Below are 121,896 nucleotides of genomic sequence, written 5' to 3'. Positions count from 1 at the left end.
AATCTCATGTTGTATTAACAAGATACATGTATTGTATACGTTAATAAAATATCTGTTCTGTTCTGATATTAAATAAAATAATTATAATAGAAGGAATGTCATTTATTATTAACAAATAAGCACACTTCTTGTAATGTTACAAAACACGCCATTAAGACAATATATTGTGATAAATAGTATTATATCTCCCCCTTTCTCCCCCTACCCCTTCCTTGCCCTTTTCTATATTTTGCATAAAATTAAAATGTCCTTGTTCGATTTGATTTTTTAAGCAACTCGTCTATAATATTCTTTCCGTTACACATTCTTTTTGTTGTTGACCTACTTTGCAAATTGGCTCTGAGGATGTGTTTGTGGTGCGTTATGCTTCCGAGAAATCTACCCTTACGTATTTTCTTTTCTAATCATAAATAAGCTCACATTTTTCTGCTGCGTCTCTCTTATGTCAGTTTGCCGTGCAACAGATGATGTTTGACTTTTAATCAATTCCTTGAAAATTAGCACAATAACTGTTCTTATATTAAACTCTAAACATCATAAAACTAACCTGAAAGACATAGGACTTTACGGCTGAAGGAGGTCCTAATTTGTATTGCAAAGAAACAATGTATCTGAAAGTCATCATCGATCGGAACAACAAAACGACATTGTATTTATTATCATATAATATGTCATTAACGAAAGGTGCGAGGAAAATTAGCACTAATTAAACATGTTACTGTACTGATTCTAAACTAATAACTTGTAGGCGGTAAGGTGAATAATCTAGTTATGCACTGATGACAATTACTGCCGGATAGTAATAATCTCCCAATTTGCACATATTTGAACGTTATAAAACAACGAAGAGGAGGTCAAAAACTATTTGAGTCAATACAATTGCTAAGAAACCTACAACATACGTTAGCAACTCTGGATAAAGCTCTATTGGAAATATCCTTTAGATATATTCCACTGGTGACTTTCTGTGAAGGTGCTCTGACAATTTCAAATAAACTAGACACAAGTAGCTGCGAAAGGATTTCTGTTGCTCTTATTTTTAGCTTTATTGAAAATTTAATAATCTTCCAATCAAACAAAGTGCAGGGTAAAAAATGAAACAATAAAACAACAAAAATACAAAAGATAAAATATTTTTTTTTGTGATTAAACAATCAGCTGAAAGAGTTCGCTAGAAGAAAAGAAACTAGTCATGTAGAAGAAAATTAATACAAATTTAACACATGTAAATAATTAACTCGGATAGTTGAATTATATCTAGCTTTAGAAGGAATAATTTAGAAAATTTGGATTCAAGTGAAAACCTAAAGATGACGGGCAATAGGAGTAATGCAACAGTAGTTGGAAATTCTACAAATAATCCGTACGAGTTCTACCAGGTAGGTTTAATGCCAAATTACTTAACTTTAAGTTCTGTGTAGGCAGAAAATTGATTTCGTTTTATATACATGGAATATTGGTAAATACCATAATGAAATTTCTTATAGTGACTACTTGATAATTTGGTTTTGTTACCAAACAACTAGTGCCGACATTATGACAAAAGAATTTACAAGTTGAAATAATCTAGCCTCTATATCTTTAGACAAAATTTACAATTAAAAGTTCAAATGACACTAATAGTTATTATAATTGCGCAGCTATTAGAATATATCGGGAAAGAACCAAATTTATTGTGTTTCATTTACATGTAAAATACTTTTTCTTAAAAGAAACAGAAGAAGTCTAACTTTAATCTAAATTTTGATAAATATTGATGCACTATCAATTAAAGGTACCTGGTTTATGATTTCGTATAGTTTGTCTTGTAGGACTAATAAACAGTAGCACAATCATATAAAGTGGTTTTATTCTTTCATTTTAATTATTTTATTACGAAATTGTAAACTCACTTATATAACTGTAGGTTATAAGCCGAAATATTTACACTTTGTAGAAGAGTTTTTGTTTTGTATGATTCGTGCGTATTATATCATAACTACAATCCCGATGTTAGAGCCCAGTGCTGCGTGAAGTATTTAACAAACTATAGACCGATTTTGATAAAACTGTACGGGTGGAGATTTTCATTGTACTTTTCATAATAAAAAGATCTGTGAAGATATCCTTTGGAAGCATTGAACGCAACAAAGCAACATAATAGCAGATTCGGTTTGATTAAGTCTGTTCTTGAGAGGTTATGAAATGTGCCACACCCCTCACGCCCACCCCTAGCACCGGCTTAAGCGGAATTCTCTTATAGTGAAAATGAATGTACTCCATGAACCCAAAGGACCAGAAAATATAACAACACTGAGTCCAACATTATTTTTAAAAATATTTAATTCTAAAGATATTTCGTACAGATAATTGTCTTTTAATAATAAGACATTAATATTAAATAAGGGAAAGAGTCAAAGTGGGCTTGAGGAATTGTTACAACGAAACCATTCGCTACTCAATTAAATCCGGAGGTTCATGGGAACTATTCACGTAAGGTACGAAGATAGTTATTTGCCGGTTATGCAAATGTAGTCCATATCATTATATATAGCGTCATTTTTCCGCGTAGTAAAGATCATTTTCCCGCGTAGTAAAGGTCAATTTCCCGCGTTGGGTCATTTTCATGCCAGATATAAGGTTTATTGATGCTTTATTGTAAAGAAGAATGTCTGCAGATGATTTTAAGCTACCTTATATTCTTCCAAATTTGTGTAGAAGCTGCTGAGTAAAATGGAGGTGAAAGCAGGTACCCCCTGGTGTCTGCCTACGCAATATTAGCGTTTTTATTATATGTCTCAGTCACGTAACCATGGTTTTACTGCATTATGGCCAACCCAATAATTTAGACATGGGCATTCTCGCAAGAAGTGTAAGGCTGGAAAATTTAAAGACTGATAAAAAGACCTTATACACTGTTAACTTTACATTGCAAAAAGTAACGGAGACATTAAATAAATTTAAACGTATAATGAAAAATTTCCTTTTTTCGTGAAAATTGTTCAACCCAGTTAAAACTGGTATTTTCTTAACAGAATGTAATGATAAACACCACTTTAAGATAAACATGGTATGTCATTTGCATATTTAGGGCAAAATTGAGATTTCCTTAACAGAAAGCTGGCTAAATCGTGATTTTTAAGGTATCCCAAAACATTGGTTCGCATCAGGGCCAGGGACATCATAACAGAAACTGACGTCTTTGAGAGTACTTGCAGCTGTCCAGAAGTAAGAAAACGAAGACAATAACCATTCTATCAAACTGAAATATTGCAGAACTGTTGACAACTTATCTATTGTAAACAAATGATTTCGAAACCTTTGACATTTCTTATAGGCACGAAGGTTGTAATTCACAGGAAATGCCTTATAGGGAACCGATTACACCATGACGTCATTTGACATTCGCAACGTTTGCTTTAGAATATCAATGACAAGTTTTTCCATTTTCTTTCTAGAATTTATCTTTTAAAAAACATGTAATCATTTTTTCCAACAAGCTGGAAAATTGTGCTGCCGGATACCGTTCACTGCAAAGAAAACACGTTCTTGCGAACAGGTGTGCCTTGTTAGCTTCCAGTAAAAGTTTTAGAATCCATCACATGTGTATAGGTTTACTCAAGTTATAGTAAAGCTCAATGTTTCGAGCCTGTTTTCCAAGCTCTGTCAAATACGAAATAAATTACTTCATTCTGTCGCGTTTTATGTTTCTTTTTAACACATATGAAACAACACATATGATTTTGTGTTGGCGAGTGCATCAGGGGACAAAAAGAAACGTGTTACATAAACCGCACGCAAGCCAACGCAACATAACGAAATATCCTAAATCAGCCACCATGGATACGCCAGTTATACATGCTTTTTAATCATAAAAATTGCTATATAATAAACACAGTTAATTTATACAGTCAAGTCAATTTCATTTGATGAGGATTTTCTACAGCTGAAGTTAGCATCTAAAATAAACTGTTTTAGTGAAAAATTTTCTAATTTGATTGATGTATTCCAATCAACCCTTTATAAAGCGATAAACTCGAAATCAATTGATTTGTAAAGTAACACCAATGCCAACGTACCAACGTGTAAATTTTTTTCCCTTTCAAATGAGCAACATGACCTATCATTTATATTTAAACAGTTTTGAACAAAATCTGTCGGTACATTCAGAAACGATTTGATATGTAAATTTGAAACTTTTTTTCAATATGTGACGTGTGCATTTTATTGTTGTTTTTTTTAATCATGCGTCCAAGTCAATAAATGTCGAAAATGTCTGAAATATCTGTCTGTTAGGAGAAAAGCGTCGGTGTCAGACGCGTCATTAAATATAGAAATCACAAAAAATGAATTGTGTGAAACAAACATACAATAGTTGCAATGTATAGAATGTTCTGGACTGACAATTGTGGATGCCGATAGTTCCGTGTTTCTCGAATCTCACGTTCTGCGAATGGAGGGAATCTTGTATTATTCAGCTGAAAAACCCTTATCATGTTGACACGAATGATTCTGGCTTTGCGACCAGTGCAGATCATGATCAGCATGCACATCCATGCAGTCTGATCATGATCTGACTTGTTCGCTATTCAACCAGTATTTTTTTGGTATGCTCCCCTTTCAACAGTTAATAGTACTGTCCAAATCGGAAGATGGACTAGTTCATTATAGAAATTTATTAGGTTAAGGGTTAATAGGAAATCGATACCTATATTAAGGTATTGACATCGCGTTCCTGGTGTTGCTAAGGTATTGACATTGCGTTCTTGGTGTTGCTAAGGTACTGACATCGCGTTCCTGGTGTTAATAAGGTATTGACATCGCGTTCATGGTGTTGCTAAGGTATTGATATCTCGTTCCTGGTGTTGTTAAGGTATTGACATCGCATTCCTGGTGTTGCTAAGTTATTGACATCGCGTTCCTGGTGTTGCTAAGGTATTGACATCGCGTTCCTGGTGTTGTTAAGGTATTGACATCGCGTTCCTAGTGTTGCTAAGGTATTGACAATACGTCCCTGATGTTGCTAAAGTATTGACATCGCGTTCCTGGTGTTGCCATAGAGTGTAGTTAACATCGCGTGTTCGCCCCTTGTGTTGCTAAGGTATTGACATCGCGTGTTCTGGTGTTGCTAAGGTGTTGACATCGCGTTCCTGGTGTTGCTAAGGTATTGGCATCGCGTTCCTGGTGTTGCTAAGGTATTGACTTCGCGTTGCGTTCCTAGTGTTGCTAAGGTATTGATATCGCGTTCCTGGTGTTGCTAAAGTATTGATATCGCGTTCCTAGTGTTGCTTAGGTATTGACATCGCGTTCCTGGTGTTGCTAAGGTATTGACATCGCATTCCTGGTGTTGCTAAGGTATTGACATCGCGTTCCTGGTGTTGCTATGGTATTTATATCGCGTTCCTGGTGTTGCTAAGGTATTGACATCGCGTTCCTAGTGTTGCTAAGGTATTGACATCGCGTTCCTGGTGTTGCTAAGGTATTTACATCGCATTCCTGGTGTTGCTAAGGTATTAACATCGCGTTCCTGGTCTTGCTATGGTATTGATATCGCGTTCCTGGTGTTGCTAAGGTATTGACATCGCGTTCCTAGTGTTGCTAAGGTATTGATATCGCGTTCCTTGTGTTGCTAAGGTATTTACATCGCGTTCCTAGTGTTGCTAAGGTATTGACATCGCGTTCCTGGTGTTGCTAAGGTATTGACATTGCGTGCCTGGTGTTGCTAAGGTATTGATATCGCGTTCCTGGTGTTGCTAAGGTATTGACATCGCGTTCCTGGTGTTGCTAAGGTATTGACATCGCGTTCCTAGTGTTGCTAAGGTATTGACATCGCGTTCCTGGTGTTGCTAAGGTATTGATATCACGTTCCTGGTGTTGCTAGGGTACGGAGATCGCGTTCCTAGTGTTGTGAGTGTTCTCTTCATTAGTTTTAACTGGTTGTCTTTTTTTTATTTTGTGTCGTGTTATTTACAAACGTTACACTTGATTGCGCTATTTCCATATCGAACAGTTTTATTTTCTAAACTGAAGATATTGATTTGTATTAAAACCACAGTGTAATTTCACTTGCATTGCTTCTGTCGAGAAGAAAACGTATACCTTGCATTTTAGAAACACGTTGCTAGGGAGAAGAAACACGTTGCTAGGGAGATCAAAACGACAATCCTTTTACTGCGCTTGATCTTTCTTTTGTGATAATACTCTTTCAACATCGTTGGAAGTTATATCTATTTATCTCTGGAATGCCTTGTCTGCAACTCAGTTAACTAAATATTATGTTGCTTATACGAACGTTAATGACGAAAGTGTCATGTCTCGAGCTCAATTATGAAATATTTGGCAATAATTTAAAAGTTAATGATATTCGTCAAGTAGGGCATTTTTTTGCTTTGTCGATGTAATTCAGTTTCCAAACATATTGCGTCTAATGATTATATAAATCAGTTGCTATATTCAATTTATTGACCAAAGGCACGTGAAGTGATGTCCTTTCGTGAAGACATAGAAAAGAACGAAATAACTAATGCTAAGAAAGATAGTTTTCAATTTATGGTTATACCTAAATCATATAATATTAGCGTAAAGCAGTGTCAAATTAAGTAATGGAAATCATAAAAAACCTAATTTTTTTTAATATTATACAGTAACTGCAAGTGCCGCGAGAGTTGAAAATGTGGGTTTACTTAAGTGAGATAACTTTGGAATTTCGTTGTAATTTTTTAAAAAACAGTTAATAAAATATCACTGAACTATAAACACAGAAACAGACATAAAACAAGATTAAATTTGCTTTCGTTGCTCGAAGTTGTAATGATACACAATCATTTCCATATTTAGTGATTTTCTGGAAAACGAGTTATTATATGTATAGTGTATATAATATGCAAAAAAGTTTCATTTTACTTTTTATGTTATTTTTACTCATTTTTATTGACAAGTAGGTGGGATTTAGATCCAGTCGCATACAAATAGTAAAATCCCTTGGTTAAAAAGTCTGCAGAAATTTGGAAAATGATTTGCAATAATAGAGCGCTTTAATGTTTATCTACATGATACAGAACTTATTATTCGAATTGTCTTTAGATTGTATGCTTAATGTATGTACAAAGAGGAGACTGAAATAATGATAAAGCACACGTAGCATTTTCATGCTTTAAATAAATCTACCCTTTGAAAGAAATATATTTCATTTTTGTGAAAGAAAATCCAGAATCCTCAAAGACGTTAATTTTCAATTTAAGACACTTCAATGCTTTGAAAACAACTGAGATATTAGGCAAAGATGGTGAAGCACGAAGGTGTAATTGCAAAGGGCGACGGTACGATGGCAAAGTGCAACAATATGCCATCGTACGGTTGAGTTCTCGCCATCGTAGTGTCGCGTTTCGCCATCGTACCTTCGCGCTTTGCTTCCATAGGGAGAAGGCGTCGGTCCTTACGGAACACCATACTGTGAGCATCCCAAAACACCACTGACAAAAACGATATCTTATATTCTATAAACATAAAATCTGTAAGAAGTTCCTTTGAAAGCATGGAACGTAACCTTTCGAAATAATAGCTGACCTGGTCTGAGTGAATTTGTTTAATGGAGGTAATAAACTTTGCAACATCTCTAGCGCCCAGAACGTGCCATTCCAAACAGACTAACGTCCATTACTATCATGTTCTCGAAAGCATTGCTTTTAACTACTAGTCATTACTGAGCGTTCTGCAGTAAAAAAAACTTTTATTGGCCTACACGGTCTCATAATCGACATTTCAAAGAAATAAGATACATTTAATTAGAGGGATATATTTGTACCGCCTTATTGGAAACCTAAATTCTGATTAATTTTGACGTGCATATGATGGCATTAAACCAAATCCATCAAGACCAATCGCTACAAAATCTTAATTTCATCATTCTCCTCTTTTAAAGAGATATATAATGATTAAGTTGTTTTTCCCCGATCTATTAATGGATTATTCGTTCGTATCATTTGCTCTTATTTGATTCAAATACACGAATACAGCTGGCCAAGTGTTTTTCATAAACATTTAGATTTGGCTGATCTATTTAGATGTTGAAAGGATCGACATCCTGATATTTATTTTTGGTTTTCTGATAGTCTTTGAAAGCAAATCATTTTTCAAGCAAGCTACTGCTAAAATGTAAATATAAGAATTGGATGCTATTTTTGTGCGTTCATGCGTTAATACGGGTATAAATCACATTGGGAGTTTTTGCAAATCATTCAAGCACCGCTAGAGCGATTTATGGATTTGCAATAAGTATAATTATTACACCAAAATAGCATTGAATTCTAAAATAAATCCATAGAATAAAATGAAACTATTACAATACTATAAACCTATAGCAACCATAACGTTTGTGATATCATGCAGTGATCATATACTGATGTTTGTTATTATGAAAGCATACTTGATTTGCCTTCTGACCGGTGTATCACACTTGTTATAGAAATATACTGGCTCCGTAAGCGCAGCAAAATATGATATGATTTTAAGATTCTATTGTCTTTTTGCCGTTGAAATGGCGTTGACATACATGTTTCATAGTTCGAAAACTTTTTAAACATATTTTACGTTAAAACCTCTGAGTAAGATTGTCTCAATCATAGCAAAAATAGTCTCTACGTAAGGAAATCACAAATTTCCTGACTTCAAAACTCATTATTTGGAGTGAAAAATAGTAATGGTGTTTTTCTTCAAGTTCTAACGAGAACAGTATGTAAATGTCACGCAAATTGACCTCCCAAAGGTATGCTCCAAGCAAATTGTCAAAACTTTTATTGAAAGTTATCTTTTAATTTAAAAACCACAGCTTGTGCATAAAAAAGTTATCTGTATATAAAACTGATGTTCAAAAATGTAAAAAAAAACCCAACTAATTATTCAATTTACGTTAACAGTTAATAGAAATTCGCCGTGGTATGATATTTTAGTACATGTACTTACATTCTTGATGATATTTCATAGTAGTGACTTTCAACGTTGCTATGGAAACGATGTTTTTTCTAGGTATTTAATATTAACGATCCCTAAATGATGCATTTTATACAGCATATTTTAAGCGCCCGAGGTGAAAAACAATTATTGAATATTGAGATCTGTACCGTAGTTAAACATAGGCGTGTAACAACTTCTATTCATGTGTTGAAAAGTTACGGCGTAGAAAACGCGTGGAGTAATAATCAACGAAATGTTTCATCATTGGCGAATTTCTTAATAATACCTAAAAAAGCAAGTGACCGAGTATTGCATTGGCAATACAGAAGTCCCGCCCCCCATTCAACCGGTAGAAAACTTTGTTAGTGTTATTCCCTGCGCATGATATTCAATCAGTGTCATTTTGGTAAGCACCCCTTATAACAGTTAATGGTACTGTCCAAATTGAAAGATGGATAAATTCATTATAAAAATTGATCTGGGTAAGGGTTGATTAAAAAAGAAAAGAAAAGACTTTTGCTTAGTTTGACAACTTCATTATTTTGTCTTCTTGAACTACGTATGTACGGTAAAAAAACATATTGAAATTCTACAAAATGTCATTTTTAACTGTTTTCTTTTTAAATATGATTATTTATAGAATGGACAAGGTAAGATATTTGAGTTTCATGTTCAAATTATTGCTTGGAAAATTAGACACATGTTTCCGCGACTTCGACTATCATAGGAAAATTTAAAACTGTCGGCTGTGTAATGTGGCATAGATAAATCATAACTCTTTGTAACACCATCTGTCCAACGATAACATTTTAAAAAGAACAAGATACTTTTCATTAAACTCGGTACGTGGATAGATGGCATAGATGGCAACATGGAGAATATGCATGTCTTTTAAATTTGTTGCTGTTACCACAATTTCGTTGTTATGGCCACAAAGAGTCAAAAGCTATGACAAAAAGTTGATTTTTAGATAATATAAAAGCTACAAGAGATTTGGTTTTCAGGAAGTTTGGTAAAAAGGAGGAAAACAGTGTGGACAATATGCGCACTATTCTTTTTTCTCCAGTTGTCCGTCCGTTCACCCATCTGTCTGTCCTGACAGACACTGAGGTAACTTCTGTCATAACATTAGGAGTAGGAGAGATTTCTTTCATGACGTACGTGCATTGACAGAAAGCAATATGTATAATACACATGTACAGATCATTCTCTCCTGTGTTTTTTGCGCCTGTCCTTTTGTCTGCCTGTCCATTTGTCAACCACAAAAGAAAGGTCTTTGTTATTTTTTTATGTACAAGATATTTTTCATTAAACCTAACTTACAGATAGTAGCTTATTTGAAGAATATTCAATTAAATTTAAATCTTAGAAATGTGGATCTTATGACAGCGAATATTTCATACGCCTTCCGGTAGGGGATTTTATTGCTTGGCGAAAGTCTTGATACCTTTGATTTAATCATATTTTATTGCTCTTTGATATGTTATTACAATTACAATTCAAACATATATAATTAAGGGGCAAAAGGGTCGGACAACAAGTTCTGACAACATTAGAGACTGTCCTGCCCTTAAGCTGTAGATAGAAAAAACGAACACAAAAAAAAATAACATCATATACACTCGAGCAATAATAAACTACAGATGGCGGATATACAGGTGTTTATAAGAGAAAAAAAGTAATGAAGATGAAAACACTTTTTCATGATAAAAAAAAAACACAAAAGAAAAATACAAAGAAAAAAAAACTTAAACTTTCGATGTGATGGCATGAGTCTCTCTGTCTGTCTGCGACTGTCACGAGATGTTAAACGTTTATATAACTTTGAACAATGGTGGATAAAGGTAGTCAGATATTAGTAAGATGTCGTTTGATCTTTTGTTAATACTATGTATTATTTAAACCTTTCTGTATGTTTTATAAACTTTTGCACTTAGTTGAATATCTGTGAATTTTCCTCCATTGTTAAATCTTCTTTACCAAATAATAATGCGTTAGTACTTAGGGGATGATAAGGGCGTGTGGATGTAAATAATTGGTGTCCTTGATCTCGGAAACAATTGCATTTAGAAAAGAAATGCTCAGCATCTTCAATGCCATAGCCACTTTCACACTGAGCTGAATCTCTTAAATGATTTTTTAAAAAGATCACCATTTAAACTACTACATCTATTTCTAATTCTGGCGTGATAAAAAGACAATGTCCTTACACCAGGTAAGTAAAACAAATAAACTTGTGGAGGTTTAAAGTTTTCTTTGAGACTTGTCTTAAAAGCGTTTGAAGTGGACGATTCTCGAATATTAATTTCTAGATTGTTCCAAGCAGAAATAGCAGATGGTATAAATGATTTGGAAAATATTTCTGTTCTTCTTGCAACTGTAACACAATTATTATCGTTTCTTAAGTTATATGGAGTAGTTTCTGAAACTTAATGTCGAAAGAGAGTATTAAGATAGTCTGGTAATCGCCGTGTTTTGCTTTATACATTATAGTTAATTTTTGAATCAATCGATGGTCTGATAATGTGCCCATCCTATTTCTTGTAGTAACCTTTCGATCGAAACGGACTTTTTTAAACCAGTAACTAATCTTGCAGCTTCGCACTGTAATTTTTCAATATTTTCCTTTTGGTATTCGGTACAACTATCCCAAATTACACTGGCATACTCTAATATAGGCCGCATGTACGAAATGTAAATTTGATTTAAAGTTTTCCTGTTTAATTTGAATTTTAACAATCGCATTGATCCCAGTATTTTTGAGGCAGATTTAGTTATATTTGAAATATGTTCATGCCAAGTACCGTTATCACTTAATGTAAGACCAAGGTGTTTATGGTGTTGAGTAAAATTTATCTGAACATTATCAAAATACAAAGTAGGTTTAGAATTATTAGTAAAAGAGCAGTAAAGAACTTCTGCCTTGTTAGGGTTAAATGTAACTAACCACTGTTTTGCCCACTCTGTTATCCGTTTGAGGTCTTCATTGAGAGTTAATTCTATAAAGTTTGAGTCGCAACTAGTTATAGATAAGGAACTGTCATCAGCAAAAAGACGTGTTAAACTTTCAAGATTTTCAGCTATATCATTAACGTATATCAAAAATAAAAGAGGACCTAACACTGACCCACGGTCTGTCATTAGGTCTTATTGTAATTTCTTTCCTAGGGATGCATTCTTTTGCTAGATTGATAAAGTTTTGAACGAATAAATCACATACTTCATTGATTGTTCCATTATTTAAAAATGACCAGCCATATGAGTTAACAAGTTCATTTTCATCTTGAATCCCTTTGTGACCTTGGAGTACATGCAAAATTCCTGTCTAGGAAATGTGAAAAGTATTGCATATTTCATCAACTCCAATGATCAGATTCACTCAATCCCAGGTTTTTGTATTATTTACTCTTGATTCAATCGTAAAATATAAAGGATATTTAGTCAGCACAAAATATGTTGTGTCAATGAATAGTACAAAAATGTGCAATTTAGCTGCACGATTACGTGAAACACGATGTATTCACCTAAAAATCCGTTCTAGTGCATATGAACAAATAAAAATTGTGATAGATTTATCGAAATTGTTTTATTCATTCAAAGTTATTCTATAATTTAGTATTTTAAAGGTTATGCATAAATATAAGCTTTTTTCCAAATGTTCTGTTAGGACACAATTCTCACTATTCATCTGTACGTTACGCCAACCTGTACGAGGGTCCCATAGTTTATTATGCAGCTCAGGCACATGTGGTAATTTTATCTCATTTGTCAAAAAAGGTAGTGTATGTCAGTGCCATTCAACGTGAACGTATTAAAATAGTATTTTCTTCTCATAAGTACCATTGATTCAATCAACAAGAGTGTCTGATGAGAATATTAAAACCGCATGGCTTCTTGTATAGATTGCTTTATATTTTGATTGAAACCTTTGTCCATTTTGTCAAAGTAAAAAATGCAAAACTCGGCAAATGCTGGCACCCCACTCACAATAAATGTACATGGATGTGATACAAACCAATAAAAGCCCAACCGCATAGTTTGTTCTGATACAGAATCCAGGAACACTGGTTAGGTTAACTGCTTGCCGTTCTATAACTGAAATACTGTGGAAAAAAAACGGCGTTAAACCCAAAACAAACCAACAAAATAACTAATAAATTTGGAGCTTAGTGTTTTTTCATACATGTGAAAATTAATTTCCTTTAAATAAGTCTAACCGCTTCTTGAAATAAGATTTTCGGCCTGATATTCCGAAGTTTAATTTGGTACGTGGTCCTTTTCCCTCCTCATTTATCACAGCTGTCAAGACCTCATTGTTTTCGCTAATCAGTATACCTAACTCTGCGCTGTGCAGCTGAAGATATGGAAATAGTTCTATCGGCGTTTCTTTGATATTGTCTGCTCAGTTGAAATGAGCAGTTGAAAGATAATTTCCGATCTCTGGACGTTCATTTTAAAAGCGTTGTGAACTATTTTCGTGATAGAAAGAAGACATAACAAAGAAACTTTGCATAGCGGTTCAGGTCACTGGCTTTCATTCTCTTGCCACTCGCAGCTATGTGTTGAAGCACGATCTTAAATGTAGAAAAAAAAACAGGTATGGATATCTAAAAGACAATCTACGTTGAAAAGAACATAGCTCTCTCAAACCGTAATGTTATAACAAACTAATTATAGATTCGGATCCTTAAACGAGCAATGTTATCAAAAGGTACAATATGTAAAATAGAGATAGGTTTGTTTCGTTTTATTTTTGTTGGGTTTAAAGTCATACCAACCCAATTTAAATCATATGGCGACTTTTCAATTTGCTGGTAAAGAAATACAACAGGTTTCCCTGCGTGCATTATATGGGTAGAACCACGAACCTTCGGTAAGCCTGCTGGATGACTTCCTCATATGAACAGTTCACCCGCTCAAGCGAGGTAAAAAAAAAACCTTATCGTGGAGAAGCAAGAGAATTCAGCGACCTTAAACATTCGGCCATGGAGGCCCCAAAACATATTAGTGTAAATAGGCATATACCATACAGAAGAATGAAAGAAACATACTGATGAAGCTATCCATTTAAGGCATGGATATCATATGGACTACATCTAAGGCACATGTGGTAATTTTATCTTGCTAAATATGTGCAAAGCTTCTAATCACACAAGAACAATCAGTGCATATCAGTGCCATTCCTATGAAAGTATTAAAATAGATTTTTCTTCTCACAATTACCATTGAATCAATCAACAAGAGTGTCTTCTGCAAATAGTAAAACCACATGAGGAGGCTGCGCTTTTGGTGCGTGGCACTCCCTGTTTGATATTTTTCTATGTTTTCTTGTATCGCTTGCTTGATATTTTGATTGTAACATTTGTCCATTTTGTAAAACGTAAAAAAAGGAAACATCGGCACACGCTGACAATACTCACAATACTTGTACATGTATGTGTTACAAACCAATAAATTTTGGGTTTTGTGGATGTTCCATACATGTGAAAATTAGTTTTGAATACGCCCTTTAAATAAGTCTAACCGCTTCTTGAAATAGACTTTTGAAACGTATTTTAGATCCTGATTTTTCTAAGTTTAATTTGACACTGTGTCCGTTTTCTCTTCTCATGTATCACAGCTGTCAAGACCTCATTGTCTTCGTTACCCAACTGTTCTCTGTAGCTGAAGATAGGAAATAATTCTACCAGCCATTCTTTGATATTGTCTACTCAGTTGAAATGAGCAGTCAATATGACACTTACCGACCTCTGGACGTTCACCTAAGCGTTATGAAAAACTTTCTTGATAGAAAGAAGATACAACAAACAAAAAAACTTTTCATAGCGTAAAAGTGTACGGAAAGTGACTCAGATCAATGGCTTTCATTCTCGTGTTGCTCGCACCTACGGTAAGCCAGCTGGATGACTTCCTCATATGAAGAGTTCACCCACTCAAGCGAGATTGCAAATCCTTACCGGGAAGGGGGCAAGAGGATTCAGCGACACTTAAAATTCGGTCATGGAGGTCCCAAAAACATACTCGAGTAAATAGACATAATAAACATATAGAAGACTGACAGAAACATTCTGACTAAGCTATCCATTTAAGGCGTGTTACGGACTGGAAAAGCTTCAGCAGGAAAGAAATTATGCAGCATACATATTTTCTTTTAAAAAGTAATCGGCAGCTATATGTTGCAAATTCAAATATGGTGTAATATACTTTGCTTATCATAGTGAGCAGAAACGAATGAAATCGTGACTCTTGAAAACTGGTAGTCTGAAATTTTAAGGAAGACAAGAAAGTAATGTAAAAATGTTACGATTTGAGAAAATGAAAATGCTTTATATATCTAATACTGTGTTCTTCGAGACATTTCAAGGTAATAAAATAATACATTTATGAAATACATTTTGTATTTCATAATAATCATTGAGAACATGAAATATCCCTATTCTCAAAGACGTTTTCGAGCAATTTGGCTGCCATTACGTAGGCCCTAGCATATATGTAGGACAGTATATAGTTTAAGGAGAGGTTTTAATACGAAAGTTTTTTATCACTCAGCTGCTCCACAATGTCATTAATCTTGCAATGATCTGAAATATGATCAGTAATGAGCAATCACGCCTACGACATTTATATTTTGAGGTCTGCTGGCAACATCTGCAGAAAATAGTATGGATTCTTTTTTTTCCCAACATATGACTTCTTGCAAATGACAAGAACGAACAGGGTGTCGTGCTATATAATCTATTTTCCTACTAGATAAGTTTAGAAAGCCAATTTGTTTGATCCATGAGGGAGCGTGAAAATGAATTGACTGACGTCGATAGGCGTTTTTATAAGAAATTTGAAATATTTGCAGTACAGAATAAATAATAAATTCCTCAGGCAAGGATTGAAAATTTCTGTTTTGTTTTGATGAAATGTTGTTATTCATTTTAAAGGCATTGACCTCCAGATTTGGCTAAAATAATCTTTCTCTCAAATTGAAGTTTGGTCAAATTATGAACATTAGAATATGAGTTTTTGTTTTTAAAATCAAACCCCGGACCACCGCGGCAATAGAGACAGCTTCCCGTCGTGGTAACCAATAGCGCTATAGCGGAATTAGTGAATTATAAATTCAAAATATAGGTATTTATAATCGAGAAACGTGGTATGTCATTTGCATATTTAGGGCAAAATTGAGATTTCCTTAACAGAAAGCTGGCTAAATCGTGATTTTTAAGGTATCCCAATACATTGGTTTCTATTTTACACTTTGTAGAAGAGTTTTTGTTTTGTACAATTCGTGCGTATTATATCATAATATTACAATCCCGATGTTAGAACCCAGCGCTGCGTGAAGTATTTAACAAACTATAGGCCGATTTCGATAAAACTTTACGGGTGGAGATTTTCATTGTACTTTTCATAATAAAATGATCTGTTAAGATATCCTTAAGCGGAATTTTGTTATAGTGAAAATGAATGTACTCCATGAACCCAAACCAGAAAATATAACAACACTGAGTCCATTTTTATTTAAAGAAATATTTAATTCTAAAAATATTTCGTACAGATATTTGTCTTTTAATAATAAGACATTAATATGAAATAAGGGAAAGAGTCAAAGTGGGCTTGAGGACTTGTTATAACGAAACCATTCGCTACTCAATTAAATCCGGAGGTTCATGGGAACTTTTCACGTAAGGTACGAAGATAGAAATTTGCTGGTTATACAAATGTAGTCCATACCATTATATATAGTATCATTTTTTCCGCGTAGTAAAGATCATTTTCCCGCGTAGTAAAGGTCAATTTCCCGCGTAGGGTCATTTTCATGCCAGATATAAGGTTTATTGACGCTTTCTTGTAAAGAAGAATGTCTGCGGATGATTTTAAGCTACCTTATATTCTTCCAAGTTTGTGTAGAAGCTGCTGGGTAAAATGGAGGTGAAAGCAGGTACCTCCTATGTCTACCTACGCAATAATAGCGTTTTTATTATATTATGTCTCAGTCACGTAACCATGGTTTTACTGCATTATGGCCAACCCAATAATTTAGACATGGGCATTCTCGCAAGAAGTGTAAGGCTGGAAAATTTAAAGACTGATAAAAAGACCTTATACATTGTTAATTTTACATTGCAAATAGTAACGGAGACATTAAATACCTTTAAACGTATAAAGAAAAATTCCTTTTTTTTCGTGAAAATTGTTCAACCCAGTGAAAACTAGTATTTTCTTAACAGAATTTAATGATAAACTCCACTTTAAGAGAAACATGGTAATATGTCATTTGCATATTTAGGGCAAAATTGAGATTTCCTTAACAGAAAGCTGGCTAAATCGTGAAATATTGCAGAACTGTTGACAATTTATCTATTGTAAACAAATGATTTCGAAACCTTTGACATTTCTTATAGGCACGAAGGTAGTAATTCACAGGAAATGCCTTATAGGGAGCCGATTACACCATGACGTCATTTGACATTCGCAACGTTTGCTTTAGAATACCAATGACAAGCTTTTCCATTTTCTTTGAAAACTTGTGCTGCCGGATGTCGTTCACTGCAAAGAAAACAATTTCTTGCGAACAGGTGTGCCTTGTTAGCTTCCAGTAAAAGTTTTAGAATCCATCACCTGTGTAAAGGTTTACTCAAGTTATAGTAAAGCTCAATATTTCGAGCTTATTCTCCAAGCTCTGTCAACAACGAAATAAATTACTTCATTCTGTCGCGTTTTATGTTTCTTTTTATCACGTTGTCAGTTTCGTTTCGTCGCGTTGTCGCGCGCACTGGAACAACACATTTGAGCCTTGCCATGAGAAAACCAACGTCTGGTCAGGATCCATGCTATTCGCTAACGGTTTCTCTAATTGCAATAGACTATGAAAGCGAACAGCATGGATCCTGCGCAGGCTGGTCTGGATCCATGCTGGTCGCAAACCCACTATGTTGGTTTTCATATGGCGCGGCTCATATAATTTTGTGTTGGCAAGTGCACCATGGGGACAAAAAGGAACGTGTAACATAAACCGCACGCAAGCCAACGCAACATAACGATATATCCTTATTAAGCCACCATGTTATACATGCTATTTAATCATAATAGCTATATAATAAACACAGTTAATTTATACAGTCAAGTTAATTTCATTTGATGAGGATATTCTACAGATGAAGTTAGCATCTAAAATAAACTATTTTAGTGAAAAATGCGCATTGGGTATTTTCTAACGTTGTTTGATGTATCCGAATCAACCCTTTATAAAGCGATAAAACGCGAAATCAACTGATTTGTAAAGTAACACCAATACCAATGTACCAACGTGTAAATATATTTTCCCTTTCAAATGAGCAACATGACCTATCATATATATTTAAACAGGTTTGAACAAAGTGTGTCCATACATTCAAAAATGATTTGATATGTAAATTTGAAACATTTTTCAATACACAATGGAACCGTGACGTGTGCATTTTATTGTTGTTTTTTTTTTAAATTATGCGTCAAAGTCAATAAATGTCGAAATTGTCTGAAATATCTGTCTGTTAGGAGAAAAGCGTCGGTGTCAGACGCGTCATTAAATATAGAAATCACAAAAAATGGAATGTGTGAAACAAACATACAATAGTTGCAATGTATAGAATGTTCTGGACTGACAATTGTGGATACCGATAGTTCCGTGTTTCTCGAATCTTACGTTCTGCGAATGGAGGGAATCTTGTATTATTCAGCTGAAAAACCCTTATCATGCTTGACACGAATGATTGATTCTGACTTTGCGACCAGTGCAGATCATGATCAGCATGCACATCCATGCAGTCTGATCATGATCTGACTTGTTCGCTATTCAACCAGTATTTTTTCGGTATGCTCCCCTTTTAACAGTTAATGGTACTGTCCAAATCGGAAGATGGACTAGTTCATTAAGAAATTTAGCAGGTTAAGGGTTAATAGGAAATTGATACCTATATTAAGGTATTGACATCGTGTTCCTGGTGTTGCTAAGGTATTGACATCGCTTTCCTGGTGTTGCTAAGGTATTGATATCACGTTCCTGGTGTTGCTAAGGTATTGACATCGCGTTCATGGTGTTGCTAAGGTATTGATATCTCGTTCCTGGTGTTGTTAAGGTATTGACATCGCATTCCTGGTGTTGCTAAGTTATTGACATCGCGTTCCTGGTGTTGCTAAGGTATTGACATCGCGGTATTGGTGTTGCTAATGTATTGACATCGCGTTCCTAGTGTTGCTAAGGTATTGACAATACGTCCCTGATGTTGCTAAAGTATTGACATCGCGTTCCTGGTGTTGCTAAGGTATTAACATCGCGTTCCTGGTGTTGCTAAGGTATTTACATCGCGTTCCTGGTGTTGCTAAGGTGTTGACATCGCGTTCCTGGTGTTGCTAAGGTATTGACTTCGTGTTGCGTTCCTAGTGTTGCTAAGGTAATGATATCGCGTTCCTAGTGTTGCTAGGGTATTGATATCGCGTTTCTAGTATTGCTAAGATATTGACATCGCGTTCCTGGTGTTGCTAAGGTATTGACATCGCGTTCCTGGTGTTGCTAATGTATTGATATCGCGTTCCTGGTGTTGCTAAGGTATTGGCATCGCGTTCCTGGTGTTGCTAAGGTATTGACATCGCGTTTCTGGTGTTGCTAAGGTATTGACATTGCGATCCTGGTGTTGCTAAGGTATTGACATCGCGTTCCTGGTGTTGCTAAGATATTGACATCGCGTTCCTAGTGTTGTGAGTGTCCTCTTCATCGGTTTTAACTTGTTGTGGTGTTATTTACAAACGTTACACTTTATTGCGTTATTTCCATATCGAACACTTTTATTTTCTAAACTGAAGATATTGATTTGTATTAAAACCACTGTGTAATTTCACTTGCATTTTTTCTGTCTAGAAGAAAACGTATACTTTGCATTTTAGAAACTTGTTGCTAGGGAGATCATAACGACAATCCTTTTACTGCACTTGATCTTTCTTTTGTGATAATACTCTTTAAACATCGTTTGAAGTTATATCTATTTATCTCTGGTATGCCTTGTCTCCAACTCAATTAACTAAATATTGTGTTGCAAATACAAACGTTAATGATGCAAGTGTCTTGTCTCGATTTCTATTTTGAAATATTTGGCAATAATTTAAAAGTTAATGATATTCGTCTGGTAGGGCTTTTTTATGCTTTGTCGAAGTAATACAGTTTCAAAACATATTGCGTCTAATGATTATATAAATCAGTTGCTATATTCAATTTATTGACCAAAGGCACGTGAAGTGATGTCTTTTCGTGAAGACATAGACAAGAACGAAATAACTAATGCTAAGAAAGATAGTTTTCAATTTATGGTTATACCTAAATCATATAATATTAGCGTAAAGCAGTGTCAAATTAAGCAATGGAAATCATAAAAAAATCCTATTTAGTTTTTTTTATATATATTTGACAGTAACTGCAAGTGCCGCGAGAGGTGAAAATGTGGGTTTACTAAACTGAGATAACTTTGGAATTTCGTTGTAATTTTGAAAATCAGTTAATAAAATATCACTGAACTATAAACACAGAAACAGTCATAAAACAAGATTAAATTTGCTTTCGTTGCTCGAAGTTTACAAGACTCTGATACACAATCATTTCCATATTTAGTGATTTTCTGGAAAACGAGTTATTATATGTATATAGTGTATATAATATGAAAAAAAGTTTCATTTTACATTTTATGTTATTTTTACTCATTGTTATTGACAAGTAGGTAGGTTATAGATCCAGTCGCACACAAATAGTAAAATCCCTTGGTTTAAAAAAACAGTCTGCTGAAATTTGGAAAATGATTTGCAATAGTGGAGCGCTTTAATATTTATCTACATGATACAGAACTTATTATTCGAATTGTCTTTAGATTGTATGCTTAATGTATGTACAAAGAGGAGACTAAAATACATGATAAAGCACACGTAGCATTTTCGTGCTCTAAATAAATCTACCCTTTGAAAGAATTATATTTCATTTTTGTGAAAGAAAATCCAGAATCCTCAAAGACGTTAATTTTCAATTTAAGATACTTCAATGCCTTGAAAACAACTGAGATATTAGGCAAAGATGGTGAAGCACGAAGGTGTAATGGCAAAGTGCAACAATACGCCATCGTTCAGTTGTGTTCTCGCCATCGTAGTGTCGCGTTTCGCCATCGTACCTTCGCGCTTTGCTTCCATAGGGAGAAGGCGTTGGTTCTTACGGAACACCATACTGTGAGCATCCCAAAGCACCACTGACATAAACGATATCTTATATTCTATAGACATAAAATCTGTAAGAAGTTCCTTTGAAAGCATGGAGCACAACCTATAGAAAAAAAGCAGACCTGGCCTAAGTGAATTTGTTTAATGGAGGTTATAAACTTTGCAACATCTCTAGCGCCCAGAACGTGCCATTCCAAACAGACTAACGTCCATTACTCTCATGTTCTTGAAAGCATTGCTTTTAACTACTAGTCATTATTGAGCATTCAGCAGTAAAAAACTTTTATTGGCCTATACGGTCTCATAATCGACATTTCAAAAAAATAAGATACATTTAATTAGAGGGATATATTTGTACCGCCTTATTGGAAACCTAAATTCTGATTAATTTTGGCGTGCATATGATGGCATTAAACCAAATCCATCAAGACCAATCGCTACAAAATCTTAATTACATCTCCTCTTTTAAAGACAGATATAATGATTAAGTTGTTTTTCCCCGATCTATTAATGGATTATTCGTTCTTATCATTTGATCTTATTTGATTCAAATACACGAATACAGCTGGCCAAGTGTTTTTCATAAACATATAGATTTGACTGATTTATTTAGATGTTGAAAGGATCGACATCCTGACATTTATTTTTGGTTTTCTGATAGTCGTGGAAAGCGAATCATTTTTTAAAGCAAGCTACTGCTAAAATGTAAATATAAGAATTGGTTGCTATTTTTGTGCGTTCATGCGCTCGTACGGTTATAAATCACATTGGGATTTCTTGCAAATCATTCAAGCATCGCTAGCGCGATTTATGAATTTGCGAGAAGTATTATTATTGCACAAAAATAGCACTGAATTCTAAAATAAATCCATAGAATAAAATGAAACTATTACAATACTCTAAACCTATAGCAACCATAATGTTTGTGATATCATGCAGTGATCATATACTGATGTTTGTTATTATGATAGCATACTTGATTTGCCTTCTGACAGGTGTGTCACACTTGTTATAGAAATATTCTGGGTCCATAAGCGCAGCAAAATATGATATGATTTTAAAATTCTATTGCCTTTGTTGCCGTTGAAATGGCGTTGACATACATGTTTTATAGTTCGAAAACTTTTTACACGTATATTTCGTTAAAACCTCTGAGTAAGATTGTCTCAATTATAGCAAAAATAGTCTCTACGGAAGGATATAACAAATTTCCTGACTTCAAAACTCATTATTTGGAGAGAAAAATAGTAATGAGTTTTTTTTTCAAGTTCTAACGAGAACAGTATGTAAATGTCACACAAATTGACCTCCCAAAGGTATGCTCCAAGCAAATTGTCAAAACTTTTATTGAATGTTGTCTTTTAGTTTAAAATGCACAGCTTGTGTACTTATTAAAACTGATGTTCAAAAAATAAAATAAACCAACTAATTATTCAATTTTGATTTTTAGATAATATAAAACCTACAAGAGATTTAGTTTTCAGGAAGTTTGGTAAATAGGAGAAAAACAGTGTGGACAATATGCGCATTATTTTTCTCTCCAGTTGTCCGTCCGTTCATCTATCTGTCTGTCCTGACAGACACTGAGGTAACTTCTGTCATAACTTAAGGAGTAGAAGAGATTTCTTTCATGAAGCACGTGCATGGACAGAAAGCAATATGTATAATGTACAGATCATTCTATCTTGTGTTTTATGCGTCCGTCTTTTGTCTGCCTGACCATTTGTCAACCACAAGAGATAGGTCTTTATTATTTTTTATGTACAAGATTTTTTTTTATTAAACCTAACTTACAGATAGTATTTTATTTGAAGAATATGCTGGTACTTCAATTAAATTTAAATCTTACAAATGTGGATCTTATGACAGCAAATATTTAATGCGCCTTCCGGTAGGGGACTTTATTGCTTGACGAAAGTCTTGATACCTTTGAGACCTTAGAGTGCATAAAAAGTTCCTGTCTGGAAATGTGAAAAGTATTGCATATTTCATCAACTCAAATGAACAGACTCACTCAATCCCAGTTTGGTATTATTTGCTCTTGGTTCAATCGAAAAATATAAAGGATATTTAGTCTGCACAAAAATATGTTGTGTCAATGAATAATATAAAAATATTCAATTAAGCTGCACGATTACGTGAAACACGATGTATTCACCTAAACATCCGTCCTAGTGCATATGAACAAATAAAAATTGTGAGAGATTGATCGAAATTGTTTTATTCATGCAAAATTATTCTATAATTTAGTATTTTAAAGGTTATGCATAAATATAAGCTTTTTCCCAAATGTTCTGTTAAGAGACAGTCCTCACTACTCATCTATATATTACGCCAACCCATACGAGGGTCCCATAATTTATTATACAGCTCGGGCACATGTGGTAATTTTATCTCGTTTGTCAAAGAAGCTAGTGTATGTCAGTGCCATTCATATGAACGTATTAAAGTAGTTTTTTTCTTCTCACAAGTACCATTGATTCAATCAACAAGAGTGTCTGCTGAGAGTATTAAAACCGCATGGCTTCTTGTATAGCTTGCTTTATATTTTGTTTGAAATCTTTGTCCATTTTGTCAAAGTAAAAAAAGCAAAAATCGGCATATGCTGGCACCCCACTCACAATAAATGTACATGGATGTGATACAAACCAACAAAAGACCACCCGCATAGCTCAATAGGGATAGCGCAGATCTACGGATCTCGGGATCGCGAGCTCGATCCTCGGGAATATGTTCTACGTGACGATTTGATAAAAGACATTGTGTCTGAAATCAATCGATCTCCGCCTCTAATTCATGTGGCGAAGTTGTCAGTTACTTGCGGAGAACAGGTTTGTACTGATACAGAATCCAGGAACACTGGTTAGGTTAACTGCCTGCCGTTCTATAACTGAAATACTGTTGAAAAAAAAACGGCGTTAAGCCCAAAACAAACATGTGAAAATTAATTTTAAATTCGCCCTTTAAATAAGTCTAACCGCTTCTTGAAATAAGATTTCTGAAAAGTGTTTTCGGCCTGATATTCCGAAGTTTAATTTGGTACTTTGTCCTTTTCCATTCTCATTTATCACAGCTGTCAAGACCTCATTGTTTTCGCTAACCAGTATACCCAACTGCGCTGTGCAGCTGAAGATATGGAAATAATTCTATTAGCGTTTCTTTGATATTGTCTGCTCAGTTGAAATGAGCAGTTGAAAGATAATTACCGATCTCTGGACGTTCATTTTAAAAGCGTTGTGAACTATTTTCGAGATAGAAGAAGACATAACAAAGAAACTTTCCATAGTGGTTCAGGTCACTGGCTTTCATTCCCTTGCCACTCGCAGCTATGTGTTGAAGCACGATCATAAATTTAGAAAAAAAAAAACAAGTATGGATATCTAAAAGACAATCTACGTTGAAAAGAACAAAGCTTTCTCAAACCGTAATGTTATAACAGACTAGTTATAGATTCGGACCCTTAAACGAGCAATGTTATCAAAAGGTACAATATGTAAAATAGAGAAATGCTTGTTTCGTTTTATTTTTGTTGGGTTTAAAGTCATATCAACCCAATTTAAATCATATGGCGACTTTTCAGTTTGCTGGTAAAGAAATACAGCAGGTGTCCCTGCGTGCATTATATGGGTAGAAACACGAACCTTCGGTAAGCCTGCTGGATGACTTCCTCATATGAACAGTTCACCCACTCAAGCGAGGTAAAAAAAGCCTTATCGTGGAGAAGCAAGAGAATTCAGCGACCTTAAACATTCGGCCATGGAGGCCCCAAAAGATATTAGTGTAAATAGGCATATACCATACAGAAGAATGAAAGAAACATACTGATGAAGCTATCCATTTAAGGCATGGATATCATATGGACTACATCTAAGGCACATGTGGTAATTTTATCTTGCTAAATATGTGCAAAGCTTCTAATCATACAAGAACAATCAGTGCATATCAGTGCCATTCCTATGAAAGTATTAAAATAGATTTTTCTTCTCACAATTACCATTGAATCTATCAACAAGAGTGTCTTCTGAAAATAGTAAAACCACATGGCTTCTTGTATCACTTGCTTGATATTTTGATTTTAACATTTGTCCATTTTGTAAAACGTAAAACAAGCAAACATCGGCACACGCTGACAATACTCACAATGCTTGTACATGTATGTGTTACAAACCAATAAATTTTGGGTTTTGTGGATGTTCCATACATGTGAAAATTAGTTTTGAATACGCCCTTTAAATAAGTCTAACCGCTTCTTGAAATAGATTTTTGAAACGTATTTTGGATCCTGATTTTTCTAAGTTTAATTTGACACTGTGTCCGTTTTCCCTTCTCATGTATCACAACTGTCAAGACCTCATTGTCTTCGTTATCCAACTGTTCTCTGCAGCTGAAGATAGGAAATAATTCTACCAGCCCTTCTTTGATATTGTCTACTCAGTTGAAATGAGCAGTCAATATGACACTTACCGACCACTGGACGTTCACCTAAGCGTTATGAAAAACTTTCTTGATAGAAAGAAGATACAACAAAAAAAAACTTTTCATAACGTAAAAGTGTACGGAAAGTGATTCAGATCCATGGCTTTCATTCTCGTGTTGCTCGCAGCTATATGTCGAAACGTGATCTTAAATGTAAAAAAAACAACACAAGTATGGATATCTACGTTGAAAAGAACAAAGCTTTCTCAAACCGTAATGTTTTAGCAGACTATGTATAAATGTGGAACCTTTGAGCAATGTTAACAAAAGGCACACTGTAAAATAGAGAAATGCTTGTTTTGTTTAATTTTTTGTTGGGTTTAAAGTCACATCAACGCAATTTAATCATACGGCGTCTTTTCAATTTGTTGGTGCAGAAATACAACAGGCGTCCCTCCGTGTATTATTTAGGACATGGACGTGCTCCCGGGTAGAACCACCAACCTACGGTAAGCCAGATGGATGACTTCCTCATATGAAGAGTTCACCCACTCAAGCGAGATTGCAAAACCTTATCGGGAAAGGGGCAAGAGGATTCAGCGACACTTAAAATTCGGTCATGGAGGTCCCAAAACATACTCGAGTAAATAGACATAATAAACATACAGAAGACTGACAGAAACATACTGACTAAGCTATCCATTTAAGGCATGGTTACGGACTGGAAAAGCTTTAGCAGGAAAGAAATTATGCAGCATACATATTTTCTTTTAAAAAAGTAATCGTCAGCTATATGTTGCAAATTCAAATATGGTGTAATATACTTTGCTTATCATAGTGAGCAGAAAAGAATGAAATCGTGACTTTTGAAAACTGGTAGTCTGAAAGGAAGACAAGAAAGTAATTTGAGAAAATGAAAATGCTTTATATATCTAATACTGTGTTCTTCGTGACATTTCAAGGTAATAAAATAATACATTTATGAAATACATTTTGTATTTCATAATAATCATTGAGAACATGAAATATCCCTTTTCTCAAAGGCGTTTTCGAGCAATTGGGCTGCCATTACGTAGGCCCTAGCATATATGTAGGACAGTATATAGTTTAAGGAGAGGTTTTAATACGAAAGTTTTTATCACTCAGCTGCTCCACAATGTCATTAATCTTGCAGTGATCTGAAATGTGATCAGTTATGAGCAATCACGCCTACAACATTTATATTTTGAGGTCTGCTGGCAACATCTGCAGAAAATAGTATGGGTTCTTTTTTTTTCAACATTTGACTTCTTGCAAATGACAAGAACGAACAGGGCATCGTGCTATAGAATCTATTTTTCTACTGGATAAGTTTAGAAAGCCAATTCGTTTGATCCATGAGAGAGCGTGACAATATACTGCTAAACTGACGTCGATAGGTGCTTTATAAGAAACTTGAAATATTTGCGGTATAGAATAAATTCCTCAGGCAAGGATTGAAAATATAATTTTTTGTTTTGATGAAATTTTGTTATTTATTTTAAAGGCAATAACCTCCAAATTTGGCTAAAAATAATCTTTCTCTCAAATTGAAGTTTGGTCATATTATGAACATTAGAATATGAGTTTTTGTTTTTAAAATCAAAGCCCGGACCACCGCTGCAATAAAGACAGTTTCCCGTCGTCGTAGCCAATAGCGCTATAGCCGAATTAGTGAATTATAAATTCAAAATATAGATAATTATAATCGAGACTGTTTACCTGGAGTAAAGCGTTATAAACGTTTTTTTTTTCATCGTAAAAAGCAGTAAAACCAGCATTTCCGTAACATTTAGTTAAGTTTTAAAGCCTTCATTTATTTACAGATATCTAAAAACGTTTTTGTTGTCGAACGATCTGGAGGCTAGTCCCTTTAATATCTTTGAGTGCCTCAGGTTTCAATTATTTAGGTATGCCATAAAATCCGATATATGTTAATAAAAAGGGAGAAAACAGCGTGTAAATTTGAAAAATTAAATCTAATTGTTAGTCTTTGTACCAGATAAATAAATTAAAGATTGTTTTTTATTCAGAAGATAAATAATGTGAAACACACTTTACTACATATTGTCCTGTTTTATTTGTTTGTTTGTTTTGGGTTTAACGCCGTTTTTCAACAGTATTTCAGTTATGTAACGGCGGGCAGTTAACCTAACCAGTGTGACTGGATTTTGTACCAGTACAAACCTGTTCTCCGCAAGTAACTGCCAACTTCCCGAGGACGAATAATTTCAGACACAATGTCTTTTATCAAATCCTCATGGAGAACATACGCCTCGCCCAAGGCTCGAACTCACGACCCCGAGATCCGTAAATCTGCGCTCTCCCTACTGAGCTAAGCGGGGGCTCGTTACTGTTTTAAGATGTTGCCTGTCGTAATTTGTAAGAATTAAATCAACACACACTCACACACAAATTAAACACACTAGGACAAAACGAACAAATAAAGGAACACAGTAGGGCACCGCCTTTGAACCGTCAGTTGCAAAAACACCACTGGGGAGTTTAAACCGGTTATGGTGCGCACCCAACCTCACATGTTTCCACATATATTTGTAAATTATCAGTTGAATCGCCAGGCTTTACGATATAATTATGATAGCGTATATAACTCTATACTCCTATACCTTGGAACGCTAAAGTTATTAATTACTGGTCTTATGGTTGGTAGCAGTGCAATAAAAAAGGAAAGGTATTGTGCAAAAGTATATCAAATGGACTTTATTAGTCTCATATCGTTTCCTTGATGACATTTCAAGGGGATGAAAGAGTATTTTATTCTGGTAATACATTAGTATAGCTTAATTGAAACGTCAAATCTCAATAATTCACGAAGGTTTTTTTGTAGTACATAATTGCAAATTAGGGAAATGCTAGCAAAATATAAAATGTAAACCCATTTGATGTGAAAATTAGTTTTTGCTTTACCTGATAACCTTATAACAGATAAGGAATACGTGTGTCCAGTTGTTAGATATTTATATGCATGGTATAGGAACAGAAGCACGGTTACTCGTCAGACGGCGAGCGCAGATAGTCTGAAACACTATGCAGTATAACAACAAAAGGGTTAACACTTAACATTACCTCATTTACATAATGGCTTTTTATCATTAATATACACTATAATGATACAACTTATCAAAAAAAAAGTAAGAGATGATCTTTCATAAATACTTAAAATCTTACCAGCGAGTCGTTAGCCAATACGTTCAGAATATATCATACTCTGTTTGCAACAATCATTTCTGTCCTAATTTTGTGTAGACTTTGCTCAAAATTACAGTCATAATTATTTCAAATTTACACCTGTACTGTAGATATTATATTAGAACATTGATTTTACAGCTGTAAAATTCTATTTACAGCACAAAACGACGTAAAATAGTTCGAATTATGCAAATGAGATACAGCTGTAAAAAAAAGGTTACAGCTGTAAATATGCCTAAAATTGCAGCTACAAAAATATACGTTTTGAAAAAGAGGGCATTACTCTAAGGGAGGACAGCAGAGGTACAAAAAATAAGGATGAATTGTAATGCTCTAGAAATTGTAGCAATAACTAAAAATGGCAAATAGCAAGAAGGACCCGCCCACGTTCATTTGAAATTCACCTTCCAATAAAGTAACTGGTTTTCAATATCGTGAAATCCAGACAGGCAGTGAAAAAAATCATATAATCGCGTTAATGTAAAATTAAGGTAAAATGTTCTTCAATTCTATAGTTAACGAAGATTCTGTGGCCATAACGGTAATCTGGCCATATTCATTTTCTCTTTTTACTAGTTTATGAGTGACTGAAGTGTGCATTTACAACGCATGCGTGAGATAATGTTTTCTCTTTTGTAAATGCACCCAGGAGAACGTGGTTTTATTGGTTTTATTTCTCCCGGATGCATTTACAAAATAGATAACATGCACGAACCCGGGATACTCTCACGCACCTGTAAATCATTTTGATTAAAACTTTCAGGGACGGAAATATTTTATTGGAAATATCACTTCTCCTAATATATTAATTTCATTGAATGATCAATAACTAAATATCTATTTCCTTTAGAACTTGTTGAAACTTCTCATTACTTTTCGGAATTATTTTTTGTTTGTTTGTTTTGGGTTTAACGCCGTTTTTTTCAACAGTATTTCAGTCATGTAACGGCGGGCAGTTAAATAACCAGTGTTCCTGGATTCTGTACCAGTAGAAACCTGTTCTCCCGCAAGTAACTGCTAAATTTCCTACGTGAATTATCGGTGGTGGAGGACGAATGATTTCAGACACAATGTCTTTTATCAAGTCGTCACGGAGAACATACGCCCCTCACGATTGAACTCACGACCCCGCGACCCCGCGATCCGTAGACCAACGCTCTTCCTACTGAGCTAAGCGGGCGGGCTTTTTCTGAATTGTTCACCGATGTTCTATAAATATTTAGACACTTCCCAGGAAAAGCAAAATAACTGAATTTTTGTTTTTTATTCTGGGTAGTTTTCAAGATGAAAAATTAAATTAGAAAAAGGAACGAATATCCCAGACATTTTGGTACGGTCATTTAGCAACCGTCAGACTGGTTCACTGTGGTATTTATTACAATAGAAACTTCATACGTCGTTTTGGTCACTCACTATTTCCGAAACAAATAAAATTAAATAAATAATTACATTGCATGTGGTATTACTAATGTTAACCATGAAAAATTAAACATAATGCATATTTGAATAAATAAAAGACAGAAACAAGGTCAAAAGTCCAACAGTAAAAGCTAAGCTCATAGAACGCAGCTTGTTAACTTTGTTTTGGATTTTAAAGTAACACCGTCACACTATTAGTGACTCTCGACGCATAATGTCTTGTACGGGTTTGCACCTGGGTACAACCAACGACTGTATGACCGACTGTTGCATTAAAGTGATTTAAATCAGCGACCTTAATCACTCGGGCATGGTATGAAGTTTATCTGAAACTTATAAAATGTGAAAGGGGTACATTACAATATCATTTTTTTTTTCAAAACTGATAGTAACCTGATGTAATATATGTAAAATCAGTATGTTGCCTTTTGATGCTTAACGCGTATTGTGCTTATTTTGGTAAAGGCACATTTCTCCTAGTTTACACTGTAGTTAAATGTGAAAGTTACGTTTAAGAGAGCTTCTCTGTATATTTGATAAACTACTTAATAATTAGCTTACTGAATCACTTACTTACAACTACTTACAAGGAATTTTCTATTTATGGAGAGGCTGAAACACGGAAAGCAACGAATAACAGCCTAATATAGGGACATTTTCTTCACCGTTGCATTTTTAGTAAACCACAAGATACTTAGCTTATTAAAATATTGAATTTATATATTATATCAAAAGAAATGCATTTTGTTACTTTATTGGTACTGTTTACCTAGTTGTTATACCGTAAGACAATCCTGTCTGTTAGTACACATATCAAGATTGTTTATATAGTTAATAAAGTATCAGTCAAACATATATCAAAACAAAAACCTGTTTCTTCTAAAATCAGGCTTTATTTTGTCCTTTTGCTTGTGAATACTAACCATACAAAATTACTCCATGATGGGTGTATGTTCTCTATGATTTTATGTGTTTACGGATTAAACCTAGATACTGGATTTAAAAGATTCAGTTTTGAAAAAAAAAAACAAAAAAAAAACATGTTTTGAGTGATGTATAATTTTAATATGAAATCGTTAAAATGTATGCTAAACACTAAATCAGAGTAATACTATGTTTTCTCCTTCCGTTAAGACAAACGTAAATCGAGGATTTCCAAGTCAAATAAAGAGTAGAAATCAGGCGCAGGTGTTTAAACGATTCGTAATGGAATTGATATGATTTAATTCAAAACAAATAAGGAAACCCTGTTTAACATTGAAGAATTGTTACTCTAACATAAATGATACATGATATTACCGTACCACTAGATATTGACAGAAAAAATATGCAATCGACAGTTTCATTTGACGATGCACATAAAACAGAAATTAGATATCTCGAAAATCTCGAAAATCTCGGGTTAAGAAATACCAAACAGCCTGTATTTTCCTCTTATTAACTGCAGCACTCCCTGAAAAGATGAAGAAAACGAGAGATACTTGTTGCCTGGAAGGATTAAAAGCAAATATTTTCAAATTAAGGAAAATACAACATATCATAATTGAAATGTTTTAATCGAAAGCGATGTGTTTCTAGTTGATAATAGCTTACCAATGCTGATAGATCCAGTTATGTTCTTCTATCAAGATACGCTTCTTGGCATATGCGCATGCCAATTATCCATTTCCGGTAGAATAACAATTTTGCATAGCCAACTGAAAACTGAAAACTAATTATTCACAAGACGGTGATTTAACAAATTATAAGTGTTATCTGAATTTCACATGCCTCTAGACGTTCATCACAATTAAATGTCATGTTTTATGAATAATTTGAATCATAATCAGTAATATATGTAATTACCAGGAAAACTGATACAGATAAATCATGATAAACTACACCTACACGTGCTGTTGGGAAGAAGGCAGGTCACTTCAAAGGTGCGGTAAAACAAAGTCAATGATTAAATTGATTGGATTTGCTGTGTTGTAATGATAAATTATATATACTTTTTAAAACATTTGGACTTTTTAAAAGAATTGTCAGGATGAGTATATTCTAGTGAATTAGTGAAACATTAGTGTAAAGACATACCTTTAATGTTTCGTCGAAAGCATCTTTGTGGTGTGGTAGTTTTCGCTGGTATTGAAGTAAAAATAGTTAAATTTAGTAAATAACATTCAAAGGAATGACATGACAGAGAATATCCCCAAGAGCTCCAGTTAAATAAAACTTACAAATTCTGTTGTTTCATTTTCAGATTTACATCTTTTTTATAATTACAATATTATACATACCAAATATATAGAATGATTTTTGTTACAGTATTATAAATTTTCCCAATTTGGATGAAGAACCCTATGCATCATCTTATCAGATGTATATTCCTAAATTCACCCGGAGTGTGTAGTCATGTTGAGGGGTACAATGAACGTAATCAATAGATTACATACAAACTTCTTCAGCAGGGCTACCGGCATTAGAAACTGCACGAGTACTTTGCTAAATTTTACTATCGTAATTCAGATTGGTTAGAAGATTTTCTATTTTTTTTTTAATCTTACCGGGAATAATCTGTTTTGATATGTGTTTCGCCGAGCCCTTTAGGGTATTTCCCTTGAGGCTTTGTCTTCTGCAAAGGCATTACGATTGCTTTTTCATATAATTTATAAGAGCATTTTTGTGTCTTACCTGCCACGTTATCTGTTACTGTTGCTCTTTGTGGGGAAAACTTTTGTTTATACGTGTGGGATGTAAGATTTAGGTAAGATTCGCATCTTAAACAGGTGAACCCACTGTGTTCCGTTACTTGTTCGTTTTCTCTTCATTTGTTTACATGTCTTTGTCTGTGCATGTGTGCGCGTGTGTTTGTCTATGTGTGATAGGCTTGTATACATCCACGTGCTGTGGGTTGCATTTTTAGAACGTGGCTTAACTTGTTGGATATTATTCCTTGTTTTTTGTTAAAATGTAAGTTCAAACTACATGTATCATAAACTATTGAACACCAGATATTACATTTTTTTAAATTGTATCTGATGTTCCCATATTAGAACATTTTAGGTGTGCCCCATTGTGTTCCTTTATTTGTTTGTTTTGTCCTTGTGTGTTTGCTTTGTGTGTGTGTGTGTGTGTGTGTGTGTGTGTGTGTGTGTGCTGATTGTGTGCACGTCCGCGTGCTGGGTTTGCGTTTGGGGAGGCTGCGTTTTTAGAACGTGGTTTTCCCTGTTGGATATTCTTCCTTGTATTGTTTTTGCACAGACAGAAAAACGAAACAAATATTCTCTATTTGTTCACGGAGAGTTGGCGTCGGGTTTAGAAATGAAGATTTTTGTTATGCGGATGCATATTTTCTGATTACTGCAATTTTAAGAAGTAAACAAGCATATTAGATTGCAAGAAATCTGGCATCGAACACCATCTTGGGATTTATGTTTTATGATACATCCGAAATGCATTGCGTATTTATTTCTGTGGGCGTTTTTACAATTGTTATATTATCAAACAAATCATTTATGAAAAATATGTCCATTGAAATGTGCAATATTACTCACTTTTCAGCCATCCACGACAAGCTGAAGGAGGAAGGCAATTGTTAAAGTCTAACTTCCAGAGCACACAAAATATGACACATGTGTAATTCACGACCCGGTAAAATACAGGATATCATGTTTCTGTATTCAGTGATTTCGTCTCAGTATGAAGTTTATTTCTATAAACGGATTTTTTTTTCAGATATTAATTGCGTTCATGGATATATGTATATTATTTATTTGAACAGTAGTTTATTAAAAATAGACAAAAATCCGTTTTCTAAATAAAGCTACTATAGATTCAGAGGAGATACTTGGTAATCATTTTTGTGTGACTTGGTGCTGTATCAGTACAAGATTTTGAATGATTTCTATATTTATGATCAAAGTATTCACATATAAAGATTTCAAACTACCCCCAAGAAGTTTGAAATCTGCTTATATCTACAGAAAATGAATGCATAAATGCGAAAAAGATTGTATCATTTCATTTCCTTTGGGATCATGACTTCAACGCAATATCATATTCATATAGACATCCAAAGAAGCCGTTGCTATGGGGGCGTAAATATTGTTGCACATATTAATGCCACATACGATTAGATCCGATAACACAGACGATTAGACTCGGTAAAACAGTCTGCTAACCTGTTTCTTTATTCTGTTCTGTGCCTCCAAAGTCTCTCCATACGGAACTGATTTACCCTGTGTGATATAAGGAAAGCACTCTGTATAGGGTAATGATATAAGCGATTATAACGTCTACATAGTATTGCTATTATTACTTGTCCTTTTTGATCACGGAACCCTCTCAGTGTTATTTTGTAAAGTTTTGCTTAGTTCGGTAATAGCGGACTTCAGAATTATTGTATATTTCATCAACTTTCAATGGCTTCGAAAGAAGAGTATTGCTCTAGGTTTGATTTGAGTAACATTTGATAGGATGTTAAGACCCACTTTGATTTGATACCCCGGCTTATAATCCACAAACGATAGACTAGATCATTTGTAAAATTCAGGAATGAGTAATTTCCAATAATAAATAGAATGACAGAGACAGACATACGATATTAAAACTGCAGAAACTGCCACTTTCCGAAACATGCAGCCTCCCAACAGCGATGCCCTACAACAGCGTATGCTCAGATTTGAAAATAATTGATGTTCACACAAAACATGTCAAAACATATTAAACAAGGACAACGAGCAAATAAAGGAACATAGCGGGAAACTACCTCGGACAATTGTTGCGAAAGCACAACCGAGGTGCTTGACCTGGCTAACCTTTAAACCTAATCCTAAATCCCAACCAGGCTCTAAAGTCACCGCTCGACCTTCGAAAAATTACATGGGCCGTTCCATGGGATAATCTCACGGCCTGTAAACACTGGCTCGTCCTCTTTGAGGAGATGAGTTGAAAAAAGAGCCAGTGATACTTCCGAGGAGGCGCTAATGACCGGAACTTTATGCAGAATGTAAACAAAGAAGGGTGAGTCGATTGTTTCCTTTCTCAGATAAATGTAAGGCCTTATTTAAAAAAATAGCCAATGTAGTTCCACTCAGAAATAATTATACTTTTTATATATACAGGCCATTTTGCAAGGTAAATGCATTCTGTGACGTGAGAACTTTTGAAAGTTGGAAAATAGAGCAAGTCTAAACCAAAAGTAGACATTTTCCCATATATTCACACTATTTTACACAAATTTAAGATTTTATAGTCACTGCATCAATCTTGCCGAAAAGCATACCTTACTACTGCATGACTTATGTGGTTTACTACCGTGTTTATCCCGTACATGTGCATTTATCACCATGTGGAGGAGCCACCGCTGCAGAGGAGGCGCTAAGAACCGGAGTGGGAGCCAAAGCACTTAAAAATTGAGATTGTTTAATGTATCATCAATTCTCACATACCAGAGCTTTATCATGATTCCCTTGGATTGTGACAAACATCTGATGGATGATATTGTAACAACATCCTATTCATTTCCTTAGAATGTATTCTGAGATATTTGCACTTCTCTTTTCTTTTGCACTTGTCTAATGATGGGCTATCATGGTTGTATAATTATGATATTTTCTGTGAAAGGGACATTTCCTAATGCACAACGGTTTTCATGTCCAACACATTTTGGATTTTTTAATAGTTAGTGTTAACTTTGTGGTAGTCTTGAAATGCAGTTGCAATATGTGCTTCACTGGGTATTTACAAATGTTAAATAAATATAATTGTTTTAACTGTAAATTGCTTAATTCGAATGCATATATATGAAAATGCTAACACTCAAAATACTTCTCCCAGATGTTCTAACGATAACAATGAAACTGACAAAGTTAGATATTTATTCCCCGGCCGAACCGCATATATCATATAGCTTTTGTCTAATCCTTGTCCGTTTGTCAGTCGTTCTGCAGTCAAAGTCATATTAAGTTATTATTTAGTACTTGGAGTTTGTAAAAAGGGTGCCATCTGTTGAGGCAGTATTTTCTGTCAGATTTGTTTTTAATTAATGCTACGTACTAAGAATGGGTATTGACCGTTACTGAGCTTATAGATACAGAATTATAAATACAGTTTTCTAATTTTACTTAAATAACGTTTGTAAGGAAACATGTATGTTGACACTTAATTTCTAGCTAGCGCGATTCATTGATTTGCCGATCCTATTCTGCGGGATACCGAAAAAAATCATTTCTTATATTTACATTATATAGTATCATTGCCTTACTCGATTTTATTTATGCTTTAAACTCTTAAAAATTGTTTCTAAATGAATTAGAAAAGACATAGATATACTGAAAAGATAAAAAAAAAAAAAAAACATTAGCAAAATATCGAGGGAGTTTTATGAATAAAGTGTACATTCTAACATGACTAGCAATGCTTAACTCGTCAAAATGATATTGTGTTTACGTCACATGGACGTTGTCTTTATAGCGCCATGTATGCCCCCAGAAATATTTAGCGCTTCAAAGTTTAATCAAACATTTTACTTAGTAGCAAGTATAAAACCAAATGTCAAATAGCACAACTGTTTTGCTTAATTTACACACATACTAAGTTGATTAATGGCCTTGCAGAATAAATCGCCATCATTTCCGCAAGAAGTATTACCATTTCCGGTCCTGGTGTGTATTGAACAAGAGAACAATTGGTGATAAAACATTTTTTTGTGCAAATGAGATCTCAATGTGCTCACTTTATTGCTGGTGACAGCCGCTCTCTTGCGCTTCTTTTTATTTGGGGTGCTTGTGGTTACATTTCTAAACTGTTCGTCTAAATTTGATGTATTTTGACGTGTTTTCTTTTCTTTTCTTTTACATTTATATGTTACGTCGTTCTTTTTCGTTGTCAATGATAACTCATTCCTACATTTGCCTTTAAACAGACCCATCTGGAACGAACAAAAGTAATGATATCATGCAGACCTGAGCATCTTGTCTTTGGCGATTCCTTTCAAACATTTAAAATAAAATTGACCATTTAATATTAAACTTTGTAGCAGTTGCGTTGATACGTACACATATAGTTTTGGCTCGATTTTTCGAAGAAAAAGTAGAGCTACTGCACTCGCACCGGCGTTGGAGTCGGCGTCGGCGTTTTTTGTTTTTGTTTTTTTTTCTTTCTTTTTCTTTTTGTAAAGTCAAATATCTCTGTTACTATCAAAGCTATTGACTTGAAACTTAAAACAGTTATTAACTATCAAAGTCTACACAAAACGAATCAATCCCTATAACTCTGATTTGAATTTTGATGGAGTTAAGCCCCTTTTTAACTTAGATTTTTGGTTAACCCTTTTGGTTAACCCTTTTAATAGCATCAACTATCTTTGTTACTATCAAAGCTATTGACTTGAAACTTAAAACAGTTATTTACTATCAAAGTCTACCCCAGGAAAAATAATCCCTATAACTCTGATTTGAATTTTGACAGAGTTATGCCCCTTTTTAATTTAGATTTTTAAGTTTTATAACGTTTTTACTGGCAAAGCTCTAATTCAGATTCAAGCACTGAGAAAAGTCGAGAGCTCTGTCTTATAGACAGCTCTCGTTATTTTAGGTAGATTATGTGTATTTGGGTAGTATAATACAATTTTAAGCATCAAATTACAAACATTAAAACGAAATAGGTATTACATTGCGAGAACGAAAACGCTTTATACGAGTGTTAATCACCCAGGAAAAGAACTGGTCAGTGGTTCCGACTCTGGACTTTTGCGTCTCCTCCAAGGCTTTGGCTCCTCCTCTTAGCCAAAAGTGAGCATAGAGGGGTAAAACCCGCCGTTAAAACACATAACTAATTCAGATTTAACATACCATTATGGGAAAAATTGGTTCTCACGTCAAGGATTGCATTTACCTTGCAAAATGGCCTGCATGTATAAAAAGTATAATAATTTCTGAGTGGAACTACATTGGCTATTTTTGAAAAAAAAGGGCCTTACATTTATATGAGAAAGCTAATATTGCAACTGCATTTCAAGACTACCACAAAGTTAACACTTACTATTAAAAAATCCAAAACGCGTTGGACATGAAAACCGTTGTGCATTAGGAAATGCCCCTTTCACAGAAAATATCATAACATAAGTCATGCTGTAGTAAGGTATGCTTTTCGGCAAAATTGATGCAGTGACTATAAAATCTTAAATTTGTGTAAATTAGGGTGAAATATATAGGAAAATGTCTAATTTTGGTTTAGATTTGTTCTATTTTCCAACTTTCAAAAGTTCTAACGTGACAGAATGCATTTACCTTGCAAAATGGCCTGTATATATAAAAAGTATAATTATTTCTGAGTGGAACTACATTGGCTATTTTTTGAAATAAGGCCTTACATTTATCTGAGAAAGGAAACAATCAACTCAACTCTCTTCTTTGTTTACATTCTGCATAAAGTTCCGGTCATTAGCGCCTCCTCGGAAGTATCACTGGCTCTTTTTTCAACTCATCTCCTCAAAGAGGACGAGCCAGTGTTTACAGGCCGTGAACCTGTATTATTTAAAATAGCTTACTGTTAAATCTTACAGTCTTACTTCATCTTATGGTATAGCTCACCCACTTGTAAAATTAAGTTTTCAATAGTATGCTGTGAATATATGGGGAAAAGGGTTTATTTTTTTACATACAGTACAGAAAATATCTTTTATAAAACAGTAATAAGAAGGAAGTTGAATATATTTCTATTAAATAAAATTATCTTTATTGGGTAAATATTGAAATCTATAGTTTGACTTATTGTATGCGTGTATGTACACGTACATTTGTTTTTATGATATTTTATGTGAAAACCTCACAAAAAGACCGGTTTCAAAAGCAATTGAGGTTTTACAACATTTATTGTATGCAGATGATTCTGCCATTTTAGTGTCTGGCAAATGTAAAATAGAAATTGAGCGTTTGTTAGCCCAGGATCTTGAACGAGTTAGTAACTGGTTAGTTGACAACAAATTGTCATTGCACCTAGGGAAAACAGAATCAATTTTATTTTATTATTATTATTATACCAGATTTGTTGAGCGCCCTTTTCATATGTAATACACGTTCAAAGGCGCTTTACAATTAAACATGTGACACATCGCAGATATGTAGGAAAATAACAAAACATGACATATGCAATCACAAAACCGAAACTGAACAATTTGATTAAACGCCTTTTTTATTTGGCTCAAAGCCCAGGTTAAAAAAAGAGTGCTAATCTTCATATAGTATGTAATGGTACGGTGATTAAGCACACCAACTCTGTTAAATATTTGGGTGCTATATTGGATCAATGTTTGAGTTATGAGACCATGGTTACATTAATCATTAAAAAAGCAAATGTAAGACTTAGGTTTCTGTACAGAAAGCAAAAGTTTTTATTATTGTACACTAAGAAAATGTTAGTCATGTCCTTGATCCAATGCAAATTTAACTCTGCCTGCTCTGTATGGTACTATGGCATTTCTCAGAGTCTGAAGAATAGGCTCCAGGTTACTCAATACAAGATCATTAGGTTTGTCCTTAGATTTGATCAAAGAATTCATATTGATACACAACATCTCTTACAGTTGGGCTGGTTACCTGTCACAAGAAGAGTGGAACAAATAACTTTAAATCACGTTTTGAAAATACATTCAGGTTCTTACATGCATGAGTATTTTACTCAAGCCAGTTCTGTACATAGTCACAATACCAGGTTTAGTAAAGGGTCCTGCTTGAGCATTCCTAAACTCAAAGGATTTGGTAAAAAGCCATTCAGCTATAATGGTTGTTCTTTGTGGAATAATTTGCCACATAATGTTAAAAATTCGCAAACATGCAGCAGTTCAAGGTTTCAGTAAAAATCATCTTCTACATTGCTTGTAGTTACATTTGTCTTTTCGATTTATACTGTGATTTTTTACTGTTATACTTTTTTTCAACTGCTGAAAACTTGCTCAAGTGACCACCATTTATTACAAAGTTGTTGTGCCTTGCTAGGAGATGTCATTATTCATCCAGGACCACAATGGAAATAAGGGGTTTCACATTTTCCTTTTTTTGTGTCATCCTGAGTATATGAATATATGTCCTGGAACATTTTTTCTGCAGTTATAGGTATTTTATGTTAATATTGCTTCTTAATTGTCTTTCAATATGTTTTAATTCCTAGACATTGTATATGTGATATTTGAAATTTGTTTTAATTTGTGTTGTACCATACCATGTATTTTATATACTGAAATAAATCAAATCAAATTATTGCTTAATAAGATTATTTTTGTGAAATAGCAATATAATTCTTATGCATTATTAGGTAAATGTTCAAATCTGAACTTAGTCAGAAAATCGCAAAGCTCACTTGTAACACAACAAGCATATACAAGCATCTTTTTGAGTTTTGACATCTGAAGCGTTTGTCATTTTGCGAAGTTTATTGTGATTATGTGTATTTGAATATACAGGAAGATACAAGATCTCTTCAATCATTAAAAGAACTTTGAAGAAATATAGCAATGCGTTGTGACAGTGTCTAATGAATGTTTATTGTTGTACCATCTGAAAAGACACGCTGTACATAGATAATTTGAACAGAATCCCGGGGGACCGAAACCAGATTTCTCTAATTCAGGCCTTTGTTACAGCAGATTTAAGATACCACCATCTGCCGTACGCTTTAAGTTGAATATTTTTTCATGGAGGCCAATGATTCATGAAAGGTAATGAAAAAAGATTGACGCTGAAAAAAAAGGAAAGATTCCCTTCAAATCTACTTGACTCGGAGTACTTCCGATTGTATGATACGCTTCACATTACAAAATTGTTATTGGCTGTGCAATGTATTAAAGCGTTGTACATTTAGCAGACTAATCATGATAAATACCGTCAAACTTGTATAACATTTTCAGACATTTTTCAGTTTTCTTGTTTTCTGTTAGAGATTTGTTTAAGAAACAAAAAAACTCATTACACAGAGTAAGATTCGTATTGGAAATGTATATTTTATTAATTTTCATGAAATTTTGGAATAACCGGTCACTTTTACATCAAAGTATTAAAACCTGGACTTTTTCTATAGATTTCAATATAATTTCTAGTTTTATATTTGCATTTGAAAAATAGAACCTCAAACAAAATGCAAGTTTTAAAACAGCGTGTAGCTTCGGAATTCATCTGCCTTCAATTCATCTTGGTTGCGCAACCGAGATAGGCAATCAGATGGAATTGCTTATTTTACCAAATTTTGTGACATTGTGTGGCTTTCAGTGTGCGTGTGGGAGTGTTTGTATTATTAAACATAAAGTCCTGCGAATAAGCATCTTTTCATGACGAAGATTTTTAAAGCTTTGTGAGAGTGAGTCTGTGCCGTTGTAGGAATACTACGTCTACCTTCCCCCAACATCCGACCCTTTTATCTACCCCTTACCCCCCAAACCCCATTTTCTGTATTTTACATATATTTATATGTACTTGTTGTTGGATTTTTGAAGCAACCCGTTTACAATATTTTTTCCGTTACAGCTTCTTTTGTTGTGGGCCAACTTTGCGATGCATGGCTCTATGGCTGTGTTTTGGGTGTTCGGTGCTTTCGGGAAATCTACCCTTACCTTTTATCTTTTGTATTTCTAACGGGGTTTAGTGTATGTAAATTCTTAAATTGTTATTTTACAATGGTAATACGACAGTTAAGCGATAAAAACACCTATGTGTCGTATAACTTTTATAGAAATGTTTCATTTAAATGATTTCCTTTGTCTAGTTATGATGCTATAACTCAACCAAAATGGTCGTTAGTGTGTATTTGTTTTCATAATAATACGGGGGTTTATTTATTACGGGGGTGTATTTATTACTTTAATAAGTTAATGTGGTTGTATTCAGATAATTACTTTGAAAGTCAGTAAACAGCAAATTTTAATATAAATGTTCATTTTTATGCCTGTAGGTATAGTAAGATATTTTAGTAGTAAACATTTGACCTTTGAAATCATTTGTTTGCACTAGAATGAATTTTAAACACTGTTTGGCATTTCTAAACGTAAAAATATAAAAAGATATTTCAGACTGAATTTGTCCTTCGATATCATTGTTGTGTTTGCACTAAAATGAATTATGAAGATTTTGCGAATGTAAAACTAGATTTTAATATGAAGCAGTATGTTGTTTTACTTTATATCTGTTCTATTAAGTTTGAAAGAACTGGGCTTTCGTCATATCAAATGACGTCAGGTCAGTTTAAAAGTAGCGCTAAACTGAAGTAAAAGGGAAAAACAAGTGTGTTAACCCTTAACATGCTGGACACGATTGATTCTGCCTTAGCGACCAGGGTGGACGAAGATCAGCCTGCACATCCGTGCAGTCTGATCATAGTCTGCACTGTTTGCTATTCATTCAGTAAATTTTCAGTAAAACCCCTTCAAATGATAAATGATTCTGTCCAAATTGGAAGATGGACAAGTCCATTATTTAAATTTAGCATGGTAAGGTTTAAATAAAAAGCAAAGCCCACTTCAATTTCAGCTGAACCGCCTACAAAAACAGATCTATCTCTGATTATAATGGAAGAAATTCTATGATGCACGAACTTATTAACAAACAGTTTCACTGTTCATTATGTGTTTTGATACTAGTATTAATGTCATGTAAAACATATTCATACCGGGGATGCATTTATTTTTTTTAAATTAATGATCTGTAAAACAATCACATACAAAAGATATTGAACAAAGGAGTGAATTAAGACTTATTTTACATTCCTTGCTTTCTTGCCAGTACTTAAATCTAAACAATACAATGCCCGCACGCATCCTGAAAGCTTTGCGCCATAGCGACTACCAATTTAAACAATATTATGTTAAACGTAAAAAATAAAACCAATTTCTTAAAGCATTAGACCAGATGTTAGAGGGGAAATGAACTAAATTTTCTCCTGGGACGAGAATGTGCACAGAATCATACGCTATTGTTTTAGAAACGATTTTTATCTATTACAAGTATTACTTAAGGTTGCAAAGCAGCTATGAAAACTGAATATGAAATCTTTTCTCGACATCAAAAAGAGTTTAAATACGTTTGCAATAGATAGAATGTTACATGTGATTAACATGCAATCTCGTTAGTTTATATCATGACATAATGTAAAATATTGATCGGATTTAAAACGACAGAAGTAGTTTCCAAACAATAAAGATGTAACGGTACAGTTTTATTTGCCTATGTCAAAGCGGTTTAATCTAACTTTGATGGTAAGCTGGATGCTATTTTAAATACATAGAGAGAGAGTTATGTTGGAATCTTAACTCTTTTATTACTATTGATACATTACAGCGTCTGAATTTTGCCAATGCAATAGAATGGGACAAAGAATATAAATCAAAATCTGTAAGAGGATACTTTAGAAGAAGAGCAAATGATTTACATTTGGTTATATTAAATTAATGATGAGAGGTTATGAAATGTGAATAACCATACAACCCTTGGTTTTGGCATTAAGTGGAACCTATTATCAAAAACACTAAATGGTTGGACTGAATGATCCGAAAAAACAATAAATCATAACAAAACCAATCCATTAGACCAGATCCCCCTAGTCAAAGCATAAGATACATCAGAAAGCTTATGCTTATAATGTTTTTATAACGTTTTTATTCTCTCTTTTATCGTTTCAGGATGAACAACCAAAACCAATCCATTAGACCAGACCCCCTAGTCAAAGCATAAGATACATCAGGAAACTTATGCTTATAATGTTTTTATTCTCTCTTTTATCGTTTCAGGCTGAACAATTGATATTTTTGTGCATACTGTTTGCAATGATAGTGATTGGGAACACCTTGGTTCTTACCGCAATTATAACGTCTGGAAAGAGACGTTCCAGAATGAACTTTTTTATCATCAATCTCGCATGTGCAGGTACGTATCTCTCCCCTGACACGTATGCTAGACATTATATCTTATTACGTGCAGACATAATAATTACACGTTATAACCGAAATAACAGTGGTGGACACATCTTTTGTAATGATTTTGTTGGCCGGGTTTCCGAAGAAAAATCCGGCTTGCCAATTAGGGCTGTTCGGGTGGATGGGCGGACGGGCGGATGGATGGGATAATGAGTCTAATATTAACCTTTTTAATGATTCTCATGTTAATCTTTTTGTTCATTCATTTTTCTCAACAACTACATATCCAAACTTCAAGAAATTTGGTCAGAATGATCCCTTATTACCCTAATTGGTCCAAAGTGAGAATGAGGTTACTGGTCAAATGTCAAGGTCACAGGGACATGAAATTGAAAATGGTTTCCGCTCAATAGCTGGACAAGTATTTCATCTAGTATCTTGAAAATTCATAGGTATGTTCAGTTGTTGGTCTTAATGTGTACATGACAACCATTTAATTTCGGGGTCAAAGGTCAAGGTCATAAGGATATAAACATTGAAAATGGTGTTTTTCTTATTTGATATTTTTACACCAATTTATTTCTTTAGTTTTATTATCTACCTGTCCATTCCCTTTCCCTCTTTTTCCTTCAATATATTAATTTTGGGATTATTTATTGTACGCCTTTATTAGAACTTTAACTCATTATTATCTAATTCGGAAAACCCGGCCAAAACGCCGTCAGGCGTTAGCTGCTTGTTCAGTTTCGTTTTAATGAAACCTTTAAATCTTACAATATGTATATTTCAAGGTATGCTTTTGAAAATGGAATTATATTTAGAAAAACAACTACTTGCTCCGTTTAGGTAATTTATTCTGTACCTCATAATATGGATTATTTTTCATGAAAACCGTTCTAAACTTTTGACATATATTTCATCAATAAAATCATACTATAACGCTAGTAAATATTCTTGAGATACATTTAATCAGTGATCCTCGGTATTGTATATCACTATGAGCTGTTAAATGTTATTATGTTAAAGCTGATCAGTAAATGTTATTATTCTAAAACTGATCAGGAGAGTTCAAAGAAAGTAAGCTATCAACTCTTTATATCTTCAGAAATGACTTTTGACCTCTAAAATATGAAGTACTGTCTTTTAAATAGCGTGGGCGAATCTGGACCAGTCCCTTCCCGTTGTTCTAGTAAATATTCTCTTTATAACTCGAAGAAATGCATTCTGTAAAAATTAAGTTAACTCATGTTTGTGCCTTTCAAAATGACAAGTTTATGTACAATTGCTTTGGTTAAACATTTGCAATTCAACCATATATACAGACATGACGGCACGATGTAACATTGACGTCAAGGGCTGTAAAAGTTATGATTAAGTCTAAAGTCATAGTTATGATGAATCTAAGGTGATGTGTTGTATTCAAAAGTTTCTCTGACCTTCACCTTGACTTACTCATTTTATCACAATTAAATATTATGATAGAATAAGTATTATGATTTGTAGTGGCTAGGGTGTTTATTCGAAAACTTACTATTGCACCTTTTATTCTGTAAACTATTGATCTCTGCTAAGTCTCGTTCAATAGACTGTTAAGGGGTTCATTAGTATACGTTCTTGGCTGAATAAGTTTCACAGTAGAAAGCTGTGTAAATTTGGATCAGAAAGTGTATATTTATTGTTTCCTTTTGTTTCTTTTGAGTTTAACGCCGTTTTCAACAGTATTTCAGTTATGTAACGACGGGCAGTTATTCTAACCAGTATTCCTGGATTCTGTACCAGTACAAACCTGTTCTCTGCAAATCCCAACTTCCCCACTGAATAAGAGGTGGAGGACGAATTATTTCAAACACGATGTCTTCTATTAAATCGCCCAATGACCACATATTACGTATTAAGGTCTTGTCACGGAATATATAAAAATATGTTTGAAAACCTTTAGAGAACAACAAATTAGTATTAAAAATACTAAATATAACTTCAATACCCAAAGACAAGTACGATATAAATTCTGTCATGAAAACAGAGATGGCAAATTGCCATTTATATACGGCACGAGGTCACCATTTTACTATCGCAATCACTTGCTTTTGATATCAAAGTCTTTTAAGTGCTATGAAATGCTATTATATAAAGTGGTTTCAAAACCAGCATGACAAGTATAGGCTTTATATTACTAAGCACAAATGCCAATATAAAACGCATCTTCCGCTCGCTTGTGCAATAACTTGTCTATGTTACTATATTTTTATATTTATAATCTATTTTACAGTTTATCTTAAAATTCTGCGTCATAAATGTCACTTGCGTGATTTGTAAATCAAAGTGTAAGCCAAGCTTCCAGGATATGGAATACATCGATACGTCTTTCAGACCCAAGAAAGAATGTATCTATGTTACATTCTGTAATCGTTTTACGATTTATCTATTGTATATCACTAAATTCGTTGCCATTTATTTTTCGTTTCCTGTTTGTGAAGCGACAAGGACAGTTTGATTAAACATTTTGTAATATAAGAACTATAAATTGAATAAAACAAGTATTCAGCTTTTAAGTAAAAGATAAAAAGGTAAGGGTATATTTCCCGGAAGCACAGAGCACCCATGCACAGCCATAGAGCCATTCATCGAATTGGCTAATAAGATAACACACTGACAAACGGATGTCTATATCATTACATAATGCTCAAAATCCAAAGTAAGTGGCTGTTGATCGCATGGCAGACTTGTATGTTATTTAGGCTAAACGATAATCGCGTTTTCTTTTGACAAATACAAGAAAATGGCCTAAACCATAAACGCCAACATAAACGTTTTTTCTTTGTTTTAATAATATTTTATTCAACAAATAGCAATGTCACAAAAGCAAGGGATCGTGTAGTAAGCTAATAAGTCTACTAGAAACTTTATTCTTTAATCAGTTAGTAGAAAAATAATCAAAACTCTTAATGATTACTAGTTATAATTGCACAATATTTTTTGTACTAAAAGTTGGTTCTCTTTTCAACAAACATACCGACAGCACAAGAAATTAGAATGACATTTGTTCGCTGATTGATTGATCAAAATGATATTATTCATTTTCAGACCTGTCTGTCGGATGTCTAATGGTACTGACAGATATTATATGGAAAGCGACGATAACTTGGCATGCAGGAAATATCGGCTGCAAGGTTGTTAGATTTGCTCAGTGCGCAGCAACATACGGTGCGACATACTCATTGGTTGCTTTATCAATTGACAGATTCGATGCTATTGCCAGGCCAATGAGTATGGGAGGAGTAGGTGAGAATGATTATCACAAGTACAATTAAAATTCGGTATCTCGAATTCTAAGGGACCGCGTATTTTACTTCGAGATAACCGAAATTCGACTTAAAAAATTGTATTTTGTGCACGAGTTTTCGGAGCATGATTTGACAGTCGGAATTTTGAGATAAACGAATTCGAGGTATCGAGTTTAAACGGAAATTCATTGATACAGAAGTTAGTCACTTCGGCCATAAAATCATGCATAATATAATGACAACAATATAATTCTTACTCATTGGCAAGTACCTTGAAAAAATTGTGTTATTTTCCGAAAGTATCATCACAATATATTGCACATTTATCAAGATACCAACATACATGAAAACACCGTTATGGCAAACGCTGTACGTCACAGACTTTGTTTATGTCAGAAATAGAAAAAATATTGTCACCAAGTAAGTGGCATACGCTAACGCTATATAGTGTAATTCAAACTACGATGACGGCACTAAAGGTTTCATGGAAAGTCATTTTTCATCATTTAAATATTCTATGATTTGGTGCGTCGCCTTGGTGTGAATTGGTAAATGACTCTCTTTAATTGTTTTTTTTTCTATTTATGAAAAAGCATATGTAACGGCGTCGGTTACACGTTTTGAATTTTATTTGTGTAAACTAAATAACCCCATAATATAATGTCAGTCTGAACGTAATGGACACACAGGCAATACCTCCTCCCCGTTGATCAACACCCGATGTAGATATTATTTCTAATAAGTATTAAGACGAATATAAATAGGAACGGGAACTTAGGTACTGGCAATTGTTTTACATCGCGAAAAAAAAAGAAATACGAGAAAGTCTTATAACATCACTGCAATAATTGATTTTGAATTAGCTCTTTTATTTTGTTAATTATTATGTCAATACAATGTATAACAGGAGTAATCTCATCAAAATACTGGAAACAATGCCACAATATATCTGGTTCAATGTCAAAACTCATGTACTGCTAAATCACTGGGGAATTATATTTGTAAGCTGTCCGTATTTGCGAAATATAAACATGAAAAAGTTCTAGCATTGCTATAAATAAATCCTTATATTTCACAAATAAGCTAGATATCTCGAATATTCTACAATACAAACCAATCCCAATTTTTAAGAAATAGCGAGGTTGCAGCCTCGCGATAACGTCTGATTTTACAGTATTTTTTCCGTACTTTGTTTTTTTCCCCCGTGAAATGCTGTATGTGGACAAAACCGTCATACAAACCAATGTCATATTCTACAACAGAAAACATAATTCGAGACAACGGCAATAAGGTTTGATCACGTACTAGTGATGAACATTTATTGTCTATTAACCTATGTCAAACTACTATATCAAGCTACAAGAGGTTGACAAAGATACTCGTTAAGAACATGTTATCAGGATAACGGTGTATCTAATCACATTTTTAGCAAACCTCTAGGCCATAATTTCTCACCGAAAGGATTTCTTCTCATTTATTATATTGTCAGTGTTCTACACAATCAAATAAACGGATGTTTGCTTTCAGCTAGCAACATTGATAAATTGTGTATAATGAACAACAGAAAGAAGCTTTAGGTACTGAAGACCAAACCATTATGCACACGATCCTTTAGGGAATGGTCAGTTCGAAAGACTAAATATATAATGTCTATGCCTTTAAGGAAGTGCACTTCCGTAACTGAATTTTGAGCAAATGTTTTGGCATTAAAACTCGAGAAGAGAATGGCGAGTCTGATATTGTTACAGTGTGTGATTATCTTAAACAGGGTCAGTCTTTTTATTCCTTACTTTAGGAAACAATCACATCATAAACTTTATTTGATAAAGCCGAACATCAGCTAGCTGAATAGCTTACTCACATGAAGTATTCAACGCCCCAAGTGAGGCTCGAACCCACATAGGTGGAGGGGAGGGGGGGGGCGGCAAGTGATTTGAAGTTAGCGACCTTAACCAATCGGCCACGGAGGCCCCACGGATTCATTTGTAGATACTCAAAAATGTATAACTAAATATTTATTGCACTTTTAACTGGTTCAAAACCAAACTGAAATGACTAATTGATGGGCAATTATGATACATAAAAATAAGGGTTTTATCATGTGCATCACATTAAACGTACGTTAAGCTACATGTAACAGACTAACTAATATAGACTACTTTGGCATGTTAAACGTACTAAGAAGAATATGAACGTTTACCGTCTACGGGAGTTTATTTAAAGCCTTGTCAGATCTTGATATTTTCAATTTACAATTATACAGACAGACATTATAAATACTAAATATATGTTTCAAAATACAGTATAAACGTTTCGAGTCCTTCTTGCTTGTCACCTGTCATAACTCGAGACGCTTCGCAAAAAAAAACTCATGTAAGTTTTATATGTTACAACAATTATATCCTCTCTGGTGCAATCTCACCGTCTTTTGTCATATCACATCAGAAAGCTTCAGTAATGAAGTACACACGTTTCATTTCAAGAACGTCAAGACTAATTAATTACAGTAATTGCCTATTATTATTAGAAGACCAGAAGCGTTTTAGAAGATAACGTTTGAAAAGGGCATACATCAACACGAATTAAATGATACATTTACTTCAAAATCTAGAACATACAGATTGCAAATGAGATACAGTTTCTTAAATGAGATACAGTTTCTTTTTATTTACACGTTAGTGATGTTCATGTACATGCCCGCCAGAAAATTGAAAACGAAACATTAATGTTTGTATATCATAATCATGCTATGTATAATTAGTATTGTCATTATATTAAATCTAATACGGTAGTTTCATTTGTGATAGTAGAAACATAACTATTGACACATGCGCACCTGGAGCTCGTTGTACGTCAACCCGAAGACACCTAATACCGTACATTTACACAAAACAAATGTTATTACATTTTGAAGTCAATTACACCGCTTCATGATCAGTAGCCTAGAAGTAGAGCACCCGGTTCGAATTCGCGCGGACATTGGTTCACAGCCCACCACCCTGCACAAACACAAACTCACAAATCGTCAATTCATCAAAATTGTCCGCCTTTGGCTTGTAATATTTTATTGACATTTATTCTTGTATACCAAAAAGCGTCTGTGGAAGCGTTATTACGCTACAAGACCAATCAACATTCTATTATTTCAATGCATGAGGATTTGTCACTGGAAGTATTCCGGGAACGATATTGTATGACATCGACATGTCAACTTTTGTAATAACGTCCACATCAGCTGCAAAATCGTTTTGCAACGTAAAACCTGGTAATCGCGTTCAATGTATTTATCACATATTTAACGGATATTCGATAGTCCCTCTATTTGTCCAAAACACCAATACAAAGTGTAAAATTCTCCTTAATGCAACTGTATGATAGAAACTGGTGTATGTTTTCTATTTTCTCAAGTTCACTCTCTATCATAAATGTCTTATGGGCTTTTAAGTGTAATGGATTTAATCGATGAACCTAACCCTTATCATTGGGGTACGATTGATTCTGCCTTTGCGACCAGTGTAGATCATGATCAGACTGCACATCCGTGCACTGTTCGCTATTCAGCCAGTATCTTTTTGGTAAGCACCCCTTTTAACAGTTAATGGTACTATTCAAATTGGAAGATGGACACGTTTATTATAGAAATTTAGCAGGGTAAGGCATAAACTGATCAGAATACGAGTTCACGTAAGATGGCCAAGCTTCAATTTATACAGAGAAAATTCTATTGATACCCGTCTTATTTATGCAAATATGACTCATTTGCACATTAGGAAAATCTTTCTGGAACAAATTCTTTCAAAGATTGGGTTAGGGGCCTTTATTGTTTTAGAACGGATTTCAGATAATGTATGTCAACGTTTTCTTTGTAAGCAAACATTTCTTAAGATATATCTGGTTTGTTCTTCAGATGTAAAAGAAGTAAATCGAGAATCAATTAAGTAAACAAAAAGAATGCAGAAGAACGTCCCCGTCTTGATAATACTATAGGATTATTATAGCCCGAAGGGGATGTATTATGTTATACATCCGGTATCCGTCCGTCTTTCTGTCCGTCCGTCCGTTAGCAATTTCGTGTCTGCTCTGTTACTCTTGAACCCCTTAAGGATTTCAAAGAAACTCAACACAAATGTTCAACACATTGGGACGACGTGCAGAGCGCATGTTTTGGATGGCTCGTTACAAGGTCAAGGTCACACTTAGGGGTCAAAAGTCATATGAATGTGTTTCGTGTCCGCTCTGTAACTCTTGGCCCCCTTGAAGGATTTCTAAGAAACAAAAGTTCAACACATCGAGACGACGTGCAGAGTGCATGTTCTGGGTGGCTCGCTTCAACGTCAAGGTCACAGGGGTCAGATGTCATCGTTCTATAACTCTTGAACCCCTTGAAGGGATTTCGAAGAAACTTGACACAAAATAATGTTCACCTCATCGAAACGATGTGCAGAGCGCATGTTTTGGATGGCTAGCTACAAGGTCAAGGTCACACATAGGGGTCAAAGGTCATACTGTCGGGCGTATATTGCTCAGCAGTGCAGTGCCCTTTTTATAAAAGTAGCTCGAACTGGGATTTTGTATTCGGCTTGAACGGATTTTGCCAGATCGGATCTGACGATGCGCACAAGCGTATGATTTACGTCATTACGCTTATTCGTAATTTGTTTCATGTTATTGCATCATTCAGATAACATGTTTCATGTTATTGCATCATTCAGATAACATGTTTCATGTTATTGCCTCATTCAGATAACATGTTTCATGTTATTGCATCATTCAGATAACAAAAATAACCATTCCTGTAGTTTATCAAAATCCTTTATAATTTTACTTGTTTCTGTTGGTTAAGGTTTCGATGGAGGCCTTGAGAAACAAAAATCAAACAACACCAAATCATAGAAAGAAAGAGTTGTTTGACATGAAAATTGAACAGCATGTAAAACATGTATATTACTTTACGAAACAAGTGTCAGTATACTGATATAAACATTGAATTCCGGAAAAGGGCTGCCTAAAGGGGCTCCACTTCCGGACAGTTAAACACCTTTAAAAACTCACCATTTTCAAAGAACTGTTGCACATGTTTGTTTTGATGCATTTGCAATAGCGTGCGAGTGGTGAAATTTCACGTAACAAGGTGGCACATAGTTTTCAGCAATTGTTTATCTTTTTTTTCTTTACAAATGGCATTCATTTTCAAAGGGAGACAACTTTTTCTCAAAGATTACTTAAAATAATCGGAAAAAGATGTTTCCCTTTGAAAATGAATGCCATTTGTACTTAAAATAATCGGGAACAGTTGTCTCCCTTTGAAAATGAATGCCATTTGTAAAGAAATAAAGATAAACAATTGCTGAAAACTGTGTTCCAACTTGTTATGCGAAATTTCACCACTCGCACGCTATTGCAAATGCATCAAAACGAACATGTGTAACAGTTCTTTGAAAATGGTGAGTTTTTAAAGGCGTTTAACTGTCCGGAAGTGGAGCCCCTTTTGGCAGTCCTTTTCCGGAATTCAATGTTTATATCAGTATACTGACACTTGTTTCGTAAAGTAATATACATGTTTTACATGCTGTTCAATTTTCATGTCAAACAACTCTTTCTTTCTATGATTTGGTGTTGTTTGATTTTTGTTTCTCAAGGCCTCCATCGAAACCTTAAAAGAATATTCAAGTATGTCTTCAAGGAGAAGATCCATGGTTCATTTACTCTGTTTTACGAGTTAGAGAAAGAGGTTGCTTTTCTAATGTTATCTTACTGTGAACATCGCTATTCGACTTTATGTGAAGTCGCGAAAACATACTACAAGTAGTCAGACGAAGAATCTGTCTATCAAACTCTAATTATCTTACACTACTAAAAAGGAAAAGTGGAATGTGACATTTTACAGCAATGTTCAGGTGTTATCCGGAAGCATGAAAATTGCGCACTTACATCGTAAAAATAGAAATATTGGATCTGGTTTAAATTAGCATGCCAGCAGTAAAATACACATTTCCACATGAACATTGAGAGAATGAATGTTTGAAGTAACAAGCACATGCAAAAAGGTGTCAACGGCAATCATACAACCAAGCATTTCAAAGCTTATACAGTTTATACAGTTTTATTTGGCAAATCAGCAAATCAATGCCTTTGGCCAATTAACATAAACACAAACTGAATATGGCCAAGACATACACATACATAATACAGGCATATTTATATACATATTCAATATAACATGGAGTAGAGATTATCGTGATAGACATAGTTCTTATTTGTCGATACATTTGTACTACAAACTTAAGAAGCAGCTATGCGCTCAAGGGTTTCATTTCTACGCTTAAACGCATCCTTTAAATATTTTGCAGTTTTATACATAGATGTTTTATATGTAGAAGAAAGTATATTTACACATTTTTGTATCGTTGGCCAAGATATATTTCCAAAATACTTTCTACGTATATCGACATAAAGAGGACAACAAAGCAGAAAATGGTATTCTGATTCAATACAATTTAAATTACACATTTACAACGACACCAATGCTAAGAGACTATAAATGAGAATGTTATCTTTCCACAGGTCATTACGTATACAATTCACAGCTTTCAACATCAGATCATATAATAATTGTCAAAAATTGTTTATGCTAAGATAAAAATATTTTCTGATAAATAATTTTGTAAAATTATTTTTCCTCGGAGAGTCATAGAAGCGGCATAAGCAGACTATCTAGTGAAATTTAATAGTTTGAGACATTATCAATGTTATAGTTTCAATAATATCATGGTCACATAAATTGTGTTTTTCTTTCAGCCAAAAGATGTCGAATACTTGTCACTTTAGCTTGGATGTTTGCCGGACTATTTTCGTTGCCTATGCTCTATATGTACGAAGAGATGATCGTTGACCGTATACCACAGTGCTGGATAGATCTACAGGATCCCTGGAAGTGGCGGGTAAAATATTCACATATTTATTCACTCTGTCTGCATATGATCACGTGTTTTAGTTTACATGGCGGTGTGCTGGTACATTGTATAACTACCTTTGAATAAACAGTTAGTTACAGAAGTGATAAAGAACCGAAATTATATAACTTAAATTTGTTTTTATTACCTGAATAATAGATAAGTTCGCGAAAGAGGTAAAGTCTATCCTGTAATAACAAAAACTCATTGCATCGTAAATACGGTGCAGTACTGACGTTATAAAACATTACTTGTCTGAGCTGTATGTATATTTCCACTCCTAATGTATGGTTAAGTATCACTTTTAATGTCGTATCTGTTTCAGCTTTACATGACGCTGGTATCCTTTGCTGTGTTTATCATTCCGGCTATAATCATTGCGAGCTGCTACATTATTATCGTTGTCATCATCTGGAGCAAGTCATCCATGAAATTTAAGTCATCTTCCGAGAATGGATGTAACGAGAAGACAAGATGTTTGTCACAAAACGGTTCGTATGTTGAAACGTTCATTCTTACGTTGTTACTGTAGTTCTGAAATTGTAAAGTTGTCTGACTGGCAATTAGAAATACACGGAATGCAAAAGGATAGACACTAAACAGAAAAGAAATGGAAAGACAAATCAGAATATGCAGTAACTGTTGAAAGTTCAAAATGCTATTCTTAAACACCAAAGGGCCATTTCACTTGAAACCACTTAACATTGTTCTACACGTAAACAGACATTCTTGTTTTTGGTTAATATATGAAACTGTTGCTTATTATACATGGATATTGAAAACCGCGTTGAGTAAGAAACAATGTTATGCTAGATATAGCTTTTGAAGTATATATTGCCCTAATATCTGTACATAAATTCTCATTTCTGGACTTAATAATATTACATTCAGTTTGTTCATAACTAAATTAGTTAGAGAGATATTAAAATATGTTACAACGAAAATTCTGTGTTAAGCAACCGTCCTAGGTGCTTTAAATATCAATGTTCTAGGGTTCCATGTGAATCAAATATTTTAGTAAATTATTTTCCTTCACTCCATTTACATTACAGAGGAAATTACTTGCAAACATCTGTCTTTAAAAAATGAAGACATAATGAAATATAATCAGAATCTAAACAAATAAAACATTGATAGATATGGCAAACGCTGACACTTGTTTTTTACAGTATCAAGTTTATAAACTGGTTCAAATTGTTTTCTACAACATGAATTTTTTAATAGGCTCCATTACTGTACGATTTACCAGTACTTCGAAGACAAAGACGCAGTGTATGAGTGCTTCCAGTTCAAGAGGTGTAATACCGAAGGCTAAAATAAAAACAATCAAAATGACGTTTGTTATAGTTTTAGGTAAGAACATTTTATCCTGTTGTTTTGGCTTTAAGTAACAAGGACACAGCGATAGGACACTGCGGCTATCTATCTTTTTAGTAATGGATAAAAGTCAATATACCCACCCTAGCATATTTTGAATCATAGTGCGACCTTAGACCTTTCTTGTTGGAAGAAGACTATATTGTCATGCGGGCAATGTTGCTCATATTGCGACTATTGGTCTAAAATGGTAGGATAAGACCCTGTAATACCCCTTTCGGTATATTGTGGTCATATTGCGACCTTTGGTCTCAAAAATTGGAAAAAGACCCAATAACTTTATATGGATATTATTTGGTCATGTAACGACTTTGATTGTAAGAGGCGGCGGGAGTCCCCGTTATGTATCTCTGACCATTGTTTTAGGCATGTATAGAATCATCATCCTTCTAACTAAGCTTGAAGGTACCTGTAGATGAAAGAATTCTCTTGCGTTACGACCTATTGCATAGAAGGACAAATTATTTCATTGCAGCGACCTTCTCCACTCTTCCACAGAGGCCACTACATAAAGTCTAATACATCTCGAATATTATATGTATATAACTTAAACTCGAATAAATCTTTAACATTACACAATTTTCTATACAATCATATTTCTGCTTGGCATCTTTTAAAATGGTTGCAAGATTTGAGATATGCTTTGTATCCTCAAACTTGTATGTTACACAACGAGATTTGGAAAACGCAAAGCTATGATTAGCTACATACTTAAGAAGTTATAGGAAGTCAAGTATAGCTATGGACACCATAAAATTTTGCAAATACTAAACTATATAAAGTTATATTTCTGAATAATAACACCTGTGAATAATACATGGAGCATATTTCAATGAAAATTAATTTATATAGTAAGATGCTGTTATTCAATGTATACGTTTTGCTTGCATATAAATTACTGATTCGTGTTTTTTTATTATTTTCAGCTTTCATCTTCTGTTGGTCACCTTACTTCATATGGGACTTATTGTCAGTATATGGACATATCCCGATGTCACAGCAAATGATTGCCATTAGTACTTTTTTACAGAGCCTAGCGCCTTTGAATTCCGCTGCAAATCCCCTGATATACACGTTATTCAACACAGCTATGTGCACGAGGATTTTTAAGAAACATTCCAATTGTAATTCTCCTCCACCTTCACATGGTATCACTGGAACTTTTTGACATTTATTAAGTTTGAATAATATCAAACGCGGAGAAATTTAATTGTAAATGAAACTTTTGCGTTTTAAAAGACAATCGCTAATTTTAGTATATTTTTATCAAACTTCAAAGTTACAGAAAGGGAAAAACTGTTTATATTTTGTTTATGTTTTTTCATTATACAATTATTTTTGCTCGAATAAGATCAGTTGCACCTCGTCTGCGAGAGGTGTTGTATAAACTTTTACACGTCACGAGCCGTTACAAAAGTGCTCCAAACTCAGTGCTTAATTATTGCTTGTATCTTACATAATTATTTATTCGCTTGTATTCAGTCACTCTCCAATAATTGGAAAATGTGCTAAAACGATCAAAAGTATTTGGTGCGCAATTTGCATAAAGGCTGCCTAGAGAATACGAGTCCAGGAATACGATATTTAACATTGTGATGAGAGCCATTATACTACAAGAGCTTTTCCGTTTAGTTATTTGTACAAGTGTTCAATAAATTCTAAAATCTTGAAAAATATATTTGTTATTTGTCAACAAGAATTTAACACATGAAATAGTATGAGCCTCATTAGCAAGAACATCGAATATAGATTTATCTGTGATTCTGCTTCACCCATTATTTCTTATTTGTTTTCTAAACACAAAATGATTTTATTGCCCCAAAAGTACCAGTGAATGCTCATCTGTTCGATGTTTGATACACATTAAGTGTGACCCTCACAATTAGTAAAAAAGGTAGTAACGATATTTTTTCCAGAATTCTGTGAAGTGTTTACAATGCCACAATCCGAGAATATTATAATTTGCTGATCAAATAACACAACAAGCAAATCAAAATCAGATTAAAAGCGATAGCAGTTGATACAAGACTGGGAAGCATGTCATGGACCACATACTAAAAAGGTTATGATCTATTTGCCACAGATATGCTATGCTATAACAGAAAACAAGGCTTATAAATTCATCTTGTATATCTATCTAATTTTCATATGCTGCAGGTAGTATGTTATGATACCCATTTTAACAATTTTACTGACGTCATTCTATTAGTAACCGTTGATTCGCTTTCACAAATCCACTGTTGATTATGCATAAGGTTTAAAATAATGCAAACAATATACATGTATAAATAAACACAGTATAAATGTGTACTACCACTATAAACACTGCCTGTTTTTTTAACAATCAGATGTTACTGTTTGACATCTAATTGATATGTTGGTGAGGGACCTCTAAGGTCTTACTTGCCCCTCAGCCTCACTCGGGGGATTTAATTTTTCGTATGAGGAAGCCATACAGCTGGCTTACAGAAGGTCGGTGATTCTGCCTATATGCCCGCCCGTGTGGATGGACGCCTTGGGTCTTCTTCCACCATGAAAGCTGGAAAGTCACCATATGACCTATATTTGTGTCGGTACGACGTTAAACACAACAAAAATATGAATGTAGCGCAATACGCAAATAAACTTTATATAACAATTAAAGTTAAATACATTAGAAGAGGATTTTATTCATTTGAAGTAAATATCTAAAGACAAAAATTTTAGTGAAAGATAACCATGGGATATCTTTAATTTGCCATTTTGTTCAGCATTGCTATGGAAAATAATATGGCTGTTATTTTGAACAAATATCAAATGTTCATTACTCTATGATTTTAAAACCGATTTCAAAATCCTTTACCATCTCTAAATGATTTAAGAAACTTCTAACAGGGCAGGCAGAATTAGCATTACAACGTCTTTCTTTTCTCTTTTTCCAAAACGTCTCTTTTCATTAGCGCTTACTTCCACAAGTTACATTATCTACTGGTACAAATGAGAAATCCTTTTATCATGATTTTGTGCAAATTAACAACTGAAGAATAAGATGTGTCCATAAAATGTCTTACACCAAATGCATGATAATTCGTCCACGTTGAGACATTTTGATAATAAATAACTTAAAGGCGAATAACTTCTTTAAAAGCACATTAGAGGTAGAGAAATGTGCTAAATCCCTAACGTCACCTAGCACCAGCTAAAGCGAAACATTATTAGCAGAAGCATCGAAAGGTTCCAAAATGACCAGTCATAACGAAACATTCAGTTTAATAGGACATCATCATTTTACCTCATTGTTTTCGTTAAAAATGACATGAACATCAACATAAGCCATATCTAATCTATCATCTCCTCAATCTCTTCAATTAAGCGAAGGATGACAAAGCAGCAATATGTTAATGAGAACAAAACAAAAATATAAATTTTCCCAAACGATACTTAATGCTATTTATATTTAAATGACCTAGGAATTCCAATGAGCAAACCGGCGAATGAGAAAGCGAAATTATTCTCTGTAAACGCTTCTTTATCCTCATGTACTTAGAACCTGAAACGCTACTAGTTATGTAAAATTAGGAACTTTACTGTTAGCAAACATAGCTTTAATAGCATATGACCAATTGGTCTACGAATTGACCTTATAGCTATATCTCATATTTCTAGAAATAACTGTGACCATAAAATGCCCGTATATAATATATCTATAGATCAAATAGAGCAAATATAAATATTTGCCAAAGATTTTTACTTCGAAGCTGAGGAAAAGTTTATAATATATCATTTTGTTCTTAAAAATAACCGATAGAGGCTTAGTGCGTGTGTCTGTGTGTACATTTCCATGTATGGGTCGATGTGTATTTTAGCTGATTTTGACATTTCCTGTTGACCAGTTGTGCTTAACTTCCGCATTGTTTAATGTCGTCAAATATTAGAACAGAACCACATTTTGTTTTCCATATTGTATTAAATAATTTGCAAATTAAACGTCTCTTTTTCTATACTGGTACTGATGATAAACCCGAACAGAAAATGAGGTTTTTACCTGTAACTTTTTAATTTCTGCAATTTGTAATCAATGGTCGGTATCAAAATAAAGCTTAACATTTGCTGAAAACTTTACATAATTCAAATTTATATTTAGTTAGCAAACTGACACGAAGTGGGGCCCTGAAAGGGGTTTGTAAAATGGGGGCTGTAAGCAGGTTGACTGATGATAAATTCGAACATTTTGTCATTTACAAAATTTTCTTCTTAGTATTATATTGACACTTTCGCCAAAACGCTGCAACAGTCATTCCTGATCAAGTAACGAAAAGTATCCCAATGTCAGGCCTTCATGTGGCGACAGTTAGCATGCGCAAAAAAACATATCTTATACACTATATGTCAAATACAAGTCTACCACCTTGGAAATATTTGATTGCAATCGGTTATTTATAAAATTGAACACATCATCTAATAGACCTTCTTCCTCAGTAATTTTGGATAAATATTTTTATACAGATAAATGTAAGTCATTTATTTAAACAGAATATTTACCAATTTTGTTTTTATTTACACCAGTTGGTGTTGTAAATGGAAACTATTAGATGGTGTGTTCAATTTTATAAATAACCGATTGCAATAAAATATTTCCAAGGTGGTCGACTTTATCATCTGTCCGGGTTTATCATCAGTACAGTATTATATAGGATAATATTTGTATTAAGATAATGTGTATATCTATAACTGTTAAATTTACGTTTTCAAAAATAACAGTTAAATCTGAAAATACACAGACAAATCTTTTTAATTAGGTCCATATAATCCATAAACTTATATCAAAATAGTTTACAGACTGGACAGAAATAGATCAATGTTGACGTTTGACCTTCAAATGTGACCTTTGACCTTTGAACTAGGCATCTAGGTATTACGCATAAAAATTGCCTCCTGGGAACATTTGTGTCAAATAATATTAAAATCCCTTAATGAATGACAGAGTGATGGACCAGAAAGGAAAAAAAAATCACCACTGACCTTCGACTGGGATATGGGTGTTGCGCAAAACACGTTGTCATGATTATGGGGCACATTTGAGTCAAGTAATAAAAAAATCCTTAATGGATGACAGATATATATGGACCAAATACGAAAGTGCGGACGGACGGACAGAAAAGCGCAATCCTATAGGCCCAAAAGCTTATTTTGAATCATTAGGGGACTAATAACCCTTTCGGATGCTACAAAAAGAAATGTATATACGTTTCTTGAGAAAGAAGTTCCTGAGCTTACTTGTTTATTTTACAATACATTTATAATTGAACAATAAAAAAATCGTTGACGGGAAATAACAAAACATCTTATACATGTATGAATATAAAGTATTTGATATAATTTGTAAATAATTCGATTAGTGTAAGACTTTGTTTCAATTTATTTTGAATGTGTCTACATTATTTAGGCAAGGAAACATTATTATAAAGCGTAGCGTACAATAATAACAAATTTGTGCCATGTCTTGTTACACCGCCAGGAAAATCCAGTGCAATAATATTTCAATCATTTAAATGTAATCACTGATACTGTTTTCAATTTGATAATGTACCACCTCAAAGCTAAATCCATTTTGAAAATGTTTCCATCCAGGGAATACCAGTTATGTAAAAAGCTATAATGGTGTGTAAAGTATTTAAACTGAGTGTGATACTGTGCCCCTCGTTAAGCTGAATAAACACTTAAATGTTGGGACAATTACATATTTTTCTCAGGTATGAGTACATGAGTAAACATTCAATGCGACAACGTTTATTGTGGATTCAACAGTAGTACTAATAAACTTTGATAATGTGGCAGTTGAGTCCAAAAATTCCAGGGGTGTTCAAAGATAATCTGTCATAGATCTATTGCGAAGCAATTATTGGATTAACCTGTATTGGAAAATAAACAGTGTCGATTGTATTGAGGTCAACTGCCACATTATCAAAGTTTATTAGTAGTTATCGGTAGCTATAATTGCTTACTTCATTCTAATACTTATATAAATACAATGAAAATGTCAAGTTAGCCGGTTGGCTGTTTCTAGTTGACGTATTTCTTTGATATCATCGAGTTTGATTCCAACTAGCAAAACCAATCTTTTTGTCCATTATTTATATAAGCTATGCTATTTAAGTCGTCGAATGCAGCAGAAGGAAACACATTTATTACGTCTCTACAATCAATTGATTACTTTATTCTAACAATTATAAATACAATGAAAATGTCAAGATAGCCTGTTGGCTGTTTCTAGTTGATGTATTTCTTTGATATCATCGGATTTGATTCCCACTAGCCATTATTTATATCAGCTATGCTATTAAAGTCGTCGAATGCAGCAGAAGGAAACAAATTTATACGTCTCTACATCAATTGATAAGCAAACTTGCCTTTACGAACATCAAGGAAGTCAACAGAAATCAGTGGAAAAAGATTTCTATTTCTTTGAATTGACACCAATGTTTTTAAATAATATTCTGCTAGTGCCAAGTGCTATGCAAATATCATAGTAAAGTTATTGTGATTATCGTGAAAACAACTGCGTTATGTAAGTATATACGCAGGTCAGCATATACCGACACTATTTGACAACATCAAAACTGTTGAACGTTTTGACAAAGTATATACGATCAGTTCTGCCTAATGCATATTTATGTTTAATGAATTCACATCCGGCCTGATGATGAAAAAGCTGTTATTCTTATAAGGACATGTATCGTGCGTTTTTCGAAATCAATATCATTTGTATTTGACATATAGTGTATAAGATATCATCAGTATATATGAATGCATTCTTCTAAATTCCTTTACATCCATTTTTCCTAAACACAGTTTCAGACCAAGCTTACGGCTTTTAGTTAGGAGTGAAAGTAAACAACACAAATAATTCCAGTGAAGGAGCAGGTGTACAAATCTTCCTTAATACATCTAGCAGCGTTTCGTTTAAGAGAAATTCCTAGTAATTTGTGTTTCATTCTGGTAGCGAGCCCTATTTTTTGCATAACATGAACCTTTTACGACTGCAATTATTGAAACTTATATAAATGTAATACAAGACATAGTATAGTTTCAAAACACTCAAGTTTCATTATGTTTAAAGAGACATGCCTACCGACTGAAGTTAAAATTGCGAATTTTAAAACGTATTTCTTTCTAATAGTAAAAGGGTTTGCAAATGAAAATAGCCTGAAATTACTTGAGATTAATAGAAGAGTGAAAGAATTGTTTCAGTTTTATAAAAGCGAATATACAGTATCGAAAACACAATGCAATCTTCACAATATAAGCTATAATTATATCACCTTGGAAAATACATTGTTTCCAAAGCAAACTGCACTTAAGACATAGCAAGACAAAAATATTGGCCTTAATTTTCTCCATATTGTCCATTATTTATCCATAAGCTTCTATGAAAACTACTGTATTGTCCTTTCAAATCTATTGCAGGACTCGTGCTTTAATAGGAGCTACATTCATATTTAACAAATTAAATCAGCATACAAGGCATATTTTACACGTAGAGACATCATATGATCAATGTTTAGAGACTGACAGGCAAACATATAAATAAAATGACATGTATATACTTTATATACATTCTAGTAATGAACCAGTTTCCATGTGCTGAATGACCTCTATAAATGTACCAAATTTTACGAAAACATATATTTTAAGCAGTGTACGACTGGTTAACTGACGGGTAGACCGAAGGACAATGTTTACCCACCCCTTGATTAATGATATGTTCGTTTTTACACAAAAGGTACAAAAAACATATAAGAACATTGAAATCTTCTGTTGTGATTTCTGATTGATAAATTGATCTTATTTGTAAACATAGGAATCGTTTATAGAAGTATTTGAACAGTGTTAAATATTTCCCTCGACCAATGTTGTTAAATGAATGGCTAAAATGCTAGATGCTGGTATACCCTCAACATACCTGACTGTGAGGACAAAACACACAAAACATAATCAGTAAGTTCTGCAAACTCCTTCTATCACAGCATCAGTTGCAAATCATTTTTCAAAAAAAAAAGTCCAGTCTCTTTCAGACGAATCCCATTAGCACTTTGTTGAAATTAAGAAACCAGTGTAAAAATTCATTGTGCCTTCACTGAAAACATGTCAAATAGACAATTACGAAATACAGCCAAATCTGCGATCTACGATCTACCGATGTTTGCATGTCGGTACTAAGTTATCATTTAAATGACAGTGATATGTACAGGCAAAGAACAACACATCGTTTCATGGTATTGTGCAAGAAAAGACAATTCCATTGTACAACGTATTGTTTATTCATATCTGCAATGACAAAGTCAAGGTAGAACCCTACAATCAGTTTAAGTTTTCTCTTGACTTTGTGACGGCTGTGAAGATTATATAAAACATTCTATTAAAATATTCAGTACGAGTCGGCACGTATTGTTACTGAAATACAAGGTCCGTTCTTATCTAACCACTTCTTAACAACATTGTTTTAAAAATTAACGTCTTTGCCCACTTCATGGAAAAAATAAAATTTTGGAAACATGTATAAAACCAAATACTGTATCCTATCGGAATACCCACTACACAGTTTGAGCCTTATCAATGACTACATGACTGTTTCTCGTCGAACAATTTTGTTCCATCAGCTATGTCTTTGAGGACTACCAAAGAAGTTAACGCCAGAAATTCACTTTTACTGAATATTTATTTCAAAACTTACACAAAAAAAAACAAACACTTCATGTACTAGTGAAAGGATGTACTCACAAACCTTAAATCCATAAAGAATTTAGTAACTTAAATGGTGATGTATATAGATATCATTTAAGAGAAAATGCCACATGTGAATACCAAAGATGTTATTGCGAATAGTTAATTTTTCCACTTCATTCAATGTTTAAATGACGTTTGTCCAGAAAATAATCTCATTAACAGTTAGTCAAAACATTCAAACAACACCAAATCATAAAGAGAATAAATGAAAATTGAACAGTATATAAAACATTTATATTAATTTACAAGACAATTGTCAATTTACAGATATATATACGTTGAATTCCGGAAAAGCGCTGCATAAAGGGGTCACTCTTAAAGACAATTAATCGCTTTTAAAATTCACCATTTTCAAAGAACTGTTACATATCTTCGTTTGATGCATTTGTAACAATAACAAAGTATTGAAATTTTAAATTACTAGGTCAAAAGTAGTTTTCAAGAATTGTTCTATTTTTCTATACAAATGAAAATCAGAATACGGGACAGTTCGGTAGAACATGTAATGTACAGTTAGATTGTTACTAAAATGTTGTTTGTTTACTAAATATTTCTATGGTTTGATGATTTACCGCTAAACCTGAAAGCTTTTATATGCATTTTTGGCAAATACATACACCTCTTTAACGAATGCAAAATGATTTCACCAATGTTCTTTTTCCTCCAAATCTAAACGGCTGGTTTATTGCGGAAAACGAGTGTATTATGACATTGTGTATAGGGAAGACCGGTAGTGACTTCACACTTCAAACTTCATACTTCATACTTCATACTTCAAACTTCACACTTCATACTTCACACTTCACACTTCATACTTCACACTTCAAACTTCAGACTTAACACTTCATACTTCTCACTTTTAACTTCATTCTTCAGACTTCAAACTTTACACTTCACTGCACGCTTCGCACTTCGTAGATGAAACATCACGTGACTTGACGTCATCTGCTTATTGTGTATTGGCATAGATGTGTATGCCACTTCTTATTTGAGTTTTAAGTATTATTGATTGTGTACATTTTGAATGTTCTTGGAAAATAGACGACTTTTCGAGTTTAGATTATATCACTTGTTGATATTCGAAAAATAAGGGGAAGTTCACTGTCTGTCGTCCGTCCGTTCAAAATCTTCTTGAGAAAAACTATCGGGATAATTTTTTAAACAATCTCACGGGAATGATACATGGGTGGGTGACGCACATACACATTGCTAAAACAATTTCATTCAATGCAGAAATGTGGTTGCCATAGTAAACGAAAGGAAAAATATGTTTAAAAATATTCATGTGTAAAACAGAAAAGCATAGAAATTAGATATATGGTGTGTGGCATTACCTAGCGGCCTTCTAGTATTAAAGGTATTCAAATTATGCCACTGGATTCAAAATTATCCCATCCGAGGGACAGTACTTTTAAACGGACTTATAAAGGAAAACCTTTTTAATATCTTCTTCTCTTACAGTATATTATACTCTACGATATTCATTCAAATTACGCCTCTGGAGTCATAAGTAACTCAGCCATAATCATTATTCTACTTCATTATGCCCAATCTCGGTAATTCCAGGTTATTTTAAAAATAGAAAAAAAACGCCCGAAAAAGACTTCACACTTCAAACTTTAGACTTCACACTTCAAACTTTACATTTCAAACTTCAGACTTCACACTTCAAACTTCATACTTCACACTTCAAACTTCACATTTCAAACTTCATACTTCACACTTCAAAATGCAGACTTCACACTTCAAACTTCAGACTTCAGACTTTACACTTCAAACTTCAGCCTTCACACTTCAGCCTTCACACTTCAAACTTCAGACTTTCTACTTCACACTTCAAACTTCAAACTTCAGACTTCACATTTCAGACTTCAAATTTCACAGTTCAGACTTTCCTATGATTTGTACGTGTATTAAGCATTATATATATGAAGTGTGAAGTTTGAACTGTGAAGTATGAAGTTCGAAGTCACCACCGGTCTTTCGTAGTAAGAATAAGTTTTTATTTTACCCTTACAAATTATATTTGTCCTGTTGAGGACTGTACTACATTAGAACTACTGCTTTCTTTGTTGCATAATAGTTAAACGTTCTTCAAATAAAAGTTTTACTTACATAATTATTAGCAGACATTTCAGCAAAAACAAATGCGGAGGCTTAGATAGCTATGTTAATTACATTCGGAAATTTCAAGGACATGGCATTTTCCTGTTACATCGGTAAAATTATAAAGAATTAAATATTAAAGGAGGTTGTGATTCAGCTTGCTCTTAGACATACCGGACGTAAGTTACATTTATCATTTCACAGTCGGACGTATCACTTGTCTAAAACAGCCCATGTTGTTTGCCCATTCTAAAGAAGTACCTCTTTGTGATTCTTTAAATGTGTATTTTGTACTCGTTTTCTTCTTTTGTTTTATTTCAACTACGCGTTTAGATTTGCATATCCAACCATACACTATTGAAGAACTTTGTTAGGTGTAGAGATTTCAGATTAATTTCACTTGATGAAAAACAAATGAATGCTATTTCAAAATAGAAAATATTTTAAATTGTGATATGAGCCGCGTCATGAGAAAACCAACATATTTGCGACCAGCATGGATCCAGACCAGCCTGCGTATCCGCGCAGTCTGGTCAAGATCCATACTGTTCGCTAACGGTTTCTCTAATTGCAACAGGATTTGAAAGCGAACAGTATGGATCCTGACCAGACTGCGCAGATGCACAGGCTGGTCTGGATCCATTCTGGTCGCAAAGGCACTATGTTGGTTTTCTCATGACGCGGCTAATATTAGCATTATTAGGATAATGTATCATAACAGGTTATAATTATCATTTACAAACGTTCCATAGAAATCGCTTTTCTTGTAAGGAAAACTGACACACTGTGAATTCCTGGCTAAACACAAAAGCAATGACAATATCGTGACTTAATTTATCATAACAAAATTGAGTCACATATTAATATTAAGCTTGTAAATACAGAAGGAAAAAATATTCATTTTGTATTAAGCGAACTGGCATCAGAAATCATCACGGCAAAATAACGTTTATAAAAAGAAAAACTAATTTACATCGTTCATAACAGTTTCGTTTTATTTCAACTGTATAGTATTTGTCTTGTAAACCAGCTGCTATATTGTTACTGATGTTTATTTGCAGGTTACGGTTTTCAGTGAAGTAAATTTCAAATCAGTATCTGTCTTTGTGTCTGTCCGTATGTCCGTATATCTACCTACCTTTCCGTCCATCCGTCCGTCCGTCCGTCTATCCTTCCGACAATTTTGCGAATAATGAAAGAAATTAATGAAGAGATATCGATGATGGTGTGCAGAATTTTCTGATTGATTAATTCAGTGTTGTTTTTTTTTTTTTTCGATTTGAATATAAGAGTATAATGCCGATTTATGTCTCTACGGAACTGCCTTTCCTACGAACAAACATAAAATTATATAATATTAATGAAAACACAATGATCAAACGCTATCCATATTTGCGTTTGGGAAATCTGGCCATATTTCGGGATTAGTTATTTAATCACTGCTGAATTGCTGTATTATGAAAGCAAGCCACAATATTAAATTATTCAAAGCAATGAGACAACTTATGACATGAGAAACATTAAATGATGAGTAACACAATTTTGCAATTGTAAAAGTAAAGTATTACAGTACACTTGTACACGTATCATAATAATTATAGGGTGAATAGCTTTCAAAAAGTAAACGTTATCTACTGTAAGTGTTCTGATAATCATTACTGCAACACTACAAAGCATTTGGATTACAAGACAATTCGGTTTTATAAGAAAAGATCTTCATTCAGGATCAAAATAGTTATAATACCGTGATTGTTCCATAGACTCACTGGAAACATTCAACACGTCAGGAGGGTATTATTTTACGTCCGTTTTGGATATGATATAGATGAATATGACTGTATTGGAATGTACATTTATCCGTCTCTTCGTCCGCCCATCAATCTATTCCGACGCATAATGTAACTATACACCTAAGGCCAAATGTTCTGCACGGGTTTTAGAAGTGTAATAACTTTTTCAAATTTTGACCAATTGTCCTAAAACCGGTTTTATTTTAATTCCTACACAAATCTACAAATTATTGTTCTAAAAATTCAAGTAAGCGACAATGTCTCGGTTGAGAGGTTATGGTGAGCACGAATTTCACGTGCAATGTACAACGTGTAGATTCACAATGTAATTTTGAGTTTTTTATGCTTATCTTGCTTTGACTAAACCTGACACGTCATTCGCCAGTGCATATCTTTGATTAATCTTGACGTTAACGTCACAATAAAACTCTCAAATGAGGAACGTTTGCGCGCTATAGGCCAGTTGCAAGGTGGGATCACTGCGGCGCAAGTTGCAAGAAACTTTGGAGTTCACGAACATACCATTCGTCGTCTAAGACAACGATACGGCGTTACCGGGAGAGTTAACGACCGTCGACGTACAGGACGTCCACGTGAAACTACACGTCAGCAGGACAGGTGGATAGATATAACTCATCTACGAAGACGTTTAGAAGTTCCTATTCATACTGCTAGGATCACGCCAGGCAGGACCCGTCATCATGTGAGCGCGCGTACGATTCGACGTCGTCTACGTGAAGTTGGAGTACGTGCAAGACGTCCATATTGCGGCGCCCGTTTGACACCTAGGCACCGCCGGAATCGTAATGACTTTGCCAGACGTCATCAAAGATGGCCATTACAGCGTTGGCGTCAAATCCTCTTTACCGACGAGTGCAAATTTCAGATTGATTTCAACGACCGACGTCAGCACGTTTACCGACGTCGTAATGAGAGGTTCGCCGACGCCTGTGTCATGGAACGAGATCGTTTCGGTGGCCCAAGTACAATGGTATGGGCTGGATTTACGTACCATGGGAAAACACGTTTTGTTTTCTTAGATAACGTTAACCCCGGAGCTAGACGACGTGGCCTAACAGCTCAGCGTTTCGTCGATGAAGTTTTACGTCCTGTTGTCGTCCCATACATGCGGCGGAATCCTGGACTCGTTCTACAACAAGATAATGCTCCTTCCCATTCAGAGAGGAAGATGTACAGTCGTATGCAATGCAGGCGGTGGACATATCCGTTATTAGCGGGGATTAAGTTCAGATGTACTTGAAATTGAAGTGATAAACTGATTTTGGTGGTAGTGTTAACAAAAGCTGCATAAAATGTTTTTAATGGATAAATTTTGTTCAGATTTTGGATTATTTTGTGAAAATGAATTTATTTGGATATCAAATTAAAATACAGGTAAAACGGATACGTTAATTTATTTTATTTTACTTTTTATGCACCGTGCAGAACTTACGGCCTTAAGTGTATAAGGTACTGACTTAAAACTTGGCAGAACTTTAAGTAGTGTAAGAACGACGTGCAGGACATTTGAATTGATTCGATGGGTCAAAGGTAAAGTTCACAAATGAGCTCAAAGTTCCAGTCTGTCCGACATAGTTCGTGTCTGGAATATCACTTAATAACCATTTACGTTGTTGCCTTTACACTTGGCATATAGGTAGGTGGAGCTGAGACAAGACTAGCAGGTCAAAAGACAGATGTGCAAAGTACATGAATTGAATTGGTAGTTCAAAGGTCAAGGTCACAAATTAAAGTTGAATGTCAAATCTGTATTCCATATACAGGGCACTCCTAAAACCTATTGAACGTATTTATTTGAAACTTGAAATATATATAGGTTGTTGACGACGTGTAGTGTTCAATAATCCACATAACTATCCCACCCCACATTACCCCAAACCCCTTTTCTCATAAATCAAAAGAAAACAGAAAAGAAAATCACTTTTAGATTCTGGTGTCCGTCAGCTCAACAGCACAAACCAGTCTCCCTTCAGTCTCTAACCCCCTCCGCCGTACCAAAAATGATTTACAGTCAAGACCACTTAATACGAACTCGCTTGATACGAATTTTTGGCAATAACGAACAAAATCCGGATTCCCCGGCCGAGTCCTTCTATTTTCTTTGTAAAACTTTTTTGGTAAGAGCGAGCTCGCTTCAAACGAATTTCGGGAGGTACGAACACATTTTGGATGTCCAAATGAGCTAAAATGTTATAAGTTTCCATTTTTTTATACGAACTAATCTTTGAAGTTGGCAGCCATTTCGCCCTTGCTACGCCTGATTTTTTCAACAGTTTGAATCTATGCAGTGTTGATAATTTATCGAAGTGATTATCACCTGTTATCGATAAATACATAATAAAGAGATTAACACTATGTATTCAGTTATTTTATCTATTACAATCGAGTCCATGTAATAATGTCTTTACAAATTGAACGATAATCACTTTCATTTGTACACCTGTCCGTGAAAATACATTTTCATTGTACGTATAAGGGACTTGTTGTGTAGTTTATGTATCAAAATGGCTACGTCTAAGTCTGGCATGAAAAGAAAAGTTATTTCTTTGGACACAAAAAATTGAGATGATTAATGCCCTTGATGCTAGTTTTTAAACAAAAGCTAGAATCAAAGAGAAATTTGACATAAAAAGAAAACCTAAGCACTATTCCGAAAAAATAGGAGTGCAATTTGTGACAGTTACAAATCGGATACATTAAGTCCTGCTAGGTGGGTAAGGTTGTGTGTGTGTGCGGGGGGGGGGGGGGGGGGGAGACTGGGGACACGTAGAGACAATATCTCATTAAGTGGAGAATTTCTGAAGGAAAAGGCCAAGGAGTCAAGGAGTTTGCGATAAAACTTTGGTGAAATTTGTTTTGTAAATTTCACATTTTCACATATCTACACAAATAGATGGAATTTTTCACACCATAGATGATGATCGGCATTTGAATTTATTGTTGTGGCTTTGGTTGTTTTGTTGGAATCGAATATACTGTTTATAGACATACTATGCAAATATTATGCAAAAATAAAAATCAGATGATTAAAAATATGTCTGTCTTGTCTTTAAAAAGATGAGTTGTTTGCTATCTTACTTGAGGAGCTCTTATCCAGTGGTCACCAAACTTCATCACTCACTGATCCTGGACATAATATCTAGGCAAAGTTCATTAACTAGGAAGATCCTCCAAGTCTCTGGAGTTATTGTCCATGAATTACTCAAAATTTCAAAAAAAGATAAAGTTCTTCTTAATAAATCAGCAATTCTTTAATTGAATGTTCTCAACATTTATGTGAAAGTAATATTAAAATCCCTTCATGGATGACAGTTATGGACCAGACATGAAATTGCTGACGGACGGACGGACAGAATGACGGAAAAGTGCAATCCTATAGTCCCCGAAACTGGTTTTCATGCAACCAGTAGGGGACTAATAATGTAGACTGATGTTATGAAATAAATTAGTGAGAGTTTTCACCCAATTTTCAATGAAATAAATCCGATTTTTGTTGCAACAATCGAAGAAAATGGCGTAACTGCATGCATATATCATGACATATTATAGACGAAATGTATTTATTGTGACTTAAGTGACTATCTTATAACAATCTGGGACTGGAATTTATTTATAAGCATTTGTACACAGTTACGTCCGTAAAGAGTACTTAGTTAAAGCACACAAACAAATCTTAGCTCGATTTTTTTCCATGGGGCAAGCGCAAGCCAAATTTTTCTTGTGTTTCTGGAAATATACAAGTGGCAATTAAATTCGATGAACAACTTTTTAATTTGGTGAGGCCTTAAGCATGTACAAAGCAATCAGTTACCTATATTTATACAGAGGCAGCCAATCTGAAATTTCCATCTATATAAGCATTGCAGGAGCACTCTCATTTCATTCTTTTAGATACTGAAAATGTAAGAAATGCAATAGAATAAATAAATATAAAGTATTAAAATAAGGAATTCAGATATGATGATTTATACTCAATGAATGACGAAAGGCAGACACTATGCAAGTCTAGTGTGTAACTTATTTCTGCCTGCTTTCCTTCAATATATGTCAATTTCAGACTCAAATGTTCTGTGAATTTTCAACTCTTTGAACTGAAATTTTAGATTTGGGTAAAGTAAAAAATAATGAGGCAAAATATATCAAGACTTCTTGGGCCTATATTTTAATAGATCTATATTTAAATGTTCAATAATAGCTAAATGATAGAATTCTAATTAACATCCTTTTAATACACAAAATGAAAACATTGACATAAATTTTAATTAGTTAGATTCCTTGTTTCATTTCAATTAATTTGGATACCTAGTATAATCCAAACAAATCTTAAGATTTTCAATGAACTCTTTGGTGCAATTTAAATAAAAAAATCTTACTTAGTAGGAAAAAGCATTATCTTAAAAAATCTAAGGAATTCTATGGAATGAGAAAAACATTGGAATTGTTTTTGGAGGAGAAATTTTAATTATTATTTTAAGTGGTCTCTGTTCACAGATTGTCTCTCTTAAAACTGGTTAAATAATTCATTGATAATGGTCTGACCGGAGAACAAAATGATGGTCTTTTCAGACAGGTTTTGTAAAAGTGGTCTTTGTTCGCAGGTGGTCTTTTAACACAGGTTTGACTGTATTCAAAATTTCCAGAATTGTGAAAATTGAGGGCTGGCTTAATTAAAATTATGTATGATAAAGAATATAATTATGCATTTGCAAATGATGCATTATAAATGGAAATATATAGAACAGGAATTTCATATTCACAAAATTTCAATCTTGAAAGGGTATCTGATTTTACAGTATTTGAATGAATAATTTTTAGAATGAATATCTGCATAAATATTGCACTCCCTGGTTAAAAGATGTCTAAAATTTCTAGCTATCAGTGTGGACTTAGTCTAAATTTTGCACGGAAACATTCCGTGCTCTTTTTCCGTGCCAAATTTTTACTAAGTCGAAATTTCTGTGCTAAAATTTTCCTAAGTGTGAGTTTCCGGGCTTAAATTCTTCTATGTGTTAGAATTTCTTCATGTTAAATTTTCTAAGTGTGAGATTCCAAGGTTTTTTTCCCAAGCTTTTTCAGTTTTCCACGGAATAAGTACAGACGGGCATGTTTCCCCCTATGTATACCTTTAGCTGATGAGGCCATTTTGTGCAGTGAAGCGGAACATGTTGGTGATATGCACAACAAGGCATGGTATTGATCACTCCTGTGAAGTTTTGTCAAAATCTGTCCAGCAGTTTGACCTATGAAAGCCGGACAAGGTTTTTCTATTTTTAACTTTGGCGGTCATTCTGTTCAGTGAAGTAGAACATGCTGGTGATATGCACAACTAGGGGTGATACTTGTCACTAAGTTATGTTGAAATCCAGCCAGCAGTTTGACCTGTGAAAGCCAGACAAAATTTTCTATATTTATCTCTGGCGGCCATTTTGTGCAGCCAAGCAGAATATGCTAGTGATATGCACGTCTAGGGTTGGTACAGATCACTCCAGAGAAGATGGTGGCTGGGCCGTGTCTGAAAGGTGAAGGTCACTGGGGTAAAAAAGGCTAAATATCTGTGCTCAGTAGCCATTTACTTACTGACAAATCTTTGCACTCGTCAGAGGTGTAATTATGAAGAACGCAGTGAATGGTAGATGTAGCTCTAAATTCAAAACAGCAGCAGCAGTATTTAGCCAATATCAATGAAATATGAAACTAATTTGTTTATGCTAGATTTTGTGAAACAAGTCATCCAAACTTACAAATGTATTGAAATATTAACAAAACTTCTTTTTTTTTGAAATCAAGTACAAAATATGTCAGTGTTGATTCTAAGTGGAATGAAATACAAACAAATGGCAACATTTAAGAATATATATCCAATCCAATGCTAATAAAAGGTAAATTTCAAATTATAAGTGTAATGAAACATTAATAAAAGGCAACATTTAAGAAAATAAGTCTAATCCAATGCTAATAAAAGGTAAATTTCAAACTATAAGTGTAATGAAACATTAATAAAAGGCAGTGTCTGAAACAAAAGGTAAACAAAATGTATTACTCACAAAATCCTTAATAGTCTTTTGTTAGTATTTTGTTAAATGAAAGGCTTATAAAAGGTTTTAACAAAACATAGAAGTACCTTTTGCTAGCCCTTTGTTTGCCTTTTATTGACCTTTTATTAAATTTCTTTTTCGTATGGGGCGTACAAATCTTTTTGTAGTGTTTGGGCATCTGATGAGGACTTGACTGTAAGGTATACTATGGTACCATCTGCAAACAGTCCTGCCTTATTTCTAATAGAATCTGGTAGGTCATTAATGTAAGCCAGGAAGAGACAGGGCCCTAGGACAGATCCCTGAGGGTCACCGGACAGGACAGGCGGGGTATCAGAAGTGCAGCCGTCTACAACTACTCTTTGGGTTCAGCCCTTCAAAAATGACTTTATCCACTGTGATACCAGAGGGTGGACACCCAGCTCATTAAGATTAAATATCAGTTTATTGTGATCAACCTTGTCGAATGCTTTGCTAAAATCCATTACTATTACATCTGTTTGTTGACCTTGCTCAAGGTTGTCGTAAACTTCTTATGTAAAGCTGATCAGTTGTGATTCACAGCTATACTTAGATCTGAAGCCATGCTGGTACTGGCTTAGTAGGTCATTAGTGACTGTGTCAAAATGTGTCGTGATGTTGGAGACTAGAATGTGTTCCATAAAATGGGAAGTAATTCTAACAAAACTGAAGGCAACAAAGTTATTTCTATCTTAATATGCCTCATATGTTATGTTTAATAAATGGTCCAAGTTTGAAAGAAATATCTTCATTCTTATTCAAGAAATATTAGTTTTTATGTCGAAAGCCCGATCGGGTCAGCCTGTTTATCAAAATGATAGGCCTACAACTAGAACAGACGAAAGATCAACTCAAAGATGCTCGGCATCGATTCAAATAATTTCTTAGGCCTAAACAACAGTGTAAATACGCAAAACATTTAGATTTTACATAAATATAAAGGTGAATTTACCTTAGGCTTGGCTGTATTATATCACAAATGGCGGCGGTGAAGATCTGCAGCCGAAAGCGCTGGGCCAGATGACGTCATTTTTATCTACGTCATCGCACGTGTTATGACGACAGAGCAGAAACATCGAGGCGCCTTATAGACTCTACATAAGTTGTAAGTATCTAGATTCTAAGTTTCTTACTGATAATTTATTATTATTAAATTTGCAAATGCACTATGTTGGTTTTCTCATGGCGCGGCTCAAATTTATTTTTGGGGGAATGTTCTTTTTCTTTAGATATAATAATCATTGTTACACCATGGTACAGTCGTATCTACAATAAGATACATCTCAGCATGTAGAATTACCGGTAGATGATTGTTAATGACTTATTGCGAGGAGACTGACCGTGCATTATAAACACAATTTGAACATTGACATATTTTATTTTAAATTACCTAAAGCGTTTACTTATAAATGGTAAGAGATGCAAACAGCTTAAATATGCTTCAGAACAAAGCTAACACAAAAACGTACCAGAAAGATAAAGTTACAGTGGTGCTGATGTGTTGTTTATGGTTCAGCAAGAAAATCTTATTTACAAAAGTTATATACCATCCATAATCATAATCGTATTGCTCTTGATGCATTTAACTTGTATGCCGAGGCAAACGAACCGAACACTCTCTTTCTTTACACACGCCGAAAAAAAAATCTGTCATTCCAATATGCTTTGGGGGTGACGGCAAACAAACCTAATCATGCTCATAAAATCATTTTTAAATCCAAGTACTTAGATTCATATGAGGAAAAACCAAATTAAACAGTTTGGATTTCGAATAAAATCTTCTATGAAAGAAACTAAATATACACAAATCAGAGCATTTCCCCATTATCTGTAATAACAAAAAAGTTCATCCAATATAATGTGTTTTTGTGTGGTTCAAAAACATTAATCTTATACGACGCATTGAAAGTGGTGTTGTATTACTTTAGACAAAACCATTCTTCAGACATAAACAAGTATAATTACAAAGTTTTGAACAATATGTGTCAAGAATGACCATAGAAAATGATTTGTTTCTTTTTAAATTGAACTTGTTACTGAAACTGTTCGGAAAATAGAAAATTGCCACAGTTTCAACATAAAACAAATTACACTGCCTACACCATGATATTTCCGATAAAATTGCGTTTACGTATTAACCCGTACCATGCCGGACAGATTGGTTCTGCCTTTGCAACCAGTGTATATCATGATCAGAATGCACATCCGTGCAGACTGGTCATGGTCTGCACTGGTCGCTATTCAGTCAGTATGTATTTGGTAACTACCCCTTTTAACAGTTAATGGTATTGTCCAAATTGGCAGAAGACAAGTTCATTACAGAAATTCAGCAGGGTAAGGGTTAAAAATAAATAAATATTGCCTCGCTGTCTCATTATCGGGTGTTCAACTGAACAAAATACCGTTGCAATGGCAGCAATTTCCTGAAATCAAATACGATCAAATATTTTCCTACACTCTTAGCAAATATATCTGTACTTACGTTTATTCTGCCAGTTATTGTCTATCTATTTTATCTATTTTCAACGACGTTTCTACCGTACACAATTCAGGGAACAAAAAACTAAAAGATCTCTAAAAGATTTTTAATAAAAGTGCAGGTGACAGTTTTGTATTGTACATGGTAACACGCTTTTAGGTGGCGATTAGTTTTCGTACTTTATGCTAAGTTAATTATTGTGTAAAATTGCTTCCGACTTGTTTGCTAATAAGGCTGGCTCTTCGGAAAAAATATATACTTTAAGCAAAACGGAACACTGAGCTCTTAGGTAATCTTCACTATAAAAAGATGGACGATATCAACAATCGTTGTTTAAAAACTTACAATTCCATTTCTGGTTGCTACAGTTACCAGTCATTCAAGTTAGATGTTTTGTGTCCCAAAAGACAAGTGTATGAAACTATAATAGTGAATTTGCGACCAGCATGGATCCAGACTAGCCTGTGCATTCGCGCAGTTTGGTCATAATCCATGCTGTTCGCTTTTAAAGCCTATTGGAATTAGAGAAACCGTTAGCGAACAGCATGGATACTGGTCTGGATCCATGCTGGTCGCAAAGCCACTATGTTGATTTTCTCATGGTGCAGCTCAATTATTTAGACTCGTGTTGATTTATGACAAGAGTAAATAATTTCATAATGTTGTCATAACATCATTACTGATACAAATGATGCTATCGTAATTGAGTTTATATTTCCAGTTTATTTTCCGACCCAGCTTGACGAAAACTTACTTTTTCTTGGGTTAGTTAATGGTATATTTCCTATTTAACACTTGTAAAATAAAGGAAGCCTGTGTTTCATTGACCGACGTTTTACGAAGATTAATACGTTTTATGATTACTTTCGGTTCTTATTTTGTGTATGTATGTAGAATTGCTATCTTTCTAACATAAGTGCATACATAACAAAGATGCACTTCGCTAACTTTAAATGAAAGAAACCTTTTAAATTAGTTCACCTACGAAGACAGTGACAATTCAGCAACCGTTACGATTAATACTGGTCTTTTTTTATCACGGAACTCATCAAAACGTAATCTTCTTTACGATATTTCGATTCAGTTTGTTCAGTTCTGATCATTGTTTTCTCGTTTAGGGCAAAAACCTTTATTTTTTAAGGGGACCATACGCCGCTTTTCATTGAACTGCACTCTGTGCATCATTGAAGATTCCATGTGCATCGCAGTATGAATACATCTGCGGATGTCTCTAAACTTATAAAATGTTCTGCTCAACCCGGGGCTAGAGGACGTGGAGGGTAGCTTGCATTTCCACTGACGTCCGTGAACAGGCTCAATCAAACCGAGCCTGCAACATGTTCGTCTATGTCGTGTTGAGCGATCTGTGGTTTTCCGCTTTTTTATTTTGTTATTAAAACACACATAGACAAAAGTAAAAATAAACCACACACACAGACAAATAGGAAAAAGCACATACATAAGCTACATATGGAAGCGTCGCTTTAGGTACACATATTTGGCAGAAATCATATATAAAATGATTGTCCCAGTTAGACATATGATGCTGTAATATTTTTACTATAATATTATTAAACAGATGATCCTGTAAGTTATAATGTTTAATTCATACCAAGATTGATTCTCAAAATTATATCAAATCTTCTTAGTGTAATGTACAACCTTTGACATTTCTTGGTCATTTGGAACAAAGAAGTAAAGTAAAACATGTACAGAAAGCTGTTTCTATCTAAGACAAACCTATTTGAAGAAACTGGTCTTACTGTGTTATGTGTTATTTCAAATCTTTCTTATTTCTCTGACGTCTTATTCGTAGCTGTTCAGCAATTTCTAGGCAATAGCTCAGAATCAGTATAGATTTGTATACTTTGATCTTGACAAATGTTGTTTCCAAGAAAAAGGAACAATCGGATTTTTTCTTCGGGAAACAAAATAAGTCCAAAAAGGGTAAATAAGAACCGCTGTCTCATAAATATTAAACAAAAAATATACTTGTATTCATAACATTTACTTCCTGATGCTCTGTCTTCTCGATAAAGAAATGATCATCAAAGTTTCCGTGTATGTGCATTTCATGAAAAGAGTACAAAACTGTCCTCACAGGTATTAAACTATTCAGCTTATCGCTATCATATAGTAACTCTTAAATGTATATTTTAGACGTATCCCGCTTGTTCTGTCTTTGGAAATGTTCCTTTCCTGCCAAATATCAAACAATCATGCACATTTCAACATAAAAGAATATACAAATATGTCAAAGAAAATGTGGCAAATTGACACGGCAGTGCGCTATGAAAACTTTGTAATTCCATGCAACAAAAAAAAACTGGCATTTTGATTAGCACCTCAATAAACTAAAAGCAAGCTCTGAATATAACAGTAAATACAGTAGAGCAATACAGCTGATGTCTGCTTTACGGTGGCGTTAAAATTTTCCAGATAACAATGATTAATCAAAGGTAATGCTTATCAAATGCATGTGTATTGCTTTCATAATAATTAAGACTCATTTGCAAGAGAACAAAACTAATAAATGCAATTTAAGATCACTTTCGAGTCTTTATTTTAGTCTTCTTAAATGTATAAGTACTTTCCGTTTTAATTTGAGGTTTTATAGTTGACTTGGCTAGTGAATATTATCCAGCCGTTTAATTCATTTTAAAGATGACATTTTTTAGTTTTTATATATTCTGTAAGAGACTTGTCTTAGGAACAAAGAGACTCATAACAAAGAGATAGACCCCTTTTGGAAATTCATATTTTATTACTTTTAATGAACTGTTGTGATTAGCTCCCTTTGATATTAGAGTGTTAAAAATGTGGACTATTTCTTTTGATTTCAATATAATTTCTAGTTTTACATTTGCTTGGATAAATATTGGGATATTTCAACTAACTGAAACAAAAGGCAATTTTTAAAACAGCATGTAGCTTTGGAATTCAACTATTTTCACTCTTGGTCGCGCAACCGAGATAGACAAGGGGTGTGTGTGTTGTGGGGGGTGGGGGGGATAATAATTTTATGAATTTGTATTTCTAATGAATTTTGGCAAAAAATGTACATGCCAATGCAAAATTTTGACAACTTTAATTCAGAAGTACTTATATCAATATAATTGGTAAAACAAAATGTGGTTGTTAAATTCATATGTATGCAAAAATAACACTATCTTTGTTGGTCAAAAAGGATAGGAAAATCAAATTTAAAAAATACTTCCAGTGAAAATCTTGTGTGTATTAAGAACTCAGTGAACAGAATTAAGTGTACTTTATCAGTAAGGTAAGTTTCGAGCAAATCCATTAGTTGACCAAAATCTTATTAACCAACTTTGACAAATAAAGGGTTAAATATATGTGAACATGTCTGAAAAAATAAACCATAACGCAAATGGTTGCGTCAATTTAGAATCAGGTAGGTCAACAATGTTAGGTAGGTAGAACATTGATCATACTTCACGACATTATGGAACATGTGTCAAAACCCTCTGAAAGCAATGTTTTAGCGCCAATGACATAGGAGAGGAGATTAGAGTTTAGATTAAAGGGTTCCACAGCAAACAGGTGCAGACAAATATGTTATGACAAATTCTCGGTATTATTCGATTAAAAGTCGCGGCACTATTTTTCCGTAAATCATCAGAGAGACCGGTATTTGTTAGACAAAGACATTGCATTTACATTTTGTTTTCGTTTCTATTGTCAGTCGTGGCTATAGCAAAACAATAATATAACTGAAAAGTAATAAATGTACATTTGTATTATTATACTTTTTAAGTTCCATAGGAACATGGAATTATAAACAGAAGTATATATATACTGGACTTGTGGAATGTGCACGCTCGTGTGTACAGCTAGGCGCTTTGCCGGAACTGGTCTGGTATATTATGACGGAGATTAGTTCATACAAACTCTCTCTCTCTCTCTCTCTCTCTCTCTCTCTCTCTCTCTCTCTCTCTCTCTCTCTCTCTCTCTCTCTCTCTCTCTCTATATATATATATATATATATTTATTTATTTATTTATTTATATATCGGGTGAGCATATAAAGGAGCATGGGCAACTGGGTTAGTGGACTTTTTGTGGAATGTGCACGTTTGTTTGTACTGCTAGGCGCTCTGGTATATTCTGCTGGTGATTCGTTCTCTCTTGCTCTCTATCTCTCAGTTTATATCTTTTAAAAACATCCATCTCATAAAAGCAAGGAAAAGTGTCCTAAACGTAAAACAATATTCAAAGAACACAGCTGTTTATACAAAGAGGAAACTAAAGTAGGTGTAGTGGACTCCAAGCATGTATTCGTAATTCCTCATTTGTCTAAAAGAATGACGTCTGATGGAGAAAATATTGGTTTCTTATTGTTTGTGCAGTTCTGTCTAAACATACAAATGTAAGATTTGAGTTGCATATAATTGTTTAAGAAAGAAAAAATGATACATGTATCTAGAATTGATTGTTGAAACTTTGTGTGGTGTAATTGTTATACAATTTTAAACATATTTTGTAATTTTATACACAATTTACTCAACATTTCTATTTGTTTTAAGAGCACATATTTCCTTAGTCTTTGTAAATCATGTCATAAGATTTGATAGTTTTGTTATAAGTGCACTTATGACAGTATGGCATCCAATAAAATCAGCATTATTACAATATTTTAGAGCACTAAGAGCACTTAACACATTTAAACCCTGGAATTATTTTGCATTTTGTTGTATGCCAGATTGAGTTAAGTACAATTTGAGTTAAGTACAATTTTAACTATAAAAACAATTTAATTTGTGAGTAGTCCTTTTACATTCTTCATATATTATAACAACGGTATTGTCTATAATATAACCAAATCTTACTTAAATATTCACAATCAGTAAAAAGTTTTATGTGTCTGAAACCTTCTTTTGCATTTTTCTCCACTATTTGAAAAATGGACTTATACCGTTCTGGCTTTAACCCCTCGATTTACCTAGCTGTAATTGCATTTCGTCAGAAATGATGTGCGAATTATTAAAATACCTACTGCGACAACAATTTCTCGTTTTTTGACATTGTATCAATTCCTGCACTCGTACAAATAAGTGTCTACTATGGAAGAATTAGTTTTCTGATCCTTTGCCTGTACAACTCTGTCAGGCAGGTTTTCTTGCTATTAATTGAAAGGTGTTTGTTGTTATTATGGATCTTCATTTATTTCTTACTGAATGCTAGTCTTGGTATTCACATTTGTTAACAGTGGCATAAATATTAAAAAACAGATCGGACAGAGTACATGTACCAGTTATATGCTTTCTATTTCTCATTACTTCTTTTATGAAATTCTAATTACTCCGTATTTGATAGTTATCATCTCTGAACTCATTGACTTAGATTACATAAAAGTCATTGAAATTCGTCACCTTAAAGGGGTAACCAACTAGAAGAAAACATTTGAATTATAAGTGGTGAACAAAACAACGAAACTTCTAGATGCAGAGTTTTATTGTTCTTATAGTTCTTTATCAATCAATTCACAAGGATTTCTATATGCCGGATCTCATTTGGTCGTTAATCTGCTTGTATGAGAATCCCTTTGAAACTGGTCCCACGATCATTATGTATTCCTTCGTAGGAAATACATCCACCAACACCGACAACATCACCAATAGCAAGATATACAGGCTCTGTCGCTGTAAGCTGATATGATCCAACTTCATCAGTACCAAACTTATCTGAAAAAAGCTCAACTATGCTATCTCCGTTCCTTTGAATAAAACATTGAACCCTTTGGTATTCTTTTTCCTGTGCAGTGGACAGTGTAGCGGCTATGTAGTACATACCGGCAACTGGAGCCTTGAACTGTCCTGTAGTACTGTTATATCCACTACCATTGTTCATGATCACATTAGGAAATGTCACATTAGTGCCAAGGATCTCAAAACCATAGGCTGAATACACGACACGAGTTTCTGCAAAATACGGTTTCAGCTTCAGTTTATTGGCAATCAGCAATACATTTGCCTTTGGCCATTTACAAATGAAAAAAACTTATGACAAAGACAATTATACACAAGAAAGTGAACATATAGACAACTGAATTAATTGTATTCAATCCGATGACCAGTAGATTTTCAAAAGAATTCTTTCTTACACATAATGCTTCTTTAATATATTTTGCAAGACCATACATACATACATACATCTTTTACTACTGGATTGCATTAGTGCATTAAACTTTTGCACAGTGGCCCATGAGCATCGGCCCACCAATTTGGATCTTATGCAACTATAACGTGTACAACATAATATGAAATGGTATTCTGACTCAATGGCATTTTGATTGCGTAATTTATATAATTTATTATTCTTTTCTACATTAACATATACGAATCAATAGCCTGTTATATGCAGTAAGAGCTGAATTAAGTCCATCTTGAATCTCAGGAAATACTAAATGTTACAATCATTTCCTGTTACTGTTATCTAATTTAATTGTTTTAGTGTTTATTTGACGCATATCTTCTGAAGTTGAAGTAGCTTAATTTAAATTCGAGAACCCATGCAATTCTTCATGTTCGTATCCATCAATCATTTTTCTCATAACCTCTGTAACTTGAACTACCATTAGAACGACCGCTACATAAAATTGGATTCTGAATTTATTTGAACTTTCCGTAAGAACTTCACTGATGTAAAGCTTACGGTATTTTAATAATGAAAGAAATCAAGATCTATGAACATGATAATAAGTATACATTCAAGCACTATCAAGGAAGATAAATGGAAAAAAGGTGCAAGCACAGAGTACCGCAAACACATATTTTTCAACATAAGTAAAACTCACACTGCATTTGAAACGTTTGATGAATTCCTAGAACTTGTAATACTATGCAAACAAATAATCAAACAAAATTATTTACCTTGCTTTGTTTTTAAATTGTTAATGTCCTGTTCCAGATTGGCGGACTTACAGTCTGCGAAACAGAAGAAATAAAAATGTTAGTCACTTCCATATTAAATTGGTTACTCGCTTCTAATGACAACTTATTTTGTACGTTAAGTCGTATGTAATTTGTACCTGTTCACGTATTCAAAATATTGTCAGTCCAGAGCTGATTGTGTAACAATGTGACATTAAACACTTAGATTGAGAAATAACTTCCATAGAGCTAGTAGAAATTTTATGAAATATCTAACAAGATTTGTTAAATAAATGTATGTATTTAATTAAATGATCAAATTATACCATGTTCAATTATGCTATAAAATAATTTAATTTATTACATGACCACAGTCCATTTGAAAAAGTACAAAGGTTCACAAGCAGTCTACCGGTCTATAAAATTATCGTTAATAAAATCTGGAAAGTAGATCCCTCGGAAGCACCGAGAACAAGGCAAACATTGAAAATTGCAGACTCGGTTTGATTGAGTCTGTTCATGAGTAGTAATGGAAAATGCATCGGTAACAGTTGCCTCCATTTGAAAATGAATGCCATTTGAAATAAGGTAGCAGGGTACACTTAGATGCGAAAATTTTGGGCACGGACGGTCTTACATGTAGCGAGTCGCAATATTGCACTTCCCTTATGAGCAAACTCAGGGTGGCCATTTTATACATTGCGTGCATGTTTTGTGCTTTTAATTAAAGGCAAGATCAGGATTCTCATACAAGAATAAAGAAAGTTATCAAAACGAAAGGTTTACACCATCCATGAAAAAAGCATGCCAAAATCATCAATTTTGCACTTTTTGAACGTCCCACAATGATCCCGCAAGAATAATGCCCAATTTTATTGCATTTCTCAATTTAAAAGTCCTTACTGAACGTCAGGATATAAACGGAATGGGGACCCATCCAGCTCGTTCTTTCACAAAATAGCGAAAAGTTTCCTGAGTATCAATCAACAAGCACAGAACCCTTCCGTGATTTGCATTTTTCCGCGAAAAGGTGTCTCATTGACCATACAAAGCTACCAGCAGTTAGTTTTCCAACTGACATCCGAATTTTACATGTATCAGCTGTATACATTTTCTAAAGAATTAATAATCATTATCTCTCACCTTAATTTACAGACATCCAAAATCACGAAGTTCTATTTATAACAAGTATTGACGGGGGCCAAAATTCGAAGTGTACCCTGCTACCTAAAGATAATCAATTACTGCAAACTATGTTACACCTTGTTATGTGAAATTTCACCACCCGCACGCTATTGCAAATGCATCAAAACAAACATATGTAACAGTTATTTGAAAACAGTGAGTTTTTTTAAAGCGTTTGACTGTCCGGAAGTGTGGCCCCTTTAGGCAGTTCTTTTCCGGAATTCAATGTTTATATCAGTATACTGACTCTTTTTTCGTAAAGTAATATATATGTTTTACATGTTGTTCAATATATATGTTTAACAACTCTTTCTTTCTATGATGTGGTGTTAATTGTTTGATTTTTGTTTCTCAAAACGTAATGCTAAGCCTTAATATCATTCCTAAAAGCAAACAATCACACAAGTTACACTTCGCTAATGTTCAAAACAGGGTGTAAACAAATTGAGAAGCTATTAAGTACATTGCTGGAGTTAGTGCGTTTTGGGTTGTACTCACCGTATGAACACATTTGTGGGTGTCTCTAAATAGTTTTGGTACTTTTAGTAACATGTGCAAATATCGATTTCTCGTCAACACGACGATACAGATTATGGTGTCAACATGCATTCTACTATAGTCAGTAAACAAGCTTAATTAAACCGAGCCTGCAGCATTTTCATTTTTGTCGTTTTGAGCGACCTCTGTAGTAGAAGTGCTTTTGTCAATTTTAAAATGATACTGTCAGTCGATGGCTTGTATACAATCAACTTTCAGGCAAACTAATCCAAAATTTGAACCAATATATATGGCCATAATATCTTATTCTAGTTTAATTTGTGCCAAATTTGACCAGAATTTCAAAAGTATTGATCCTTGATACATCAAAATATTTACAATGTTTGCACTATTGTTATGTTAATCCTTCAGGAAGTGTTGACCAGTTATTCTAAGTACATGTACCTGTATTGACCTCCCAGTTAGGTGGACACTCAGAAGCATCTCAGAAATTTCAGATACCTAGACATCGATTCGAACTCCGGACATCTGGTTTGACCGTTTAGCATGTTTCTAGACCACCGGGCCACAATAGAATACAATTTAACAATAGAGCAAAACTTATTTCTAATGAAACTCCAGAGACTCTGAACTAGTACCTCAGCTGTATAGGAAAATTGAGTTTACCATAAGATAGCTACATAAACACAATAACATCATCGAGTCTTATTTTCCTAGACGAACAATTAAAAGAAAAAAATGTTTAAAACTGTAACACTTACATAAATCTGGCTTTGTTCCGCATGTATCTCCAGCAGAAAATACAGGATATGAAGCGAAGGTTAAAAGTAGCACGAGAAACATTCTCTTTCTTTCACTGTAGTGTTTGTTCCGTTGGTGGTTGTTTGAATGTTTTCTAAATAGCTAAACACTCAGTTTTATATACTGTTCGATGCGGTATGCATAGTATCACCTGTTTACATAAATTAGCATTTATGGAACGTTTATTGTTAGATTTTACTTTGATGAAGGGCAGTTCGTATTGACCTGATAAGGAAGATCATGTTGTTTTGACATGTTTCCTCTATCAAACATGACCGGATACAAAATACATAATTATCCGAATTTACTATGTAACCGAGTTAATACCAAATCAACTCGCAGTTAACATTTTCCAGTCCTTGCATTAATCAGAAATATAAGGTCAGTTAGCAAATTCTGTAGATTAATAATACTCTAGTAGCGCATGAAAGTTTTCTTTAAGTCATTACAATCGATCACACTGAAATTCGTTGTTCAGTCAGTCACTAATGTACAGCGAGTACCTGTTGAGAAATGGCTGTGAATGCAAAACTGCATCTTTTTTTCAGTTAGTCAGAAAAACAAAGACGGTCATTTGACAGGGTCCTCAGGAGATTCTTATTAGCTCAAAAACGGTACGGATAACACATACTTTTAAATACATGTTCTGGTTCTGGTGTGTCCTGGAATTCTAGAGCAGTAAACTAAATGTTTCTATCATTTGCTGGGAAGTTCCTATGGAATTTTAAAGTTCGGCAAACTTGCATGTTTTTGTCACCGGATTTTGCGGCTGTTCTCCAAAGAGGTCCAGGCTTAGCTGTACTTAAAACGAAAGATGAAAAATTAGTTTGCTCGAGTTTTATGTGGTTCTTCGGAGCGTCACGTACGGCTTGTTTGGGAGCTCATTCTCCGCGCCCACAGGCGCGGAGTTGTGGGCGCGGAATATTTGTGATGGGTTTATGTCAGTGCAATATATGTCATACATGACGATTTTGTCCTTTCGATTTGCAAAAACGTCAAAAACACGAACGAGAAAAATAAATGTCATAAGACAGGAAAGAATGCAGTTATTGTCGGACATCACTGGGAAAAATCCTTTCCTTTTCAGTTTGATGAATGCGCAAGAAGGATATAGTTTTGATCCATAAACATATGCGTGTGCATTTCTAAAGCACAATTTGATGGCTTACCATATTGTTTGAAATGTAACCGTAGCCAAATATTTTGTTGCAATAATTATCGTTTGCATAATTTGCGAAATATAATTGGCAGTAGCTGCGCAAATGTTTCGCGCAAATAGCCAATCTGCGCGTTTTGTGATCGCGCATCGCAAATTTTAAGGGCCGTTCTGTTTTATGTGTATAATTATTTCTTTAAATAATAAAGAAGGTGATCCATATATTTATGCAGTTATTTGAAGAAGATATTTACGTCTTTGGTAATTTACGCATAATTCTTTTGAAAGTTATTTTTCGAGGTCATCATCCCAGGTGTATTTTATAACGCTTATTATTCCTAACTTTTTAATGCTTTTATAGTTCAACTTTTAAATACTGAAATAGTACCTTTTTGTTTACACTTGAACAAAATATCAACTCCTGACATGTATTCTAAGTATTTTTCATAAAATTTTGTCAGTTTTACTAAGGACATTATCTCCGTAATTTTACTTTTGTATATATAGTGAAATTTTTAAACATATGAAAATTCACATTTTAAGCGTATAATATAGTTTAACCGTTCTTAGAACTGAGCATTCGTTATACAAAGACACCTTGTCTTTAGAGATATCTGTTGCATGTGAATCATAACAGATCATGGGCGTACCGCCTTTCAGCACCTCGGGTCAAAAACATATGTTCATAGTGACATTTTGTAACATATGTAAATTCACATTCAAACGTTAAACATAGCGTATCAGCTTCAAGGACTGATCACTTGTTTGACAAAGACAGCATGTCAATAAAACTATCTGCTGCATGTGTGTCATAACAGATCAATGCCGTACCGCCTTTCAGGACATCGGGTCGTTCACAGTGACAGTGACATTTTATAACATATTAAACTTGACATTTCAAACAAGCACAGTAGATCACTTTCAAGAACTGAGCCTTGTTTTATAGAAAGACACCTTGTCTCTAGAGATATTTGCTGCATGTGGACCACAGTGAACCAAGATTCCACAGCCATTCATGCAGGACCTCGGGTCAAAATATCTGTTAATAGTGGTATTTTGTAAGACATAGAAATTTATACTTTAAGCGTAAAATAAAGCGTATAAGTTTCGTAACTGAGCACTAATTTATCAAATTTGAAAACTGCCCACGCGGCATATCCTTGTAAAGCCGTCCGATGCACGCCTGTTTTGTGACCACGTGGAAAAGGCTTCATAATTGTCCAGTCGGCAATGTTAGGAAAAAAACGGCATGTGTCTGAAGCATTATCATGTCAAATTGTGGTGCCATCATGTTTTGTCTTATATTAGATAGCTGTGTTATCATGACAATGCTTGGCGTTAACTTGTCAAAATAGTGTCAGCTCCAAACCTTGGCTCAGTGATAGCTGTGAAGGTAACATTGTGTAGCTACAACAGTGCCTGAATACAGCAATAGCTTCAGTAGTTATAGCAATGCCTGAGTACTTCAATTGATCCAGCAGCTACAACAGCGACTGAGTCAGTAGCCACGACAGTCAGTGCTGTGCCTGAATACACTTATTGATTCAAAAGATATAGCAATGCCTGAACACAACAGCTGATTCAGTAGCTTCAACAATGGCTGAATACAGCAATTGATTCAACTGGTTTAGCAATTCCTGAACACAACAACAGATTCAGTAGCTATAGCAATGCCTGAATACAGTTATTCATTCTGTAGCTACAACAATACCTGAATACAGCAATTGCTTTAATGGGTTTAGCAATACCTGAACACAGAAACTGATTCTGTAGATATAGCAATGCCTGAATGCAGCAACTAATTCAGTAGCTATAGCAATGCCTGAATACAGTAATACATTTAGTAGTTATAGCATTGCCTGAATACAGCAATTGATTCAATGGGTTTAGCAATGCTTGAACACAGAAACTCATACAGTAGCTATAGCAATGCCTAAATACAGTAGCTCATTCAGTAGCTATAGCAATGCCTAAAATACTGTAGGTCATTCAGTAGCTATAGCAATGCCTGTCTATAGTAATTCATTCAGTACATTCTACAATGCCTGAATACAGCAATTGACTCAATGGGTTTAGCAATGCCTGAACACAGAAACTGATTCAGTAGCTATAGAAATGCCCAAATACAGCAATTGATTGAAAAGCTATAGCAATTCTGGAACACAGCAACTGATTCAGTAGCTATAGCAATGTCTGAATACAGTAATTCATTCAGTAGCTACAACAATGTCTGAATACAGCAATTGATTAAATGGGTTTAGCAATGCCTGCACTGATTCAGTAGCTATAGCAGTGCCTGAATACAGCAATTGATCTAGTAGCTATAGCTATGCCTGAATAAAGTTATTCATTAAGTAGCTATAGCAATGCCTGAATACAGCAACTGATACAATAATCAAAAATTCAGCAGCTCAAACAATGCCTAAATTCAGCAACTGATTCAGCAGCTACAGCAATGCCTGAATACAGCGACAGATTCAGTAGCTACAGCAGTGCCTGAATACAGCAACCGATTCAGTAGCTATAACAATATCTGAATAGAGCAATTGATTCAGTAGCTGAATACAGCGATTGATTCAGTAGCTATAGCAATGCCTAAATAAAGCAATCGATTCAGTAGTTACAGCAATACCTGAATACAACAACCGATTCAGTAGCTACAGCTATGCCTGAATATATAATTGTTTCAGTACTTACAGAAATGTTTGTCAACAGCAATCGATTCGGTAGCTCTAAAGCCTTGCCTAAATAAGCGATCGAGTCAGTCGCTATAGCAATGTCTATATACTCAGCAATTGATTCAGTATCTATATAACAACAATGCCTGAATACAGCAATTGTGTCGGCAGCTACAATGCCTGAATACAGCAATTGAGTCAGTAGCTACAATGCCTGAATACAGCAACTGAGTCAGTAGCTAAAATGTATGAATACAGCATCCGAGTCAGTAACTACATTGCCCGAATACGGTATCTGAGTCAGTAGCTACAATGTCTGAATACAGCAACCGAGTCAATAGCTACAATGCCTATAGCCTGAATATATCAACTGTGTCAGTAGGTATAATGTCTGAATACAGCAACTGAGTCAGTAGCTACAATGTCGGAATACAGCATCCGAGTCAGTAGCTACAATGTCCGAATACATTAACTGAGTCAGTAGCTACAATGTCTGAATACAGCATCCGAGTCAGTAGTTACAGTGTCGTAATGCAGCAGCTGAGTCAGTAGCTACAATGTCTGATTACAGCAACTGAGTCAGTAGCTAAAATGTCTGAATACAACATCCGAGTCAGTAGCTACAATGTCTGAATGCAGCAACTGTGTCTGTAGCTGCAATGTCTGAATACAGCAAGTGAGTCAGTAGCTGCAATGTTTGAATGCAGCAACTGAGTCTGTAGCTGCAATGTCTGAATACAGCAAGTGAGTCAGTAGCTATAATGTCTGAATGCAGCAACTGAGTCTGTAGCTGCAATGTCTGAATACAGCAAGTGAGTCAGTAGCTACAATGTTTGAATGCAGCCATTGCCTTCAATGAGAAACAATGGATTCAATGGTAAGCAAGAGTGCAATTCTGTCACAAGATATGGTCCTCATAACAAACTACGCTATGCTTTTAAAATACTATCGTTATTGAGCAGACTTGAAAATCTTCCTAGTGCTTTTTTAGAAGAAATGGAGTGTAGAGACGTGGAGTGTGTGTGTGTGGGGGGGGGGGGGGGGGGGTGCAGACTGACATGCAGGGTTCCAATACAAATCCCACATCCGTATTTGGGGGTATAATATGCCTATATACATTCTGACTCAGTTTGGTGAACATTCAATTAAAGAATTGCTGATTTATTAAGAAGAACTTTATCTTTTTTTGAAATTTTGAGTAATTCATGGACAATAACTCCAGAGACTTGGAGGATCTACCTAGTTAATGAACTTTGCCTAGATATTATGTCCAGGATCAGTGAGTGATGAAGTTTGGTGAACAGTGGATAAGAGCTCCTCAAGTAAGATAGCAAACAACTTATCTTTTTAAAGACAAGACAGACATATTTTTAATCATCTGATTTTTATTTTTGCATAATATTTGCATAGTATGTCTATAAACAGTATATTCGATTCCAACAAAACAACCAAAGCCACAACAATAAATTCATATGCCGATCATCATCTCTGGTGTGAAAAATTCCATCTTTTGTGTAGATTGCTATGTGAAATTTACAAAACAAATTTCACCAAAGTTTTATCGCAAACTCCTTGACTCCTTGGCCTTTTCCTTCAGAAATTCTCCACTTAATGAGATATTGTCTCTATGTGTCCCCAGTCTCCCCCCCCCCCCCCTCCCACACACACACACAACCTTGCCCATTTCAATAGCGTCCCTTCTATGTCCTCATACTTTCCAAAACGGAAGTTTCTTTCTAGCAGGACTTAATGTATCCGATTTGTAACTGTCACAAATTGCACTCCTATTGTTTCGGAATAGTGCTTAGATTTTCTTTTTATGTCAAATTTCTCTTTGATTCTAGCTTTTGTTTAAAAACTAGCATCAAGGGCATTAATCATCTCAATTTTTTGTGTCCAAAGAAATAACACACAAAACTTTAATTGAAATATTTATTTCATCTACACCAAGATTAAACCTGTATGCTAAACATTAGCACTATATGTTCCGATACGAGCAGGAATTTTCGCCCATTCTTTTGCTGCACACTTAGCAGATTTTACATTATTGCCGCCAAAATTCTTAGTATACAAAGTAATCGTCTTCTTTCTCATTAAATCTGTAGGCACCATCAGAAATTACACAGACCAAGCTGTATACCTAAGGAGACGATATTTCGGGCAATGCCAGCACTAAAATTTCACATGCATTAGCTAAAAATATATGTTGTAAAAATGGACTTATTAACATGCAAATACAGTGCATGCTTGTGATAACTTTTACTACTGTTCTAAATAAGACTTGTACTTTTATTAGCGCATGTTTTGAATTTTTGCAAAATAGTAATAGAACAGACCTAAGCGCTAAATTGACATTTGATAAAACAGTCGTTGATGACACAACGCTTTTCTTAAGGTTGTTTACTGTATAGGATACTAAACATTATCACAGAATGGCTGTGTTATTTTTTGTCTACGATGGTGATTAAAGAAACCAAAATATAGTGCCTACTGTTTTTACGATTACAAACTGACTGTGAAATATAGGAGGCCAAACCAAGCTATTAACTATATTAACTTTCTACTAAAATAATATAGACATTATCATTTAAATTTAGACCATGTAGCTGTATTTTGAAACTTTGAAATATACTGACTGAATAAAAAAAGCTGAATTAACATAATAACTCTGAAACGGCTTTAAATGTCCATTATATTTTTTAGTTTTATTGATGTACTATAACAGTACTATAAGAATGATTTTCATGAAATTGGGACATGATATGTCATTCTGTAAAACAATTTTAAAACTGATTATATTGTATCTGTCTTTTTCTTGCAGTAATTGTTTAGTAGTTTTATTGCAATTATAATTTCATTACCTTATATTCAACCTCTGCTGTTTGATCTTTTGTTGTTGTTGTTGTTTTATTTTATTTTATTTTTTTTTGTTGGGTTTAACGACACAATTATAGGTCATATGGCAGCTTTCCGGACAAGACCCAAGGTGCCTCTATCTCCGTGCATTATTTCGTCACAGGCAGGCACCTGGGAGGACCACCGATCGTCCGTAAGCCAGCTCGAACTCGAACATTTGATGACATAATGTTTGTTTAGAGAATGTCACACAACGTCATACAGTTGAACGTACACGTATAATGAACCTGAAGACAAACATGTATGAGTTCATTGGTCTACGTGTGGTCTGTATCACTTTCACAATTTCTAGACAATGCCCGACATCTAAATAATTACTTGTCTGACGTCTCATTTATATTTGTTTGGCCATTTCAAGGCAAATAATCGGATTTGCTATAGATTAGTATATTCTGATACTGACAGATGTCATTAAAAGACACAAGCGGAATTATACTTGAGTAATGGCACAGTTTATTCCCTTAAGTGCAGTAAAGACTTTTGTCTCTATAGGTTAAAGGTCAGTAATTCAAATCCTTCTTTGTTTCATATAAAAAACGACAACTTCATGTCGTCTTTACGTATCTTTAGAGAACATCACTTTTTCCTACACCAATTTTTCATGAAAGTTCTATCACAAATTAACGCAAAAATGAAAAGAAAATAGGGGGTTGAATAGTTCCTAGTGAAATGCCAGTCAGTTGTGGTCTGCTACCCTAAAAGTGGCGCATATTTGCTCTCCTCCGCGCAATAAACACCTACTTCCGGTTTCGATCTGCAAAACTTGCCATGTGGGTTGTATGAACATGAAAACCGTCTCATTTCATGCAGAATGTATTCTAGTAGCGAAAAAGTGTAATTAAAGCACTCGTTCTACACGAATTTGCGCAGAAAATGGGAAAATTAGGATCTATTTATTATGGACTTCTTTCGACTACACCACGGAAGCACATTTTTCGACCGAATTACTGTCTTCTATGTCTTCGAAATAAATAGAAATACATGTCACATATAAGTAAAACCATTTATACAATCGGTTAGAATGCCAGTTTGCAAAATAATCTTACACTTTCAGTTCATTTATTTTTAAGTGTCATGTTTCGATTTAAATAAAAAATAATGCCGACTGGAATTTCTTTTTTAAATTGTGTTGTGCCTACTAACTATTAGTAGGTTGACTACTAAGGAGTTACCGTTTTGCAAGAAGGTAAACGCCACCATACCAAAATCGTTCAAAGGTAAAGACAACCTGATATTATGGCAATGCTAAAAATAGCTTTACAATGTTTTCAGTTAGGGGCCGCCTTGGCCGAGTTGTCAGAATGGCTGAAAACCTGTACACTGCTGTTCATGCTTGTACGAAAATATCTCTCCTTTCGACTGAAAAAAAGTTTGTCAGATTTTCTTAAACCAAGACGTTAATTAAAATGTCTTAGTTTATTTTGTCTTAGGTTGTTCGTTCCGACGGGATGGGGAAGGAGGGTGAAAGAATCCTTTGATATCTAGTATGTAGAACCAATAAGACGCTTTTGATACACAGTTATTAAATGTTATTTCGCCTCCTACAAGTTTCTTGCATTTCTATTGGTCAATAGACGTCACTTGGAGTACATTTGAGATATAAATTTTGATTAAAACAAAATGTCTACCGCGTCGCTGGCGTATTTGAATCAAGTCAGATTAATAATTAGCTCCAGCTATAGATATCGTTTCCGAGAGTTAGGCTCGTCAAGTTGCACAGAAGTTCGCCCATTTCTAGCAAAGGCATCATGCATTAGAGAGGAGCAGGAATAATTACAACACTTCTTCCACAAAAAAAAAATAAAGCCAAATGTTAAACGCCACAGCATGTCATTAACCCTCAACTGTTAGCCACAGTTATGAAGAAGCTTCGTTTGGAAGTATAACACGTGACCAAAACTGAACGCAGATTTAAATTGAATGTTGATGAAAGGTAATAAAATGTGTAACATTTTCACGTCATGTAGCAACAGTACATTAAAATAACATTGAACCAACTACATGTACATGGTCCAAAAAGCACTGAATTCAACTGTTTTTATAATGGTATGTAAGCAATACATGTTTACGGTCATCTGTAACAAATATCGAATACCTGCCATGAGCATGCTTCATGAGACATGCTATGTATCATGAGAGAAACAAGAGCACCGCCGTACGGGTGCAGCCGCTCATCTGATTTTTTTGTCTCTGTATAATAGAAATATTGTCCTACCCGTGTGTATCTATGATATTTCTAAGTCCAAAAGGGGCCATAATTCTTGCAAAAAGCAGGATGGAATTATGTTTCTTGCTGTACATAGTCAGCGTTTGATGGTGAACTGAACAAGTGTTGCAAGTTTAAAAGCAATAGCTTTGATAGTTTAAGAGAAAAGCTGACCTAAACACAAAACTTAACCAAGAAATCTGATTTTCTAGGTCCAAAGGGGGCCATAATTCTTGCAAAAAGCAATGCAGAGTTACGATAGATCAAATAGAAACAGAATATCACTTTCTCTTAGTGTGTCCTAAGTATAGAGAACTCCGATACGAATGTTTACCTGATTATTATTGTGCATGGCCTAATATTAATAAATTCAAAAGTCTTATGAATACAACGCATGTTTAGCTAGTGAACAAAATAACTAAGTTTATCTACTTAGCGACAATCAAACGTGAATCATTAATTAATTAACATAGATACTATTTATAAAATGATGTAAATAACGTTGTAATTGATTACAGTAGGAAGTATACTAGTGTGTTTGTTTGTCTGTTAAAATAGGTGTTTCTTAGTCTGTGTGAACGGAAATAAATATTATTATATGCCATTTCAAATATGTCTCTCACACATTTGTAGTCATATACTTTTCTCATATTTTGTATATATAACCGCCATCAATTGTAGTATGGCGATAGACATTGTACAATGCTTGAGCCAATAAAAATCTTGAATCTTGAATCTCTTGAATCTTGATACTGCAAAGTCAGCTTTTAATAGCAAATAACTGCTCCAAGTTTAAAAGCAATAGCTTTGACCTTTAATGAGAAAAGTTGACCTAAACGCAAAACGTAACAAAAAAATCTGATATTATCTAAGTCAAAAAGGGGCCATAATTCTTGCACAAAGCAGGATAGAGTTATGTTTCTTGTTGTATAGTCAGTTATTGATGGTGAACAATTGTTGCAAGTTTTAAAGCAACAGCTTTAATAGTCAAGGAGAAAAGCTGACCTAAACACAAAACTTAACCAGGCAACGCCAACGCCGACGCCGATCAAGCGATGACAATAACTCATCTTTTTTTTTCAAAACATCAGATGAGCTAAAAATTGAACAGTTTTAAGTATTCAAAAACGAAATGCCACTCATTGAGTGTACTCAGTTTAATTGCCTAATGGTCACGTCTTTACCACGGAAAGCTTCGATTGGTATTTCAAGTCAACTCCTGAGAGAGTAAATGTCGAGGGGAGATCATGGGGACACTGGAATTTCTCATAACTATCATAAAGAATGTTTAGACGATTATTTTACAATTATAATTAATTCATTTGAAGGTACGATAAAAGTGTCAAGAATTTTTGAAAAAGGTTATTGTGTACTTACAATAAATGATATTGAGGACGAGTAAACACAACCAAGAAAAAAGTTAAAGAATGTAGATTGATGTAAAATAGATATAGGATATTGAATATATAAATCTCCGAAACAAAACCTAACATTGCTCATCAGTCACATCCAGACACATACGTCATCGTAACACAAAATACATTTACAGTTAATTCATACTGAAAAAAAAAAACATTCTCTTCAATTTAAAACGATTCTTTAAATGACATCAGTAACATTATGATACATTTATAATAATCAAAATGTGCTTGGGCGGGCTTTGAGAATACCAACAATTGATGGCATGAGTATAATCCAGATGTGATAATAAAAATCAATTTCAGTGAAAAATACACATGTACTAATACAGATGAGTACACTGACTGACTAACGGTCTGACAGATGGATGGACGGACGAATGGACGGACAAAGATGAAGACTTCCGACTTCGCATTATGTTAGATACCACATGCTTTAAAATAACAGCAGCTATATTCATTTAGTCTAGACATCTAATGAAATAGTGTTACGTTTCGTTGGCTGTACAGTGCAATGTGGCATAAAATTCATATTCAAGTATCAAACCGTACAATGTGTCATAGTTATTGAATATAAGATATCTGGGTTTCTACTGATAAAGGATGAAATCCAGGCGTAAGAAGGAGAAAATTCCTTCAATGAATTATTCATCAAAAAGAGCGTTTGTGAGATGGCACATTTTAGCTGACATCATTGTATGCTGACATCGGTCAGCTACGCTAACTTTCTCCAGTCAACAATGTCAATATGAAATATAATTAATACGTAAAGAATGAACGACAAATCCTAAATAGGCCAGGGCAAGTTTGTCGGTTATCCTTTTGTTCGGCGGAGACCTTAGCATTCTGATATAAGGTCGAACCTGGTATTGCAACAATGATTTTATGAGTTCGTTAGCATGTGAAACATAACAGAAAATGTTAAATTGGAAAATTGTGCTAGTTATGAATGGAACAAACAAATATCGTGATTTAATTATTGCGCATTCGTTATTTAGTTATTGCGCATCCGAACTCCTGCCCATATTCTATTAACTGATAAATTATAGGGACATATTTATCATTTCTTAATTATGGTACATCTAGTTATTGCAAAACATTAAAGATATAGAAAAGTTGTATCAATGTTTGTATTTCTATTTTGCAACAATTGTCTTGCCCTGCACGTTAACTGTATCACGTTTAGTTGGGCAGCAGTAAAATGAACTGATGGTGACAGCTCTGCAAAGTTTATTATACAGCCGAACCTCGATTTGGATACGTCTCAACACGGGGTGTATGTTTTAAATGTTCTACTCTTTTTTCTTGTTTCTTTTTCTTTTTTTTTTTTTTTTTTTTTTTTTGTTGCTTCGTATAACAAAAATTAATGCTTTTTTGTAATTATGTCTTAAAATGTCTACACGTTTATTATATTCACATATACAATGACAATATTTTATTGTTTTAAACATCCGGTAATTGGCTACATCCAAATCATTGTTTGGCCTTTCTTGTAAAATTACAATCAACGAATACATATCTGTTTGCTCTCTACTAGTAGTTCAGTCTCTACTTGCACTTCAAGTAATGCGATTAGTTTGTCTGCAGAACCATTAATAGTTTCATACTCCTATCTTTTGGGACACAAAACATCTAATTTGAATGACTCGTAACTGTAGCAACCAGAAATGGAATTGTAAGTTTTTTAACAACGATTGTTGATATCGTCCATTTTTTATTTATAGTGAAGATTATCTAAGAGCTCAGTGTTTCGTTTTGTTTAAAGTATGTAGGCCTATATTTTCCGATGAGCCAGCCTTATTAGCAAACAAGTAAAACGGTCCAAGTGACAAATTATCATTTCGGAGGCAATTTTGCACAATAATAAACTTAGCATAAACTATGAAAAATAATCGCCATCTAAAAGTGTGTTGCGATATACAATACAGAACTGCCACCTGCACTTTTATTAAAAATCTTTGAGAGATCTTTTAGATCTTTGTTCCCTGAATTGTGTATGGCAGAAACGCCGTTGAAAATAGATGAAATAGACAATAACTGTCAGAATAAACTACGTACAGACATATTTGCTAAGAGTGTAGGAAAACATTTGATCTTATTTGATTTCAGGAAATTGCTTTCGTTGCAACGGTATTTTGTTCAGTTGAACATCCGATAATGAGACAGCGAGGAAATATTTATTTTTTAACCCTTACCCTTCTGAATTTCTGTAATGAACTTGTCCACTGGCAATTTGCACAGTACCATTAACTGTTAAAAGGGGTGCTTACCAAATAGATACTGACTGAATAGCGACCAGTGCAGATCATGACCAGACTGCGCGGATGTGCAGGCTGATCATGATATACACTGGTCGCAAAGGCAGAACCAATCGTGTCCGGCATTGTAAGGGTTAATACGGAAACGCAATTAGATCGGAAATATCATGTAGGCAGTGTAATTTGTTTTATGTTGAAACTGTGGCAATTAATATTTTCTATTTTCCGAACAGTTTCAGTAACAAGTTCAATTTAAAAAGAAACAAATCATTTTCTATGGTCATTCATGACACATATTGTTCATACCTTTGTAATTATACTTGTTTATGTCTGAAGAATGGTTTTGTCTAAAAGTAATACAACACCATTTTCAATGCGTCGTATTAGATTAATGTTTTTGAACCAAACAAAAACACATTATATTGGATGTAATTTCTTGTTATTAAAGACAACATGGGGAAACGCTATAATTCGTGTTACTGATTTAAGGTTATAATAACATAGAATGCACCTTCATTTGGTGGGTATGGCATCTGGAAACGAACTATATGTTACATGAATTTTCGAAATGTCAGTTTTACTCGCCTTAGCCGATGATAAGGGGCGTTGTGGTGTTCCAAATGTTATGCCCTCTCATAGACAGCGTTAATGAAACAGAGTTAGCAACGTTTTACGAGGTTGTGTTCTTTGTTTCCTAAAAATATTCCAAAGGGTTATCTCATATACGCTATGTCTACGGTGATGTAGACAACTATCTGTAATTGTGTAATAATAAGCTTATGATTCTATTATACTCTTTATTTCGTTTCTTCGATAGATTTTACGGCGAATTGACATGAAAAAAGGTCATATATCATCAATCAATGGTGGTGCATCCGGAATAAAATTTTTGTTTATATACAGTTTCTTTCATATAAGATTTAATGCGAAAACCAAACGGTTTAATTTGGGGTGTTTTTTATCTCATGTGACTCTAAGTAATTGGGTTTAAAATGATTTTATGAGAATGATTATGTTTGTTTGCAGTCACCCCCAAAGCATATTGCAATGACAGTGTGTGTTTTTTCGGCGTGTGTAAAGAAAGGGAGTTTTCGGTTCGTTTGCTTCGGCATATAAGTTAAATGCACCAAGAGCAATACTAATATGATTATGGATGGTATCTAACATGTGTAAATAAGATTTTCTTGATGAACCATAAACAACACATCCGTTATCTAGCTAGGATCTAACCAAAGCTCTGTAGAGTCATAGTAAAACCTTACGATCGGCTCCTCGGTCAGTATTTGAAATTACCTTTAAAACATTCAATGAGTTCAAACATTTGGCTATCAGATATTCTATGTGGTATATTTGTACCATCTAGAAAAGGCTCAGGGTCACAATGTTGTTTCCGTAATTTAAAACATTTTTCCGTGGCCCAAGTTTGAACTTTATTCAAACACTGCTGCAATTGGCGTTCAATTATATGCATACTTTTCGAACGATAACATATCAAAAAATCATCTGCATGTAATGAACAATCTGTTCCTGGAAACAAACATTTCACAATATTATTAATTTTAATACTAAAAAATGTTACAGGTACAACAGAACCTTGCGAGAAAATGTAGAACCAATAAGAACTTTAATATTGCGATCTGATAAAAATGAGATATAAATATTGGAAGAGGACCTGTTAAACCTAAATCGTCAAGGCCATTCATAATAGTACCATATTTCCGTGTTGTATCATAAGCTTTTTTCTAAATCGGAAAAAAGCAGATACAGTATGATCTTCTTTTTTTTTGACAAATGCATCACGAATAGAATTTTTCAGTCGAGCAAGTTTAGAAATCTAGAATTAATCATACGTTCTAATGTTTTACAAGAGTTCTGTGCCGAACAACTGTGTCATGAGTAAACTAAATATAGGAAGGTAGTTCAAAAAGTAACGAATGGAATGGAATGGAATATACCAGTATAGAATTTACGTTATCTTAGTACAAACATTTTTTTTCTTTCGTTTACTCGGACGGACAGAGACCATTACCCTACGCCATTCGGACGGTGGGAGAAATACCACTGTAACTTTAATTTTCTGGTACGTTTTTGTGTTAGCTTTGTTCTGAAGCATATCTGTGCTGTTTGCATCTCTTATCATTTATAGGTAAACGTTTTAGGTAATTTAAATTAAAATATGTCAATGTTCAAATTGTGTTTATAATGCACGGTCAGTCTCCTCGCAATAAATCATTAACAATCATCTACCGGTAATTCTGCATGCTGAGATGTATCTTATTGTAGATACGACTGTACCGTGGTGTAACAATGATTATCAAAAATACACATAGCCTTAAATTAACCAAATACAAGTGTTAAAGTACAAATCTGCACCATTGGTTAGCAACTGGGTTTATTTTTTCATCCAAGCCATATCTATATATTTCAAACAGTTTAGTTTCTTAAGGCTTAGTCTTACATTTTGAAAAAAAAAACAAACTCCAAGCAACACCAAATCATAGAAAATGTTGGTTCACATGAAAATTGAACAGCACACTTTCGGACTGTTCAGCGCCTTTAAAAACTCACCTTTTTCAACTCGTCTTTTATAAAATTTCGTTTCGATGCATTTGCAATAATGTCCCTGTGTTGAAATTTCACATAACTAGGTTGAACGTATAGTTTTCAGCAATTGTTCATTTTTATTTCTTTACAAATGGTATTCATTTTTAAAGGGGGACAACTGTTTGAGAATATATTAAGTATCCATCGTACGGGACAGTACGGCAGAACATGTTATGGTCAGGTAGATTGTTGTTATGCTGTTCTTTTATCAAAAATATATGTGTTTTAAAAATATACTCCTAAACTAGTCCAATAATTGTACGTGAGTCGCGATAGTGTGATAATTTTGCACAAGTCAATATATCTCCTGCTCTATCACGAAAATATCTCAGAATCAGTTCTTACGTCAAATTATTTGGACTACTCCTAGTCTCAATGTTTCGACTGCAAGGCAGACCGATTTTACAGACTGACATTTGCCGTATGTCTGTAGAGTAGAGATATTGACCTGTGCAAAAATATTACAATATCGCGACTCGTACAATTAGCTGAACTGAACCTTAACTTAAAAGTCTAAAATACTCACAAACTAGCTGTCACAACCATGATTCTTGTACAAAACGTCTTTATCCTACACTTTAAATCCATTTCAAGAATAAAGAATATTTCACAGTGACTGTAAGCTACTGTACGCTATACAGAACATGTGACACTTAACAAGAAACTTGCATCCGCATTTTTGCTTACACATTTTGAAAATAATATTACTCCTAAATAACTGTATCATTAAGTTCTTCTTAAAAAAACGCAGTAAGATCATTTTAAGCATTTATTTTTCTATTTTCCGTTACGAATAAATGGAGGAGCGAGCACATGTGTCTACCTTCACTTTTAATAACATAATCTGACCTATTTTCAACCTTGTACCGCTGCTTGAATTCCTAAAAAACATTGTGAAGTACTAGTCTGTTGCCCTCATATAATTTGCGTGTTTTCTTCAAAAATCTTGTATTTGTCTCATGTTTTGTATGTGTACAATAATAAACTTGAAACTTGCTGTTATTTTTGCTGTCTCATTTTTGAGCTTTTAACTATGATTAATAAAGTCAATATTCAGACTACGCAATTGGATTTAAAGTAAATCATTTGAAAAAAACAACATTTTGTTTAATATAAAAGAAAAAGATCCGAACAAAGATATTTTTCCTTGTAGATTGCATTAGTTCTGAATAATCTCAAATAGAATGGGTGTTTTTAGGATGTAGGACTACTATAATTACGTTGGCTTCTAAAGAAATTTAATTAATTTAATTTAAGTTAATATTTACGCGAGGACAAATGTTAGAGGTGAGGAACCTCGCGAATATAGCGCTAAAATTAAACCCTCGCCGGAATTTCTGCTTTTACAGTAATGTAATAACGTCTTTTAAACAAAGTACACTGACGAGATATGGCAACAAACATATGCCTGCATATGTTTTTACTACAAAAAGCATCACTTTGAAATGTTCACCATATACACATCCCATCGTGATAATTTTACGGTTTGTTGTGTTGATTAAATTTTGACAGAATTGGTATAGAGTATCGAGATGTGTACGTGTTTGAACATTTCAAGGTGATGCTTTTTGTAGTAAAAATATATTTAGGAATAATGTTTGTTGCGTTTTCATATCTTGTCAGTGTATATGTTTGTCGAATTAACTTTGTCAGTACAAGGTTAACAAAGAACAAATATCAATGTGTAAGGATAAAAAGCTAATACCTGATAAAAATATGATGTCATTGGTGTTTCTCTACATTGAATTTAGTAGAAAAGTTCAATAATTCCTTGGGCCATTTAAGATTTTCTGCTATTTTTTCAAATGCATGAAATATTTGTCAACTTCTTTTTCTTGAAAAAATATGCTAACCTTTTTGGTGACATCAAAGTGAGAAGAACTTCTACTTGCCAATTCTAACTTTTTCATTTCTAATTCAAATTGCATTCGTTTTTCTTCTTTCTCTCTATCTCTCTCCCTCTTCCTTTCTTTTTCTCTCTCACTCTCTTCTCTCTCCATCTCTAACTTTTGAAAAATGCCCGACAAAGATACTCAAGCTATATGATTTTTGTTTCACGAATTTAATAAAGTCAATATGAGCCGTGCCATGAGAAAACAAACATAGTGGGTTTGCGACCATCATGGACCAAACCAGCCTGCGCATCCGCGCAGTCTGGTCAGGATCCATGCTGTTCGCTAAGAGTTTCTCCAATTCCAATAGGCTTAATAGGCAGAAGCGCAGGCTGGTCTGGATCCATGCTGGTCGCAAAGCCACTATGTTGGTTTTTTCATGGCGCGGCTCAATTATGAATAGACACTTAACCCTCTAATCTTATATCGCGTTCCTCAAAATCTAGTTCCCTGCTTCTTTACTGTAACAATTTGTTTGAATTATCCATGCCTTAGTTGTACTGGAATTCATATATTATTTTCATAAATAGCTCCATTGAATATTTATTTCAACATCTATTAAAAAATTTAATTGTCCAGTATGCAACACCCGTAATTGCTCTGCATCAAAATCATTATCACTTGAAGAGGATTTCAAAATATTTTCAAATTTCTGTATTCGAATAAGGCAAGAATAAAAAGTACACTTTCCTATGGAAGAGAGGACTATGTATATCTAAAGAAAAAGAACATTCCCGTAAATCTCTGTGATCTGTAGATTTATCCAAAATAAATTTGAGCCGCACCATGATAAAACCAACAAAGTGGCTTTGCGACCAACATGGATCCAGACCAGCCTGAGCATCCGCGCAGTTTGGTCATAATCCATGTTGTTCGCTTTTAAAGCCTATTGCAATTACAGAAACCGCTAGCGAACAGCATTGATACTGACCAGACTGCGTGGATGTGCAGGCTGGTCTGGATCCATGCTGGTCGCAAAGCCACTATGTTGGTTTTATCATGGTGCGGCTCAATTATTTAGACCCGAGTTGATTTATGACAAGAGTAAATAATTTCATAACATCATTACTGACAAAAATGATGCTAGCGTAATTGAGTTTATATTTCCAATTTATTTTCCGACCCATCTTGACGACAAATTACTTTTTCTTGGGTTAGATAATGATATATTTCCTATTTAACACTTGTAAAATGAAGGAAGCCTGTGTTTCATTGACCGACGTTTTACGAAGATTAATACGTTTTATGATTACTTTCGGTTCTTATTTCGTGAATGTATGTGGAATTGTTACCTTTCTAACATAAGTGCATACATAACAAAAGATCCACTTCGCTAACCTTAAATTAAAGAAACCTTTAAAATCAGTTCACCTACGAAGACAATGACAATTCAGCAACGATTAATACTGGTCTTTATTTTATCATGGAACTCATCAAAACGTAATCTTCTTTACAATATTTCGATTCAGTTTGTTCAGTTCTGATCATTGTTTTCTCGTTTAGGGCAAAAACCTTTATTTTTTAAGGGGACCATACGTCGCTTTTCATAGAACTGCACTCTGTGCATCATTGAAGGTTCCATGTGCACCGCTGTATGAATACATCTGCGGATGTCTCTAAACTTATAGAATGTTCTGCTCAACCCGGGGCTAGAGGACGTGGACGGTAGCTTGCATTTCCACTGACGTCCGTGAACAGGCTCAACCAAACCAAGCCTGCAACATTTTCGTCTCTGTCGTGTTGAGCGATCTCTGGTTTTCCTCTTTTTTATTTTGTTATTAAAACACACATAGACAAAAGTAAAAAAAAAAGCACAGACAAATAGGAAAAAGCACATACATAAGCGACATATGGAAGCGTCGCTTCAGGTGCACATATTTGGCAGAAATAATATATATAATGATTGTCCCAGTTAGACATATGATGCTGTAATATTTTAACTATGATATTATTAAACAGATCCTGTAAATTATAATGCTTAATTCATACCAAGATTGATTCTCAAAATTATATCAAATCTTCTTAGTGTAATGTACAACCTTTGACATTACTCAGGGTCATTTAGAACAAAGAAGTAAAGTAAAACATGTACAGAAAGCTGTTTCTATCTAAGACAAACCTATTTGAAGAAACTGGTCTTACTGTGTACGTGTTATTTCAAATCTTTCTAAATCTTATCTGACGTCTTATTCATAGCTGTTCAGCAATTTCTAGGCAATAGCTCAGAATCAGTATAGATTTGTATACTATGATCTTGATAAATGTTGTTTCCAAGAAAAAGGAACAATCGGATTTTCGCTTGGGAAATACAATAAGTCCAAAAAGTGTAAATAAGAACCGCTGTCTCATAAACATTAAACAAAATATACTTGTATTCATAACATTTACTTTCTGATGCTCTTTCTTCCAGATAAAGAAATGATCATCAAAGTTTAAGTCTATGTGCATTCCATGAAAAAAGTACAAAAAACAGGTGAAATACTATTCAGCTTGTCGCTGTTATATAATAACTCTTTAATGTACCGACTTTTTCTGACTTTGAAAATTTTCCCTTCCTGACAAATATCAATCATGCGCATTTCAACATTAAAGAAATAAACAAATCCGTCTTAGAAAATGTGTCGAATTGACATGGTAGTGCGTTATCAAGGCTTTGTGATTGTATGCAAGAGAAAAGAAAAAGATCTCAATGAACCAAATGCAAGTTGTTCTGTATATTAAAGTAAATATGGTAGTACAATACAGCTGTTGTGTGATGAACGCACGGCGACGTTAAAATGTTCCTGGTAATAACGATTAATCAAAGATAATGCTAATCAAACACACGTATATTGCTTTCATTATAATAAGCCTCATTAGCAAGGGAACCAAAATCTAATAAATGCACTTCAATATCACTTTCGAGTCTTTATTTTTGTCTTCTTAAATAAACTTTATTTTTTAATTTGATGTTTTGTTTTAGTTGACTGGGCTTAAGACCTGATTAAAATTCATGAGTGAATATTATCCAGCCCTTTATGTCATTTTAAAGATGACATTTTTCAGTTTTTTATGTATTCTGTTACAGACATATCTAAGGAACAAAAAGACCCATAACATAGAGTTAGATCTCTTTTGGAAATTCATATTTCATTACTTTTTAATGAACTTTTGTAATTACCTCCCTTTGATATTAGAGTATTCAAAAGTGGACTATTTCTTCTCATTTCAATATAACTTCTCGTTTTACATTTGTATTGGCTAAATATTGGGATATTTCAACTAATTGAAACAAAAGGCAAGTTTTAAGACAGCATGTGGCTTTAGAATTCAATTATTTTCACTCTATCTTGGTTGCGCAATCGATATAGACAAAGGGGGACTATTTCTCTTTATTTCAAGATAATTTCTAGTTTTACGTTTGTCTTAGCTAAATATTGGGATATTTCAACATGTAGCTTTGGAATCTAACTATTTTTACTCTATCTTGGTTGCGCAATCAATATAGACAAAGGCGGGGGAGGGGTTATAATAATGTTATAAACTTGTATTTCTAATTAATTTTGGCAATATATGTACTTGTCAATGCAAATATTTGACAATTTTAATTCAAAAGTGCTTATATCAATATAATTCATTAAGCGAAATGTGTTTGTTAAATACACATGTATGCAAAAATAACGCTGTCTTCGTTGGGCAACCAGGATAGGAAAATCAAATAAAAAGTACTTCCAGTGAAAATCTGGGGTGTATTAAGAACTCAGTGAACACAATTAAGTGTAATTTATCAGTAAGTTGAGTTTCAAGAAAATCCATCGGTTGACTAAAATCTGATTAACCGCCTTTGCCAAATGAAGGATTAAATATATGTGAACATGTCTGAATAAATAAACCTTAACGCAAATAGTCGCGTGTTTCTTCAATTCAAAATCAGATAAGTCAACATTGTTAGGTAGATGGAACATTGTTCATACTTCACGAAATTGTTTGCCTCTGCGGAACATGTGTGAAAACCCTCTGAAAGTCATGGTTTTGCGCCAATGACAAAGGAGAGGAGATTAGAGTTTAGATTAAAGGTTTCCACAGCGAACATGTGCAGACAAATATGTTTTGACAAATTCTCGGTATTATTCGACTTAAAGCCAGGGCATTATTTTTCCGGTATACCACCAAAGGAACCGGCACTTGTTAGACAAAGACATTGCATTTACATTTTGTTTTCGTTTCTATTGTCAGTCGTGGCTATAACAAATGTTTTCAAACAATGATATAACTGGAACGCAATAAATACACATTTTGTGGTGATTCGTTCTCTCTTGCTCTCTCTCTATTTATATTTTATATATTATCTTTTAAAAACATCCATCTCATAAAAGCAAGGAAAAGTGTCCTAAACGTAAAACAATATTCAAAGAAAACACATGTTTATACAATGTGGAAACTGAAGTAGATGTAGTGGACTGCAAACATGTATTCGATAATTCCTCATTTGTCTAAAAGAAAGGCGCCTGATATAGGAAATATTAGTTTCTTATTCTGTTTGCAGTTCTGTCTAAACATACAAATATAAAAATTGAGTTGCACATAATTCTTTAAGAAAGAAAACGTGATACATGTATCAGGAATTGAGTGTTGAAACTTTGTGTGGTGTAATTGTTATACAATTTTAAAAATATTTTGTAATTTTATACACATTTTACTCAACATTTCTATTTGTACTAAGTGCAAATATTTCCTTAGTTTTTGTAAATCATGTCATAAGATTTGATAGTTTTGTTACAAGTGCACTTATGACAGTATGGCATCCAATAAAATCAGCATTATTGAAATATTTTAGAGCACTAAGAGCACTTAACACATTTGAACCCTGGAATTATTTTGCATTTTGTTGCATGCCAGATTGAGTTAAGCCCAATTTTAACTATAAAAACAATTTAAAGTGTGAGTAGTCCTTTTACATTCTTCATGTATTATAACAACATTATTGTCTATAATATAACCAAATCTTACTTAAATATTCCCATTCAGTAAAAAGGTTTATATGTCTGAAACCTTCTTTTGCATTTTTCTCCACTATTTGAAAAATGGACTTATACCGTTCTGGCTTTAACCCCTCGATTTACCTAGCTGTAATTGCATTTCGTCAGAAATGATGTGCGAATTATTAAAATACCAACTGCGAGAACAATTTCTTGTTTTTTGACATTGTATCAATTCCTGCACTCTTACATATACGTGTCTATGGAAGAATTAGTTTCCTGATCCTTTGCCTGTACAACTTTGTCAGGCAGGTTTTCTTGATATTAATTGAAAGGTGTTTGTTGTTATTATAGATCTTCATTTATTTCTTACTGAATGCTCGTTTCGCACTCAATTTTACTCGATCTCTGTTATCATGCCGCCTCAAAGGGGAAGAGGACAACCAAAAAGTATAGCAAAAGATGACATTCAGTCAATTGCTCAAGCAGTATCAGAGAATCTTGAAGACAGGTTTGATAAAATTCAATAAGCTCTAGAAAAATGTGCCACGTTCGTGTCAATCGTTATGAGCATGACAAACTTGCACAGTATGTAAATTGTCATCAGAATTCATAATTGGTCAGTGAAGGAGGATGTGCCATTGGTTAAATAGGTGGTCAATTTATTAAATCACCTAGCTTATCTAGATCGTAAGAACAGTGATCAGTCTGTTGGAAAGGGTTCAAGAAGTAACAGTTTTGCGGAGTTGTCAAATTCGGGTGAAGTTGATCATGTTGAACCTGTAGTTCGTTTTCACGCTGAAGATATCAGTACGTGTCATCCTATTAAGCAAAGGGAGGGAAGGAGGAAAGTGAAACCTCAAGTTATTGTGCGTTTTATTTCTCGGGCGAAAGTTATGGAGGTATTTAGAATCAAGAAACAGTTGAAATACGTACCTGCTCACACTGATGTTTTCATATCAGATGATCTTACACCTCTTCGGATGAAACTACGCGAAATTGTCAAAAGTAATGAAAACACCTCCCAGGTGTTTACAAAAGATGGTAACATAAATTGTACTTTCAACAAAAAGCATATAGTAATTACATCGCCTGATGATCTATTCAATATTGGTATGGAGGCAGATTTACAAGCTCTGTGGTTGCAGGATCTTGTATAGGACGTTTAAGAGGATGAGGGTGTTAATTCTAGTCTTGAGGACGTTAATTCTAGTCTTTTAAATGACACAGTTGTAAATCTGTGCTGTAACACAGATGTGAATTATGACAGTAACATAGTTACACATGTTTTACGTGAACATGGTCAGGCTTTTTGTTCTTCAAATGTTTGTATCACAAACTCTGACAGTAACACAGTTAGTTATATGTTCCTAAACATGATCAAGCTTTTTGTTTATCAAATACTAGTAGCACAGTAACTGTTGTGGATCATGTCTGTAACACTGTTACAAGCCCTGACTACAAAATTAACACCGATTGTCATGTTAAACATGATCATGTTTATTGTTCACCAAATGTTTTAAATACTGTTAATTGTTCATTTGTTAATGTTTGTGGTTTAAGTTCTAAAATTGAAAATCCTGAATTTGTTGATTTTGTCAACAGATATGATATCTGTGTCATTGCTGAGACTAAACTGGATGTTTTTGATGTTATTTCTTTGCCAGGGTATACCTTAAAACACATTAATAGAGACAAATGTAAGCGTAAATCAGGGGGAGTTGGTGTTTTTATCAAAGATAATCTTTTTAAAAGTATAGTGGTTCTTGATCAATGCACTGAAAATTGTATTTGGTTAAGACATACTGGAGCAATCATTATTTTTTGTATTGTTTACTTTCCTCCTGAAAGTTCCTCGTATAGTTCATTAGTTTTATTTGATAACTTAGAAAATATTATTTTAAATCTTAGTGTAAAACACTAGGACTGTAGTTTCTGTATTCTTGGAGACTTTAATGCTCTAAGCAGCAAACTATCAGATCTTTCAGAAATAGATACCGCTGATGACAATTTTGATCATCTTACAAAACAAAGCATAGGTATAAATAATCTTATTGATTTAGGTTTTCCTATTGACCGCTTCTCAGTTGACAATCGTAGACCAAATAATTATGGTTATAGACTTGTAGAATTGTGTAAATTTAAAGGTTTACAGTAGGCTCTATATTTTGAAGAAATAGTTGCTACTGATGCAAGATACACCGCTAGGCAAATAGCTAGTATGGTTGGAATCTCACTAGGAGCAGCTCATACAATTCTGAAAAACGTAATTTGAAAATGAGAAAGATCTGTGCTAGATGGATTCTCTATCTGTTGACAGATGAGCAGAAAAAGGCACGCGTGCAATGTGTAAAATTGTTGCTTAAACAGTTTCCAAATTACAATGCACGGTCTTTCGCAAATGTCGTCACTGGTGACGAGACATGGGTTCACTTTTTTTGAGCCCAAACGAAATATTCAGAACAAAATATAGGCAACAAAGTCTGGCAAAAGACCATGCATTGCAAAGCGGACCATGAGTGTCAAGAAGGTAATGTATGCCATATTCTTCACAACTCAGGGTCCTGCCATTCAGATTGCTGTACCTAAAGGCAAATCCGTAAATGCGAAGTTTTATAAGACTAAAAGTCTTCGAAAACTGAAGAAATATTTCAAAAAATGAAGACCCGCAACTGGTTTGGCCAATGTCAGATTGCTACATGACAATGCGTCATCGCACAAGGCGTCTATTGTACAAGACTTTCTGAAGCAGGAAAAGGTTGTTGTGCTCCCGCACCCTCCTTATTCGCCTGACCTTGCCCCGTGTGACTTCTTTTTGTTCCCAAGGCTCAAAAAATACCTTTCTGGTCGAAATTTTGTGCAGCGCAAACACCTCGGTTCTGCGATATTCCAGTGTCTTCATAGTATACCTAGAAAAGACTATGAAAATGCCTTCAAGGATTGATTAGAAGACTGAAACTTTGCATATCTGTTGGAGGTGAATACTTCGAGGGGACCAAATAAAATTTTCATTGAAATCTATCAAGGGTACACATTTATGTGCTTAGATGCATTCGTATTTGAACAATCCTCGTACATTCAAAACTTTGAATCATTGCCATGCTTAAAAGTACGTTTTGCTCATTCGATAGAATCTTAAATGTTGAAAACTATGTTTTACCTGAGTGTATTGTCATTAGACGCGATATCGTGGTAGGAGTTTTGATTACTGCTGTTTGTCGAACCCTAAAAATAGTCCTAAATGTTGAAGTATTAGTCTTAAAATTTCATTTGAACTAACATCATCAGGTGCAAAAAATATATTTGTTTGTCGGAATCTATTAAAAAGTAACTTGGTTACACTCATACTGGGAGGGGTGGGGTCGCTGTCGTCTGACAAGAGTTAATTATTAACTATCATTAACATCTGCTACCACTCCTCCGTTTGTAAATTCGTGAGAGTCAAAAAATGTGCGTTTGATCTCAGTAAATACTTAAACGATAAATTTGTAAATGATATACAATAGTTTGCACGCAGGAAAATACGGACCATGATTTCTTATTGTTTTCTTGTCCGTCGCACGCATTTTCAACAAATACACTGAGTAACAACCTTGTTTGGAACAACAGAATAGAACAGAACATGAACAGGATTTTATTGAGACTTGTACATCGTACATCATATAAACACCAACAGTTACAATATCCATAGTCACGTTCATACAATATTTTAAAGAAAGAAACAAACATGTTATTAGCAACAGAGAAAACAGTAAACATTACCTAGACATTATAACCAAATATAATGTAATTAACAATGGAAGTGAGAATAATATCACATCTTTACTTTATGATATATTATTGATAGCAAAATTTCTTTTTTTTTGCCTCTTTGATACATTTACACACATTAATAAACTCATCTTTGTTGGTCGAATTTAGTAATGAATGGAACTTAAAAACTGAACAACAAATAGCGAGGCACCTTTATATGTACAATTTTTACATCTAGTGTTGGTGAAGCAAGTCTATCTTGTCGTTACAAATTATCGCTGTCCATAGGAAAGGACCCCTTCACGCATTATTCTACGAAAAAAACGAAAGGAGTTTTCCGGAAAGGACTGCAACGATCCCCGCATTATTCAGATAGACAATTTCCGGTGTGTTATTCATTTCAATCTGGGCAATCACTTGAAGGAATTGTTGGTAATAATTCGAAATAAATATCTTAATTAACATGATACATTTCATGCGTAATTTCATTTTTATTTCCATCTTATTATATACTTTACTATAAATAGTAACAAAAAAGTCGTTTAAAACAGTCATTACGGCATATATTGACGAATCCATTATGGCACAGTGCGCCTCACGCGCCATAATCATAATGGCCCCGGGTAACCGGAACGTCAGCGCGTTCTGACGTTGACGTCATGTAGCAACGTCATTATGGCGGGTGAAAGGATGCTGAATCATTTTCATATCGATTGTCAAATATTGACAGCATTGTTGATGAAAAAGCAATACCAATAATGCTTTTAAGTTTTTTTAGAAAATACATTGTATGTGAAATGAAAATACCAAGATGAATATGAAGCAAAGGTATATAATAAAAAGGTCAATAAACGGCTGGTTGTACCTTCTAGCCATAATGGCTCATCTAGTTTCATAATGGCACTCGGGCTAAAGCCCTCGAGCAGTTATGACACTAGATGTGCCATTGTTGGCAAGAAGGCACAACCAAGCCGTATATTAAGCTCTTAGTATAAGAATTGATATCTCTTTAAACGCGTATAGAAACTAAATAATGATAGTGTAAGGAAACTGTCAAATATTGTACATTACTTCACAGTATTGATGATTTCCTTAATAAAAGAAAGACATACATTATTAAATAAAATATTGTTTTTTTCTTTTTTCTAAATCGTGTTTACTGGTATATATTATGTATATATTTTTATATATTTCTTTATAACCAGAGTCAGGAATCCAACTAACAACCATCGCTGTTTTAAGTCTTTAAGGACGTTTTGTATGTTTGGCGAAGGAAAAGTAATTTATCGTTCAGTTGGTTGGAAAATAAATTGGAACTGTAATCTTTGTTATTAAGGCAGCATCATATCTGTCAGTAATTATATACGACATGCTTAACCAAGAAGTCTCGCGGTCACTAATACATAATTCTCCTAGGAAGCGATAGACATATTTGACTGAATTAGAAATCAATGGTGTTGATATTGCCAGTTTTACAAACAGGCTAAAGCATTTATGAACAAAAGTTCTATTCTTTTAATCTAGTGTAGTAAGATATCGTTGGCTTGGTTTTGCAACATAAAAGTTTCAAATGTAAACTTCAATTTGTTTCAAGGAGAACATATGATGTAATCTATAAATACAAATAGATATAAAAGTGACAGATTTACAAAAGCAGTCTTACTTTGCTCTATGTAACTTTAACATATTTGCCTTCTCGTATCTCTTCTGACTTTGCTAGTAAAGAGCGTACCAGTTAACTTCATAACCACTTGTGGTTAGTCGCAGCTGAGGTTTGACAGTTTTATTAAATCTAGTTGTTTACTGTATCCACTGGATGTACTGGCTCTCAAAAGAAAAACGTCTTCTTTTGGGGTATAATGCAATCATATATAATAGCTGTGAAAATAATAAACTCGTCTTACGCATATATGACAATATGTTGTTCAACATTTTTGGTGTTTTTTTTCGTTTGAGGCCTCAATGGGTAACCCCGTTTATTCTCCCAGTCACTTGGCTAGACATGGGTCGGAAAACCATCCCATGCTAACCTTACAAATACACACATGCAAATGAGTTAAATGTAAAATATAAAATTAACATGGAAAAAAAGATTCCATAATGACAATGTTCAGGGACGATAATTATGTTATTATGTTTATGGTCTGAGGCCTAAACACATGGTACAACAAAATATACTACTCGTACATAAAAAGACAAACAGTCATATTCATGTATAGAAACGGAATTCATTATAATGGCATTTATATAATTATATTTATACACAAGTATTTACAAATTAGCTCTTGTATAAGTGACCAGTGAGCTTTATTTTTTCCAGCTTTATCTGTTTCGCTATTAACTGAAGAGGCAAAATTTAAGCTATTTCTTAACCTGCAGCGATGGAATTATTTCTTTTCTTTTACACAAAAATATGTATCTTTTTTATTTCTAGACTCAAAATGTTTATTTAAAGTTTCTTGTTGTTTGTTTCGTATATCCTAAAATAAAAAATTGGTTATCTATGTAAAATTGTACATCAAAGCATTTAATTATATTCGTTACATCTCCGATTTAAGAGTGTATATGGGTACACTCCCAGAACAAAGGAAGCAAGGTTTCTTTTTTTCTTATTTGCAAAAAGAACATATTTCTGTTCTGGATATCTTCATTTTATACTATAATTTGAACAGTGATTACATATGTGTAGATATATATGATCGTACATGTACTTACCAATAATGTTTGTCACACAAATTAAACAGCATATTATAAATATTAGCAAGAAAATCCTCTTATACATTATGTACAAGAGTATTTTCTTGCTAATATTTTATTTATATTAAAATCAATGTAATTTAATCAACAGACGTCCTACTACATGTTTGAATCAAGTGTATACCTGTTCCAAACCGTATAGGCTTTTCTATTTACAGCATAGAATTCGTTTTAAATGCTTTTTGTTGTATACATCGACAAAGTAAAACTTACTATATAGCGAAGTTCAGTGTTATTATATAGGATTATATAGATATCGACATACTAGAAAATATCAATCTATTTAAAATATTACTAAATGGACAACATTGTTGTGATTCTATGTTTAAAATAATATACAAAGTATGTCATCCCTGTGAACTAAACTAAAATCCGATTTTTAGTAATAAATGGTAGCTCGCGGCGTCGATTGCTTAATGAGTGAATCAGTTAAATCTTATCTAACAAAATAATGTTTTTCAAAATAAATTTTTTTCCATAACATTTTGTATCGTTAGTCGTTGAACTATAATAAAGTCGAATGAATACACTCTTGAACATGTATGTAATGCCTCATGTAAATCCAAATAAAGAGTAAATATAAACTAAGACGCTTACAAATGAACCTAATCTTCTATTTAATCGAACAGGATTGTCCCTTATTGATTACAAAGCAATTAACAGATATACTGGAATTTTACATTATATATGTGCTATGCATTTAATAGCTAAAAGATCACTCGTGTTGTTGAAAGAGCTGCAAAGCTTAATTTAAGCTTAGCTCGGTTGTGTTTAAATTGAAAGATCAATGCAGCGGTTCACTGTAAGAGTTTATTCATAAAATGTCTAGTAGTCATGTAGGCCAAAAAGCTTGCGTAGACGTAGCGGTGACTGAGTCTGTTCATGAGAGGTAATAAAATGTGCAGCACCCCAACCCCCTAAATCTGACAAGGCGTTAAATGTATATGTTTGATTGTGCACAGAAATAAATTCACAAATAAAAAGAAATGAATTTTGTTCCCGTAATAATACATGCAATATACTGTTAGAGGTATTATATGACATTGTTTTTAGGGACAAGGGGCAAAATATCTGAAAGCAGTCTAATTTACCACTGTAGATTAAGAAATCCAGGAACATTGATTCAACAAGTCGAAAGTTTCCTGCGGTCAGAAGTTATACAGACCAGAAATTGTTGTGGAAGAGGGGTGATTTAATTGTTCCGGTTGTTGCTAGGTATTGCGTATTGATATATTCGCGATTGTTTTTTTTTTTTTTGGACTGCTTTCCGGAAAATTACGGACACTGACAAAAATGAAATTAATTTTAAAAATGAAAACAATAGTTTATTGCTGTTCATAAACAATATCTAAAACAGTATCCAAACCTATTTTTACTACTATAATTAATAAATTATTGCCTGAAAATTATCTATGCCTGCTATATTGCAAAAAAAAAAAAAACCAAAAAAAAAAAAAACGGCGTTCCACAAATGCGATAAGCCAATCGCATATCTGTAAAAATCAAGTGAAAACACCCATGTGCTACGCTACTTGTTGCTTTCCAATATATCAGGCTGCAGGTAATAAGAAACGTCACGTTCCAAGAATGCATTTTCTCAATAAAATCCAAAAACATGTATTTACGAGTATGTGTAAGCGAATGACATGTTCATTTTACCTTGGATCGGTTAGTGGCGAAAACTCTACTTGGAACATTAAACCGGTTGATTGCGTGCAAACAGTCACTCTTTATCATCACTATGTTCCAAAGATACAGTGCAACAATTTCCTCTCCATGCGGTTGATCCCTTACATACAAATTGGTAACTTAAAATACAACATGTAAATACAAAACTCCTCCTGTAAATATTATTCTAGATAGCCTAAAGAACCAAATACGAATTACCTCGGTGCCTTTGAAGAAGACCGAGAAACAAACATTATAAATCGCAGTAAATATTTTAAGCTTTTATAGCTAATAAACGCAGACAAATACATTATAAAATTCTTTAATAAAAGCGGCGTGACTTCGGTACTGTTGTTGAAAATCACCCGATGCACTTAATCAAGTGTCGGAATCTGTTAGACAAATATCGCTGGGGGAAAAAAGACAAATATCGCTGGGTAAATGTTATTAAAACACTTCAGATTATTCAGATATGAAGACGTTGCAATATTATACACGACTTGTAAACATGAAACAGAAGACTGCAATGTTGTTTCTACGGTATATTCTTAGAAATCTGGGCACATTTTTATGCAATTTCGCCAGGCAAATGTATGTTTTTGACAACACAGAAAATGACGTCACTCGACCTTCAGCTATTTCCTGAAGTAAAGAAAGCAGATATGCTAAACTTGAAAACAAAACGAAAGTCAACTTTGAATTGGCCGATAGTCAGGGGTCACGCGCAGGGGTCACCCCGTCAAAATGTATGCGCGTGAATTTCCTTTTTAATGCTAATGGGGAGTCAATTTTCAGCATTTTCTTACGATTTGAAAATACCGGGGCTTTAGCACAACATATCACCTTTTCGTCTACAAAAACATATTTGAACTCGGAATAAACACAAATCCAGCAGGGATCAGTAACGGAGCAAGGGTACATAGAGACTTTTGGAACTTCGTCAAATCGCTCAAAAGGTCCTTTTTGTTGCCGTCTGAAAGTGTCATTATATGCCTCGGAGGATTTAAGATATTGCCGTTTTTGAGAGCTGCAGACCTAGATATTTCAGAAATATTTTTAAAATGAATTTCATGCGTTAAATGTTGATTCTACGGAAGTGTGAAAGGGTCATCAGACGCTAATACGTTTTATTGCGTTACAGGTGCGAAAAGGATATCGAATAAAAAGTACAGGCGTCTTATAGAAATCGTATGAAAGTATTCGAAATCCAATATGATGACATTGCAAAATTATTTTTTAGATTAAAGATAAAAAATCAAAATATATTTTAAAAAATCATTTAATAAAAAAAAGAAAAGCAAAAACTACGTGAACTTTTGGCCTATTTATTAAACTTTCATGACATTAGAATAAAAATAAAGCCATAATTATACACAGATTCGACAAATTTTTCTTTACATAATGGCAGTATACAATTCCAACAAATATTGGATATTCTTTTTTTTTTTGCTAATTATACGTATGAAAATACATTTTAATAGTGTTTTCATGTGTGTTTCGTATAAAATTTGTCAAATATCAAAAAAGTTAATATCCTCTAGGATAAGGTCATACTTTTTCGTGTCACTGCCTTTAATTGGCATAACTGTAAGTTTGTATGTTTCCTGAATGCGGCATATTACAAAAAAGTAATGCATTCTCTCATTTCTGGTAAAATGCCTCTGTTCGCTAAAGTTAAAATGTTTTCTACATGACGCATTTCACACATCCTCTATGGTGAAATTTATATGTCCATTGCAAATCGTTTGAACATCACAACTGAAATTTCGAATGAATAACTTTTTCTCGGATGAAATATGTCTTTTCTTAATCTATTCCTTCATACAACACAGTCAAATGAAATTTCGTAGATTCACATGCTACATACCACACGTTATAATATATCTTCTCTGTTCTTTGCCACGTCATCCAAACAGTGCAACAGGAATTTCGAAAAATGCATACACACCACATGTAGCTTTGGGTAATATAACCACCTACAAATTTCTCTTCCATGCAATATCCCTCAGACAGCTCTGTTTTAAGACAGTAAATTGAATTCGTATGTTCTGTATAAAACGCAAAATCAACGTATCTTCTCTGTTCTTCTCATAGAGTTAAAGCACCGAGGAAAGGTGGGTCTTTAGGAGATTTTTGAAGATACTATTTCATCAAATCATACTGACAACTTATTTACTAAAGTACAAGGATGCGATTACTCTCCATTTGTAGCGTACAAACATTTTAAAGTATATTCACTTGCACGTAAAAGTTAAAAGAATCTCGAAAAGATGTTTGATGTAGGTTTATGATAGAGATTCTGAACCTACAAACAAAAACGTTCAAAATGTCAAGTAAAACAATGCCTCTTCTACGGTATCTAAAGCTTTGAAACGTATAGGAATGTTACGGGGTTTAAGATACCTACTTAAAAGATCGTGTCTTGAACGACTATACTTTTCATTAATTCGACCTTTATTGGAATATAGCGATACTGTCTGGCATAACTGCACTGCTGAAGAAAAAAAAATGAAGCAATACAAATCGAAGCCGCGAGAATCATTACCGGTGCTACAAAATCATGCAGTATCAATAACCTCTTAAACGAGTTAAAATGGGAACCATAATCTTCAAGAAGGAAAAAACATAAGCTAATTACCTTTTATAAGATGATAAATCATCTTACTCCAAATTATCTGTCAGACTTGATTCCGACGAACTCACAAACTCGGTGCGCATCAAGGAACATAAATGATGATCCTTTATTACACATGCGCACGCAGTTTTATAGAGAATCCTTCCTTCCTTCCGTCATCCGCGAAATGGAACGTGCTACCCCAGCATATCAAAAATGCATCTACTTTAAATGAATTCAAGCGTAAACTTATACGAATTGTCATAGTGAACCCCCACACTTTGTTATTGGGAGCAGACTTGGACAAATCCTTCATGGCCGTCTTCGTCTAGAATGTAGCTCCCTGAAATACGATTTATTCAGAAAATCAATTGTAGATAGCCCGCACTGCATATGTGGAGAGATTGAAACAGCGAAACATTTTCTACTAGCACGTCCTCTTTATAACGCACATAGACAAACATTCTTTTCAAATTTGTCGTGTCCAACAACCTGACAAAATCTCATTTATGGTCTGAAAATTTAAGCCAACCTGAAAACATTGCTGTGTTCTTGCAAGTCCAATCATACATCGTTGCCACACGACGTTTCACGACATGATGCTTATTAAAATGTTTGGATTGTCGAGTCGCGTGTACATCGGGCGTTGGACGATTGTTGATTACAGCAAACTTCATTTCCTTTCCGTTTTTTTTGTTTATTTCTTTTTCTTTTATCCTTCCCACTTCGAAAATCTCATGACATGTTATATCAAAAATATACACACACACATACTTCAAATTCAGACAACGCCGTTAAATCTTACACACTTAAGGAAACGAATTCATATAAGTCTTCTTCGAAGACTTGTTTTCGTATAATTTGCTCATATGTATCTAATGTATGTATGCATGTATGTACTCATTCTATTCGAAATAAATATTGTTTAAACCAAGTAATTCAAGTATTAAAATTTTAAAATTTACTTCACCGTATTGATGATTTCATTCGCAAAAGAAACAAAACTCTTTATAATATCTATCGTTGCAAGTCTTCTACGTATTCACAGAGGGGCAAAATGTTTATAAAATCTTGGGCTTGAAAATAAAATTAAAGTACGCATTTTATAAAACAGCGCATGATTATACTCAGATGCATAAATGAAAGGACATTCCAAAGTAATTACAAAAGGTATCATTTCTCGCAAAGCATCAGACAATACCTCAAGGCTTCAATCATTTCTTCAAGTATTTAATAGCAAATATATCAGCATCTAATCTACGAAAGAGTAATTTGTCATCGCGATTGGCTGGGGGAAATAAATTGAAATGGCGAACTCTATTACGGTAGCATCATTTCTTTCAGTAATGTTTTTATGACAAAATTATTTACTCTTGTCATAAATCGACATTAGATGGAACATTTGCTATTAAATTCTTCCCACAGATCTACAACTGGCATCATACAATTTGATGGGAAATGCGATTTCGCTTAACATTGCACGTATCCCTAAGCTAGAAAAGCAATATTTAGTATTATATTTTTTACGGATGAAAAACGCAAAGAGGCACTCCGTCCGGTGTCTATCAAAAGAATTTATGTCCTTCTAGAGTCGTTCATATTCCGATTAAGCCATGTAGATGTAAAATGCATACAGAATGTCAAAGATAACAACATCAATGTTAGTATAAACATGTAGCAGTATCAGTACTGGATTAAGCATGTAGCCGTTACAATGCATAATAAATGTCAAAGATAACAACATGAATTACATTGGACATTGGATAAGGCCTATACACGTTAAATGCATAATAAATATAAAAGACAACCACATCAGTACTGGTTTAGTCATGTAGATGTAAAAATGCGCAATGAATGGTAAAGAAAGCAACATCAGTACAGGTTAAGGTTTGTGGCCGTAAAATGCATTATAAATACCAAAGATAACAACGTCATTACTGGTTTAGATATGTATCTGTAAAAATGCATAATTAATGTCAACGACAACAACATCAGTAATGCTTTAGGCATGTAGCCGCAAAAATGCATAATAAATGTTAAAGACATCAGTATCAATACTTGTCTACAATTGCATAATAAATGTCAAAAGATAATAACACAAGCACATAGCACTGAGCTCGAAATAATCGTTGCCATATTAGATTTCTCCCTGTCATTATCATTGTCTGATAAAATATTAAAAAGACAAACTAATTTAATTATCTTAGTTTTCATATAATTAAAAATACTTTCATAATGCTGAAGCGTCGAGAAGCTGTTTCAAAACATAAAAGGCCGATCAAATTATTATCAATGCCACTTTGTATCCACAAGTTTGCAAAATTAATAAAACAAATTACTAAAATCTGAGCATGTGATGGTCCGCATATACTAAAAAGGTGATCTTTAATGAAATATAATACATCTTTATTGCAAAAGTTTTCATCCCAAATTATGTAGAATTAAATTTTACTACTGAAAAATTTATACTTTTAACGTTTAATATACACCGGAACTTGCTTGTCCGTTTCAGCCCTGTTTATACCTTCCATCATGTAAATTGTGAGCTACTTCATCATTACTGTTATGACCATTTAAAGTAGGTCATTTAGAAGCCAATATTTGACTGGATAATATATATGTGTTATCATATATCGCAAGAGCTTGTACATGTACATCAAGTTGTGTATTCGAAACTCTAACATGTGTCAACGCTTTGTACGTTTCCTATAT

At 34.1% G+C, this 121,896-nt stretch overlaps 2 protein-coding genes and 1 long non-coding RNA gene across 3 annotated transcripts; 1 reads left to right on the top strand and 2 right to left on the bottom strand.

The window, feature by feature from the left end:
• Positions 1 to 871: 871 nt before the first annotated feature.
• On the top strand, positions 872 to 57,391 carry LOC123539375 (cardioacceleratory peptide receptor-like). Its single transcript, XM_045323940.2, has 7 exons — positions 872 to 1,379; positions 43,976 to 44,111; positions 47,186 to 47,383; positions 54,184 to 54,326; positions 54,664 to 54,829; positions 55,563 to 55,691; positions 56,642 to 57,391. Exons 1-7 carry the CDS (start codon positions 1,311 to 1,313, stop codon positions 56,881 to 56,883), a joined length of 1,083 nt encoding a protein of 360 aa, XP_045179875.2. The 5' UTR covers positions 872 to 1,310; the 3' UTR covers positions 56,884 to 57,391.
• On the bottom strand, positions 54,739 to 75,495 carry LOC123539376 (uncharacterized). The gene is made up of 3 exons (XR_006683965.2): positions 75,407 to 75,495; positions 72,210 to 72,292; positions 54,739 to 54,872 (listed from the first exon to the last, which is right to left on the bottom strand). It is a non-coding gene; the product is annotated as an uncharacterized LOC123539376 (long non-coding RNA).
• Positions 75,496 to 82,386: 6,891 nt separating this feature from the next.
• Positions 82,387 to 86,394, bottom strand: LOC123538924 (complement C1q tumor necrosis factor-related protein 5-like). Its single transcript, XM_045323341.2, has 3 exons — positions 86,267 to 86,394; positions 83,823 to 83,876; positions 82,387 to 82,871 (listed from the first exon to the last, which is right to left on the bottom strand). Exons 1-3 carry the CDS (start codon positions 86,346 to 86,348, stop codon positions 82,471 to 82,473), a joined length of 537 nt encoding a protein of 178 aa, XP_045179276.1. The 5' UTR covers positions 86,349 to 86,394; the 3' UTR covers positions 82,387 to 82,470.
• Positions 86,395 to 121,896: the final 35,502 nt, after the last annotated feature.

The sequence above is a fragment of the Mercenaria mercenaria genome, chromosome 18, assembly GCF_021730395.1.
Source record: "Mercenaria mercenaria strain notata chromosome 18, MADL_Memer_1, whole genome shotgun sequence".
Lineage (NCBI taxonomy): Eukaryota > Metazoa > Mollusca > Bivalvia > Venerida > Veneridae > Mercenaria > Mercenaria mercenaria.
This window is presented reverse-complemented; position numbering and strand designations above follow the sequence as displayed.

Excerpts from the sequence above, each read along its gene's own strand:
- LOC123538924 (XM_045323341.2), bottom strand. The coding sequence starts at position 86,348 with ATGTTTCTCGTGCTACTTTTAACCTTCGCTTCATATCCTGTATTTTCT. Across the intron at positions 83,877-86,266 it reads CGGAACAAAGCCAGATTTAT|ACTGTAAGTCCGCCAATCTG; the intron begins GTAAGTGTTACA and ends TCTGTTTCGCAG. Across the intron at positions 82,872-83,822 it reads CAATTTAAAAACAAAGCAAG|AAACTCGTGTCGTGTATTCA; the intron begins GTAAATAATTTT and ends CGTATTTTGCAG.
- LOC123539375 (XM_045323940.2), top strand. The coding sequence starts at position 1,311 with ATGACGGGCAATAGGAGTAATGCAACAGTAGTTGGAAATTCTACAAAT. Across the intron at positions 44,112-47,185 it reads CATCAATCTCGCATGTGCAG|ACCTGTCTGTCGGATGTCTA; the intron begins GTACGTATCTCT and ends ATTCATTTTCAG. Across the intron at positions 54,830-55,562 it reads AAGATGTTTGTCACAAAACG|GCTCCATTACTGTACGATTT; the intron begins GTTCGTATGTTG and ends ATTTTTTAATAG.